Below are 114814 nucleotides of genomic sequence, written 5' to 3' on the forward strand. Positions count from 1 at the left end.
CTACACATGTATACGCATAACCAAAATAGCATCCAACTGCGACACCATTAAATATAGTGGAAATGGCCTAAAATTTATGTGGCAGGTGTTTCAGTCAAAAGGAACATAATTACAGCCTGGTGCATTTAAATTAATTATTTAAATTTTTCAGGTACTTTTAAGAAAACTCAAATTTAACTTAAATCACTAAGCCTTATATTTAAACAACAAATGATGATTTAACAGTAAATGCATCCAATAGTCATATTTATCTCATAAATCTCATAGCATTATATTGATCCTATATGGCTACCTGCAGAAACAAGTCCTTCACACACTTTACACAGCTCGTACGGAGCTCAAGATGGTTCCCAATTAAATGAACAAACATTTTCTTTTCTTTTTAAAAAACAGTGTTTATCTATGATGACAAACTCTGTCACAGTGATAAGCTGAGGAGGCATAATGGGAAAATAGTGAGAAAATGCAGGGAATAAAGCAAATTCCTTTACAGTTAGTCATTTTATATATTTTTTTGTTTTTTTTTGTTTTTTTAGGCTAAAGGCCTTATACAGTTATGTGTCTAGTTATTTAAGAGTCTTCAAATAACTATGGAATCAAATAGAAAAGCTTTGATAAATTAAGTCATTTTCATGCACACTTAAATACATATACATTTATATACAACAAAAGAATGATCCCAATCCTTTAAGAGTCTGGAATTTCTCTTTTAAGTGACCTGAATAACTCCATAAAATCTGTGTCTGGAAGGCTATTGTTTGGCTGATAAGATCTGAAATACTGAAGTAAACTATTGCACCTTTGTTTCCCAGAAGGCCTGAGGTGTTAGCGGCCGCTGCTCCAGGAAGGGCCTAACTTCTTTTATTGTGTGCAAAATAGGGCTCCACATTGATGGTTATCTCTCTTTAGATGTACTACAAATCTACTTGTAGTGTACATGCAGTTGGAATACAGGATCTGTTGCCCCTTGGGGATAAATAAAGTGATCTGAATCTGAATCTATTTAACAGTAACATCCTTTAAGAGCTGAAAACAGCCAAATTTGAGAATTTTAGCAACATTCTCAAGAGTCGAATAGCTTAGCTACTGCATGACAATAAAAATATGTTCCTTTTATCCAAAGAAAAACATTTTCTACAAAAGGATATCAAAATGTAAATGCAGGTGCACTATAAGATATATAAAGAAAATGATATTCTGGTCATGGTAAAGAGCCATGATAAAATTATAACAAGAAATTCAAGATGAGTAACCTTTAAATGGTAACTCACAGGTAGCAGTTTAGTCACTTAGCGTGTCGTTATATATATACTTTATTATACCCCAACTCTTGCAAGAAGACTTTTACAAGAAGGGAGTTTCATTTCTCCCTCCTGTGTTGACCTCCCTTTCTGCAGATAATAGAAAGGTTATCAGTTTACAGGAAACTGGCCCCAGATGCGGGCGGAAACAAGAGGGAAGATACTTTTTTCTTTGAGGTCACAGGGTAATTTAAGGGCTATGTTAAGGTAGACTGGGTTTGAGGGAAAGGGAGGTTGCTTTGGCAGAGGCAGAGGGAGCTAATTCTGTTCACTGAGTCCAGTTACACGCCACTTTTCCTCCTAATGTTTTCAGCAGGCACACGGTGAGTCACAGGGGAAACAAAAAGGATAATGAATGACGCTTCTGGAATTTAACATGTTTCTTGTAAAGGCAGTATTGTCAGAGAAAGTCATAGTGAAAGGTGTTGAAAAATACTGAATAAATCAGAGGTAATCACTGTTGTGAGGCGTCTTTGTCATTGTTCTGCATGGGGCACCGATAGAGTCTAAACTGTTATGTAATCTGGAGAGTCCAGATATCTGTACACTAGTATAAAGCACTTCATATATTATAATATATTACAAACTCTGACTTTTATTTTAGAATAAACCACCAAAACCACACACTGTATATAATTTTGTGGGTAGAGGAACTGTGGTGGCACCCTTTGGTTTCTGAACAGCCATTTTTAAGCCAGTTGTATGTGATTTACTATCATCATGCTTGCTGTTTTGAGCCTGAAGTGACCATATTTGGGCAGAAGAGGCAGACCTGCAGGAGGCTGGGGTGTCATGGCAATCTTACTGATTCGTTAAAACTGTAAACTTCATCTAGTATTGAAAAACAAAATAATTTTCCAAGTCCCGTTAATGCTGTTAACCTCAACCACATTGGAGCTGTCCATTATGTAAAATGTGTATTATTAAATAAATGGGAACTCTGAAGGCAGGTGAGCATGCTGTTATGCAGGCCTGTCAATCAATACCCAACAGCAGACATTAAAAAGGGTTGTCTCTTTTCTGTACCTACCTGGCCCACTTTCATAGACTTATTCAGAAATAGTAGAATTTGTGATTCCAAGAAGGACCCATCTTATGCTGCCATATATTGATATTCTACAACCATCTAAACCTCCAGATGCTGCTACAGCAGCAGCTGAACTCACCCCCATTTGGCATCACCTTGCACCAGCAATATTCAAAGCTCTTATGCAATTTTATCAACTTATATATCATTCATGCATATAATATTAAAATAGTGCCTTTAATACGTATCCAGCTCCATATAATGACCAAACATGACCTTTGACCTGAACTCATTTGAATATCATGTTGGAAAATACAGCAAAATCATTAGATTTGACTTTTAAAATCAAAAATAACATTCTGGCCCACCTTGTAGATTCTATTGCTTGAAATACGTTAAACACATCATATTTATACATCAAATATATCAGGGTGCCTCTATGAAACTGGGTACATTTTGGGAGCTGGCACTTTACCAGCTTTTTAGACCCAGCGATAAAAGAGAAATTTACACATATTTCCCCCCAGGATGGACCTAATGATGACCTCAGATAAATGCAAAAAAATTATACTCTTGCTCTGAGTCATGCTGAAATTAATGAATAAAATATTGGGGCCAAAAATAGGACCAAAATTGGGACATGAAAAGCTACCTAGGTGTCAATGCATTTTGTCTGGACCACATGGCTGTAAATGGTCTTATATAGCACTATGAATAAAGACACTGTCTTAACTTTGATGATCCTAGTGGTTTTTCTAACCCAGTCATGAGGGTTTTTCATGAAATGGCAGTCTCATTCAAGGTTTTGGATGTAACCCGTCATGTCCACTTGGGTTACATGCAGAACCTTCCCAGTTACATGCATATAAATCGCGAATGATTTTGCAACAGCAGTCATTTTTGTGAAACACTCTGCCTTGCATAATTAGTTTGATTCCCAAAATGTACCTGTGAGAGAATAAAGAGATATTTTAAAAAATAGTAGCACGTAATTTTCATGTCCTTTTGACCGTGTTACATGCAGATTTTTGTAGTAAATACAATGTAAAATATTATAAAAATGTGTTTTATCTGAAAAATAGTTTCACTTTTACCTCAGTATTTCTTTTTAAAATAGACCCAGAGTGCTTCCAAACTTGCTTCATAACATTAGTCTAAATCTGGTTTGAATTTTTAGCCCCCATGTTCTGTTTTTAGGGACCAGTTTCACAGAAGCACCCATCAAGCTTTAGAATTTACGAGGAGGGCAAGATGTTCCATTTTAAGGCAAACTAAGACGGTTTAAAAATTATACATCACATGCAGAAGTGAATGGAACATCCCGACTGATCACATAAACATGTCTTATTTACAAATGTTTGTTATTACGATCATTAAGTATTTGTTGCTTTAATGGAACTCCTTTCCAGCTGAGTAAATCATATCACTATTAATACCAAAGAGTTCCAGACTTAGTATTATGGACATTATCACACTATAAGGGATGCATTTTGAAGATGCTTGAGTCATGCATCACTGAACATGGTCCAAAAGGATTTTCTAACCAGACAAACCTATTTTTTTTTTAATAAATCCAAAGAGGGCAAAACAGACAGGATACCAGAACATGTCCTTTAAAGATGGAACACCAGATCACTTATTAGAGGGTCCAAACAAAACAGATGAAACTGGAATAAATTGTGGAAAACAATTACTGACAGTATCTTTAGGAAGAATTTCAGTGTAAGTCTATGGGAGCCATGGTTTTAAAGAGCTAACCCCAGTAGATGTCAGTGGTAATTTAACTCTAAGATACTTAGGATACCACATTCACTTCATTTTGGAGCTGAGGTCCTTGTCCTTTGGACAAAACTGACTGGTTCAAGAATTGCTTTAGGTTTCATTTTTGTCCTTCTCAATATTTACAATGTGTACACTTGTCTTTGCAATAAAAACATGAAAGAGGCAGAGGACCTCACAAAAACCACTTTAACATGAATAATAGACAGCAACATACACAAAACCTGAAGAGAAGCTTGGTGTAATTTATTCCATTACATTTTCAACTGTCACTTTCCTGAATTTTGGATTTTCCTTTAAACATTTCCACCATAAACTGGTGCAAAAAAGACAAATAAGTGCATAAAATCACCCCAGATAAACCTCTCTCAGTGTTACTTTCAATGATGCTAAAAATCTTTTATCAAACAGGAGGAAAATCTTGAATGGTGCATGTAGAGATGGAAAAAAGAGGAAAAAAATTGTCTTTTCAAAAATATGTATAATTGTTTATATATAGAAATCCTTGAACCCTTTCATCCCCCTGTAAATTTATTTTAGCGATTTTGGTGTCAGATTTAGATGTGATATATTTTTCATAATAATAATAGCAGGGTTAATGTGTAATTTAGTGATTTAGTGTGAGTCTGAGATCATTCTAGCATTACACACAAATGAGAGTCTGTCGTGATGATAAGTGAAAGCACCCTCTTATCTGTTTATGAATATTTTCACTCTAAACTTTCCTCACAGGATATACTACTGATTCAAACTGACTCAACCCTTCCTGTATGGACTTTACGCTTGGCAGAAGGCGCCTAATTCCAGTGAAGTGACTCCAATGCCAAGTAAAAGTAAAAATGAGTTCTAATGTGCGGGGAATCTCCCCGCTCCTTCTGAATCTCTTTTGAACTACTAAGAGTTCTAGAAGCTACTTTTTGCATTTTCATAGATTCAAACATAAGTTGCCAAACGCAGAATGGTGTATTTGAAATGATCACAGGTTGTACAGATGGATCAGATCAGTTGAAGTACACATTTTGTATAGGTGGACATTACACATGCTGGTTCACTGTCTACTTTTTGTCATCAGACCAGGTGATCTCATAGTCACCGAAGGCACTCTTCAACTTGTCTGCAGACACAGAATGGTCTGCTTTGCCAAAGGCCTAAAAGTGGAAAAGGAAAACACAGGTGTCAGGATATATGATGCATGTGTATACATGTTCAACACAGAACAAAGCATTTGATAAACTGACTTACAGTGGATTCTCCAAACACCCTGAGTTTTTTCTCTGCACTGTTGTGCTCTATCTTCCCTCCTCCAAGACACTTACACTCCATCCCCAAGGCCTCCATGGCTGGGTTGACCTTCTCAAAGATGTGATCTGTAAATACATCATTTCATAAATTCTGCTGTTCAGGTGAGTTAAATACTGCTAATTAGTAAATGGTGGCTTTAGGTTCTGAATCTACTAATGCTGACTGCACTATTTTCTATTAAGTCTATCTATTTATAAATGCTGGCCTCCCCTGCTCTGGTCAGTACTGTAGTGCATTTCTGCACACTGCACATAACTGCAGGGTGAAGTACAAGCCTTCTTAGGGTCAGATCAGTCCAAGCTGCTGAATCAGGACCGTACAGGTCATTTGTGGACCCTGTGCCTGCACATGAACTACCGCCCAGCAACAGATAACAGCAGACTGATAAACTTACTGTGATACTCTGCACTTTTTGTGCCTCGGACTATGTCTTTGTGCACACCGCCATCTTTCACTGTCACTCTGACCAGTATGTACTTAAAGGTTCCCTCTGGATCAATCTCTACTTCGGGGATTTTGGCCAGAGCGTCTGCCATTGCGACCGTAGCTTCAGCCCTTGCACCGCAGACCCTCAGCCTGTTCAGGCTTCTGCTGAACACATACAACATGGTGCGGACACACACCATATATGGAGCAGGAAGTGTCTCCTTAAAGGGACAGTCCCTCTAGTGCCGTCGGACACGCGGGTGACCCCACATGGCGAAAAGAGTAATACAAGGCCTCTGGTTGGCACATATTATCACATTTATTGCAAAGGGAAGGAAAGGCTAATGCTGCCAATGGCACTTACACTGGACAACATAAAAAAAAAAAAAAAACGTTTCATCTGCCACTGGAGGGAAAATGTTGACTGAATCAAGCAATGGTGGCTCCAAATGTGAAATTAGAATTTCTCCCGTCACCTCAGCTTTTATTTGATCATATATATGTGTATATATATATATATATATATATATATATATATATATATATATATATATATATATATATATATATATATACATACATATATGTATATACATATATACATACATATATATATATATATACATACATATATATATACATACTTTATATGTAGAGAGAGAGAGTAAAGTTCCCATCCAGTCACAATCTCAAATAATATGATAATATGTGTCAGATTTCCTCACAGATACAGACAAGTCCATCATCTTGACTCCAAATTTTTCCACTGTTTTAGACACTGTCACTTGTCCTTGCGGTTGTGACAGTTTCCTACTGTAGGATCCAACAATAATCCCCATTATGTTTGGGATGAAGCTGCTTTAGTACCTTTCCATTTCAGAAGTATCTGGATGAAGTGGTTCACTATGCCAGTTACCCACACTGAGTGGGAAAAAAATTAAGATGTGAGTGGAGAGAAATGCACTTTGAGTGACATTCTGTACATATACTTTTAACGTCCTCAATTAGATAATCATCATTTGAACTCTTAAGTTGCCCAGAAGATGTTGCACCACTTGTCCCAATCAATCTCAATCTGTTTATTGTGGAGAGCTGAGCTTTAAGGTGAATACAGGATCACTAATGAGTTCTCCAGCCTGGGGTCCAGTGAAGATTCCAGCTTTCAGCTTTGCATCACGTTGGACTGCACCAGGTATTGAAAACCATCTGAATGCTAATCACTTACAATTTATAAAACTACAACACTTGGTATTATGTAGGGTTTTTCTTCTGTGGCAAATTCAGTGTTGACCAGTACAGTGTAGCTACAATAATCTAACTAAGCTTCTTGTATGCATATATATCTATTCTCAAGTACTGCCATTATGACCCATCCATCGGCATACAGCTTTTATGCAGGATGGCAAATTCACTCCGAATAAGAATAATATTTATTAATTGTTATCAGCTCAAGTCGTGCTGCAAAAGCTAACAGATAACAGCAGACTACTGATAAACTTACTGTGATACTCTGCACTTTTTGCGTATGTACATATTATTATTTGGTGTTGTCAGGTCTGTGGAGACATCACAGTTAAAGCAGCTACCAGCACCAATGTAGTCATCCGTCTTAGCAGAGTTACTCAGAATATTATCCTACTGATTTGCCATTCTTTTCCAGGCACTTTCAGTTTCCAGCATGTTTTAACTATTCATCATTTTACCTTCCTCCATTTACTGTATTTCCATCACAGTTTAGCTTCTAATGTTTAGCTTGTGTTTTAACTGATCTAGGTTCATACTTGTGAAATCGAGAGAGAAATCACTGCGAAATTACTTGATCATTTCGTGCACTGTAAATACACAAACACACAAATCACAAGGAACGGAGGTCCAAATTTATGTTTAAATAACTTGGCAATTTTTTTGATGTAAGCTGACAATTTTTGACATTTTTTGAGATGTACCTGTATGATTTTACTAAGGTATTTTATTATGGCTAGTTTTTATTTGGATATTCCTCTGTGTAACATTACAGTCGTATGGCTACCACCAGTGAACCATGAGAACCTTTTTTTCTGTTGTCTAACTGTCTCTTTTCCTGTAACTAGAGAAAATTTTCCTTTGGCATCCATCAGAGAGGACTGTGGGGCTGGAGCAGGTGAAGTGTTTGGGTTCAAGAGCACTTCAGTAGAATAGATGATTCAGCAGCAGATGCTTAAACCTGTGATCACTTTTTAACCAGAAATCCACTGTGCAGCTTTTGATTGTGAGCCACAAAGAGAGGGTTATGTAAACTTCAGACAGTGTCACCTGGCAGTGAAGTCAAGAATATCTTTAACTTTCTCTGATTTACGGATCACCTTACACATTCTTTGAATTGAAATAATACTGTATAATCTAATGTTTTCAGTTTGTTTTAGTTTGCATCCTGAAAGAACATGTAGGGTCAAAATTCAGGAATGCACATGTTATTTATCATTTCATACCCATTCATATTCAACATGGCTATGGATCATGACATTTATATGTATTAGTGACACTGATAGAAACCTGAAACGGCCAACTGACTCTCTGTGATTAGAACACAACCCAACAAATAAAAGTCAACAACCAATCCAAAATCAATATACCCCAGGGGTAATGTTGTACATGAGTAAATTAGAGAGTTGATTAATTTGTTTTTAGAGGAAGAGGTGGAGGTTAAGAGGTGTCAGGCAACAATGGCTACTGTGCAGAAGCCTTGTGTCAGAAAGGAAGGATGTGAACTGTCACTTCGAGAAACACAGGCATTCAACCGGCGCCTCTGCTCCTACAACACACTTCCCGTCTCTGGACACTCATAAGAAAATACTAGTAAAGTGTCTGTTTGCACTATTATTTTTTCTCTCTTTTAGTGATTGCATCCTTTGGCAGGACACATCATTTGTTTTTGTTTTTTTCAACTTACTGACGACAATCTGCACATTTTCTGTCATCTGGCTTTGAGCTAAGTTAAAGTAGTGTCATAACAGAAATGAACAAAGCTTAATCAGAGACTTGTCAAAATTGGTTTACAAACACAACAATGTCCCATTAGTACCAAAGATCACACTTTCATTTTGGTGGATATTAGCTTATCTACAGGGTCCCAGTCAAAAAAAGAGGAAACAGTAGGAATAGCTTTGGCTGTCTGAAAGCTTTTACCCACTTATCTTATCATTTTTCAGCTTTTCACAGTTTCCAAATCAGCAGTTTTCCTTCCAGTGAATTTTATACGTAAATGCATTTGCATGTTTGCTGTGTGATATCAAGCCTTCCTTCTTGTTATTTCTGAATAGAAGGCCACTACTAAGCTCTGGAGATCATTTTTAAATCAATAAAATAATTTTAAACCAACATAATTTGACTGTTTCTGTTAGTGAGTAGCTAAGTGGTATTCAGAGAGACACCTCCATCTCCTGCATCATCCAGTCAACTTTTATTTCACTATTATGACATTTACCATTAATTATGATTTAATTATCACTGCAATCACATTAGATACAGTTACATTTAATTACATTATTTTAAAGCCATCTTCTAATACAATATAATTATTTTGTCTACTATTTCCTATATGCCATATAGTTTTAGGTAAAGAAATCCATTACAATATTCATAATATTAGATTAACAGTGAAATCTGTAAAATAATTACTCACTTACATAAAAATCACAGGTACGTGAAGCAGGGTTTTCCAGATCACTATAATGCTTAGGTGTGGAACCCAAGCAATTTTCACCTCAACCAAATTTATATGAAAAGTAACTTTTTCTTCATCGAATAATTTATTCACTGAGTTGTCTTTTTAGCTTTTTGTTTATTGTTTTTATCTTAGCTTGGTAATAATTGGGGCTATGTGGCTCAAAAGCTCAAAAGCTCAAAATATGGCAAAAAGCTATGTGAAATTATATTGTTTTATTGAAAAATCTTTTTTTTGCTTTACTTATGTACCCACACAGCACCTAACACATCTTAAAAGCCACAGAATACACTGTGTAAAGTGTTTGAGATATTTGTATACCTTACAAACTCTACCCTTTGTCATTTATTTACTTTCCAGAATGCCAGTATTAATAGCACAAAAAATGACATATTTATATCAACAAGTAAATTGGCATCAAACAAGTCCTTTTTTTTTCTTGTTTCACATAAAAGATGGAAGGTTTCCAAAGCCCCTGGTGGGATGGAGCAGTAGTTGGAAGGGGTGTGGGGCTTTCCACTCAATGATGATGGCAGTTCCTGGAAAACAGGACCAGACCACTGAAGTGCAACTATAAAAGCACACAACACCACACATGAAATCAGAATCATCTAATACTTAGATGTGCTAAGACTGACAGAGGACTACAAATCTGCTATAGATCATTTAGACATACAGCCAAGATGGTAAGTGTGGAGATATTAGCTGAAATACAAGCTGTTTAGAGTAAATGTATTTATTCATTGAATGTATAATTTCTAAGAATTTGTTCTTCTTCCTGCAGTTCTGCTTTGGATTACTTCAAACCCATGCATCTAAAATGTCTGCCTCATGGATCAGTTTAACCTTTCTTTGCACAAGTATGTATATTTAACTCCAAAAATAGTTTTTAATTTTCACACTTTCTGCTTGTCATATTCATTTTTGCATAGATTTATTTAATTCTAAATCTAACATGTTTCTTTCTCCATCCTCAGTGGTGTGCATGTGGACTAGCGTGGACTGCTGGTCTTATTACTACTCTAACAAAACCATGAATTGGGAACAAGCTAGAGACTGGTGCAAGACCCATTACACAGACATGGTGGCCATCCAGAACCAGGAGGAGATTGCATATCTCAACGACTGGCTGCCCAAGAAACCCACTTACTACTGGATTGGCATTCGGAAGATCAATGATGTCTGGACCTGGGTCGGCACCAACAAGCCCCTGACAGATGAAGCCAGCAACTGGGCAAAGGATGAGCCAAACAACGGCAAAACTACACAGACAACAGGGAATAATGAGGACTGTGTGGAGATGTACATCAAGAGGCGTGAGCAGACGGGCAAGTGGAACGATGAGAGATGCGGGAAACCAAAGACTGCGCTGTGCTATTCAGGTGAGCAAAAGTCAAGGATGATGATACAAGGCTTTATTCATACATTTTTAACACAACTGTATTTATTTTGTAGATGTTTATTACAAGTCACTGTGCTATTGTCTTTTAATTGTTATCTTACACTGCTTTTATACTGCTTTTATCTCATGACTTTTATTCTGATTGTATCTTTTAATTTTTTACACTTATACTCTGAGAGACCTATCTTATCTTATCTTGCAAATTTACATATATTACTCGTAACATATTGATGTCTTTTTAATCAAAGTGCAATGAAATTATGTTTTAACACACACTATAACTTTTTTGTAATCTTGTTTTTTTTCCAGCCGCCTGCAAGAATGATTCATGCCTCTACGGAGACTGTGTAGAGACCATCAACAGCCATAGGTGTGAGTGCTATGAAGGATTTTACGGAGAAAAGTGTGATCAAAGTAAGTAGTACAATTATGTAATAGTAAATTAATTTCTTTATATTTCATTCATATTTATTAGAATCTAATTTTGTGTTTTGTTTTTTTTTTTGTTGGCAGTTGTTAAGTGCAACAAAGATGAGGTGACAGTCCCCGATAAAGGGAGTGTAAACTGCACTCATAGGTATGGAGACTTCTTTTACGATTCCCTGTGCCAGTACTCCTGTGAGGAAGGATACAACCTGAGTATGACGAGGCCGTTGAGATGCACTGCTTCTGAAGCCTGGTCAGATCAGCCTCCAACCTGTGAATGTGAGTTGTATTAATATGACATGTCAAAACAGAAGAACACAAATAAAGAGATGGTCTTTTTTTTTTTTTTTTTTTTACTCTGTCCAAGGATGCTGCTGTAACATGTTTTTTATGATTGTCTGACCCACAGTGGTTCAGTGCCCGGGGCTGTCACATCCGGACAGGGGTTCCATGACATGCTCTGATCCCCTGGGCCTTTCCAGTTTCCAGTCCACTTGTGTATTTACTTGTGATGAAGGCTATGTGCGTTCCGGTTCCAGCTCTGATGTTTTGCAATGTGAAGCAACAGGAAACTGGAATGCCTCGCAGCCTTCTTGTAATCGTAAGTTTCCATGTTTTATAAGCTACCATGAGATTTCAGTTTTCTGAGGCTGTCCTGTTGACCTCACCTGGCCTTCCTCTGATTGTTTTTCAGCTGTCCAGTGTTCGTCTCTCACAGAGCTGGAGAATGGTTTCATCAACTGTGGAGATGATGCCAACACAAAGTTTACCTATGAAAATACCTGCACCTTCAGCTGTGCTCCTGGATATAAGCTGGTGGGATCAGAAACAGTCACATGCATGTCATCAGCTGAGTGGAGTGAGAGTATGCCCCACTGTGAAGGTAAGAACACACACTTAGATTTTTTATCTAAGTCGAGAATTCTTGTTTTGTGGCTTAAAGAAAGTCCTCTTATATCTATATATTTTTTGTCATTAGCCATCACCTGCCAGACTCCAGAAAAAGAAGATCATCTGATCGTTCAGTGCAGCGGTCTTGAATCTGATCTGCGTCCTGAATCCACCTGCAGCTTTAGCTGTGAGGCCGGCTTTGAACTACAAGGAGAGCAAACTATTCAGTGTTCTGGAAATGGAGAGTGGAATGAAGTTGCACCTACCTGCAAAGGTATGGACATATTTTGTGACATACATTGTTACTGACAACAGATTAGATTGTTTTTATCTAAGTCGAGAATTCTTGTTTTGTGGTTTTAAGAAAGTCCTCTTATATTTATATATTTTTTTCTCATTAGCCATCACCTGCCAGATTCCAGAAAAAGGAGATCACCTGATCATTCAGTGCAGCGGTCTTGAATCTGATCTGCGTCCTGAATCCACCTGCAGCTTTAGCTGTGAGGCCGGCTTTGAACTACAAGGAGAGCAAACCATTCAGTGTTCTGGAAATGGAGAGTGGAATGAAGTTGCACCTACCTGTAAAGGTATGGATGCATTTTGTGACATAAATTGTTACTGACAGCAAAACACAGCAACAAAGTATTTTTCTTTTGAGGTATGTCTTAACGTTTCATACTTTTTTTTTGTTTAGCAATCAGTTGCCCTGCACCTGAGATTTCACCAAGAGGCGTGGTCAGCTGCACACCCTCCCCCTCTTCGCCACCTTCTGCTGACACCCAGTATCCTCTTGGTACAGTCTGCACTTTCAGCTGCGATGAAGGCCATGAGCTACAAGGAGACCTCAGTATGGAGTGTGCCCATCCCGGCCAGTGGACCTCCACATCACCAACATGCACAGGTAAACAGGTGGACTCATGTCACCTGCATTATTTGATTTTATTTTATCAGACAGTGGTGTACCAAGAATGTAAGTGTATCTTCTTCACTGATATGTGATAGTTAACAGTGGCTCTTTCTTCTTGCAGCAGTAAGATGCCCTTTGCTTGAGGCTCCTGAAAATGGTCATATCAACTGTTCAGCCAGTGAGTCAGTGTACAACTCTCAGTGCTCCTTCACATGTGACCAAGGCTACTCATTAGAGGGACTTGAGCGGCTGACTTGTGATCATCACGGCAACTGGACTGCAGAGAAACCCACCTGCAAAGGTAAACCAAATGACAAGAAAGGGAACAAATATTAAAGTAAATCAAATAAATAAAATGTCATGCAAAAGTCAAATACGATCTTGACCTTCAGCATTTGTTGTTTTCACAGAAGCAGAACCACCATCTGAGATTACAGCCATTGCATCTGGAGTGACAGTAGGGGGTGCTGTGTCATTATCTGGTCTGTCTTTGGCCATGTGGCTCCTGAAACGACTGAGGCAGAAAGTATCCAAGTTCGAGTTAAACAGGTGAGATGCAGCTCACCTCTGTCAAATCAAACACATGCACACTTATTTTTAAAAATCAAAAATAATGTCATGAATTACGAAGCTCATTATCTTTTTATTCCCTTTTCTTCTAGCAACTCTGACATAGAGGCCCCTCCCCAGGTCTACAAGAACAGCACTGAGAACCTCTTATAGAACCCAGCAGAGACAGCTTTGTACACAGTGTATTTTACATTTTTCCATGTAATTGTATTTTTGCTTCATAGTTCAGTGTAATTTGAATAATATTTTAAAAAGTACATTAATTTGACACATTGTAAAAACAGACTATATGCTATCCGTTTTTTGTAACAGAAGGTTGTGTTTGATTTGTTGTTACATATTCAATTGAATTTCACAAGATTTGTGATGTTCTGTACTGTGATTACTCACCTGTGTATTTCCTCCTAAGGGGAGTTTGTTCTTGAACATATTGTTCAACAGCTTCATGCAGCATGCTGGAGATGTGGTTACTGATGTTATTGTAAATGTTACATGACATTTTGGTTTGCCATGTCATTGCCAAACTGTGAATAAGTTCATTATACAATGATATTTATGTAATATTTATTTAATAGATGCTTATTGTATGTTTTTTTTTGTTTTTTTTGTCTTATCCATGTGTGTTATCTTGATAATAAAACTTCAAATCTATATCATGAACATTGTTTTGATTTATTTCATCATTAGTTTTATGCATTTTTTACTATGCAATAAACACATAGACTGCGAGCACATATTAAAACATTGATGCTAAAGCAAGTTGAAAGAGTAAATTAATCAAACCAGGTCCCTATTCTAACAGTATAATACAGTCTAACATATACTGTATTTATTTATTAATTTACTGTATTTAACTGACAAAAGTGCAAGGAAAAGATTTTCAGGGGTTTCAAACTTCCTTTTATTTTTGAAATATGAATAAATTTAGATTTTGATACCCCCAACACGCTCTAAAAACTTGACACAGAGACATGTTTACTATTCTGTTGGATCAGCATTGTTTTTAATGATGCTTATTAATCATGGCCAAGTGAGGACACAATTTTTTTGTATTATTGCAGGCATATTTTTGTGTCCATTCTTGCTGAATATATATGTCTTTTTTCTTTTTTTTCTTTTTCTTTTTTTTAAAGATCCAGAAATAACCTTTTCCAAATACAATACAGACCTCTTTTTGTCTGGCAATAACCTCCATTGGAAGGGTCAGAACAAAATAGCTGAATAGCCGTGAGAGGCAAAGAAACAAGGAAGGAATACTGCAACATCAGTCTCTTTTCCAGATCAACAAATCCAGTGTCCCGCGTCAGCATTTTAAAAAAAGCAGAAATAGATCAGACACCTTGCTAAGGCGTCTCTTTGTCTGTAATCTGTTGCTGAATAACCTTAAAATAATATTGTATTATTGTAATATTATTGTACTTTAGTGACTCAGTTAAGATCCTGAATGGAACTTCCTGAATAACAGCATTAGGGCCAGAAAGAAAACCCTTCCTTAGGGTATTTAAAGGGCAAAATGATCCAAGTAATATTTGTGCTCATTTTTATCTCTAAATTTTTTTTCCCATACATTTCCCAGAAAAATTGATTATTTCTACAACATCCAGTTCAAGTGAAAGCAGTCATTAAATCAGTGATTCAGGGCATTTTTCATCACATTCATTCATTCTGTACAACAAACTTCCAGGTATTCTATGTTAATGTAGCAGTGAATAGTCTGAAAGTAATATAAAAGCTTGCTGCAGACACCTACTTTACGGGAGTCTAACTCCACTGCTGGAGTGTAATGCTTTATCATTATTGTGAGAAACATTAAGATTTAGTTTCTTTCAATCATTTAAGCAAATTACAAGATCTCCATGAGTCTGTATGTTCTGAAATAGTTTTTTTTTTTATCTTTATGATAGACATACATACTTTTGCTTCTGGTTGTTGTATTGGGATAAAAATTATTTAGCTATTTTTCTATTTTATTTATTGTATTTTGCTGTTTACTCTTTGAAGAGGTTATGAAGTGGACACTTATTTCTCTCCTCAGTAAGTATTGTCTTTACTACAAATATAGATCTACTGACATTATACCATACATGAATTTACAGTGTACTTCACACATGTGATGGTTAATTCTGATTGTAAATTGGCAGTAGGTGGCTGCTTGGCTCAGATTACCTTGGGCTGGACGTATCACTACTCTAACAAGAGCATGAGCTGGGACAAGGCCAGGCAGTTTTGCAAGACCAATTTCACAGATATGGTGGTCATCCAAAGCCAGGAGGAGAACAACTACCTGGTCAAACTGCTGCCTGACAGAGACAGGAGTCCATATTTCTGGATCGGAATCACAAAAAAACAAAAGAATGAAACTTGGACGTGGGTTGGAAATAACAGCACGTGGATTGGGAACCAGTCATGGGCAGAAAATGAGCCCAACAACGACCACAGCAACGAGTTTTGTGTGGAAATCTACACCAACCAAGGGAAAAACAGAGGCAAGTGGAATGATGAGAAATGCGCTAATCCAAAATTCGCTGCTTGTTATAAAGGTATGTAAAGCACATTCCTTTTTTTTTTTTTTTTTTGAAAATTTACAATACTTTAAAAATTCATGGCAGTTTAAACAACACACTTTTACTTCACAGCCCAGTGTAACGCGACAATATGTGGAAGAGGAAGGTGCCATGAGACTATTGAAAACATAACCTGCATATGTGAACCTGGTTTTGTGGGAGACAGATGTGAAACGGGTAAGAAAGGAGTCACCACTTTAATACTGATTTTTTATTTTTATTTTTTTAGATTACATCATAAGTCATCAGTAAAACTTTCAAAAGAGTCAGAGGTTCCCTTTTTTATCCTGGCCCACATAATCTGCAAACTGTACCTGAAAACTACTCCATTCAGCAATACCAGGCTATGATGCAAAGCCAGGTAGTATTAATAGCAAATTACTAGTGACCTTTCATTATCTCCTACTACAGAATTTCCCCTTTGCCCTTCTTCTGGATAAATATTTTTTTTCGCTGAACATTGACATTAAGCCTGGCATCTGTTTCCTGTGTTTCCTGAGAGAGTACTGAGCATCCCATTGAATATACTGATCAAAAAGTCTGACATCAGCCAGAGCTTTTTCTGTATTTTCATAAAAGGAAGCTGTTCTGTGGTGTTACATGAATGTTTCCCTGGCAAACGTTTACCCGAGTGTCTGTGCAGCTGTGGAGTGCCCCCCTTTGTCTGAACCTGATAACGGGGAGCTCATCTGCCCTGGAGGAAACCAGAGGTTCAACTCAACATGTCAGTTTAAATGCTCCTTTGGCCTCCTGATGATAGGATCAGCAGATATTACCTGTGGGATTAATGGGGTCTGGAGTGGACAGAGACCTGTTTGTGCAAGTAATTGTTATTTTCAGATTTTTACTTTTAACCTGAAAAAGAAAGGCAAATCCTGCTTGAAACTTATATTAGTACTGCTATAATATAATATAATATAATATAATATAATATAATATAATATAATATAATATAATATAATATAATAATGTACTGTTGCTATTGCAGTAGTGTTGCATTATCAGTAAATAAATAAATCACATCAGACTGTGACATCGGGTGACTCTAATGTGTGTTTTATTTTCCCAGGCTATAAACATACTCTCTGGGCTGTGACTGGGTGTGGAGCCACATCAGCACTCTGCTGTCTGTGTTTTTGCTGGATGAAGCGCAGAAAGAGTAAGTGTTTTCCAGTTCACTATTTAGAAATATAGATGCAATGCAATCTCATTGCAACACAACTCAACAGGGATCTGTTTGTCTCATTTCTCATAGGAAAGAAACTTGCCCAAGTAAGGTCAGTGTTGAAACCGGACCTTGTTCAAATCCTGCTCCACCCATGTGCACCCTTTATTATGTTCAGCTTTAAAATGTTTGTCTTCAAAAGTGTTTATAATAAATGGCATACCTGTTTTCTGATTCATAAAATAATGATACTTATTAATATTAGTGATTGTTATTCATTTTATTTTGCTTGTACTTTATAGGCACCTTCAGGATGTGACAAGTCCTTCCAATGGAGTTCAAGGATAAAGGACGACTGTAACCTCATCTATGTCTTGAAGTATTTCAACAATATCATGCAGTTGTTGTACTCTGTCATCAGAATGTACCTAAACTATACAAGACACATTATGTCTAGTAAACTACATGTCTGATCTGCTGTTAGTCTTCTGTGTGCTTATATGTGTTTATATTTGCTTAGGTGACAAAATATATTTTCTGCATTTTCTGGTCTCTTATGTTTCATTATTGAGATATATTCATATATGATCACATTTTCTTGAATAAAATTCACATTTAATTTGAATAGTGAGGATCTTTATTTTGTGTGTGTGTGTTATCTTGGTATTTTTTAGCCCACTCTCACTTTGAGGTCTCACAACTTGGCCCATAAGTTGAATTATTGTACTTTACATTTCTAGGAAATAAATGTTATGTCCTCATAAGTGAATAATGCAAGGATGCATGTGTGTGTTTGTACTGGGGTGTTATGGGTGCCAGAGTCTGTGCCCTTCCTGAAAGGAAGTTACAGTAAAAGTGATATTACAAAACTGGTCATTGACTCATTCCCTGAAGGACAATTTAAAGTATTTTCCCATCGATCTTCGTCAAAGCACAGTAAAAGCAACAAGAATGAGTGATTGAAGACAGATGAAATGGTAAGCTACAGCCATGCAGGCGCTGGACATTTCCGCATTCCACTTTGGTATTAAGCTTTTCTTTTTGTACTCATTAAGTCTCTGTCTTTGTTAGATGTTTCTTGAATCAGCTCATATCAGAATAAACCTGCATCACGGGATGCTGATCGTTGCTTTGACTGTATTTGTCAAGGGTAAGCCTGCAAAATAAAGGTGGTGCCAGATGGTTTACCTTAAGCTTTTCTGCCTTTATTGCCATAAAAAACAATCCCATCCTCCTTGATCTCAGACCTAGGTGGCATAGGAGGGGGAGTGCAGGCATGGACCTACCACTACAGCCCCAGGATGAAATGGGAAGATGGACACATCTGGTGCAAAAAGCACTTTACAGGATTGGTGGTCATCCACAACGAGGAGGAAACTGCATTCGTCAATGACCTGGTGCCATTTACCCGCAGATATTACTGGATTGGTATCAAAAAGGTGGAGAAAGTCTGGACCTGGGTAGACGCCAATAAGACGGTGCCTTTAGAGGCACAGAACTGGGCCACTGGGGAGCCGGATAACATAACAGGTCAGGACTGTGTGGAGATCTACATAAAGAGGGACAATGATACGGCCAAGTGGAACAATGAGATGTGCCATCACAGGAAGGCAGCTCTCTGTTACAGGGGTAAAATATTATTACTGCTCTCATTGCATTAAAATATCAACTGACTGATGGGAACATACAGTATTATAGAATGTGGTCTCTGTCTGTAGACTCGTGCATACCAGACTCCTGCAGTGTTCATGCTGACTGTGTTGAGACTGTAGGGAACTACACCTGCCAGTGCCATCCTGGGTTTATTGGACCACGCTGTCAAGAGGGTGAGCAAACATGATCATAATCTTAAAACAAACCAGGCCCTTGAAGTGTGATAGGATCAATGTTTTTAATGTCATCGTTTGATTGATTGATTGATTGACTGAGTGATTAATCGATCGATTGATTAAAACTTTATTTTACCAGGTAGATTAACTGAGAAGTTCTCATTTACATCGACGACCTGGCCAAGAGGCATCATAGTAGGCAGATAAAACAGAAAAAAACAAAACAAAACAAAGAAACGAGTTACAAGTTACAAAGTCACATAACAAGCCATAATAGTGCTAAAAGAGAGTATTATTTACAGTATTAGAAGTGGTATATATACAGTATATGTTTAAAAAAGAATAGTAAGAATATAAAAACAGATAATACAGTTTAACATGTGGTACCAGTGCTAAAAGAAACAGATGCAGTGTATATATATGGGAACATGTATTAATAAGCAAACTGGCTAAGAGCAAGTGCACTCATCCTGTAGTAATGGTTGTATGGACTTTTTGAAGGAGGAGGAGGGAATGAAAGAGCTCAGGTTGTAAACTCTTGTTTGATCCAGATTCAGGTTCTCACCACTTTTTCCATCCCTAACCCTTCCCGCTGTTTCCACTCCAAATGTAACTTTTGGTTGGTAACCATGCCCAAACCCATCTGCCAAAGTCAGTCCAGGTCACCAAATGTCACCGGTGTCAAAAACAATTACTCTAACATTTAAAAAGTTAAGACATTCTGTATGTTTGTTCTTAGCTAAACAATGTCCAGTTCTGAATGAGACCTTCCGTGGAGGCCGAATGAACTGCAGCCACCCCTTTGCACCTCACAGCTACAACTCCACCTGTGAGGTCGGTTGTAATGAAGGCTATGAGCTTCACGGATACGACCTCATACGATGTGACCACACCGGCCAGTGGACGGCTAGTCTACCCACATGTGAAGGTGAAAGATTCTTACTGAGATTCAATGCATTAAGATTTCTATAAGGACTATATGTCAATGCAAGTTATGTGAAAGTAATAAAAGTTAAATGTAAATATAAATACTACATCTTAAACTAAATTGTACATGATGATATATTAATCTAAGTCATTATGCTTAGGCATAGTCCAGAGGCAATTTCTCAAAGACTCCATGCCATGACACATTGATGCAGTAATTCATGCAAAAGGAGGCCCAACCAAGTATTGAGTACATAGAAATGAACATACTTCTCAGAAGCCTGACATTTCTGTTTAAAATATTCATTTTTTAAATTGATTTTATGCAATATTTTCTGAGATACTGAATTTTGGGTTTTCATTATCTGGAAGCCAGAGGCGATTTCTCATAGACTGCAAGGGAAGCCCGGCTTCCCCTAAAATTACAAAAATCAAATGGTTAAATATGTACGGTTGTGTTGACATTTCATTGACTACAAATGTGTTAGAGCACGTTCATCCCAAAGACGAGTTCGTTCAGAATCAGCTTTATCACAAATCAACAGACTCGATGTTGTTCACTTCTCATACATTCCCGTTGCACTGTTTTCTCATTCGATCTATGGTCAGTGCATTTGCCCGTAGACGCTCGGCATCCATGCACGTCAATGGGACTGAGTGGAACAGTTTTTTCATTGCCTCAAAACTGGACGGTAATTGGATAAATGCCACGATGCTGTCCCGCCCCCGGACGCTCGGCGTCTCTGGGGGTGAATGGAGCTGTGGGCGAAGCTCGGCCGGGCTGGATACCAGGCTTCCACATGCTAATTGGAGGATCAGTCGAAAGGCTGAATCCCATTTGATTGACAGCTATTTTGAGATATTCTCCTTCACTTGACAGAGTTCAGTTTAATACTGTCGCGCATTCTGCTTGTGAAATCGAGAGAGAAACCACTACAAAATTGCTTGTTCATTTCTTGCACTGTAAATAAAACACACTCATTGTACTTCCTTGTTTCAATTTAACAGAATTTCAATGTTTTGTTTACTTCGTACAATAAGGTCACTGACCATTTACTTAAAAAGGAACAGAGGGCCGAATTTATGTTTAAATAACTTGACAAATTTTTTTTTGATGTAAGCCGACAATGAGCTTCCCCTCTCTGAAAGACGAGCAGCCGCCACTGGTTTAGTCAGTATTTAGTTGACATGAAAATGCACACTGACAGTCAATGTAAGCATCACAATTACAGTGTCGACATGCTGCTGTAATGGCATCTTCCTTTTAATTCTGTAAAAATTAATCTACAACTACATAGTGTCCTAAAATTTGAACCCTTGTTTTTGTTTTATTATTATTATTATTATTATTATTAGTAGTAGTAGTAGTAGTAGTAGTAGTAGTAGTAGTAGTAGTAGTAGTAAAAGTAGTAGTTTTTCTGCATCTAGCTAAATTTTCTGTAGAGTTTTATCAATTACAGAAATCATTCAAAATCCAACTAAATCTATTAATTATTGATTATTAATTGAAATCTCATTAACTGTTTAAAAGACATTTTAACCCCCTTACAACTTTACATATTAACTGTGATACTTCTTTACAAATAATGCCTGATAAATTATTGAACTATGTGTATTATACAGGGTGGGGAAGCAAAATTTACAATGAACATTTAGTTGTTTTTTCTCAGCAGGCACTACGTCAATTGTTTTGAAATATATTGATATATTATTGATTATATTATTGACATATATTGATGTCATAATCATACCTAACACTATTATCCATACCTTTTCAGAAACTTTTGCCCATATGAGTAATCAGGAAAGCAAACGTCAAAGAGTGTGTGATTTGCTGAATGCACTCGTCACACCAAAGGAGATTTCAAAAATAGTTGGAGTGTCCATAAAGACTGTTTATAATGTAAAGAAGAGAATGACTATGAGCAAAACTATTACGAGAAAGTCTGGAAGATACTATTAAAGAAGAATGGGAGAAGTTGTCACCCGAATATTTGAGGAACACTTGCACAAGTTTCAGGAAGCGTGTGAAGGCAGTTATTGAGAAAGAAGGAGGACACATAGAATAAAAACATTTTCTATTATGTATATTTTCCTATGGCAAATAAATTCTCATGACTTTCAATAAACTAATTGGTCATACACTGTCTTTCAATCCCTGCCTCAAAATATTGTAAATTTTGCTTCCCCACCCTGTATATGTATTCATAGTGAAATTATTTATATTTTTTCAATACTTGCCAATATTTCTTCATCATTTTTTCATTGGTCTCATTGGGTTGTCACATCCTGGCTAGACTGCCCAGGATATCACATGCAGGTCATACCTGTTATCACTTTACTTCACACTCATTTATTTCTGCATTGACAAAACAATATTGTGATTTGCTGTGGGTAGGCCAGTTCTGTTTCCCTTAACTGTAAATTTTGTCAGCGTGATTATTCATTCCACAACTTCATACTCATGCAATGTTTATAAAGGTTGAGTCATAATGCAGAGTTTTTAAATATGACGTGCAACATACGAACATTGATTCTATTGAAAGGGCTGGGTGTGATTGATATCTGTATCCCTCCACAGTGAAACAGTGCTCCCCTATTTTCTTTCCCATTACCGGCAACATGACATGTGTGGATGCTGTGAAGCCGTTCTCCTTTGGCTCTCAGTGTGACTTCACTTGCCAGGAAGGTTACCGCCTGGTTGGAAACGACACCCTCACCTGTCTGGCTTCTGGAAATTGGAGCGAGCCTCTGCCGACATGCACAAGTAAGTCACCATATGTACACATGCACGATATTTGACAGCTTTACAACCATAGTTTTCTAAACAAGAAAAGCCCAAGTAGACTATACACAGTTGTAATGAGTGACGGCTGTTTTTTGTTTTACAGTGGTACAATGCAACAGCCTTAAGAGCCCACCCCATGCCTCCATGCAATGTCACGGCCTTCTAGGTGAACACAGCTATGGCTCCATGTGTGCCCTGCAGTGTGAAGAGGGGTTTGAACTGATCGGCAACAACATCACAAAATGTTCTGCAAGCGGCCACTGGAGTCACCCACATCCTGTCTGCCGCGGTATGTCTACAAATGACTGAGAGCTACATGAAACATTAGTACAGTTAATGCTTTACACTTTAAGTAACGGGTCTTTACCTGCCTCTCTTTAAGCTAAGAAGTGTCATCCAATTAATGCTCCCTCTCATGGTGAAGTGTCCTGTTCTGCCCAAAATGGGCCCTTCAGTTTTGGCTCTAAATGTGTGTCAGCCTGTGACAAAGGCTTTTTCCTGAATGGAACAGATAACATTGAGTGCACCTCTATGGGCATATAGAACACTGATGTCCCAGAATGCTTGAGTAAAAAATAAATTTGCCAACCACAGTGGTGCAGTGGACAGCACTTGTGCCTCACAGCAAGAAGGTCCTGGGTTTGATTCCAACACCAGTCGATGGGGGTGGGACCTTTCTGTGTGGAGTTTGCATGTTCTCCCTGTGTCTGCATGGGTTCTCTTCGGGTACTCCACCTTCCTCCCACCATCCAAACACATGCACTGATAGGTTAATCGGTTAGTCTAAATTGCCCATAGGTGTGAATGTGAGAGTGATACTTCGTCTCTATATGTCAGCCCTGCGATGAACTGGACTGTACCCCGCCTTCACCCATAAGTAGCTGGGATAGGCTCCAAGCGACCCACATGACCCTAGTGAGGATAAAGCGGGTTCAGAAAATGAATGAATGAACGAATGAATGAAGTTCTCAAAATCCAGTATTTCAGATCTCAGTGATTCAGTACCAACTGATGCTGTAAACTTTTTTGCCTCCTCCGTTTTGTTTCAGCAAAGAAATGTCCTGCTCTGAACTTTCTACCACATGGGTCTTTGGTCTGCACTGACCCACATGGATCTTTCAGTTTTGAGACAAAATGTGTGTCAACTTGTGACAAAGGCTTTTTCCTGAATGGAACAGCTAACACTGAGTGCACCTCCTCGGGCAGTTGGAGCACAGATGTCCCACAATGCTTAGGTAAAATAAATAAATGAGTAAATAAATATACTGATACTTACTTGTGGATCATAATCAGCCTCACATTTAAGGATTTAGGGGGTGCCCTGGTGGTTCATCTGGGGGAACACATCACACATGGGCCAAGACCCCATCACAGTAGACTGAGCTCAATTCAGCCCCCCCCCCCCCCCCCCCCCCCACACACACACACACACACACACACACCACTGCCTTCACCTCTCTCTCTCTCTCTCTCTCTCTCTCTCTCTCTCTCTCTCTCTCTCTCTTTTCCTCTTCATTTCGACAAAGTTACCTTGAGGATTATTACAGTAGGCTAATGATGCCTTTGACTCCAGTTATTCACAAAGAATCACATAAACCCTCTGTCTGCTTTGCTGATTTTCTCCTCTTTCCTTCCAGCAAAGAAATGCCCTGCTCTGAAATTTCCACCTCATGGGTCTTTAGTCTGCACTGACCCACATGGATCTTTCAGTTTTGGTTCTGAGTGTGTGTCAGCCTGTGACAAAGGCTTCTTCCTGAATGGAACGGCTAACACTGAGTGCACCTCTATGGGCATATGGAACGCCGATGTCCCAGAATGTTTGGGTAAAAAACAAATTTGCCAACTATAACTTCTCATATCACAAAACCCAATATTTCAGATGTCAGTGATTCAGTACCAACTGATGATATAAACGTCTTTCGTCTTCTCCTGTGTTTCATTCCAGCCAAGAAATGTCCTGCTCTGAATTCTCCACCTCATGGGTCTTTAGTCTGCGCTGACCCACATGGATCTTTCAGGTTTGGTTCTACTTGTGTCTCAACCTGTGACAAAGGCTTCTTCCTGAATGGAACGGCTAACACTGAGTGCACCTCCTTGGGCAGTTGGAGCACAGATGTCCCACAATGCTTAGGTAAAATAAATAAATAAGTAAATAAATACACTGATACTTACTTGTGGATCATAATCAGCCTCATTTTGGAAAATTCAATGACTTATAGCTCAGTTATTCACAAATCATCAATTTAATTTATTTTATTTACTTTTATTTTTTTATTTTTTTGTGCTGTTCCTGTCCTCTATTTTCTTCCAGCTAAAAAATGTCCTGCTCTGAATTCCCCCCCACACGGTTTCATAAACTGCACTGACCCACATGGATCTTTCAGTTTTGGTTCCACTTGTGTCTCAACCTGTGACAAAGGCTTCTTCCTGAATGGAACGGCTAACACTGAATGCACCTTTTTGGGAAGTTGGAGCACAGATGTCCCACAATGCTTAGGTAAAATAAATGAATAAATAAATATCTGCATTGTAATTTGTTAATCATAATCAGCTTCATTTTGTAAAACTCAATGACTTAGAGCTCAGTTATTAACAAATCATCAATTTTTATTTATTTATTTATTTACTTACTTACTTATTTATTTTTGTGCTGTTCCTGTCCTCTATTTCCTTCCAGCACAAAAATGTCCTGCTCTGAATTCCCCCCCGCACGGTTTCATAAACTGCACTGACCCACATGGATCTTTCAGTTTTGGTTCCACTTGTGTCTCAACCTGTGACAAAGGCTTCTTCCTGAATGGAACGGCTAACACTGAATGCATCTCCTCAGGCAGCTGGAGCACAGATGTCCCACAATGCATAGGTAAAATAAATGAAAAAATAAATATCTGCATCCTAATTTGTTGATCATAATCAGCCTCATTCTGTAAAATTCAATGACTTAGAACTCACTTATTCACAAATCCTTTTTTTTTTTATTATTATTTTGCTGATCCTGTCCTCTGTTTCCTTCCAGCAAAAAAATGTCCTGCTCTGAATTCCCCACCTCACGGTTTCATAAACTGCACTGATCCACATGGAGCTTTCAGTTTTGGATCTAAGTGTGTGTCAAGCTGTGAGAGTGGTTTTCTTCTAAATGCGTCAGCTGACACAGAGTGCACCGCTCAGGCCACCTGGAGCAGAGAAGCTGCCCACTGTCTGGGTAATGAATCTTCATGAGCAGCAGTTATACACCCTTCTCCAATGTTTACATGAGTGTCCATATTATCATAATTGAATCATGAGAAACAAAGAGACTTTAGGCTCAGTTCAGCTTTTCAAATCTAGGTACATGGACCTGATAAGTATTGACTGAAAGGTATTATGCCAATATGTTTGTCTCCTTATGGTTTAGTAAAGTATGAAGAACAAATCAAGTGAACTTTAATGTGGTGAAACATTACTCGTTCCTTTGCTGTTACACCATTTGGTATTATCAGATATATTGAATATTACTCCTGGTTAAATAAGATGGTGCAAATGTCATTTCTAGTGACATGTACATTTTAAGAAAGTTGATATATACTCATCTTGTCATTTCTTTTTTGTGACTGACCCTTATGTTTATAACAGCACGTCCATGCCCCCTACTGGCCAAACCCCCACATTATGGAAACATGAACTGCAGCCACCCATACTCCCTCTCTAGCTTTGGCTCCCACTGTAACTTTGAATGTGAAGAAGGTTTCTGGCTGAAAGGAAGGTCATCGGTGTTATGCAATGCCACCGGTCACTGGAGTGAAAACCTACCCACATGCCAGCGTCAGTGCTTAGCATTTCTTACACATTTTAGTGTTGTTGAACTATTCAAACAGCTGATCCTCATTGTTGTTTTCTTTCTCCTTCATAATACAGCGGTACAGTGTAAGGCCATCCCTGCCTTGTCGTTACCCCTTTCCATGAACTGTTCCCATCCCCTGGGGAATTTCAGCTTTGGTTCCCAGTGTCTGTTTTCCTGTGAAGAGGGGTTCTCTTTGAACGGCACAGATGTGTTATTTTGCTCGTCCAGTGGCATTTGGAATAACAGCCTTCCAACCTGCAAAGGTACAGAAGTAAAGACTTTACAGAGTGTGTTATAATGGCATAGTGATGGTTGTTGTTTACTAAACCCCTCAAGACCAACAACTATTTTTGTGACCACTTCCAAATGAATTTTTCTCTACATTTAACCTTTCCTAAGTGAGGGTCAGGGTTTGTTGGGCCTGGCACCACTTGTTATAATATTTTCATCTGTATTTTACATTATTCAGTGAAAATCAGATATTTTTCAGTATTAATGAACCGATCATGTAGATGTTCATAAAATCTCTGAGTAAATTCACAGGTTGTTATATCAAAACAGAGAAAACTAGAGAAAATGCGACTTTTTCCGAAAAATATATCGTTAACTGAATGTAAAATGAAATGCCTACACAACTGCCATTTGTCAAACTACATGGATTTTATTGGTAAATCATTATTGCAGAAGATGATGGTATTTTTATGTTCACTATGGAGCCTCTGAACATCCAAATAGGTCACACCTGATAACAATAACAAGCTGAGAAACTGCATTTCACCTGAACTATTTACATGTTTTGATAGGCTCAGTGGTTCATACGTTTCAGATCAGTAGATGTTTTTGGTCACTGGCAGCTGTTATGTGTTTGAGGGTTAAAGGATTGATGAATGTCTTTTTTTTTTTTAAATTGTTATATTGTAAACAGACAGTTATTATAAGACATTAAACTAAACAAACTTGCTTTTTTTTTCTAGCTGAGGGTCTTCCAGTGGGGACGGCTATGCTGCTCTACACTGGTGTAGGTGCAGCCTCTGCTGTTGTGCCACTTGTCTTGATAGGACTAGCCATGTTGGTCATGACACGATGTAGGAAAAGAGGTAAAACCAAACTGCTTTCAACTCATGCATACTGTACATAAAGCCATTCATGCACATGCAGTGTATTCCTAACCTTTGATTTTGGTCGTTGCAGGGAATTCAATCCTCACTGACGAGCACGCTTGGGATGAAAACGTGAATCCAGCATTTGAGTCTTAAATACAATTGCCTTTTGCAGCCAGCATTTAAGAGTCGTGCTTACATTATGTTATGAGTGGATTGTATTGTTAGTGCATTGTATCATTGTGCAGGAAAAGTATACAGCTACTCTCATAATCATTTTGAGTTCTGTTTCAGCCTCAGCTTTCTTTACCATGTTATTCACTTAAATGAACACCTTCACTCATTATCATTAAACAACCCAGACACATGCATTATATAATATGTGTTGGCTTATGTTTCATCTCTCTTACTTAACAAATAATTCCTAATATTTAGCCCTTCTCTACCTCTTAGAAATGTTTTGTAATCTTTATCTCATCTGTGAGTTTGTCAGCCTTCTGCATTCACTGTTAATTTTGCTTTTGTTTCCATCTAACATGTATTGATTCCTGTTGTTAATACAATAAGCCGTGCCTTTGTGTTTCTCAGTTTGTTCACTACTTAAATATGGAGATGCTTAAAGTCCTTTTCAGACGGACTTATATTCAAAACATTGTTTCACAGTTTCCTCTGATTCTACAGGACATCTATTTCTTTTGGTATTTGTTAAATTTTCATATTTAAGTTTTAATTTTGGTCATTAATCAGCCTCCTATTGCCGTCAGGAGGTCATGACAGTGTGAATACAACGCAGAAAATGACATAGAATCCACATTTTTGCTCAGATTTGGGCTTTTAACGGCCATGGTCTTTAGCCTATTTCAGTTTAGTGGTTGTTTTCAATGAATTGCTTGCTCAGTTTTTTTCTTGTCTTACTCCCATTTCTTCTTTCAGCATTTTGAAACTCTACGTAGAACCTTCTTAAGATCCAGCAATGCAAAATGTAAATTCATGCCATTTTTCAGCTGGACTAAAATTTTTATCAGGACTGTGTTTATATGTATCAGGCAGCAAGAAATGAATATCACAGCTGAAATGTAACATGTTTATTACCAACTGCAAAAATTAAAATCAGATTCAGCTCATTCAATAGCCTAAAAAATGACATTGTCATTAGTGTTATTTTTGCGACTCCTGAAAAGTAGCATTTGTTCTCAGATGCTGACCACATGAAGCAGTGTGTTTTGGGTGAAGTTTCTGAAATCTCTCGTGGAAAAAATATTGCTGTTACAAAATCATTCAGCAACATATATCTACTATCTAATGTGATGTAATAACATTGGTGACATCAGAGGCAACATAAGAAAAAGGGATGTTGGAGTTCATACAAACCAACCTTAGGCCAACAATATCTGTTTAGACATCCGACTCAAGCAGCACTTACTTCCACACACTGAGTCAGAACCCAGTCCCAAAGCCATGTTATCAGAGCCGTCGGGATGACGTAGGCAAGGTAGGCAGCTGCCTAGGGCCCCCTCGCTGAAGAGGGCCCCCGATGGCCGCATGGTCATTTATCTGTACAACTTATTAAAAACCATCCATTGTAAACAAACCACCACAGTGAGGCAGCGCTAACCCTCTCCTGTACTGTTTTATGACTGGGGCCCCCTAAACTAGAGGGATTCCCCCTATGCTATGACAAACACTATGAGGGTCATATAGAAGTGACATCTGCCCTCGCACACCCCCCATCACACCCCCCACTCTCTGTCAGTGGAGGAACAAACGGTCTGTCCACACTGAGCACGGCGGGGCCATTTTAAAAGAACACCAATGATGAAGCGCTCAGGGTTTGCAAAAAGACAAAAAAAAATAAAGAAGAAGAGGAAAAACGCCAACGACACAGCGGTAAGTATTAAGTAAAGCATTGTTTTCTCCAAATAGGCTACAACTGTGTGATATGTTTGAAAGTGTGTGAACAAAAGCCCTCACATCAGTGACCAAACACACAGATAGATGTTAGCATGAGAGGGGGAGGGTTCAGTTCAAGAACTAATCATATACACACAACACAACTGTGTTCTGTTGGAAGAATTTAAGGAGAGAAGAAACACAACTTCTCCATCGCCCTTTTCTACTGTTGTACAGCGTTCCAAAACTTCTTTGGAGCTAAATAATTTGGATGTGGAGGACCGAAGTACGACAGCATTAACAGTATTTAGTCATGAAAAGCCAAAGCTAAGCCTACTGAAGTGTTTTCACTTACTCTGGACGGTTGTCTGCTCCTGCTGCGGTCACCCACACAACTTTATTCCAAACTAAATCATCTGCTCCTATGAATCCCATCCAGTTTGGCCAAATAATCCATCCAGTTCAGTGGACATTTTCGGTTAGCTAGCAATTTCCGTTGGTGATCTGTCCATTCCATTAGGAGAAAAATGTCCCTTTTCCATTGCGTTCGTCCATCTCATCCATACGTCTGTTCCTTGTGTGTCAGCTGGTTTAGGCACAGAAGAGGACTAGAGTAGGACTGCAGCAAAAGTTTGTATTTTCAAGTCAACATTTGTTAAAGTCCCTCACATCAGCTCTGTGCCCACATTGCGGAACTGAGTTTTTCTTCACGTTCTAGGAGGCACACGTAAACATAACATGAGGCATTCATGAATAATTAGGAAATTACAACACTTTTCAAAATCGTCAAATTTTCAGAATATTCAAATACCACATCAAAAAAATGAATGGCGGTGTCTGTGAACCATGTCTGTGAACCATGTAATCACAATCCTACATTTTAAACTCTGTAATTATCTATATTTTCCACACTTGCCCATGAACACATCACAACACTTTGCACCATGAGCTCAGGTAGTTTTGCCGATGAGGTCTGACGTTACATTTTGGTGCATTATGGGAAGTGAAGTTCTTCTCCTGCAAAGTTACTATCAAATCCTCCGGACTTTAATCATATACTTCTAGAATAAGGACAAAAGTAAGCCTACTCACCAAATGCCTTTTTTTTTTCTTTTTTAGGCGCTTTCTGTCAGCGCCAATTGATAGAGACAATTTGTGTCATTCCCATCAACAATGCCTAATTGAAGACACTGTGTCCTTTACTACACTCTGGTGGATACTCTGTGTTGCATAATACAGAGTAATTCATGACTCATTAAATGCACCAGAAAACAGGAAATCGCATCTGGATTTTATTTTTCTTCTTCGGTGATTCGACCACCACATCTTCGCGTATTAGGGGCCTCACTTTACTTTCTTGCCTAGGGCCCCCAGATATCTTGAAACGGCCCTGCGTGTTATACAATGTCTAACTGTCTGGTAGTGATTCACAACCACAGAATGACACAAAGGGGTCAATGTGAAGAGATGGGCCCTGACTTTCAATGTGAACAATAATTTTTCTAGTCTGGATTATAATCGTGCTCTTCAGATAATTTACACCCAGCTCTGTTAGTAGGGTTAACAAGACCTTGTCAGATTAACATGATAAATTAAATGAAACCAATGGAAATATGAGAGGGTTAAAGTGCATATTGTGTTGTGAAATATGACCATAATGCATAGTATGTTCTATAAATAAAGTAAGCAGTCTTGCAGAGCAGGAATGTGGCAATTCAGGGAAGGATATCACATATGTATAACTAGAAAAGCACTCGTAGAGCGCAGACCTCCGCCAAGGCAGATCAATGCCCCCCCCCCCCCATCACCACCAAAATTTAATCATTTGTTCCTTGTGCCAGTATCAACATTTCGTGAAATTTTTATCCAAATACGTCCATAACTTTTTGAGTCATCTTGCACACAGACAGACAGACAAACAGATAGACAAACCAACGCCGGCAAAAACATAACCTCCTTGGCAGAGGTAAATATAGTTATAGCACTCCCCACTTCCATTTTTTCTGGATCTGCCACAGCAATAAGTGACTGTGTTGGTATCAGTGGTAGTAAGTGCATGCATTACAATGGTTAACGCTCAAGAAACGTGGTCAGCCACATTTCACACCTCTTTAATAACTAAAATGTTGTCAATTTAAAATGTGGGGAAAAGTGTCTAGGAGTGTTTATCTTCCACAAAGTGTCAGTTTCACACATCAGAGTCCTAGAAGTTCTCATACTGAGAGCCAAAATGGTGATCTACGTTGTCTCACATTGGGGTGAAAAGGACCACACTTGGCTGAAGAAACACATCATGAGTTTGCAGTTAAATGCTATGAACTGAGTCTCTTTATAGATAATTTATAATATGTATGAAATTACTTTTTCATTGCCTGTTCGCTGCCAACATTACCTCAAATTGAGCCCCTCTTTTGTATCCGTCTGTACCACTGTATCAGCTGCATACTGTAGAATCACCCCTATCTGTGCCAAAAATGCACCAGAAATATGCCCCCCATACTTTAAATATGTGCTGCAAACAGCCAGTGGAGTATCTTAAGCAAAATGTGTGCATCTGCCTTGGTGCTGCAACAGCATGAAGCCAATTATAGCGGTTAAAAGACAGAGGGTTTATGGCCTGTGGTTGGCAGGAAGGGTGCAATAAATAACCAAACTGTTGACAGGAAACTGTTTGGCTACCGTCAGAATAATAATGAGGTTATTGCTACCTGCTGTGACCGTATGATCACAGTTTGATGATTTTTCTCATCCCACCCACTGCTGCTGGCAACATATATGCATACCAACTGTGCACAGACTTGTGCACAAGAAGGGAAAAGGCCCTGCAGGTTACCACCTTGGCTTCCTTCCCTGAGAGTCTATTTTTTTATCCATTCATCCACCTCTAAAGATACAAGAAATGCATTATGATACGTACAACAAAGAGTGTTGTTCCTCCTAACACATGAGTATGCACACATGCACATGCCAACAGATATTAAGAGTAGATACAGACACAGATACAAAGCAAAGGCTTACAGAAACACACACACAGCATACTCAGCTGCACACTTCTTTAACTCCGGCTGGCAGTGGCATACCACGGTGACAGACAGTTAGATTGTTCCTGACCATTGACTTGCGCTCTCTGCTCTTGCAAGGTCTGATTTCATAGTGGGAAATATGAGACAGGTCCAGGAGAGGGTTCACGGCTGGGGCAAGGAGGCACTCCATACAGTAGGGCTTCATATCTCCGTGTCACCCTGGGCATTCTCCCCTGACACAGCTTTCAGCCACTCCGTTGTCTGGAGCCCCCTCCCTTGGTTTTCTTCAACTTCCCTCCACAGGATTGGTGCATTCCAGCTGGGCACAGTGCCTGGGTGGTCCCCCCCACACCTCCCATCCTCTTTAACTGGAGGAAGGAAAAGGCAGAAAAATGCAGCAAGGGCCTTTGACCGCGAGGAGCACAATGTGAGCGTTGATGATGGCGGCGTGGATGTGATGCTTACCTGCCACTGACCCATACTGCTGTCATGGCCCAGCGTTTACAATCTGATGATCCACCCAACAGCCAGGGGAAGATGCCTCGCTGACCTGTCACCTAGATCGGACCGACAAGCACCGAGGATGGACTGACCTGGCTCTAACCCTCGGCATGAATACCCCATCTTCACTCAGGCTTTATCTCATACTCAGTGCCCCACACTGATTGACTCTCCATCATATGATAACAGTTATTTATTGATTGTTGGTGGTTTGTCTGACATTGAAAGCATACACACACAGAATAAATACAAATACACCCAAACAGCTATTTACATTAGTAGGTGCTGTTATAATCTCTCATAGCATTCAAACATACATTAGTGAGAGAGGTCCCAAGTATCATGCATCCACAGAGAGCCTGTATCATACTGTAGGATTGTAAAGAGGCAGCTGTGTCATTGTGTTTACATGGAGGTGTGGTTACCACTGGTTTATAGTACTGTGTATTGTTTGTTGTCACAGTTTACCCAAGTCCTTTTGGTGGCACATTTGCACCCATTCCTTCTTCTACCTTAACACTAAAGGAACCAGAGGATGAGAACAATGCAGACTAAGACTGCTTTTGAGTGTTCACCCTCAGGAGGTGAAGTAGGAGTCCTGCATCGAGTAGAGGCGGTCGATGGGGGTGAGTAGAGAGGCGTCACCCAGGGAAAGACAGTCACTGTCAGCCATGTGACACAGCGGATCTCCATCCATGTCACCATAAAGGCCTTTGAAACCTAAAAAGGACACCAAAGCATCAAAAATTTAAATTAGGGTCTCTTAAAATTGTGATATTTAGTGATATCTAGTGGTGAAAATACAAAATGCATCCAACTGAATACTCTCCCACCCTCTACTACAGTCCTGCATCACAGCCAGAGTTTGTTTTTGTCTGTTATAGAGGTTTTAGTTTGAGGGGATTCTGCACGTCTTCAATTAAATCCTCCTAAATCCCTTTAAATTCTACATACCAGACAATAATATAACTTAGTTAAATTTATTTGAACTGAAAATATAGCAGCTTTTTAAATTCATCTGCATTGTTTAAGAAGAAGAGTACGACTCTATACCATTAAAACTACAGTGTTTGACAATTTTTTTTAATTTATTTTGTCGATGTCCATGTCTCAACACAGAAGCATAATAGCATGATACATTATCAGTTCATTTATATTTACATTCAGTCTTTTGTTTTGGACTGAAAGGAAAAAGCTGGAGAAGTAAAGTATATATTTTGAAATTCTAGTATTTTTTCTATCATGCAGCTTTATATCAGAGTCTACTGAAGGGTAGAGGTGAGGTACACTGTGGACAAATTGCCAGTTCATCACAGGGCTGATATATGCAGACGAACAACCATGCACTCTCACATTCACACCTATGGGTGATTTAGGTTAACCAGTCAACCTCTGGATGGTGGGAGGAAGCTAGACTACCTGGAGAGAAGTGTAACATCTCTTATTCCAAAAATGTACATAAATAAATACAAAATGAAGCAAGTGCTTTTTAGAAGGTTTGCTGAGCAACTCTAGCCACATTGTAAAGACATATATGACACAAAAGGTATCATTTTGCGATTAAAATGAATGAATTCCTGTCAGCCTTTCAGTTGGATTTCCTGCTGAGTTAACAATGCGCTGCTTTTCAACACAGCTGAATGAGACTGGGATCAACTTAAGTTTAAAATAACATGACTGAAATTCATAGTCTTTATCACCTGAATTAAATGCCTTTTTTTTATTTCCTTCACAGATTTACCGCAAATGCAAAAGGAATTCACGTCACTTTGTATGATGGCATCACACATTACCGAGGTGCTTACCGTAGGGGTGCATGTGATCCCCTGGCATCTGAGGAGGGGTCAGGCCCTGTCTGAAGGGGTCCATGTCGTAGTCCTGCTGCTCCAGTGTGGTGAGCCCCATCTGCTGCTGCTGCTGAATGTGAGAGCAGGCAGATGCCAGGCGCTCCATGTCGGAGGTCAATCCACCACAGGAGGGCACTGTGGTGCAGAGGAGAACAGAGTACGGTGTTGGTCTTTGACTGGGCTTTGGTTACCTGGGCTATTGTCATGCTGCAGTTTCATAGACAAATTTTGTTGCTTTCAACATCCAGGTTTTGTCTCCTCTTACTTCATATTCATCATTTTGTTTGTGTGTAAATAAGTTCATATTTACAGGAGACATAGAGTAACAAAGAAGTATAATACCATCCAGGATTATACCTGTGTGAAGTGTTGTGTGCTCATGTTGCTCCTGCGTCTGCTGCTGCTCCTGCTGCTGCTGTTGTCTTCTGGCCAGTTTCTTCATCTGCAAAAAGCATCAACAGCAACAACAGCAAAATATTATTAATGCAAATATACTGACTATCCCAGCATGTGACCCCTCTGCCACCCAGGCATATGACCATGTTCACTCAGTTGAAAAGTATTAAAAATGAGCTAAAGGACATCTTTCAGTGGAGGGGGCAAACCACACATGAGCCCACTTTGTGAGGAAATATGGGGTTTTAATCTACAGTGATCTCGCAGGGAGATGTCATCAGTTTCCTGTATGAGGAGATAACCGGGCTGATTTCCACTCTGGCATATAAACACAGTGCAGAAAGGGTCCTTTTATTAGTGGCGCATATGAAAGTGAGTGTGTGTCAGTGTGGGTATTGTGCATGTGTGTGTGTGTGTGTGTGTGTGCGTGTGTGCATGTGTGTGTGTACTTTGTATTACTTTGGCTCTTTGGTTCTGGAACCAGACCTGCACAACCCGGACACTCAGACCAGTTTCTGCTGCCAACGTCTCCCTTACCTTGGATTAGGATACAGGGGAAGGAGAAACAAAGACAAAAAATAAAGAGACAGACGAGGTCAGTTGAAGGTAACAATAATCAGTGGAATAATCAGTAACATTTTTTTGTCATCTATACATTCTGACTGCTTTTTTATAATTAAGGATAGTAATGTCACAGTTCATTATTATTATTATAAACTTATACATGTAGACTACAGAGGTAGGAGGGAGTACTTTGTCAGTTTTATTTTTTAACATTTTATTTTTACTAATGTTTTACATTTAGTCCCTACATTTGAACACAAATATCTATGTAATGTTCTACTCCTAACCTTTTCAAAGCTAATTACTTTAAAGTTAATGCATATATAATTATGTTATGGGTTTTTTTTGTTTTGTTTGTTTTGTTTTTTTTGCATCACTGTGAGCCAATGTAAAAACAATTGCAACTGTCACGTTTCGCTGATGACACTGACTTGTTATTTATTTGTTGTACTTTTTCTTATCTGAATGTAGAATGGTGTATAGTCTTCACATTGACATCCAATTCAGTTAATTTTGTACAAAAACCACTACTCAGAATTGTCATTGAGGCAGACATTTTACTTGTGAAATGCTGAATAACTGGAAATCAGTACAAATACCGCATTACTGTATCAATGTAAAGATTTCAGCTACATGTACGTCACTTAACTACCTGACTTTTTTATGCTAACTTTTCCTTTTACTCTTTGAATTTAAACAGAAATCTATATCTTTTTATATCTTCATTTTTCAGAACAGTTTCATTAATTCACTTCTTTATTTGAAATGCATTTCAGGGGAGGTATAGATTTTTTTAAATTTACTTTTTAGTTTTTTTGCATCGTAGCATGCCGTCTGAACATCAATACTGATCCTAATCTAAATGGATGGACCATTAACACATGTCCCTGTATCCATTTGTGCACATTTAATACCCCTCTAGTCTTTGATTTTGTGATTTTGTACATTTTTGTTTAAAAAAGAGATAATGAACTGTGAAAAAAGGCATCATAAAGTTTTGAGTTTTCCAGTGTTGGGCAGTAGTGTCGCTACTTGTAGCGAAGCTAGTAACTAACTACAATTCTCAGTAGCTTGGCAGTAACATCACTATTTCCAGAATCAAGTAACATTTCAGTAGCTTAACTTTCTTATTGAGCAAATAGCGTGGTAACGACCACAGAAGCTATTCTTATATACAGTGGAGAAGCAGTTTGTAGTCTAGAAAAATGCTATTATATAATGCACAGCACAAGCACTCAAGATTGTTCGGAATGGGGCCGCACATTCTGTCTGCACAGGACTCACTATAAACCAGGCGTTTAACCCAGAGTGGGCATGGTTTACTGGAACATTGTCGTGCACATGGAAGCGCCGTGCCCGTGCTTGTGGACAGCGTAGCAGAATCTGGGCACTGGTGGAGCTCTTCCCCACTTCCTTACTGATGTTCCCCTACCTCCTGCAGCGTCGTTGCTGTCAGTACCAGTGAGCAGACAGTGGATACAGGATGGAGCGGACCAGATGCGTCATGTGGGGCTGAGTTTCCATGAAGGAGTTGGAAATGAGACCTGCACCGTACACCCAGTTTCACCCTGGAGCACCTGTCAGATGATGGCGTTCACTTCAATGTAGAGGGAAACGCTGTTCTGCTGAACATTGGATGGTTGTTGGCTGAAGTGTGCGGACGTTGATCACCACAAAGGCTCTTTTCAGAGCCGCCAAACCCACAGTAAAGAGCATTACAGCTGGTTCCCTTCTCTGTTTCTCTGGTTAATGGCTGTGACACAAGCACCAAAGTAACCAGTCTGTCAGTGGTGTAGTGGTCCCTGGAGAAGGGGGTAGACTCTCAATTTTTGCATTTTGTTTTTTAAGTAGTCCAGAAAAACATCCTGTTTTAGAAACAGTGACATGTAAGACTACTCTATTTAGTTTACCCAAAAATCCATCAGTAGTATTTGGACACTATTATAGAATTATCATGACTTGATTAGGAGCAGTTTATAGATAATAGGGGAGAGCGGGGTGATTTGTGCCAGGGGGGAAGTACTGCCACCCCTTGTTTCTAGAAAACCATAAAAGAAATTGGTCATGTGACCAAGAGCCATCCATTTTACTCATCCTACAAAGAAGAGAGACACATGGCATGGGAGGTAAGCACATTTTAGCTCAAAAAACTGTTTTTTGCCTTTCAGAGTAAAATTTCTATGATCAAGGTTTTTTGATTCTTGTGTCTGAACAATTATAGACAAGTTTAAAAACATTTCACAGGTTTTTTAATGCTTTAGTAGGATACACAATGAGTCTATACATGATACGCATGCTGTTAGCTCTAAACTGCTGGGTCATGCTAGTTTTTCAAAATGGTGATGATGGTGATGGGGGATTTGTGCCAAAGGGCCTGGGTTAAGTTGTGCCAGTGGCACAAGTCACCACTTGTGATTATTTTCAACATATTATTTTATAGTAATTGTATATTGAATGGTGAATGGTGGTGCAGTGGATAGCACTCGTGTGTCACAGCAAGAAGGTCCTGGGTTCAATTCCAACACCATTCAATGTGTGGAGTTTGCATGTTCTCCCTGTGTCTGTGTGGGTTCTCCCCAGGTACTCCGGCTTCCTCCCACCATCCAAAGACATGCACTGATAGGTTAATCTAAACTGCCCATAGGTGTGAATGTGAGTGTGACTGGTTGTTTATCTCTATATGTCAGCCCTGTGATGAAATGGCGACATGTCCAGGGTGTACCCCGCCTTTACCCATAAGTAGCTGGGATAGGCTCCAGCGACCCCCGTGACCCTAGTGAGGATAAAGTGGGTTCAGATAATGAATGAATGTATACTGTACGCTTACATTTTATCATTAAAACTATATGACATTCTTAATTTTATACCAAAACCCATCATGCCATGCACTTATAAACGAAGAAATACAGGGCTGCAGCATCGACAAGTGGGATGTGAAGTAGTAAGCCGGATCTAGACTGATCAATTAGAGCCTCTGTGTTCACAGGACATTATTATTGCCCTTTTTGAAAAAATGTGGACCCCCATAATGTGTGCTATTTGCTTGACATAGGCATTGAATTATGCGATCACATAATGGTGTTTTTCTGGAGGGACAGATTTTTTTTAAGCATGGCTCCAACATGTCTTTAACATTCATGGCTTTCACAAGTGTTAAAAATAAACTCATTCCTTACTGCTTCACAAAAGTTATTTAGAACAGGCCATTAGAACCTTTATGTTCATAGATCATTATTATCACTGCAGGAAAAACCATTTTCAAATGTTTCATGCTGGTAAAGTGGCTCGAGCGTTGATTTTGTCTTATGCTCCAACCAGTGGCGGCTGCTCGTCTTTCAGACAGGGGACGCTCATTGTCGGCTTACATCAAAAAAAAAGAAAAAAAAAAAAATTGTCAAGTTATTTAAACATACATTCGGCCCTCTGTTCCTTTTTAAGAAAATGGTCAGTGACCTTATCGTACCAAGTAGGCATCTTTTCCAGGGACTGGACCAGTGTCCTCTGAATGTCCAGCAGAGCTGGGCTGCTTAGATTGCCTTGGCCCAGTGTGTTGTGAGTGTAAGACTTCAACCTTTTTAAACAACAGATGCTCCTTTCACTCCAACCTAGCTGACAGTATGATTGATTTCACTGTCTACAAAACGATATTAAACTCGAAGAAGAAATGATTAAATTATGTAACTGAAACAAGAAAACACTGAAATTATGTTAAATTGAAACAAGGAAGTACAATGAGTGTGTTTTATGTACAGTGCAAGAAATGAACGAGTAATTTCGTAATGGTTTCTCTCTTGATTTCACAGCAGAATGTGCGACGGTATTAAACTGAACTCTGTCATCGAAGGAGTAGATCTCAAACTAGCTGTCAATCAAACAGGATTCAGCCTTTCGATTGATCCTCCAATCAGCACGTGGGATTCTGGCATCCAGCCCGGCCGAGCTCCGCCCATAGCTCCATTCACCCCCAGAGACGCCCGGCGTCCGGGGGCGGGACAACATCATGGCATTTATCCAATTACCGTCCTGTTTTGAGGCAATGAAAAAAACTGTTCCACTCAGTCCCATTGAAGCCCAGAGACTCCTGGTGTCTACGGACAAATGCACTGACCATAGATCGTATGAGAAAACAGCGCAACGGGAATGGATGAGAAGTGAACAACATCGCGTCCGATGATTTGTGATAAAGCTGATTCTGAACAAACTCATCTTTGAGATGAACGTGTTCTAACACATTTGTAGTCCATAAAATGTCAACACAACCGTACATATTTAACCATTTGATTTTCGTAATTTTACAGGAAGCCGGGCTTCCCTTGCAGTCTATGAGAAATCGCCTCTGGCTCCGACATACAGTACAGGCCAAAAGTTTGGACACACCTTCTCATTCTTCGCATTTTCTTTATTTTCATGACTATTTACATTGTAGATTCTCACTGAAGGCATCAAAACTATGAATGAACACATGTGGAATTATGTACTTAACAAAAAAGTGTGAAATAACTGAAAACATCTCTTATATTCTAGTTTCTTCAAAGTAACCACCCTTTGCTCTGATGACTGCCTTGCACACCCTTGGCATTCTCTTGATGAGCATCAAGAGGTAGTCACCTGAAATGGTTTTCACTTCATAGCTGTGCCTTGTCAGGGTTACTTAGTGGAATTTCTTGCCTTATTGATGGGGTTGGGACCATCAGTTGTGTTGTGCAGAAGTCAGGTTGATGCACAGCTGACAGCCCTATTGGACAACTGTTAGAATACATATTATGGCGAGAACCAATCAGCTAAGTAAAGACAAACGAGTGGCCATCATTACTTTAAGAAATGAAGGTCAGTCAGTCTAGAAAATTTCAAAAACTTTGAATGTGTCCCCAAGTGCAGTCGCAAAAACCATCAAGCGCTCCAACGAAACTGGCTCACATGAGGACCGCCCCAGGAAAGGAAGACCAAGAGTCACCTCTGATGCTGAAGATAATTTCATCTGAGTCACCAGCCTCAGAAATCGCAAATTAACAGCAGCTCAGATTAGAGACCAGATGAATACCACACAGAGCTCTAGCAGCAGACACATCTCTACAACAACTGTTAAGAGGAGACTGCGTGAATCAGGCCTTCATGGTCAAATAGCTGCTAGGAAACCACTGCTAAGGAGAGGCAACAAACAGAAGAGATTTATTTGGGCCAAGAAACCCAAGGAATGGACATTAGACCAGTGGAAATCTGTGCTTTGGTCTGATGAGTCCAAATTTGAGATCTTTGGATCCAACCGCCGTGTCTTTGTGCGACGCAGAAAAGGTGAACGGATGGATGCTACATGCCTGGTTCCCACCGTGAAGCATGGAGGGGGAGGTGTGATGGTGTGGGGGTGCTTTGCTGGTGACGCTGTTGGGGATTTATTCAAGATTGAAGGCAACCTGAATCAGCATGGCTACCACAGCATCCTGAAGTGACATGCCATTCCATCCGGTTTGCGTTTAGTTGGACCATCATTTATGTTTCAACAGGACAATGACCCCAAACACACCTCCAGGCTGTGTGAGGGATATTTGACCAAGAAGGAGAGTGATGGAGTGCTGCGCCAGATGACCTGGCCTCCACAGTCACCGGACCTGAACCCAATCGAGATGGTTTGGGGTGAGCTGGACCGCAGAGTGAAGGCAAAAGGGCCAACAAGTGCTAAGCATCTCTGGGAACTTCTTCAAGACTGTTAGGAAACCATTTCAGGTGACTACCTCTTGATGCTCATCAAGAGAATGGCAAGAGTGTGCAAAGCAGTCATCAGAGCTAAGGGTGGCTACTTTGAAGAAACTAGAATATAAGATATGTTTTCAGTTATTTCACACTTTTTTGTTAAGTACAGAATTCCACATGTGTTCATTCATAGTTTTGATGCCTTCAGTGAGAATCTACAATGTAAATAGTCATGAAAATAAAGAAAATGCAAAGAATGAGAAGGTGTGTCCAAACTTTTGGCCTGTACTGTATGTTGAATGGAGTGTAAACTATGTATACTATGTAGCCATTAGTGTGTTTGATTATGCATTGAATTATGCAATCACACAGTCACATTTTTCTGAAGGGACCGAGTTTTATATAGCTATTAAGTGGCCTCTTATATGTTACATATGACAGACAGCGTTCTATGTATGTCAACAGTCATCTATTGCCAAAGCCTTTTTACCTGAAATGATTCGAAAGTACCATATATTGTGTATTTCAGTTTTTTGTGTTTTCCCAAAAACTAGAAAATATGACTTATGTCAATAGTTTAATAGGGTGACAACATTCAAATAAACCTTAAATGAGTGATTTTTGTATTGAATTTGTCTTACTTTTATATAGCATTACAGTTCATGAGATTAAAATGTTCTGCTTTACTTCAATAATCACTGGCACAATTTACCCCAATGTATTCTCCCCAAAAGGCACAACTTAAAGTAGCTTCACATGTAGTGAGTTACTTCTGTGGTGTTTGTGTAACTTAGCTTGCTACATTTGACTGGGTGGTAGCTTCTGTGTAGTGAAGCTTCTTTCATGGCAGAGTAACTGGTAGCTTAGCTCACTACATTTTCCAAGTAGCTCGCCCAACACTGGAGTTTCCTGCTGACATTGTAATCGGATTGAAGCACATATAGTGTTCATTATTTTCCAATATTATTTAATTTAATTTAAATGTATTATATTTGAACTTAAACAGATTTAATATTCTCCATAGTATATTAAAATGACATGTTTTTTTCTTTTTCTTTTTAAAGGCCTACGTTTTACTTTTGGACTCATTATATTTTAGGGACTAAACTTCCACTTTAACCGGAGTCTTACTATTACATTTCCACACCTGCACATAAACTTCAGTGGAGAATACGGCTGGTTGCCAGAGCAGATTAGTGAACAGTGTGTATTAAAACTCTACCTTTCGGCAAGGCTTGGATGAGACCTCAAATGACGCTTTAAAGGTCCGTCTCTGTTGAGTGGTCAAAATTGTGCGCGGCCTTTTGGGACGTTTGTTTTCCAGGTCTTCTGATCGTATGCGTCTGCCTGTGACTCTCTCAGGTTCCTCTTCCTCATCTTCTTCATCATCACTTTTACCTAATGTTGAATGATCACAAAAGGTAAAAAGAGAATGTAACTGTCATCAGTTTAAAATGGTCACTGTTTAAACTTTAGCATTTCTTTAGTTTGTTGTTACTTTATTTGTTGTAACTCAATAAATTAATTTCCAAATTTCCCCAAAATTTGGACAAATAGCCTAATTATTTTACGTGAGCAGAAAGCTGTAGCACAAAGCTGAATGATATTGTGATGCCCCACAATTATAGTGTGGATATTGAATGTTGCATCTCATTTTCAATGAAAAAAAATCACTATGTGGTTTTTGCTGGGGTCTATAACTAATGGCTCCAGAATATGATTTGTAGGCCAGGATATCTCTGTGACAAACAAAATGCATCATTTTCAGTGTTAAATATAACTGCTAGAGCACATTTTACCCAAAAGAAAAAAAAAAGAAAACAGCATTTTTTTACCCTGAAGTTGGCTGAACTTAGTGTTAATAACATTTAAACTAACTGCTGTTGTTCATAGTAATTAACATTTTTAAAAGGCAGTCATTCTTGGAAAATGTATCACATTATCATGGTGTCACGGCTTAGTAATACAACAACAGACTCATTCCTCCAGACTCAGACACAGACTGTACCCAGGGTGTAAACCAGGCTGTACCTGTGTCGGAGGAGGTGGGGCTGGCCAGACACTGGTGGTAGTCTTCTCTGGCACACAGTAGCTGTCCCTCCCTGAGGACGCAGCGGTCTCCGGTCTGCAGGCGGCAGGAACACACACTGCAGGTGAAGCAGCGCAGGTGGAACACAGCGGCCCCCGCATGCATCACCATCTCTGCAGGAGAGATGGCTTCTCCACAGCCTCCACAACGCACGGCAAACAGTCTGCAGACAGGGATAAGACGGGAGGGTGGGGGGTGTAAAGGGACAAAGTGGACAGAACCTGTAAGAGCAGAGTAAATAAAGAGAGGATAGAGCTTTTGTTCTGAGTCTAAGTATAAACTAAGACACTTGACACACTTCTTTAGGCTCACGCCTAAAGAAGAGATGGCCTAAAAAAATAAATAAATAAAACTTGGTCGACTTAGGGAATTTCTCTGAGTTGAGTTGTCAGTCAAAACAACTGCCAACATCTTCCCCTCAGCCTGGGTTTTCCCCTCCCTCCCTTCCTCCTCTTCCTCCTCCTCCTCCTCTTCAGACACATACCCTTAGCATGGCGGGTGTGCATCTTAGCGCCTGGCAACCACGACCAGTGAGCTTAGCCTCAGAGACTGTTGCCGTGGCTCCGGCTGCCGTGTCCGAGGCTGTGCTCCTGGGGAGGCAGGAGAAAAGCTCTCGGCAGGCCATGGCTCCAGGCAGAGGGGGGGAATCAGATCTCCTGATGGGAGAGGCTGAGCTGCCGGTCCCAGGAATTATCCGCAGAATTATCCTTAAGTCTGCTTAACCAGAGCAGGACAAAGACAGAGCCAGCCCCCAAGCAGCAGGACCATTGTCCGCTGGCTGGCACCGCGGCATTTTGGGTCTGTCACGCAGGATGATGCGTCATCATTCTGGAGCTGCTGTTTATCTACAGACTTGACTGGGTCAACAGACCAGTCAGCACAGAGGCATGAGAAAGTGACAGCTCCTGCCCCCAATATTTTGTTTCCACTTAAAAAAAATACTTCAGGTTGCACATGAGGAGGGTCTATATTTATTACTCATTCAGACTAAATGACAGTCACAGCCACTACAAATATTGTGATTTTCTTCTGTCTATTATCTAGTTTAGTTTAGTTTAGTTTATTCTTTATTCTAAGTGACTCCCAAATTCTACTGAAAAGATGCTATATTATCTGGTAAAACAATGATAAACGGCTAAACTCTAACTTATAGTGGGTTCAAAATACATCCAGGTAATTTCAACAATTTAACATCTAATAAATGCCCATAAAGCAAACATACAGGTTGAGACGTCCCTGTCAAAAAGTTTGCAACAGCAACATCCTAAAGCCAGACATTGTTAGGACCTCTTACTGTTGCCGAGGGGTTTCTAAGGCAACGGTAAAGCCCATTCCCAGAAGCTCAAGAGGGTCAGTCAGGCTTCTTGACCCGTCCAAGCCGTCTGCCCCACGGCAATGGTATGCACTTTAATATGGCCAACATGGTGTCTGTGGTATGTGCATTCCTGTGGCAACTGAAGATGCATCAATGAAATATTTCAAAGGACGTGTGGCGGAGGAAATGCTCTGAATGTTTTTGGGGTTTCTATGATACAGCACTTTAATTTAATGTCTCAATCTGATGCTAATGCGAGATGTCAGTGGAGAAGAAACTGCAGGCATTAACGTTGCAACATCGTTTGTGTTTTCGAGAATTGCTTTTCCATTATACGCCTTGTCCAGTTGGTCTTATTATATTATGTAGCACAATCCCTTTAAGCAGTGTTAATGCAAAGGTAAGAGTACCTCCAATACTTATGGAACAGCTCAAAGTGTTTAATATTTTAAAGTTTCCGTTGACATGATTGGCCCACAGGCCTTGCCAGGAGAGCGGGAACACTCAGTCACGCTGCGTTTAGACATGGCAATTAGTGACAAGATCATTACAGAGAATAAAGTCAGCAAAATCCAGCACTCCACACTGACACAGGCACTCTCAAAGTAGATGTAATGCACAACAATATGAGTGTTTAGCAGAAATACACGCACGCGCACACACACACACACACACACACACACACACATTTGTTCCTTAGGAGAGTCCTCCTCTGTCTCTTTGTTCTTGCCCTGACTTCAGCGCTGACCTTTGGCTGTCAGGCGAACAGACTGCTGGTCTAGTGGACAAGCAGAGAGACAGATCCTGTTTCTGGATCAGGTTAACCTGGATCCTTTGCTACAACACACATCAACGGGAGCTGTGTATCAGATACAGATCTGCGGGTCAAGTGCACCGTCAGTCACAACTGCTGATCTGACGGCCGATCTGCTGTCCAGTCCACCTGTCCACTGAACCATACAGCCAATCTAAATCTACTGACAATCGAACCAACCTAAACATCACAGTATCAGACTGGAATTTACGTACAGCTACAGTGAATACAGTCTAGTCTGCTGTATACATGTGTACATGTAGGTAGGGTGGGTCATCCTGACTGAAGCAAATCAGACAAAGTAAAGAACATATGATATCTGTACAATAAAATCAATTATTTTCAACTCATTATCAGCAAATTTTTGTTTTTTTTTTTATTGTATCAGTTAAATTTGTAATGCTCCCACATTTACTGATTAGAAATTGGCATTAATTATATAACTGGCGATTAAGAGTTCTTTTAACATTAAATCATATCAAAAAATACACCTTTTAGTGAAAATAGCTGTATCTGGCCTTCAAATGAAACTATTAATTAGAAATTCCTGTTGTACATCATATATATATATATATATATATATATATATATATATATATATATATATATATATATATATATATTAGTTTACCGTAGTTTTTCCTTAAAATACCAACAGCATCTTATACAGATATGGTAAAAATTAAGTTAAGTAATTGCACCCAAGACATGATCACAATCAGACAAAATATGTTATCATAGAAAAATAATGATCCACTAAGATACAGTGTACATATTATTTTAATAGTCTTGTGCTGTAATAAACCAAAATATATAAATATTTTAATTGTACCACAGGTAAGAACGTGCAGTTGAAACTAAATATTTTAGCTTCACAATGAAGTTCAAGAGTGACCAGTTTTTATATTGTACATCTCTTATATCTGTATTTATTTATATATATTTCAGACTGTGTGAAATAACTGAAAGCAGGGATGAGTTGGAGTTGCCTTTCCTTATCTAAATCTAAACCTATCTAAAATGGGCCACAGATCTGTTTTTAATGGGTCACCAGTTTCCAGACTAAAACATACAACCATCCTGTGAGAAGTGTGTCACAACCTGGATAAATATCAATATGAAATAGACAAAATTCTAACCTCAGCTTCACAGATTTGATTATTTTCAGAGGGTTTCATATAAAACTAAAACTATTTCTGATGTTCTGACACACATGGATCAGCTTATGTTCACATGTGAGGTTTTTCTTTCCACATTTGCTGCTGCTTGAATAACATTACTTCATTGTGTTGGAAACAATCAGTGCCGTTATCTTGCTGAATGACATTCTGATATTCCATCCCATTTTGTGTGGATTCTTACTAAAGTGTATTCATTCAACATTGTTTTGTGGAGGAGTAGATGTTATGGTGTATCCATTATGCATTTTTATATTTCATTTCATTTTCATATCAATGAATTTATCTTTTGGGATTCAAACTGTTAAAGTATAGTGGATTTATATTTTTTTAATAGTGACGACATAGTCTTTTTTGAAGGCAAAGGAGGCAAAAGTCCACACATTCTATAGTCAAGTAGGAGTACAGAGTGAAATTTAGTTTTCCAGTAGAAGTAGATGCAGCTTTTGTCTTATTTTGTCCTGTCTCTTGTTTTTCTTTTATGTCTCATTTTGTCACAATCTTACTTTACCTGTTACTTTATTTTTTATTTATTTTTTATTTAAAATATTTTCTCTCATTTCCTCTTTTACATTGACTTTGTCTCATTCTGTCATTTATGCCATTGTCATCTTACTACATACTGGTCGTGTTACATATCGTTAGTTTCATAGCAAAAATGCCTAAGTCATACACTATATGGACATAAGTAAAGGGACATGTTGAATTCATGTGTTTCTTTTCTAACACGGGGGTCTGGGCTACAAAACTATAATGGCAAATTTCATAATAAAGATTTTTATTAGGATAAATATCATATTGATTATTAATATTAGCGTTTATATCTTAAATCAGCATGAACAGGACATCTTACAAGTGTAGACATGATGTGTCCCAATAAATTTGTCCATATAGTTTATAAACATCAATATTTCCTTTTTAAGTTTAATGGGAGTTTTTTTTTTTTCCTATGTGAGATGTGAAGAAAGTAGATGGTTAGTTGTGGTGGAAAATTATTATTTACAGTCAGACTGCAAGGAATAGTTTAGAAATTTAGAGGTACAACATTTAAAATCACAGTCATGAATTTAAAAAAAAAAAAAAAAAAATCAATGTTGAGAGAATTTTAAGTAAAAACCCTATCTGAGGCATTTTAGAAGCAAAGATAACAATTTAAACCAAACTAACCAAAGCAATGCAATATTTATCACAATATAAAACTATATTATAATATTTGTCATTATTGTTTTGTATCCCAGACCTCTGTTAAAAAGAAACACCTGAATTTAACATGTCCCAATACTTCTGTCCATTTAGTGTATGACTTAGGCAATTATGCTATGAGGCTAATGATTTGTTTTTGTATCCACATGGGCTTTTCTTTGTGTAATTTGCCATCATTAGGTTGAAATTGGCCTTCATTTTGCAAAGCTAAACAGTGCTACAAAACAAAAATGATCAATAATACCACTTAAATACCTCAGTACTAAAGAAACAAGTCTGTTCAGAAAATGAAAGTGGTAAAATGCATTAATATTTGTGTTAAAAAGATGTCAGAAAAAAGAAGTGGTCAAGGAAATTAGAAATAACTGAAAACTCGACTTGAATACAATAACGTAGTATTCATTGGTAGTGACTCATCGCCTCTTTTTAAAGGCCTGTGTTATTACATGAACACAGAAGAAAACACACTGAGATCCAGACAAATGAAACAGTGTGTGACATGGGACAAATGTACAGAAATAATGGCGACCTCAGCACTGGCTTCATGCAAGTCCTGAATCAAAAGAAAGCGAGGGAGCAGCAGAGCACACCAATACCCTCTTATCAGGAACAAAAAGCAGTGCTCATGTGTTACACCAGAACCCCAGAGCTGACAGCCTGGAGGAGAGACGAGCTGCAGAGGTGGAGATGTGAGACCCCAGAGGTGGAGCTTTGGCACCAGGCCTCCTGCTAATTGGTCAGGTCAGATATCTCATGGTCGGCTGGGCGTCGTCCCATTGCTGCGGAGTAGAGCTACCCAGATGCCACTGCACATAACGCCAGGGCTCATGGAGCGCACTGTCCCACAAAATAAGTTCACACCACCTTCACCATCTTCATTCTAAAGGCTGCACCAGACCTTCTGACATATGGCTGTGCTCTCCTAATTACCCCTAAGTCCTGCTCTTTTCTCTGTTATCTCTAATTATCACACACACACACATCCATTGTATAGTTTCTGTATAACATCTCAAAATATGAAAGAACATGAATCGCCTAAAGCTTGACTGGTCATAAAATACAGATTGTTGTTGCATGAATATTGAACATAAACATACATGTGCTTTAAACATCCCTGTGCTGTAATGTTAATTGACTGGGAACATGATAGTGAGAGGCGTTTCAAAGCAGTAGGCCTCGTAGGTGTAACAGTTCTTGTTTCGTTGCCTGTTTGGCAGAGCAACCTCCACTAAATTGTTCAGAAATAATGTGAGCTGCTTCCTTTTAGGGCGTGCACTTTTTAGTCTTGGCTCTAGTTTAGGTGAGAGCATGTTTTGTAGAAAGAACAAGGGGATGAGGTGGGCAGTCGGTGTGCAGGTATAGGAGCGAGACAGGCAGAGTGGGTTATGGTGGGATTTTTTTTTTCTATTTTGGGAGGGGGGGGGGGGACACACAACCTCATCGACGAGACCATATGTTGTCCCCAGCTTGCAGTTGCCACGCCATTGGGCCTCGAAAATTTTAACACATTTTGACAATGTGTCAGTTGAGCGCTACCCCTGGTTGTGGTGCGTGTGTGTGTGTGTAGGTGTGAGGTGTGTGGTGTTTTTTTTCTTGTTTGTTTGTGTGTGCATGTGTGTGTGTGTGTGTGTGTGTAAGTGTGTATGGATGTAAATTAAGCAATAGTGCTCTCACATTCCTGCTCCCTTGCCACCCCTTTCTCCTACAGTCACCTTGGGTTCTTAGTGCATTGTGCCAAGTTCCCTGGAAGTAAAGTTGCATTATATACACAACTAATGCCCACTACACAACATGTAGGCCTACACACTAAAGCCTACAGAACATTATGCTTATATAGAGAAAATGGACTTGTTATTCCTCTCTTTCTCACATAACACATGTTGTGCTTTATGTGTTTCGGAGACAGTACTGTGACTAAAATTAATTTCCTGCAGATTTAGACGCACATTTAACCATAAGCAAAACACACTAAACCAAACATCTTCTAACCTTAGTGTTGCCACAAGTGACTGTGTAAACAGATTTGTGGCCCTACAATATAACAAATACATGATCACAGCACATATATGCACAAAATATATGTACAAATTCTTCACCAAGGTCAGATCTAGGTGTGTTATCTTTGGAAAACTGACTTAATAACATATAATACTTTCCTTGAAACTTGGCTATGAAATTTAAAAAAAACAAAAAACAAAAAACTAAAAATATGAGCAAAACAATCTAAGCTGAAGTCTGATGTGGCTCTGGGTGTTTTTGACTACAATCATGGTATTATATTTACAATATGGCACAGGTTTCAAGCCCAAGTTCTAAAGATATTACAACAACAATAACAAAACACAATGTATGTTAAGTAAGTAATGTAAGTAAGTAAAAGAACAACACAGTTAGCACCGTTTTCACAATTAGTTTGGAAAAAATATTTACATCCTCTTTTTATGTAGCTCTTATAACTTATTATAAGAGCTTAGAACTTAACTCTTAATTAATACATTGTTGTCCACACAGTTGTAAAATGTTTTTTAACTCTTCTGATGAAATGATTGTGACAATATGATTTATTCTTAATAGATAAAGTGGAACTGGGACTCAGTATGTAATCATTGCATCAGGTCAAATTTTATTACTGATTTGTAGAAATAGGAATAATAAGATGAATGTGTCTGAAAACTAATTATTCTAACTTTATTGGCAACAATGTATAATGAAAGTAAGGGGAAAAAATGCATGAAGTAATGACTTTGGTAATCCACAGTAAACATATTCTGTTATATATTTAAGGGAATCTGGAGATTAATTTGACATTAAAATGTTCCGCCAAATGTGCAAATTCCAAACTGATTTTCTTTGCAAACTAGAAAGTTAAAATATATGGATTTTAAGCATCGTCTACAGTACAAAATAACCAAAAATAACACAGTTGTAAATAAAAACTCACTGAGCGTAGTCCCGTTTGCAGTAAAGTTTGCGGTCCCGCAGAAAACACGAGTTCCTGAGTGCGTCTCCGCACGCGGCGCACCGCACACACTCCTCGTGCCAGAGGCCGTCGGTGACTCTGAGCAGGAACCGGTCCCGGATCAGCCGGTGGCACCCGGTGCACACTGCCCTCTGATCCATATCTGCAATGTGCAAATTCCTTCTGTTAGTTTGGACAGTTTTCCAATGAGGATCTGAAATGATGACTGCGACAAAAGGATGTGAAAATGATGAGCAGAAGATGAGACAAAATGTAACTTCTAATGCAAAGTTCTGGAGGTGTGAAGAAAAAAGTGGCAAAATTCTAATTAAAATAATGAGATGACTGTATTGCTATTTTCTATACTGTAATTTTACTTAGTTTAACCTGATTAAGTTCTAACAAATAAAGCCCAAAAAGTTAAATTCCTGATAAAACTGTGAATATTTTTTTCATTTTATATCTCATCAGTGTGAACCTTAATAATACATCAGAAGTCTGTAGAGTTACCGGTCCAATGAACAAGCTTTACAAAATATTCTGACATGCCTTAATTGAAGGAAAATACTCATAAAGTTGCTGTAAATCCATACCTGCAGATGTTGTTCTCCTGCTGATAAAAGTGTATATTAGATATTGTTATTATTGAAGTCCAGGTTGTTCTCAGAACATCTGTGCGCCTGGTCTTGATACAACTTGCTGCTCCGGACAGACAGAGGAGAAGAGAGGAGAAGAGAAGAGAAGAGAAGAGAAGAGAAGAGCGGAGCCCATCAAAGTTTCCCCTCAGAGCTCTAGGTCCTCTCTGAAGTCCGATGTATTGGCTGTTTATGCGTCTGTCAGTGATCCTGTTAGAAACGAACGGAACAGACACACAGACGGACTTCCTCCATGTGCAGGTGCACTTCACCTCTATACCCTTCCTCTCTCTCTCTCCCTTTCTCTCTCTCGCTCACTCTCACTCTCTCTGTCGGTCTTTGTCTCTCTCCCTCCCTCTCTCTCCATGCTGCATGCCACAAAGTTACCAGAGACACCCAGAAAGGGATTTTTTTTCTTTCATTAGAAAACAAGTAAATATAGTGTTATTGAAGTTGAAAGAAAGAAAGAAAGAAAGAAAGAAAGAAAGAAAGAAAGAAAGAAAGAAAGAAAGAAAGAAAGACAGAGACAGACAGACAGACAGACAGACAGACAGACAGACAGATAGATAGATAGATAGATAGATAGATAGATAGATAGATAGATAGATAGATAGATAGATAGATAGATAGATAGATAGATAGATAGATAGATAGATAGATAGATAGATAGATAGATAAAACTATATCTGCTAATGCACATTTTTTTCTGATTCTGTCAGGTATTAAAATAAAATAAAATAAAATAAAATAAAATAAAATAAAATAAAATAAAATACTGAAGAAATATGTAAAAAAAAACAAACAACAAAAAACTGTGAAATGCCATAAATAAATAGATAAATAGATAGATTAGATAGATATATAATACTCTATAAATAATACTCTGAAGCTATGAAGCACTGTTTTTATTGCCTGGTACCTGGAGTCTTTTTTTTTTAGATTTCTCCAGAACAAATTCATTTAACATGCTTTATATTTGTTGTTATTGTAGGGTTCATGTCCCCACAGTGGCATTCCCACGGCTCAGAGCCTGTCAGATGTCCCATCAGGTGTTACTCAAGTCTTTCTGTGGCTGGAGACAACACTGCACGTTCTAACACTGATGTGATTATGGACAAATAGACTCTTTGATCGCCATCTTGTGGCCAAAAGAGCAGAAACACCATTCTGTTGTGTTCCAGGAGAGAAGCCTCCTCTATGGGGTAAGGAAGCTGTCAAAATATTTGTGCATAAGACAGATATGTGTGCATATTAGGCTATGGTTGTACAAAAAAAAAATATAGTTGTGCAAAAATGAGTTCAGTTGTACATAGAATGTATTGTGTGTATTTTATCAGAATAGGAATGAAAACGTTTTGACAGCAAGAATTACAAACATGAAATGCAATTTTACGATTGTGCTTTCTCCATCACAAATACAAATTCACCAATGTGACTCTACTGTCAAAAATAACAACACTTCACAGGCATTATTTATCGAGCAGAGGATTCATCAGTTCCACAGACTGCACATGAGTTCAGGTTCCCTTTCCACAGCAAGATCTGGCAGGATCACTATGTAAGATGGCCAACGAAGACAGAGAATGGAATCAGGTGAAGTCAAACTATTTGTTCATTGTTCTGACCACGGAGAAAGAACCTGAACGCATGCACTATCTGTGGAATCCATATATCTCAGCTCAATAAATAATGCCTGTGAAGTGGTGACGTATTTTTGACAGTAGAGTCACGCTGATGAATTCATGTTCATGATGGAGAAAGTGCAATCGTAAAGTTGCATTTTGTGTTTGCAATTCTTATTGTCAAAACTTTTTCATTCGTATTCTGACAGATAAAATACACACAATACATTTTATGTACAACTGAACTCATTCAAGAGTTTATAAATATTTATTTTTTTGCACAACTACAGACTAATATACACGTATTTCTATCTTATGCACATGAATATTTTGGCAGAAACCTTACCACATACTTCTCCCTTTTAGAATCTAAGCAAGACAGTCAAGTGTGATGAAAAGCAAGCTGTGTGCCAATTTAAGTCTGTTTCAGATAACATTTGGTCCCACTCAAAATTAGAGTAAAAGTTACTCTGTGGCCACTGTCAAATTTGGAGTTAATTCTACTCAATTCAGTGTCAAAATTAACAATGAAAAGTGTAAAAAAAATTTAACACTGTGGTGTTTTCACACTTTTAGAGTAATATGATTACACTTTACAGAGCTATTTTTACTCCAAATTTAATTTAAAAATGACTAGAATGTGTTGATATTTTTTTTCTCTGCAGTGTTATCTTCATCAGTTTGGACCCTATGCTAATATTGAAACAATGTGGAATTGCAAGGGTCCGCAGGTGGGGGTCGTGAGATGATATTTGGAAATTTCTTGAAGTAGCTCTTATATTTGTAATGATGGCTTATACATATTACTGTTACTTTTAAGATTTGAAGGGAAACATTGCTCTGTGGGTTATAATTGCTCCAAAAAATACTTTAACTTTGAAAGTAATAAGTTCTCCTGTCAGTTAAAAAGCCAGATTTATAGTAACAATCAGGTAAGGAACTGTTGTGCCTACAGGATTGTCTAACGGTGTTGCATCGTTAAAAAAAAACAAAACAAAACATAAAAAGACCAATAAATGTGGTAAAACAGACAAATTAACCTAAATAAACATTAACACCCCGCCCCCCAACCCCTACACATAAAATAGAACACAAAGAGTAAAATGTCCAATACCCACAATGCAATGTGGCCAAGCCCGGATTAACCATATGGGCAACTGGGCAATTGCCCAGGGGCCCGTGACCTCTGAAGGGCCCTGGGTAGCTCGGGCATAACGAAATATCTGGTTATCTTTTGCTTATAAATGAAACTGTCCGCTGCCCGGAGCCATCGCACTGCACAGAAACCCTGCTCCTGCTGTCTGTGACTGTGAGCTGACACCCTCTCCTCATTGGTCAGTCCAAAAAGCGAATCAGCAGTGACGCAAATCAACGTGCGTGCACTGAGTGGGGCCCTTGAATATTGTTGCCCAGGGTACAATGAAGTGTTAATCTGGCCCTGAATGTGGCAGACTAATCATCACTCTGCACAGTTGAATTTTTACTCTGCATCGGTGCAGAATGTTATACTGACTTTTAACTCTACTGTTAGACCTGGTTTACTCTCCATAGAGCTATAAATACTCTAGGTCAAAATAGCTTGACTCTGAAATATTGATACTGCATTTTTTACAGTGTACATTTTGGCAGATGTTGCACTTGTTGAATTGTAAAAGTGAAAGAAGTGTAGGATTTCATGGAGGTTGTACGTTTCTATAAACACATTAAATCTCTTATTAATAAGCCGCAGAGCTTTAACCTGTTTATACCTGTATCATTTGTGCGTCTATATGTTATCCCAAGTTTCTCAGTGGTGAAGTGTTTGCAGAGCCCCCTAGTGGACAGGAAAAGAAACAAAATAAAGGAAGGCAATTTGTGGTCGTTTCATTCCTGCTTGCTCCCTATTGTATTAAGTGTGTAAAATAAATGTATGAACAGAACGGCTGCAGAAATGTGAGAACAAACTGATCACAGCATGTCCTCTGTGTCCACTTGGGGGCGCCACATCTTTATTCTCGGTCCAAGCATCCAGGAGCCTATGTCTGTCTGAGCTTTATTTTACCACTTCTTAAATCCTTCCCATTCTTCAGTTACATACGTGCACATTGAAACCTGATAATATTACTCCTTGGACATGTGGCTATATTTTCTGATATTACTGACATAAACGTTTTCTTCTGGGCATTAGAATTGTTATTCTGCATGATTGTTCATTGTATATCATGTGTGTTTTATATAGTTATGGCTTTGTATGGCTGCTACCTTGGCCAGGTCTTCCTTGCAAAAGACATTTCTAATCTCAATGGGACTTCCTGGTTAAATAAAGGTCAATAAAAATAAAGTTATACAACATGATAATTGTGGTTAATGATGTAAAACAGTATTGACTTAAATTGTCACAAACTGTAATTTCTGCTGTGACTGTGATGCACAGTCTAAATAAGAATCCAAGCGACACATTGTACATAACATTTTAAATAACTTTATTCTGTAAGAATTCTCAAATGTGTTTAAGAAATGCAGGGTTGGTTTCTGTCTTTATACGATTTTTCTCTGAATAAAATATGATTCTTTTTTCAAATTGCATTGGGTTGCTTTTAAAATGGACACCTGAAATTATCTATTTACAAAACATCTGTTAAAAATCTATTAGATTTATTTTTGACAGTGTAGTTGATCCTCCCTCTCGTGACTTAACCAGCCCCCATAACCTTATAATACTTTTATTCAAGTTTAATTACAGGGTTTTTTTTTCTTTTTTGCATGGTACAAAATATGCTGTTTTACAATTTTAATGAAGTCTTTTTTATTCCGTCTTCATATCACTGACAATGTGGGAGTATGTACAAGGGGAAGGGGTGGGGCCGGGTGTCATGTGATCTGATGCGGCGCCTCCAGCATCTCCATCAGAAAGGTGTCGATAGGTGTGTCCCCAATCAGCTTGAAGAAGAACAGATGCTCCAGACATTTGAGGCCGATGGAGCGCAGGGCGGGCAGGCGGAGCAGCAGCTTGGCGAACCTGCACGGAAAAAACACGTTCATCTCACTTGAACTGGATGATTCCCATCAGTAGGTTTAAGTGTTTTTGCAGATTTTGTGAATATATTTCTTCATATACATAAGATAAATGGCTCATATTTAATGTACTTATCTAAAATTTTAAGCATTTAGTATTTCTAATCTTTTTTTCCTATGCTCAAGATTATATTTTAAGTTTATGTTGCATTAAATCTTTCTGTCCTTTATTTTATTAGCTTAAATGTAGTGCATTTATTTCTCATGTTTGATTCCCAAATTTACTAGATTATACAATTAAAACTAGCATCTGTAACAGGGTTCCTTTATAATTCTATAGACAATTCACAATTTTTCCAAGGATGAGTTTAATATTTTCCATGACTGTTCATAACCTTAAATCACAACAAGATGTATTTCAGTAAATTATTGTAAGAAAATTAAGAACCCTGTTCATTCTCTACTGGTCGATTATTATTATATCCACATAAAATACAATAAGGTAAGCTAAACTAAGATAAGATAAGATAAGATAAGATAAGACTTTTTTTTATTCCACTGTGAGGAAATTTCCGTTAACAGCAGCAAAAATACAACAAGGAAGTGCAGAGAACAAGACAGATAGAAAAACTACAAGCAAATGAAAAATGAACTATAAAGAGAAAAATAAGAAATGTGGTATTTATCTAAATATTTATATAAATATAGAGTAAGAATTCAAATTAAATATTCTTTACATATTTACATTGTTGTTGCACATGGTGTGATGGGGGGGGGGGCTTACTGAGACCTGTTGTATAATCTGATGGCTATAATTAACTTTATTAATTAATCATTTCTCAAAGGATTATAATAATAAAGATCTAAAACTATGTACAAATTAATTCAGTAAAATTATAACAATAAGGCAGATCTGAAACTCTCCACAAATCTCTAACATTTTTCTTCAGTGCCTTTATCTAAAACTGATGGGTTTACTTTCTTTGTCCAGTGAAAATGAATTAAAATATCAGCTTAAAAATGTTAACATACACTGGACTTGTTGCATTATAAGAGAAAACAAGTTCATCCCAGAATTCATTAGTGTTATTACTCCAATTGTAATGTAATGTCATTTATTTTACTGAAATGTTGAATTGAAACTCACCTTTCTGAATGTGGCCTGAATTTCACATTTTATTCAAGATATTCTGTTACATTGGCTGTATATTGACAGTTACGTTAAGCCTTAGTCTTACTTTAAATAACTGTTATTATTTCTACAGGGTTCCTACAGGTTTCTACAAGTTAAATTCAAGACTTTTTAAGACCTTTTTAAGACTACTTAGACAGAATTTAATGCCCATTTCATAGCCTATTTCACAGCCATACTGGCAAAAAATTTGTGACTCCTAGAATTTAGGAAAATGTATTTATTAACATCAGTAGAGATTGAATATTATATACATACTGTCCACAGAACTGAATGTTCTATGATTATTTCTCACCGGCAGCTGCAAAGTTAGCAATAATTGGTTCCTAATTTCAATATAAATTGTCAGGTTGGAAGTGAGTAGACTAATGTTACTTTCTTTGCAGCTTGGACATTTAACAGACACATTTCAACACAACAGAGAACTAGTTTATGGCAACATAACTTAAGACCTATTATATCAAATTTAATACTTTAAAGTACTTTTTTCAGGTATTAAATGTAGATTTGTAAATTCAAGACTTAAGATGTTTTAAGACCCCGCAGGAACCCTGTTTCCAGTTCATCTTGTGTTCTACTTATGTGAATATATTGTTAACATTTCACTTTTAATTGACACACCCCTCCTGCGAACTGAGGAGCTGCATTTGCGACCTATTTCGATGAGGTGAAGAGTTTGCATCCCATCCATTCCACTTCTAAAGCTTTTGATGATTTTACTGAATTTCAGGACTATTCCAGGCCTGGAAACTGATATTTTAAAATTCTAACTCAACTTTTCCTTGTTTTTCATGACTGTGAGAGCTCTATGCCTGCCATCCTAAATCCTGTCAAATCCACTGCATTTAAGTCAGAGTCTCCACTTATGACAACACTGAGCTGTGATGCAATCTGCAATTTTTACTGGGTTGTACAAAGTGAAGCAGCGATTGCTGTGGTACTGATGGATTTCCTACCTGCCAGGCTGGTCTGGATATTTCTGTTTTGTGTATGACTCTAATGAGGCGTAGACTTTTTCCCTCAGTCCTTCAACTTCTGGTGGGTTCGAAAGACCTTTTGCATCTAAAATAAATAAATAAATAAAGTGTCAGACAAAACAGCAAAGCCTTAAATTTGCCCAAAGAACATCTGGATTAAAAAGCAGCAAGTTTTAAAAGGATGAAACAGAAAACAACAGCGCAATATACCACAGCTAATATGTCTTTCAGGTTCAGTAATATTTATGATTTTTTAATCTGGTTTAACATTTTTTTTCTTGAAATCCAAGAGGGAGATTCACTTCATTAAATATACACACATAGCAATGTTTCTCATAAAAAATAATGCTGAATGCAGCATAAATGAAAGATGATCAGACCTGGGTTGAAAAGGACGATGGCTCGCAGGCACCCCAGTTCTGTTTTATCCATCTGCATGTCTTTCATTTTCGATACCAACTCTGTCAGGACTCTACAGGGGATTGAAAAAACAATCAAGACATGGATGGTGCATTAAGAAAAATTCACTTTTGATGATAAATCACATACTCTGTCCTATTTTTGTCTGTCAAACAACAAAAATAAACAAATTATCTGGAGTGGTATGAACATTATTGACTTAAGCATTCACATCCATCTCACATTTTTTGTTTATTTGTACAAGATGAAGACAAGATGAAGTGGTGAACATACAGTAGATATAATTAACATAACAATACAAACTATGACACAGTTAATTAACAAAATACAAGCTGTAATGCCAGATGCAGCTATTTACACTAAACTGTATTTTTTTCATCTGATTTAATTTTAAAAGAACTCTTCATTGTCAATTATATAATTCATGTCAATTTCTAATCAGTAAATGTGTGATACTCCTGTGATCACTACAAATGTAACTGGTGCATTCAACACAAAACTAAAATCTGCTCTCTAATGCTTGAGTATGTGTGAGTAGGCCTCAGGGAAGAGAACAGAGAGATTTGGGAATGAACAGACAGAAGAAGAAAGAAGAGAATGAGAGAGAAGAAAGTAAAAATAGCAGAGAAAGTCACAAAAGTAAGTGAATTAAGGTGATCTAATCTGCTTGGGAGCATCTGAGGGAGATTCCAGCAAGTTTACCTACTTTTTCATGTGTGCTGCCACCTATCTCACCCCTTCAGCCCACCCATCTCACCCCTCTGCTCACCCATCTCACCTCTTCAGCCCACCCACCCCACCCCTTCAGCCTACCCACATCCCACCCGTCAGCCCACCCATCTCACCCCTCTGCTCACCCATCTCACCTCTTCAGCCCACCCACCCCACCCCTTCAGCCCACCCACCCCACCCCTTCAGCCTACCCACATCCCACCCGTCAGCCCACCCATCTCACCCCTCTGCTCACCCATCTCACCTCTTCAGCCCACCCACCCCACCCCTTCACCCTACCCACATCCCACCCGTCAGCCCACCCATCTCACCCCTTCAGCCCACCCACCCCACCCCTTCAGCCTACCCACATCCCACCCGTCAGCCCACCCATCTCACCCCTTCAGCCCACCCATCCCACCCCTCAGCTCCTTCAGCCCACCCACCCCACCCCATCATCCCAGACCAATACCCATCCAATGCCATGCTTCACACATTTCCCTTCTGGATCCATCTCCAGATGTGTGTGACCTCCTTGACCCACCTGTCGAAGATAGAACCCACTCCTGCGCTGTGGGCGCTGCTTCTGTGGACGTGGAGGCCTGTGGCCAACAGGATGCCATCTTTTACCGTGACTGAGCGATGTGAGAATGAGGCGATGAGCAGCTCGTTCCAGCCTGGAGGAAAAAAGCAAACAGTGACTTTTCCATCCTTTGAGTATCTATCTGTACATGAGGGTTAGGCTTAGATTAGAGCTGTGGTTCAACTGACGCCGCGTCAACTATTAAACTCAGAAACTCTCAAATAACGTCTAATACACGAGTTTGGCCGTACACTTCTTCTGTTGTAACCCCATTCCTGTTCCATAAAAATAGCAGATATGGAAAGGTTGGAGGGGAGTTTGTATGTTCTCCCTGTGTTTGCGTGGGTTCTCCCCTGGTACTCCGGCACCCTCCCACCATCCAAAGACAGGAATTAATAGGATAACTGGTGAATCTATGTAAATTGCCCATAGGTGTGTATGTGAGAGTGACTGGTTGTTTGTCTCTATATGTCAGCCCTGTGATGAACCGGTGACACATCCAGGGTGTACCCCACCTTAGCCCAAAACATAGCAGGGATAGGCTCCAACCCCCCCCCTCAATCAATGAATGAATGAAGAGGTTAAAGCTCATCTTGACATCCTTGTTCAGACCTGTGTGTGAAATCTCTTGCCAGCAGAGGTCAGTACTAGTGTGGCAACAAACCACACTGCTGGGACTTGGCAAATAGTTCAGTTATATTTGGTTTCACTGCTCCATTAAACTAGATGATAAAAATGTGTAGAGCAAATGTAAAAGACTAAAATAGACAGCCAGCCTGGAGATGAATACCTGCACAGGAGGGAAACACTACACCATCCTGAGGACAAAGGGTTGAAAAGGGGTCTAGTGGCCTAGGAAGATGCCTGTTGGATTACGTACTGACGCATGTTGTTGTTGGGTTTATGTTGGTTATATGCAGATTCAGGGGTGTGTGTGTGTGTGTGTGTGTGTGTGTGTGTGTGTCTACCTGCACGTAGTAGGATGACCTGGTCATCAAGAGGGAGTTCAGAGAAGTGTGGAATCCTCTTGGCCCACTCCACCAAAGTGAAGAGCTGTTTGTCTGCTGCTTGGCAAATGTTAGTGACAGGGTCGTTGGTCTGAAGAGAAGGAGAAAGAACAACAAAGAAACTGTTATCAATGGAGTGACCTGATACATACGTTCCTCCAGGGAAATCTTAACACTAAGCACAACAGTTCTTAGTGAACAGGTACTGCACTGCAAAAAAGAAATATCTGACTTAGATGAACTGACTTGAATTAGGAATATTTACCTTTAAAGTTCAGTTTTTAGATTTATTTACTTATTGAAACTTAATCTTGTTACGATTATTTGACTTGTTCCAAAAAAAAATCATCTTTAGCCACCCCAGTTAGATATTCAACAAATTTTTACTAATATTTATAACAAAACAAGCTATATTGCTGGCGGATGAGTATGGCAGATATGTTAACTGTTAACTGTTGATAATATTTTTTTTATTTTAGGAAAAATTGATAAATGCAATTTTCTTACTGCACTGGAAGATAATTTTACTTGAAAGAAGACATTTTAACCCAATGAGTTTAATATTCTTTTTTTTGTACAGGCCTTTTTTGCAGTGTGTGGTGTCAGCTGATAAAGGCCTCACAACGCAGCAAGGACATCTAAAACAGAGAGTACACTTTAGATCACAGGTGTCAAACATGCGGCCCGGGGGCCAAATCCGGTCCGCCAAAGGGTCCAGTCTGGCCCTTGGGATGAATGTGTGAAATGCCAAAATTACACTGAAGATATTAACAATCCTTTTAGTTCAGGGTCCACATTCAGACCAATTTAATCTCAAGTGCACAGTAAAAAAAAAACCATAAAAAAAACAGTAATATTCCGGCAGCTGGGGTGCCAAAAAAATACTGTAAAATAACGGAAAATAACCATGTCATAAAAATATGGTAATTTTCCATAATTAAAATACAGTTTTTTGTCCTAACTTTAATGTTTAATAAAGAATATTTACATGTATTAAAACAATCAAATTACCTATAAATACATATATATGAATAATTTTCATTGAGACTAAGTTGTACAATCCACTGATAAAAACTGTATTTTGACAGTTTATCAGTGCTTATACATGTTATACATTCACAAAAATACATTTATTCGACATTTTTGTTGTGAAACCTCCCGTAATTACTCAAGATATTTGTCAATTAACAAACAAGTCTTGTTAAACTTACAGAACAAATACTTCTTTTATGGTTGTCAGTAATTTTATCTCGTTTTATTATTTTTTTACAGTATTAAACTTTAAATTAACAATTTAATCTCATAAATAGAAAAGAAATATTTGTGAAATTATGATACATTTACAAATGTATTTTAACTGTATTTTTCTGTGAAAAAAGAAAAAAATTCTTATAAAAATTGAAATTTTATGTTATTTTACATTTGACATGTAAAATCACAGTCTATTTTTGTCATTTCATAGATATTTTCCTGTATCTTAAAAATACAGGAAATATCTGTAAAATAAACAATGTAAATTCTGTTAAATTACAGATTTTTTTACAGTGTGGGCAGGACCAGTAAAATACTGTCATAATAACATATAAATAATGACAACTCCAAATTTTTCTTTCAAAATGTAAATATTTTCATGTATTTACACTAAAACAGTATAATTTCGCAAAAATGTGAATAACCTGAACAAAAATGAACAACCTGAAATGTCTTAAGAGAAGTACAATTTTAACAAGATTCTGTCTGTTATTAAATGTTTTGTGTATTTGTAGATCCACTGTGATCTGTACGTTATAATGTACATATGTAAATGATAAACTGAGGCAGAATACTGATAAAAAAATACACTTATTTTTTCAGTTTATTCATGTTATTCACATTGTTTGAAATGATAGTTTGTAGATGTAAACTTTTTCATAATGTAAATTTACTTTTTTTGCTCTGAAACATAGAGAAAAGTTTGAAGTTGACATTATTTATATATTATTATGTTATATTGTTATATATGTTATGTTATTTTCCTGGTTCGGCCCACTTCAGATCAAATTTAGCTGAATGTCACCCCTGAACTAAAATGAGTTTGACACCCCTGCTTTAGATTATCATATATGAAAGGGAAGCAGAAAAATCTACAAAAGCATGTATGATTGAGGTATGTGTATTTATTACAAAACATTTCTGCACTAAATGATATTTCAGAGGAGTACCCACCCTACTTTATTGACTGTGTTTATATTCACAAGATATTCCATGTTTTTTTTTTCTCTAGTTCTAAAAAAGTTCTAAAGAGACCAAATTGCTGATAAATTCTTTACATGGCTGAAGAAAATGACTTCAACTATGAGTCTGTTTACATGACAAAAAAAATCTGATAACTGGGAGTAATCAGATAACTATAATAACCAGATCTGACGCATTTACATGCACTTTACATATGCAGATCTAAAAGAACAAAATAAGTCCGATTAACCTGCATACATGCACACAGACATGGGAGTATTGGGGAGAAATCCAGGTGTGTTAATCCAATTTCTCATAATCAGATTAATGCAATTATCTGATAAAGCCTATCAGATTATCCTGTTTACAATCAATCACTTGAATAATCTGACAACTCCAGAAATCGGATAATAATCGGAGTATTGGTGTGCATGTAAAATGCTCTGTAATTCCTGTTTGGGTATCCCCATAAAAAAAGTCTAGTAGTGTGAGGTCTGGTGAACTTGCCAAACAGGTGGATTGGACGGAGGGGTTTCATTGAATACCCTCCGCGTTCACCAGACTCATCTCACACCGCTAGACTTTTATTTATGGGGATACCTAAAAGACAAAGTCTACGTTATGAGACCTGCAACAGTCGCTGAGTTGAGAGCAGCCATTGAAAGTGAATGCACTCAAATACCAAAGGAATTGTTTTGTGATTTGTGCGATTTCATTGCTTCATGTTGTCAGCAGAGTCTGGACCAGAACGGACGTCAGTTGGAGAACAGGCGGTGACAAAACAATAAAATGATGTTTGTAAATTCTGTTACATTTTGAAAGTTAAATGAATTTTAATAAACACCTACTTTACAATTATTTAAAGTGTGTATACATTTTTTTGGGACACCCTATATGTATAAATGAAGGGTTACGGTGTTTGGAGGCAGACTGGGACGCTGCATCCATCTGACACTTACTGAGTTTCCCGGGCTGCCGTCAGTGTATGTTTCTGTTTTCGGCTCCACAGCCAGCTCAGCGTCCAGGATCTTATCTACTGGCATGTCCTCGTTGAAACTGCTGGTAGATTCCACCTCGTTCTCGCCCCGCTCTTTCCCACGCTGCCTTTCTTCCTGCACCGCTGCACACACACATGCTAACACATGAGGTTACAGATGTCTGGATGGACTGTTTGTGTCTGAACCAAGACATCGCTCTGAAATTTAAAGACTTGTTGCACATTATGTTTCACATTTCCATCTACAAATAATCTCTGACACAAGGACATACACATTTGTCATTTATGCGTTTTTATAATCTGTGTTTTACATGAGTATTTAATTTTCACTATTTTTTTCATTTACTTTGCTCAACTAGTCTTGTTAGTTTTAACAGATTTGAAGGTGATTACAATTTATTTTTATTTTTTATCACTGTTTCCCAACATTAGCTCTTATTTTAACACACAGATGGTACAGTAAGACATTGGCGAAGATCATACACAAAAGAAAAAACATGATAAAAATATAAAAAGATGAAAGATACATATATAGTCAGATTATATACATACATATACACTTAGACTAAATTGAAAACTGCTGTGCATTAGTGCATTCATTATTTATCAGTATGTTTCTCAGTTTATTTGAATGCACTATATTAATGTTGTGTGAGGTTCCATTGGCTTTGTACAGAAATAAGTATTAGACATGTCCTTCAAAGAACTCATATTTATTTGTTGTGCTTTTTTTCAAAGAGCACATACTTTTCTCACTTTTACCTGAATAAATCTTATTTGTGACGCACATTTCCTTTATTTGAGTGAAGAATGTGTGAACCTTAGCATCCTCTGATCTCTGTAAACTATGGGATCATGACTAGAATTTAATTTGTCAAATTCACAAGGTACAACTAATGTTTGCAATGTGCATGATTCTTAAGATGAAACCTATCGTTAGCCCCATAGCATATTTGCCCAAATCATACACCATATGGACAAAAGTACTGGGACACATGAATACAAAAGTATTCAGGTGTTTCTTTTCTAACGTGTCTTTTATTACCTCCGCCAGGAGGTATTGTGATCACTTTGCTTTGTGCAGTTGTGTGCGTGTTTGCTTGCTTGTTTGTTAGCAGGGTAACTCAGAAAGTTATGGATGGATTTTTATGAAATTTTCAGGAAATGTTGATACTGGCACAAGGAAGAAATGATTACATTTTGGTGGTGATGGGGGGGGGGGGGGGGGGCAGATCTGCTCTCCGAGTGCTTTTTTTGTTCAAGATAGTGTTTAATTGGTAAGTGATTGCTGTACTGTCTCATTAGTTGCAACTGTTCGTTCGTTCCTTAAGTTTGATTTGCACATATGCCCAGACTCATCCTTCTGACCGGCTGAACATCTCACACACACTTTCACACCTTCTCTCTTCATGCCCATGGCCAGGCACTTCTGGTAGCGACAGTACTGGCAGCGGTTTCGCTGGCGCTTGTCGATCAGGCACTCCTTATTGTCTCGACATGTGTAAGTAAGATCTTTACGGACGGTCCTCTTGAAGAACCCTTTGCATCCCTCACAGCTGTACACACCATAGTGTTTTCCTGTAGAAAGAAAAAACACAACATTAGTAGTATTGTACGGTATGATGTACCATTACCCAGGCTCCTACACATTACCATACACACACACACACACACACACACACACACACACACACACACTGTTAATACTTTCCATCACAGTCACTAATATAGTTTCCATGACACTTCATAGAAGTCTAACTTACTTATTAGTCTACTTTTACATTCTGTAGTTGCCTTTTCCTTTTATACTGACAAACAATCCAGTCTCTGTCATCTTGTCATCCTTCACTATAGAAATATTTATTACACTGGATTTTTGCAGTTTTCAACAAGTTACACATAGGTCTGTTTACAACCATAACAAATACCATAATGAAAGTTAAGATGCATTTGCCAATAAACACTGAGAAAAAACACTTCAAAGAATGAGAAGTCCTACAATGACTTACAAATGAAATTAATTCAGTCACATTTTTACTTAAACTTCTAATTGTTTTTCACACACACGTCTCATGTTGACACTGCACAGCTTGAACTGGTGCTTACTGGTTCCATTGAAGTCTTCTTCTGTAGTTTTATTACACTCTAATCAAATCTGACCATTTCTGTCGACAAAGAACCTGAAGTGACTGAAGTTAATCCGACTTCATATAAGTCACATTAACGTCATAATCCAGTTGATTCTATAAGATGTTAAAATCATATTTGAGATGGTTTAAGTATAATTGATGTTATCAATGTTTAGACTTTTTCAGAATCTATTCAAACAAGTTGTGGGACTACCTTTTATACATAGAGGAAAAGTGAAATGACTTAAATTATATTATCATCTTAAAAGTGGACTTAATTGGACTGTAATATACTGTAACTGCACCAATATATTCTATTGTATTTCACTGATTTACTGCACTAGTTTAACTGTCCTGCTCTTTAACTTGTTTTATTAACTTGATTTTTGGGGGGCTTTTACTTAATATATACATTTTACATACTGCATTTAGATTAGATTATTTATTATATACTTTTTTACTACACTGGTCCTGGGAGACACTTTCATAATTTTTAAAAGTGTTTGAATGACAATAAAATGATTCTGATTCTGATATTATAAACAATAATGTACAAATTTATGCATTAACGAAAATGTAAACAAAAATAGACAAGCAATTCACATGACAGCCATAAGAAAAAAAGTATGACGTTGCATTCATACCAACTTTCTATCATCATATTTTAACACTAACACTTTAAAACTCTTAAATTTCATTTCTGTTGAATTTCATTACTGTCAACATTCATGACTTTTCCAACATTAAGGCAGTTTGTCTTAATCTCATGAGTTTTCCACCACTCTTCTAGGTTGTTCATGACCCTAGAAGCCCTGTTGTATGTATCAGGGTTCCTACACGTTTCTACAGGTTAAAGGAGTGATATTTTGCTTTTTATAAATGGAATTATGCATTTTCAAACATTTTCCTGTGGTTTACATAAATTGAAAATGCTCTGCTTGGGTGTGAATTCTTCATTAATTCAACTCCACAGGTCCGTCTTCAACCCTATTTCTGAGTAATGACACCAGAAAGGTCGTTTTGAGCGCTGGCCCTTTAAATGCACAAGACACTTCACACCCCACCCCCTCCAGGTTGTTGACCATGTACTTGTGTTCGTTAACCTAACCAACAGCTGAACATTTTAGGTAATCTTCTTGAAGTTTGGACAGTTTTTACTACTGCTGCTGACAAACAATTATGGCGTACTGGGAGAAATGTTCATCAGAAGTTTTGACCTTATATATGCAAATGTCGTGACGTAACTAGTTATAAAACGCAACAAATTAAGCAGGAATTTAAATGGGTTGTAGAAATCCACTCGATTTTTGCCAAAGTGAATATAAAGATAGCTTTGCAGCACCTGGAGGGTTCAAATTCAAACTTTATAAACTATTATGGTCCAAATACACAAATAAATGCACCAAAGACTAATAAAAGTGGGTTTAGCAATATATGACCCCTTTAAATTCAAGATTTTTTAAGACCTTTAATGACTCCTAGAATTTAAGAAAATTTATTTATTTACTCCAATGCCTTGATTCCCACTGTTTTGAGTCATTTCTCATCGAGGGCTGCAAAGTTAGCGATGATTGGTTCTTAACGCATAAAGACCCAGTGGTACTTTTGTGCCAGTTCCCAAGCGAATTTTCCCTTCTATTTAATCTTTCTTAAATGATTTATCACCATATATCATAATATTATACTCTATATTTTTGCCTTTTTCAGTGAAATCAGGTGTTTTCTATATTTATTTTACTGATCATGTACTTTACATTACATTACATTTAAAGGTTGTTATATAAAAAACAGAGAAAACTTAAGAAAAAAGTGACTTTTTTAGTCAAATCTATCATTTACTGAACATAAACCAAGTGTCTCTATCCACTGTCATTGATCAAATTCCATGGGTTTTACTGATGAATCAATGTTGTAGAAGATGACGGTGTTTCCACGCTCACTACGGAGCCTCTGAACGTCTAAATGGGTCATATCTGATGACCATGAAAAGGTGACAAACTGCATTTTGCACCAGTTATTTCCACATATTGATGGGATTGGTGGTTTTAAAGTTATTACACATTTTAGATCAGTAGATGGTTTTGGTCACCGGTGGATATTTTGGTCTTTATGGGTTAATTTCAAAATAAATTGCCGGGTTGGAACGGATGGAACTGTGTAGACTAACATTACTTTCTTTGCAGCTTAGACACATTTAAACACAATACAGAGAACAAGTTTATGGCAACATAACTTAACATCTACCATATCAGATTTAATACTTTTAAAAGACTTTTTAAGGTATTAAATCAGTGGTTCCCAACCTTTTTTGGCTCGTGACCCTATTTTAACATAACAAATTTCTGGTGACCCCCAACATTCAAACCATTTTCTGCCTAAAATTAATTTGTTTTTGATCACGTAATAGTTTGCTATACTATGTTGCAAATAAACATTAATTTTAGAGGACATTTAGTCTATATAATGTTTATTATTCTGGACGGAGGCAGAAAAGCCAGGTGTAGATTACTGCATAAAGGGAGAATTGGATTTTCCTTGGTCAGGATATGTACAGTCAGTCCAGCTTAGATTTACAAGGCTGACAATTAATACTGAACAAACAATAACTCAAACTATGAATTATGAAAGAGCTGCAGCATCTGAAACCGACCGCAATGAACATTTGATAGATAAACAGTACCACAGTGCTTCACTTTCAGCTTCAGAGTTTGTCATGTCTTTTATGTATTGTAATTGTCTCTTTCAACTTACTGTATATATTTGTTATTAGTAAGTTTTTTGGGTTTTTTTTTGTTTTTTTTAATCAATTACTAGAAATTTCAGGCGACCCCATTTGAATTCCAGGCGACCCCACGTGGGGTCCTGACCCCAAAGTTGAAAAACACTGTATTAAATGCAGATTTGTAAATTCAAGACTTTTAAGACTCTTTAAGAACCTGATGTATGAATGCATGGATGAAATCACCTCAAATTTTGGGATATTTTTTTCAATATTCAAAGCCTGTAGGTCTCAATTACAGAGGTAAACAACAGAAAAGATTTTAGCATTCTATCAAAATTCACTAACACACCTAACAAGTTGTTTGACAGGTACCCCTCATATCAGTCTTTGTGTGTTGTGTGTTGAGTTCCAGTCCTGAGTGTGTTTGCACAGATCAGGACTGTACAGTGTGTACATTCGCTGTCCTTCCCTCTCCCCGTCCATCCTTGCCCTCCAACATTACCTGAGGACCGGTCCCCACATATGGCGCAGATGTGCTTTGACATTCCCCCAGGGCTCGTACACTGGTAGTTGATGTTTCCTAGATTCTGTAGGCCCGGCGGTGGTTTAATGTCCTCTGAGCTGCTAACACTGTTCATAGAGTTCATCTGAGGAAACAGGAAAATGAACAAAGGGAAAAAAAAGAGATGAAGCTGAGGTAGTTGAAGAAAACAAAAGTGAAGAGGAAGCAGTAAGAGTCAAAAGTGTCACACCATCTCATGACACACACACTTTCTCTCTTCCTCTATTTTCTCATTTTGTCTTCCGCTCACCCTGTTTTTTCCCTCCCCACCCACACGTTTTATTATGAAAGTGTCTTAGGGGTGCAGTCACATGCTTGGTTAGTGGGTGGGGCTGAGGGCTCAGTCTGAAGCTTGTCACACAGGTTTTATGTCTGTTGTCAGGGAGAGGTTTATGAGGGGAGTCACGTGTACGCTCCATGTAGGTCTCTGAGTTGGACAGTGGAGGGCGCTCATGTGTAGGGTCTCCTAAATTTCTGAGGGAACTTAAAGTTCTTAAAATCAATGCATTTAGTAATAAAAAATTAGAACAAACCAGTGCAAGACTGGGTCTATGTGGAAGGAGGAGAGTCACTGGTCAGCATTTATTAAACAGGGAAGGAAAGGTTAATTTTAGGATATAACAGGTTACTACACCATTGCCCATAAAGTTGGAATTATTTTATTTTCAGACTTATTCCTCTTATTATTTCTATTTATACACACCCATAATCACCTTTGACCAGGTCCAATAATTCCATACACTTCATCAATCGAGAATAAATCACATTGTCACAATCATTTCATGAGAAGATATTGTACAACTTTGTGGGCAACAATGCATTAATTAAGAGTTAAATAAGTCATTAGAGCTACATAAAAAGAGGATTTAGATATTTTTTTTCCAAGCTATATATTACAAATTGTGATAATGCAAATCTTATTCTTATTTTACTTACTTCCCTTAGTAACGTAACATATAGTGTGTTTTGTTATTGTTTTGTTGTAATAATTCTTACAAGTTGAACTTGAAACCTGTGCCTTATATTGCAAATATAATACCATGACTGCTGTTAAAAACACCCAGAGCCACATCAGACTACAGCCTATTTAGTTTTGCTCATTTTATTTATTTATTTATTCATTCATTCATTCATTTATTTATTTACATAGCCTAAGGTCAAAGAAGGTATTCAGGGATCACTAACCCTGGTCCTCGAGAGCTACTATCCTGCATGTTTTAGACGTTTCCCTCTTCCAACACACCTGATGGTCATTATCAGGCTTCTGCAGAGCTGGATGACAGGCTTATCATGTGAATCAGGTGTGTTGGAGGAGGGATACATCTAAAACATGCAGGATAGTAGATCTCCAAGACCAGGGTTGGTAACTCTTGTATTACATATTAAGTCATGTTATTGAGTCCCAGTTATTCTTTATCTATCAAGAATATACCACATTGTCACAATCATTTTATGAGAAGAGGTAAAATTATTTTATTCTAGCTTCATGCACAACAGTGTAGTTACAAAGTTAAATAAATAAACAAATAATTGAACTATCAATCTGTCACCATTGTTACATAAATGTATTATCTGTTATTGAAGCTACCTGCAATTATGTTGCATAGTTGTAATAATTTGTGCAAACAACCTGATGAAATTAACACAAATATCATATTTCCAGCCTTATTTCAGTATCAGTAATGTAAAAAAGGCTTATACTGTAATGAAATAAACATTTCATTCATCATAATTAATGATAACAAAAATGTCATAATAGTGACAGCCTTCTTGCACTTCATTAATTGCATAAAATATGTGGGTTATGTGCACATGCATATTTTTTTTTCATTACGGATGTCCTAAATACTTAAATGTAATGTAATGATATGATTTGCACAGGAACTGCAGGTTTATAACTGTAGAGCACAGCATTGTTAGTCCAAGACAAATTTGCCTATGGATACTATAAAGTAAATTATATCATATTATATTGTATAAATGGTCCACAGGAAAAAAAGCTGAAATACAACCAGCAATATACAGTCCTGATTTAAGTGGATATTTCAGATGCAACAGATGCAGATTTTACACATAAATCTGACCACCAAGTGACTCTACAACATTAAATTTAAATGAGACCCTTCGAGGAACCACATGAGACTCTGAGGTGTGAATGACCCTCTGAGGTTAAAACATCTGGGACTCCACCAACACTTACTATAATTAATGAAGCGTTCTGTATGAGAGGTGAAATGTGTCCAAACCCAGCAACAAGTGAAGTGTTTTCTAATTTGAGCATTTCTACTTAGATCTCACTCTAAATCTTCCTCTTCTCATCTTCATGCCCTTTGACCTTATCCCAGTGATGAAAGCCAGGGCTGTGCCTTTGTGTTTGTTTAGTTGTTTGTGGACAAACATCTGCACTCCAGCTGGAAACAACAGGACTGACCTACATATGCCCCGATGTCCTATATATTTGATGCACTGACATATATGGCGTCCCTCTTGCAGTCACCTCAGGCTCTTCCTATCACTTATTTACGATGTGCACTCTCTTTTGAGAATCCTCCAAAGGCTGCCTCAACTCAGGCCTCTATGGTTATATGACCTAACACCAGACGAGGGGATGCGAGACATTTTTTTAACCCCCCCCGCCCCTTTCTTCAGTGGTTCCTGAACGCACCACCGCCACTCTCTCCTACTATGAACATAGACGCCTCAAGGGCAGGCAGCCACACTCAAATGAGCATTCAACCCTTCCCTGTTTACTCACTTATTGGTGAGTCAGTAGCTACGTATTCCTCTTCAGTGCACTGCTGAACACAGTTTTCACAAATAATTAATTTTACACATGTATGGTTTGGAGAAAATAATAGAGTCAGTGTTTTAAAGCAGTTGTTTGAATACATGGCTGTAGAGTGAGAGAGAGATAACATACTGCTGAAGAGGACAAGTCCAAGCTCTGCATATGGATTATTGATGCATCATACATTCTTTATACAGCACATGGTATGCACGAATACTGTATCACACATGTAAGGTTTACAAGTTACTTAATGGACATGCTAAAGGTTTAAGAGATCAGACGTCTCCATGTCTTCAGTTAAATATAGGGGAGACCAGGAATGGGGACAATCTGGGGTAAGATAGGAGTCATATGATCATTTTAGTGTTTACACACCCACTTCCTGATCTCACATGGTGAACATCAAGGCTGAAGGTAAAGTAAATGTTCAGCCCAAGACTATATTTTATATAGAACTTAAATAATCATGTGGCTTGCATTAGATGAAGCTATAGATTCTCAGGCAAAATGGGGTGAATGTTTCAAATGTTAATTTAAAATCACAATGAAAGCACAGCTGATAATTGGTGACATTGTTAGAACCATCTTCTGACATATAACTAACAAAACTTTGTTGCTTTTCATCCATCCATCCATCCATTATCTGCCACTTATCTGGGGCCGGGTCGCGGGGGCAACAGTCTAAGCAGGGATGCCCAGACTTCCCTCTCCCCAGACACCTCCTCCAGCTCTTCCGGGGGGACCCCTAGGCGTTCCCAAGCCAGCCGAGAGACATAGTCTCTCCAATGCTTTTCATCATTTAGCAGAATTCCCACACACTGCAAGTTCTTGATAAAGGTTGAATGTGTCACAATCCACTGTTATAAATGGATCCTTGTGGTGCTACAGAGATGCTCCAGTCTGAAACTAATATTCTCCAGATGTAAGAGAACATGCAGTGATTATGTAACTCAAGAAATACAATTTCCATGAAAATTGTTACCCATTATCCCATTTGTAAAAACAATGACAATATGATTTTTTTTGCGCATCATTCAACCTTTACTGTAGTAAACTATTTAACTACAAAAACTGTTAAAGAAAGTTTGTAGCTTTTATTTCTGAGGCATATAACATGATATGGCCTCTACTTTTGCTTCTTTTACCTCACTGTTAGAACAAAGAAGCATTAAGAAGACATTAACTTACAAGGTCTATGATATTCTTACAGAAAAATTGCTATCAAAGGTGCATAGCTTGATATATATATATATATATATTTTTTTTTTTTTTTTTTTTTTTTTTTTTGCAACACGTTAGTTCCATGATTACCTTTAGGAATTTTGTCATTCCAGTTGTCTGAGAGGAAATGAGACCTCTGCGTCTGTGTTCTCCCCGTGTTTTCAGTTTGCAAAAAAAAAATCTTGACGCCACCATTTAGTCTGATTCCAGGTGTTTTCAGACAGGTAGCGGGTTAAATATGAGGTTGACAGCTGTAATTACCAGTCACTGATCAAGATTCTGTCAGAGCTGACGTGGATGTGTTCTACTATGTGTCGAAACACTGAAGTGTAGAAATGTAGCTTCAGTTTTCTATAAAAGTACAAAACAACATCAGGGCATTTATATTTATATTGTTTCTTCTGATATGGATTATGAGGAAAGCACTGCAGAAGGAAGGTGTGTGTTTTATTCATTTCCATTCCAGCAGCTTTATGATACAGATGTTGAAGCAAAAAGTAACAACTGTCCCCAGTCTCCCCTATATTTAGAATGTGAACCAGAATGAATGCAAAGGGATAATACTGAATGTATCCTCCTGCTGACCCAAGACAGTTCATGAACTTCATTTCACCCATGCAAAAAACAGTATGGGATGAGATATCACACAATGGCCATACAGTAACTTGGACACTGGACGTCTGTGCGTTCTGAAAAGCTGGTTACACCATGCAGAATCCTGACCGACCCTACGGGCACAAATCCATATCATGATTGAAGCGATGTATGTTATTGTGTGCTGTGCCCTGTGGCACTGGCCTCAATCCAGCCTTTGAAGCACATGTGCGTCTCAGTGTATGATCATCACAGCATTGATCCCTGGGGTTTGCAGTATTTTTAACAGCCCACTTTAAGAATGCAAACCACTAAAAGAAAAAGAAAGCACTCCCATTAGCTCTGTCTCATGTAGTCCACTGTGTTATAGTCCAAAGGTCAATCCTGTTTGTTTTGCTTGTTTTTTATTTATCCAGTCTGAAAACATGGAATCCCTGTGAACTCCATGAACTTATCCTCATGGTATAAAAATCAAGAGAATGCTGGGAAAGAAAGCCTGCAGAGAAATTGAGATAAAAGAAGAAGAAATGACCAAAAAAAGGGGGGGTCTGATCGCTCTCTCGGTAGCCTATTAAAGGTCTGATAGTTGGACGGTGTCTTAAGTCTCCTCGCATGACAGCGGTTACACACAAGTCAGTGATGACCTTTATGGCGAGAAGTTTAAAGGTCAGTCGAGGGGTTGGGGAGAGAGGGAATATGTCAGTCAAACACAGTAGATATGGCTAACCTTCAACCTCCTGTCCACAGTCAGATTCCAAACTCAGAGGCACACCATCTACACCAGAGCATGATAGTTTAGTACATACTGGCCAAGCTTAAAGCAGTAGTAAAAAAACGAGGCGTACACTGTCGGAGGCCGACAGCAAGGGTATATCCCCGAAATTCCCCCAGTCCTCTGTTATATAATAATGCAAATAAACGACACGATGTACAAAAGATTCCAACTTAATTTTGGATGACTGATATGAACCAAATTTGCACTGGATTGGCCTACTATATTTATTAAGAATGTCCAAAAAAACTGATTTTTCAACAGAAGTGCCCCCATTTGGACAAGTGATAATATTCATGGAACACCCAAAATCAACAGGGTTCTTCCCCTAGGGGTCACCTATGTTGGTGCTAAAGGGGGATAGTTATCACGTTCACATGAAGGATATCCAACCTGAATATTGTCAGAAAATTATTTGCTGAATAATGTCAGAAAAGATATTAGATATTTGTTGGATGAACAATATGAACCAAGTTTGAGCTTGATTGGCCTACTATTTACTTAATAATGTCCAAAAAAAACAGATTTTTCATCAGAAGCTCCTCCGACCATTTAGAAAAAACACACCACCTGATGTCAAAATATGACGTCATGTAAACTCAATGTAGTGGCATGAAGAATTGTTACACAATCGATATGAACTCAATTTGAGCTACATTGACCTGATACTGGCAGAATAATGGTCAGAGAACCAATTTTTCCCCACAAAACTCCACCTAGTGAATGAAAATGACACCATATAAACTGTGGATGGTAGCAGGAAAATTGATGTTTGTAAGACGATCAAAATGAACCAAATTTTATCTCAATCAGCCTATTATTGTCTGATTTATGTCCAAAAAACTGATTTTCAACTAAAGCGCCCCCATTTGGATGACTTATAATACTCATAGAGAAGCTGAAATCGATAGGGTTCTTCCACTAGGGGTCCCCTGTGTTGGTTATCAAGGAGAAGAAATCCAACCAAATCTGTTCTAGTTATCGTGTTCACACGAAGGATATCTGGCGGCAGATCTGGAGGCAGATCATTCAGGGTAAAACCATTATATCCCCAAAACTCCATTTCAGGGATATAATAATGAACCTCTGTTAATGAAGAGTGACAGAGGGAGGTGTCAGGGGTTCCTCAAAGTGTTCCTGGCAGATTTTCACCAAGCATGTTTCGACAAGACTTAGAAACGAAAGAGGGTCAACTAGCATGTTACAGGAAGTCATCAAGTGTCATATCATCAGTGTTGTGCAAATTAGTGAAAGTAAGGAAGTCGTTAGAGCTGCTGGTCATTTCTCTCAAAAGCAACCGAATTCCTTTACATGAATTACTTTAATCACTGCAAACAACACTGCATTGTATTGTGTATTTCTTTTGATTGTCTTCTTAAAGTCTCTCATTAATACGACTTATGTTATTGTGGTGTTGCTGTGGAATAATACTGCATTCCAGAGTCCTGGGAGATAGGAAGTTTCTGACGTCGAACTCAGTAAAATGCATTGGAACGCCTGTCCAAGCCAGAGGTCCTTGTTGCAAAGTGGGGCCAGATTAAAGTACCCCCACCTCCCCACAAACTACAATGTAACGTCAACAAAACAATGGCAGTACACAGTGTGCAAGTTTCCAATGAAATAAACTTCACAATGTATGATTAGCTCATCTTAGCTCATCTGTCATTTTGCCTCTTCCATCTCATTTGCGTATATGAGAACACTGGACTGTCAACAGTCCAAACATCACTGCACTAACAAAGCAAATAGGAGCTTAGATCTGTGATCTCCATGTTTGTTGTTTATGTTCAACATGGATCACCTAGAATACTTAGAGGTGGGATATAGTTACTGAGACATATTCTACCTCCCAGCACTCTGGAATGCAGCATAAGACTAATGCTGGGAGGTGGGACTGAAAATGTTACGATGACAAATGTCATATCAATTAATATTGATCTTCATGCTTAATTTTAAAGGGCGATTTTTGGTCCTCCACTCTAATATTTCACTGGTCCACCTTTAACTTTGCGACACACATTCATCATGGTATTAATTCAACAGGTTTTTGCAGAGTTACAACATGTATTTCCATAATTTTTCAGACAGTGCTGAACCCAGACCTGACCAACTGAATCAACTCCAGATCAGAACACTGTCCCACATTTTTGTCCTCTAGGCGCTAGGCATGATGGGTAATCCCCTCATCTGCCTCTTCTCTCACCCTGATGTATGGAACAGGGTCAATTTGGACTCATCACATCAGACCACATGACTTTTTTCCATTGAAACACAGTCCAAACTTTATGCTCCCTATCAAACTGATGGTTGTTTAAGAAATGAGAAGCTACTCTCTGCCAGGTGGTGACTTGTTTTGTTTTTACAATTATTTATATATTTATATACATATTCCCAGCTCAAAACATTCACACATGCCCTAGCAGTAAGTCACTATGGAGGTAATCTGATGTTACCCGGCTGACTCCCTCCTTCATAACCTTACTCTAAGGTTAGGTGATGTTAGATAATAAGCATTTCTATTCATATATTACATCATACAAGATAAACTAATGAGCAACAACCCATTTAAATCTAAATTTAAGGTAACTGTATGCATGTGGTGACCATTTTGCAAGGGTAATAAAGTACATTTCAAAGTACAAGAGAACCAATGGAATTACAGTGGTGCATTCATTCATAAAGGTGCCATCCCTCACACTGCATATAACATTTGGGTTAACTACTTCAAGTCTAAATTGCTGTTTGTTGACATTTTCTCACCTGTGGACTGCTGAGTCCAAAGTTCATATTGGGCGTGGACGGCAGCGATATGGAGGGTGAGCCCAGGGATGAGGTGATCACAGGGTACGGTGAGGCCAGGCCGTTCATTGGCGAGCCCAGGGTGGACATGGGGGACGGCAAGGGCCTGGATGTGCTGATGACAGAAGGGTGGCCCACCATGCCACCCATGGGAGGTGGGTGGGTGTGGGCGGTGCTCATTGGCCCTGAAGAGTCTGAGGGAAAAGGAAAAGATCTGTTAAAGATGGAAGAGTTCTGCACTGATGGTGAAATTCAGGGCCAATACCAATCATCAATGTGTCAAGTGAAATTTTTAAAGTTTGATGTTATGTTTCTTTGCCATTTTTCCCTTACTGTAAAATAATACCTTAAGACCTCCATTGCTGCATCTTTGAATAAAAACAAATTCCAATACATGAATTTATGAACCAAAAGTTACAAATATAACATGATACTAATGTGCAGCATCCTACATCAGACACACAACTAAATCCAACACAATATGTTCTGATACTTTTCAGGTTTTTGACAATGAGCAGTTGAAAAGTCATGATCTGTTTGCTTCCACCAAGTCAGTGGGGACCCACTTTAGGATCTCTATTGACTTGTAATGAGTGGATTTTAAAAGGTACAAAAATGTTCACTCAAGAATAATAACATTAAACCAAAAAACTGCCAATGCCACATAACAGTCTATAAGGAAGATGTCAAGGGAAATGTCCCTGCAGCTGCTGAACACATGTAAAAGTATAAAGCCTGAGTATCTGAGTATGTACAGTACTGTTGGCCAACACTGCAATATGTCCTTATGCAGTGTAAGTGTTGTGTAAATATGGCTGCACAGAGCAAAAGCCCTTCTGAGTTTGGTCACAGGGTGCTGACTGTGTTTTGCATCTATTGATGTAAACTGACAGGCTGGCATTTACATAGATGACCTACTTAGAAAAGCTGTCAGTCAACTGGGTAACAGGGCGTGGTGTGTAATTTCATGCATGTGCTGTAGCTGCGAGGACATTCATTCATCATCAAGAAAAATGACAACAAATACCAGCAAAGTCATGTAGTACAGTATGTTCAAGGACCAAAATATATACTGTACATACAGTAATTAATTAAAATAGAATCAAGCCCCGGGCTGTTACAGATAATCCTGATACAGACGGAGGCAGTAAACAGGGTTTTCCTGGTTAATGGCAGTGACACAAAAAAAAGGTTTTGAGCAAAATGCTGCTGACTGAGAGAGACACACTGGCGAATTGTTAGATGAGTCCGAAAGACTTGTGTGTCGGTACATCATCCCCCCATCCACCTTTACACACACACACACACACACACACACACACACACATACACACATACATTCAAAGTGTGATACTGGGCTCAATGTCACTCTTCTTAGTTAAATGTCACATTCCTGTATCTGTGTGTGTATAAAGGTGGATGATGGTATAGTGCACAGGCATGCAGGAAGACGCACGTAAAGTCTTTGTGTCTTGAAGATAAAATCAACACACCATTTGTTCAATAACAAAGTTCAGAAGAACCAACTGCAACACCCTTGTAGACATGTAATCAGAAGTTTCGGTATATCACCACAAATGCTTTGGTGCTTAATTGAAGATGTACATACTTCACCTGATACTGAAACGGGTCTTTCCATGAAACTGGGTTTATTTTGGTGCCTGGCACTTTGCCAGCTTTTCAGACCCAATAATAAAAGAGAAATTTCAACATATTTCCCCCCAGGATGTACTTAATGATGACTGCAGACAAATGCAAAAAAAATTATACTCTAGCTCTGAGCCATCTCAAAATTAATGAATTTTTGATAAAATATTGGGGCCAAAAATTGGACCAAAATTGGGACAAGGAAAGCTATCTAGGTGTCAGTGCATTTGATCTGGAAAACATGAAGACACTGTTAAATTTGATGATCCTAGTGGTTTTTCTAATCCAGACATGCAGGTTTTTCATGAATTTGCAGTCTCATGCTAGGTTTCACGCGTAACCCATTGTGTCCACTCGCGTTATGTGTGGAACCATTTAAACACAAATAAATTGAAAGTCATTTTTCAACTGTGGTCATTTTTGTGAAACATTCTGCCTGGCATATTTACTTCGATTCCCAAAGAGTACCTGTGAGAGAATAAAAAAATATTTAAAAAAATAGTAGTGCCTAATTTTTGTGTCTTCTTTACCTTGGTTACGTTGGGGTAATAATTGCATGCAGAATCATCTGCACACTGCTGGAGTACTGACTAGTCATAATTTCAGGGAAAACTCAGATATCAGAGTTGTCTGTGGATTTGTCTTGTGTCATAGTGTGGGTATTGGGGGAAAAAAACCTGAAAGAAAAAGACTTCATTATAGAAACCCGGTGTCCGTGTTACATGTGGATTATTAATGCATGTGTCAAATAAACATGTTTTATCTGAAAAATTGTTTTTCTTTTATCTCCGTAAATATTTATTTTTAAAATAGACTAGAAGTGCTTCCAAACTTGCTTCATAACATTAGTCTGCATCTTGTTTGAATTTTTAGCCCCTCTGTCCTGCTTTTAGGGACCAGTTTCATAGAAGCACCCAAATGTAAGACATAACATGTTTTCTAAAATATTACAATATATAACTGTGCACAATGGGCCTTATTGATAAACATCTTCATTAATGAACACTAATGCAATCCTGGACCTTTTACAGTGTTTTTGCAGCTCAGAAGAAGAAAGCCGACACATAGTTTGTTAAATTACAGAGCAGATGAGGTGAAAAGTTTTAAAGAAAGCGGCAATAACTGAGATTTTACTGATCTCTGTCAAAATCTGGCTCTGAGCCATATCTCAGTTTACTTAACCTCACATAAGCTCCAAACTGCAGCTTCAGCTCTAAATTTCTGCTTTTTATTACAGCAACAATTCGAAGAGTAAGTGTGAAGGAAAGACAACCAATCACAGGTTTTTAAAGTAAAAATCTTACATTACAAACATATTTTTACAAATTAGTTAACTTTCAGCTTAATAGATTTTCATAATGGCATGAATTTTTTAAACTTGTTATAATATACTTGTTATAACAATGTATTTTGTACAACAACATGTAAGATTTATTATCCAAATATTAGTCTCGATGATGTAATAATGGGATAAACATTAACAAGTTGCTGTCCCTGTTAAGTAGAATTGACCTAATACATCTAATTGAGACTTTAGTTCTGTCATCTTCTTCATGTGTAGAGTTGTTGTAAATATATAAAATCATTTAGGCCTTGTCAAAATATTCTCTTCCCACAAGGCAGAGGTTGCCAAAGGGTTTACAGTGATATAAGATAAAGACTAGTGACAGGCGTAACATGGTAGAGAGCAATGGGAAATACAGGCACAATCACAGATATCACAGTAACAGTGTCATGATACAACAATGGTTCTGTACATTTAATTAACAAATTGTTTAAATTCCATACCCGACTTCTGTCTGTCTGTCTGTATGTATGTATGTACTTACTTTGTAACTGGCTTGAATCAGAAACCAAAAAAAACCACTAAGACTACAAATAAAAACACACAAATGTCTTTGTACAGTCACGAAAAAAATTATTAGACCATCAAAAGTCATTACAAACAATGGTTATGCAATCAAGAACTAACTCCTGTGTGTATCATGTGACTAAAACAGACAGAAAAGAAAACATGGAATGCCTAAAACCACTGTTTTTGGCAGTACAATCCCATAGCTATTGATATAAGAACTTAAGTGATTTTGGTTGTTATCAAGAAAACAAGGAAAACGACTAGATATCAGCTCTGAAATTAAACTCTTATGAGCTATTTTTGTTGTTATCATTATATTTGTCCGAACAAATGTACCTTTAGTTGTACTAGGCATTAAAATGAACAAGAAACTGAAGAAAACAAGGGTGTTCTAATAATTTTTGCCGCGACTGTATTTCATGTACTAATCTGAGAGAAAATTACAGTTATTTTGGCTACTACAGTGCTCTGACATTTGACATTTTTAGTAATACAAGACACTCTGAAATCATAAAATGTTCCTTTTTGATTGCAAAGATTGGGCAAGAGTAAGGCATGCTGTGACATTGTCTGCTGTGGATGTAGTATTTTAACACTGAGACACACTAAAGCACACAGCTGGCCATTCACTCCCTCTCAGTATGCCAAGGAACAGATGTTGTGCAACTTCCTGTTTAGCACTGAGACTATAGCCTCCACCCCCTTTCTCACTCACCCACTTTCTCCAGCCCTCTACGGCTGATCTCTGGCAGGCAAAAATGTATCGGGGGCCTCCCTCTCTCCTACAGAGCACACCAGATACAAGAGATTTACTGAGGGATATACTTTGAAAGCGTGTCTGTGTACTGCCGTGTGCAATGCAATGACACCGGTGTTATCAGTTAGGTTTCAAATCTATGAGGACAACAATGTATTCCCAAATTTTTGGAGCACAGATTCATCTAATCAACAAGCTTATGTAATGGATGAGCACTGTACAGCATGTACTGTGGCTGATTTTGTGCGCTGACCCCTCTCTTTATGTGCATGTCAAATTCCCTTCGGGGCTTGTATTCTATTCTCGAAGTGCTGGGTAGGAGATATAATAACAGGGCTATCGTCACTTCAGCCAACAACCTGCCAAAAGTCCCTCATAGACATCAAAGCTTAAAATATAGATGTAAAATAAGTGACATGGGAGTTACATAGAACAACCCGGAACACACACTCTACATGAATGAAATGCTGAGATTAAACGCTTTATAGCATTTTGATTTGAATCTAATTTCAATTGTTAAATTTTATTTTATTCAAGTATTGCAGACAATCTTGCACATGTACAGTGTGATTTCCTGTGCAGTTTCCTGTAGGTTTCATGTCGGAACATGATTATTATCAGTATTCAGCCATAGTTGCAGTGAACGGTTTAAGGTTGCTAAGGCTGATGCTAAAATTAGGAAAACTGTATTGTTTGATTCTTGTATCAAGTTAGTGATAAAGCTGTAAAAGCACTGAGGGGTAGGATTAAATAAGTTTATACTTCTTCCTACTCCTTTTCGACCATGCAAAATTCAGACTTGTATGTGCTTGAAGATAGATTGTCCATTTAAATGTTTTATTTTGTTTCATTTTGTTTTGTTTTATTTTGTTTCTTTGCATGTTTGAAATAAATCAAATAAAATCGAGGTTTTGTTGCATCACAAATGTGGATGCACAAGACCTTGATTATTATTGACAAAAACACAATGAATAAATTAATAAACAAACAAAGATTAAGAGAATTCAGTGTAATCTTCATGGCAGTTAAGTTTTTACTTTTTAATAACTTCTGAGGCCTTATATTCATAAAATTGATTTTTAACCCTTTTTACGCCAATTTGTATTGTCATATATTCTTTTTCTCATTTGATTCAGTTAAATCAAGCAGTCCAACCAAATTCCACATCCTTATTTGAATAGAAATAAACAAAAAGTGTCCAGGTGCTGATTTTAGAGTCATCTCAACGCAAAAATCTGTTCATTTTCTAACAAACAGGGACTGAAAGGTTAATTTTGAGATATAACAGGTTACACACTGTTTCCCATAAATTTGGAATAATTCTGGCTGTAGTAGATGTTTTTCTCATTTAGATTATGATGTATGTGACCTAATATTTATTGACCAATGATGTTTACTTTCAACATTTTTTATTTTTTTTTATTTTGGAGGGGCCATGTTTTGTAATATAGGTTCTAGCAAGCACACCTCTCTCAGCATTGTGACGTTTAATGGTTTGGTGTTAATTTGATCATGTTTTTATTTTATTTATTTGTCCTTTTTGTTTGTTTTTTCTCTATGTAAACATGCCTTACACTGTGTGCACTGTGTGTATGCTTACATGTATGTCTATAGGGGAATACGACATGTTGGATTTTATATGTATGTGTATATACATTTGTATTTCTATGTATGTATATATACTTTTTTTTTTTTTTTTCTTTTTGTTTGTGATATTTTGTACCTATGTTTAAGTGCAAGTGTGCTTTACAAACTCTCAGTTACATTTGTCCATGGGGATAGGTGGCTTGTTTTGTGCGTGTGTGTGTGTGTGTGTGTGTGTGTGTCTGTGTGTGCGTGTGTGTGTGTGTTCTGTTCTGTATAAAAACAACACTTCCTATTGTTTAGACTTTTTTTTGCACTACTGCTGAAAAAAACTCAAAAAATAACCTTGAAAAAACAGATATACATTTGGAATCATTGTTTTCAGACACATTCCTCTTTTTATTCCTGTTTAGTAATCAGATTTGACCTGGTGCAGTGATTACATACTGAGTCCCAGTTACACTTCATTTATCAAGAATAAATCACATTGTCACCATCATTTCATGAAAAGGTAAAAAAATGTTTTTTTTCCAATTTTATGGGCAACAGTGTATCTTACCCAATGTAAACTTGTAAATTTCCCTATGGGATGAATAAAGTATCTATCTATCTATCTATCTATCTATCTATCTATCTATCTATCTATCTATCTATCTATCTATACAATTACAGCCACAATTTACAACTTATTCACCTCTAAATGTACATGTTCTTAATCAAAGCACAACCTGTTAATGTAAAATAACACTGAACTGCAGCGTTGTCAGATCTTACAGGATCTTAGTGGCTGCAGTTCAGAGAAAGGAGCATGTGGAAAGTCAGCTGGTGGGATGCCTAAAAGGGAATGGTCGGCGAGGTGAGCATGCTTTGTTAAAGGGAGTGTGTGTTTGTGTGCGTGTGTGTGTGTGTGCGTGTGTGTGGAAGCACGCCAACATGTTCAACGGAGGAAGCATAAATCGTCCCAGAGCGACTCAAAGGGGCCTATCCTCGTATGACCCGCCTCAACCGGCTGTTGCGTTTCCATTCTATGTAAATTACCTCCATACAAAGAAGCCTGTGGAATGTACAGTGCTGCCACACATCACGCGAACACTCACATGCACTAAATCTGCAAGCTTTGCTCACATTTACCTTTAGTGTTTTTTTCTGTTGCGGCTATAACATCACCGCAGGAACACAAGCATCTATTTCAAAGCAAACAAAGAGGCAGCGAAGGGCACCTTTGACCACTGGCGTCGCCAATCAAAGGTCGCCTGTTGCCAAACTCCTGAACCAAGTTCAAAAGAGCTCCTATCTGTAGCTCGCAGTAACACTGATCATTCTCAGAAAACACTGCAAAGTAAATCCCACGTGACAGTAAGTGGCTAACACAATGACATTAACACTGAAATGAACATGGGATGGGCTGTATCACTTAAATGATAAGGTGTCTCACTTAGCTCCATGACATTAAGCATTATCCTTTATTTTTTTGGATATATATTATATTTAGGCTATATATTTTTTACATACAAATATACAAATGCACACCTAATATGGTGCTCTTGATGAGTGGTCGTTTAGTTTTATTTTGGTAAAAGGGGCAATGTTTGTGTAAATCAGGGACGTCAAACTCATTTTAGTTCAAGGGCCACATTCTCAAGTGGACCGGACCAGTACAATAACAGTGAAAAAAGTAAAATTACATTATGAAAATGTTTACATCTACAAAGTTTCCTTAAAAATGTGAATAACATGAACAATAGGGCTGCAATTAAGGATAATTTTAATTATTGATTAATCTCTAGATTATTTTAAAAACTGATTCATCAGATAACACAAAAGACTCGATTCTCAAAGATCAGAACTTAAATCAAAGCAATATAGGCTGAAGACAAGTCACTAATGATTACATCTCGGCAATGGTTTCGGGTTTAGTTAGCGAGCACCTAGACTTGTTATGGCTACAGACTAGCAAGCTATAGTCTTCAACCAGCTCTGGTTATAGGCTATCAAACTAGTGTTGTATCTATTAGTTCCAGTCAACAACAGGCAATGTTAGTCTGGTGGCCTGATAAACAAAGAAGGATGAAACATTATAATTAAGACAATAGTGTCTAACTAGCTAGCGGGCTAAAGTAATCACAACACGTAGGCTATCTTAAACTAGGTTTACATTATGTTCCCGGTGGCCACAGCAGCCCTGTTTGTCCGAAACGTAGTGGCCATTTTTTTCTCCATATTCAAGTTTTGTTACATAAACGGCACACCACATTTTGGCCAAATGGGGCTGCTGTGGCCACTGGGAATATAATGTAAATGTAGCTTTAAAAATCCAGCCATGCTGCTCTGTGTTTTCCTCTGTTCCACAACACAGTGTACAGGCATGCCTCAATACTAATGTACTCAAGACCCAACGAATCAACTGCCAAATTCGTTTTTGGGTCAATTTAATCAATTTGTTGTTGCAGCACTAACAAACAACGTGACATGTCTTAAGGAAACTAAGTGCAATTTTAAGAATATTATGCCTCAGTTTATCATTTACACATGTGCATTAAAACTTACAGATCACAGTGGATCTACAATACACAAAACATTTACTAACAGACAGAATATTGGTAAAATTACACCATTCTCATAAGACATTTCAGATTGTTCATATTTGTTCAGGCTGTTCACATTTACTGTAAGAGGATAGTTTGTAAATGAAAACATTTCCATGTAATTTTACCTTTTTTACACTAAAACAAAAAGAACATTTTATAGTTGTCATTCTTTAAAGATTGTGGTAGTATTTTACTGATCTGATCCACTTGAGATTGAAGTGGTGTGTATGTGGACTCTGAACTAAAATGATTTCCCATGGGCTGAACTGGACCCACTGGCAGGTTGGTTTTGGCCCACGGGCTGTTTGTTTGATACCTGTGTTGTAAATAATGCTTTCATGTCCTTTTTCCACTATAAATCAGGTCTGGGGCTAATATTAATTCATGAAAAAGGCTCACTCAATGAAGAATGACACACAGCCTTATGTTCAGATCAATGGGCCTGAAATAAACTGTGTGAAATTCTGTACATTCACATTTTCATAACTATCTCCTTCATACATATAACTTTTGCTACATTTACATCTGGCATCAACATTATTGTAAAACTCAGACTTCTGAAAACGCTGCTGAGCCTGTTATAGCTTGGAGATTATGTCAGTTATGTGGATGGAAATTAAGCAGTGTTTTAGCAATTCTGTCTCATAATTTACATTTGCTGCCAGTTTTTGTCAGTCACTGCATTGACTGATTGGTCCCTTTCACGTAACCCTTTCTGGAACAAAACAAGACTCTAATGAATTTTAGCTGTAAAATTCAACATGGATACTGACGGATACTAGGGGGGTTTCTGTCTTTGCTGTCTCTGCTTGCAGCTGCTGAACAGTTAAATTTGGATTTGGCTTTTCATCATGATACTACTGATATCTTGACATTGGAATTGTTGCTGGTACAATTCCCATGTCCATTGGTGTTATCAGCTACTCTGGAGTTTCAGAATACTTTAAAATTACTTTGTTTCGACACAATGATGTATTAGCGTAAAACTCAGTTGTCAGAGCCATCCTAATGTTGCATTTGAACTAGGGCTGCCTGATTAATTGATTTTAAATTGAAATTGGATTATTTAATAACAACGTTTAAAAAAGAGTAATCGTCAAATCGAATTTCATCTCTCTTGTGTCTCCAGATCGCGCTCTTCCGTGCTACCGTAGACTCCTCTTCCTAACTGTGAGAACAGTCTCCACTAGTGATGTCCCGATCTGGGGTTTTTTGCTTTCTATCTGATCTGATTTTTTTAGGATTAGTTTTGCTGATACCGATCTATACCAATCCGATACCGACTTTTTACAATAAAATTTTTATTTAAATTTGGAGCCATTATTTATAGGTTATACTATTATTTTACTTGAGATCACAACTGGGCTGAATGTGGAACCTGAACTAAAACTAGTATGACACCTTAGACTCTTAATAACTTTAGTATAATTTTTGCCCTTTCCAAATTCATACTGTGGGCCAAATTAGAAACTTTGGCGGTTGATTTTGGCCCAGGGGCTGTATGTTTGCCACTGCTGTAGCAGGTCTATGGACAGGTCTGTCCAGGTATTATACAGGGGTGCGCTCCGTGCAGTACGTTAGTGATGCGCACATCAGCGGGTTACTCGCGGGTCGGGTTGGGGCGGGTCAAAAAATTATCTGTTTATTTGCGGGTCAGGTTGGGTCAGGTCAAATAATTCCACAAAAGCCCGACTCGCGCATCACTACCGGACCTTAAAGTGAAAGAGAAACCTGTAGACGTTTTACTAATTCCACTAAGCCCCCCGCTGTTGTGCAGCTAATTTTCCTTTTCCCTACCTTCAGAAACTTTAATTTGAAGGGGCAGGACGTGTGTTTAAACCCCCGCCTGCCCCAGAACCGGGTCTGGATCAGCCCGATCTTGTGACTAAATCCAATCCAATCTTCTAAAAAATGCCAGATCAGCAGCCGATACCGATCTGTAGATTGGATCGGGACATCCCTAGTCTCCACAGTCTTTGGTTTCCACATACCAGTACAAAAATGGCATTTGTTAAGGACAGCGAGAAGTTCGTGGCTAAAAATAGCAAGAGCAAGTCGGTTGTGTGGAATTGGTACGGCTTCGAAGTTTCCAATGAAGATCAAACCTCCTCGCTGCAAACTCTGCCTGAAGGTGGTATCAGTCAAAGACAGCAGCACAACCAACTTACTTCAGCAACTCAAACATCGTCACACACCAGAGTGGGAGCAGTGTATTGCACTATGGGCTGCACATGAAAACGACATGCCGACTAAAATGCCACCACCAGCCCAAATCAAAAATTGAGTTTTTTGAGGAAAAATTCTGGATTTTATTTTTGGCTAAAATCATGCAGCCCGAATTTAAACCAACAAACACTGAACCAACCATTTGGAATAGAGCTGAAAACTAGGAGCCTACAGACATGGTACAAGAACCACATGTGAAGTATTTTGAGCTGAAACTGAAAATACATTACGTAGTACAATGTATATGCATATTTATCAGTAAATATGACCTGGAGTCATTCACAGACTACGCATATGTAAAACACAAGGATTTATACAAAACACATTATGAACTATATGCATGTATCACTTTTCATATGAACTTGTAATGGTTGCAACCACATATAATATTCTACTGTCTGTATTTGTGCAGCCCAATATAAACAAATAATCAAGAGCTGCTTGAGTATAAATTATTTCAGATTCATGAGTTTCTTTGTGCAGAGGTCCAAGTTTGTGTCATCACAATCAAACAGCTGCAGTTGGCTTATGATCTTTTATGTAGGTCAGTCATCTTTTTATTCAACCAGTCGAGGCACAGATTAGCCAAAGCCAAATGTCTCACACCGATCTGATGATCAACAGGTTTAAAGAAACATCACAGACCACAAAATCCTCTAAATCCCTCACCGTTAATTACTGGGTAGCGGCTGGATAGACTACTCCACTGTGGTAACTCAATAAGCCCATGGCCCACTAACTAATAATATCTACTGTCTGGATGGAGAGCAGAGCAGCAGTGGGAGTTTATAGTTGGGGAGTGGGCGTATGGTTGGGGGGGTGGGGGGGTAGAGTGGCTCCTCACTCAACAGCACTAGCCAGAATAAGTACCAGATTAGCCCAGATAAAGACAGATCCAAAATATGTGCATCGATCTGTTTAATACTAATGTTTAGTATGCATGTGCATGCAACTTTTTTTGCACAATGTGACTGGATGGTGTGATTTGAAGCAGACAGCGCTGTGACCAAATGACAGAGAGCAGAACTGCACCCTAAAGTAATCAGACAGGCAGCCTGCAGAGCTCATTAGATACAGTGAACATGTAATTAAGAAATCTCTTCACTGTCAATAGAGCTCACAAACCCCCATCAGATGCATGCCCATCACACACCCCAACCACATTTCAAACATGTGCTTTTTCACAATTTAAATGACGAAAAGTGCTCACACATCTCGCATGCACAATAGCACAAAATCGCCGCCCCTTTAAGCATTCATTTCTTTGGTAAATGAGGTTGATGTCTGATCAATTGTGTCAGTAAATCCTCTTATCTCCGGGTAAGTATCTGCAGCTCAGCAAGCCAGCTGTCAAGAAGGTGGGAGGCCAAAGAGGAGGAGGAGAAAAAAAAAGAGGGGGGGGGGCACAGAGAGTGACACAGCCAGAGAGGAAGAACTAGAGTAAATGAATGAATGGATGGATGGATGGATGGATGGATGGATGGATGGATGGATGGATGGATGGATGGATGGATGGATGGGTGGATGGATGGATGGAGCCTAATCTGTCTGCCTGGTTGAAAACATTATTTTACAGTTAAGAAAAAAAATGCTGATTGTTTTTCAGATTTGTGATTTACAAAATAAGGTTGTTATTAGAGAGAATAATGTTATTGTTTTATGTTCCATAAAAATCAAAAACTGCTTTATAGAGAAAGCTAAATACAAAATATCAGCATGGTCATTTTTAGTGACAAAATTTTAAATTCTCTCTATGACTTTTCAAAGACCGATGATATGATTAAATTTACACTATTGCTGCTTAGACACCAGCTCCAGGACTCCAGACTGAGATGCAGTAGCAATGAGGAAGAAAAAAACAAGTGAGCCCAGTTGTACTGTACAATACTTCCTGCTTACTGGTACCCTGCCTACCCAGGGATTAACTTTGAGTCTTAACTTTCAAACTTTTGAAAACCTTTTCAAAAATTTGTAAAAATAAATAAATAAAATAAAAACACACGTATATATATATGTGTGTGTGTGTATATATATATATATATATATATATATATATATATATATATATATATATATATATATATACATGTATATATATATATATATATATATATATAGAGAGAGAGAGAGAGAGAGAGAGAGAGAGCGAGAGAGAGAAATGCATATGTAAGGATGATACGTCTGAAATTTGAAAATAATTGGACAAATAGTGTCAGAGAAATTGGTTGGACAAATGTTCTAAGTTAAAATTTTCAAATATTTGTAAAAAGAAAAAAAGAAATAAAAATAAAAATATGAAATTCAGCAAACAAACTGTGCGCTGCGCCTCTCCTAGTGGTAAAGAACATGTGTCCAGTTTGAAAATAATCAGGTGAATACTGTCCAAGAAATTGGTTGGATAAAAATATCAGAAGGACAGACGGACGGAATTCCTGATAAAAATGGTGAGATGTCTCTTGCCCTCTGCAGAGAAAAGATACAAAATCAACCCAAACAGAGAGTATTCAATGTGATATCATCTGCATAAATATACATAAATGTAACCGCGTGTTATCTGGAGGCATTATAAGCTTTCCATGTGTATGTTCACACCGCGTCAAATACCACGCACTGAGGGTTAGGGTTAGAGTTAGACTTAGGGTTATGGTTTGGGGTTAAGGTTATGTGAACTGGAGATCTTGGCGTACATTGACATGCAATCAAATGGCGCTGAATAACACACAAAAGGTCGTACGCACAGCACACCAAATGCTTTAAGAACAGGCATGACATACAATGCAATTTCATGAGATCAGTCTCCAGTATTCTGTTTTCTGGACATAGCTTTGTGAGGATCATTCATTATTCATTAAACAGGAATGTGTACTGCTCTCATGGATGAGCAGATTTGTTCTGCATTTCTCTGAGGTGTTTTCTAAAGGTTCTAATAGTATAGATCTAAAAATCCTTATTTTTAGGGAACACCAAAAATCCATCACAGCACTAAACCCTCCAAAAGAGAAAAGAGAGCTATGAGGCTTACATTTTATTTTATTATAGTTTTTATTTCCGATCTGCAAATTCACAAAATCTGAGATGTTTGCTCTCAGAAAATTATTCCAGAATAATTCCATGAGTTTTTCCAAAACTTCCAATAATTTATCTGGATTTCACATTTTTAAAATTCTGTTTCTTTTTGACTGTGTGAACCCTGAATTGTGTCAGTTTTTTTGTCTCCATTCCTTCAGATTCTTTCAAATCATTCTATTTTGGTAAAAGTATAAAGCAACATGAGCACTTGAGCAAGTGAACTTCTCTGACCCTAAATCATGCCCGGTATTGAACTCTTTCATGAACACACACACACACTTTCCTTGAAACAGAGACGAGTTCACTATGTTCCATTTCTTTCCACACACAGCCCTTTGTATTTTTAGGTAATTACCAGTCAAACTCATGAACATGCATATTATCCTCCATATGTACGTAGGTTTTCACTGCCATACACCCACAAACACACATTATTTTATTTGAGAGATTGATGAGGAGGTCATGGCTGAGATGGGGAAAAGATAGTGATGAAAGAAGGTCTGGAACTTAAACAGCTAACACTAACACAGTCCTGGATGCACAGACAGAACAAGCTGACACACAGTCCTGGAAAACAAACAAACAGGTGCATCGAATGGCCCCTGTTCAAACCAACAAGTATCTGAACAAATACCACCTATTAGTTCCTAGAAACCTTTCATTCTCATCTAGAGATGGATGCAAAGATACAGGTTCTGTCAACACACACACACAGACATTAACGGACCAATCCGACGATGTAGTGATCATGTCAGAGTGACCTCTGGTCTGACAGTGTGACCTGACCTGTGAACAAATCTTAGAAAGACTAGGCAAGGTTACACAGCCAGCTTACAATACAGTTTACAACCTGAGCAATTTAGTGTGTGAATAAAACAGACTGTTCAATTAACCCTTGAAAGTAGTGCAAAATGAACCCTACTCTAATTCTGTTAAACAAATTGTTTCGCTCACGGTTTTCATGGATCAGACTTTCCGTTTTGATGATAATTTCAATTTTGTCCACTTTAACAAAAGTCATTTCTCACATCATACCTGTTTTTACTATGATATAAAAACTGCTAGTGATTCAAAAGGAGACCAATTGGCACTGAAATGACATTTTACACTTATAGCAGCTGTTTCACCAGAACTTGACCTGACTTTGATAATGGCTGGAGTCCAAAATGGCATTACGAACTCTGTGGGTATATGATCACACTTCAGTTTTTTTTAGACAGAATATTAGATATTTAGTTCCAGATATGATAATGTATTGATTATCACTTCTATGTTCAGTTTCCAATCCAATCCAACTTTATTTGTAAAGCACTTTAAAACAACTGCGGTGGACCAATGTGCTGTACAGAAAATTAATTAAAACTAAAATAGAAGAATAAAATACAGAATATATTTAAAGACATAGAAACTGTACAAAAAAGAAAAAGTGCTATACAGAAGAATAAATAAAACCCAAATAAAAAGAATAAATTAGTAGTTTAAGAGTAGTTTAACAGTTTAACAATAGTTTCTAATTAAGTAAAAATAGGCATCATATTTCCTCAAATAGTGTCTTTCATTTTCTCAGCTGCAGGAGGTACTGGGCCTTCATTTGAAGGAAGTTTGCATTAGAGGCAGTCCTGTTTCTAATGTTCAATATATAACCTGATTGAAAATGAAATCTCATTTTCCACTCACATCTGCAAGGTCACAAATACTACAAAAATAGTACAATTTTTTTTACATGCACAACACCTCTTTTCCTTTTTAAGAAAAAATAAATAAAAGATCCCTAACCTGTGGTGTTTTATTCTGTAAATATTGTCTACCTCTCTGGCTTTTAAGTTTCTACAAATGAAAGTTTTGTTAAAAAACCAAAACACACCATGCAGTGACTGAAATTGGACAACTCTTCAGGTGAGTGCTGAAAGCAGCCACACAGGCATATGACAGGTTAGCTCATATTACTTTTACCTGTCTTGTATTTGTAGACCAGCTTTTATTTGTTCATGTCCACCTCAACACTGGCTGCTATTGGAAATCCACCCTCTGACTGAGGAAATACGGTCAGTCTCAATTTTCCGGGGTTTAGTGACATCCTGTTACAGGCCTTTAAAAACCCACTATCAGTCAGCCTCTAAATTACAATGTTATTATGTTCATATAGTTTCTGAATTAAGAAAAAGCACATCACAGCAAAGAGGAAATGTTATGAGGTATTAAGTGTCTGTGTAGTTTCTTTTTAACCAGGATCATCAGTCCAATCTGTGAGCATTTCATTGTCAGAATTATTATTGCAAACAGCTTTGCAGCTGGAATATGTTTTGGACAGCTTCTCCATAACCCATCCCATATGCATTGAGAAAATCTAAAGGCAGTTCAATTTCCATACTTATGTGATAAACAGAGTGATCAAAACTCTGCACAACAGCCTGCACATAACACATAAACAAACCCGCTATCAGTAAAGTCACTGAATGGGTTAACTCCTGTATAAAATTGAGCTCTCTTCATCACCTTCATCATCTCTGCAAATGCAGGAATGAAAGTGGTTTAAAAAGTCTGAATGAGATTGTGTTGATGAAGAAATGTAGGGTGACAGACAGCAGACATAAAACAGGGTGAGAAAGCAAGACAGACTGGGCTAATAAGAAAGGACAAGTGTTGAGAGATAAATAGATGGTGAAAGACAAGGCAATGAGAGCTGGAAGCATCCCTGTTGCTGAGTGGCATCACTGCTGACCATATCTGAAACCACAAGTGAGTCACAGGCTTTCGATTGTAACACGCAACAGCAAAGCCTTGTACCTGTCACACTCGGTTACACCGGTCCAGTGGTTTTGAAGACAGCAACTGAGCTGTTAGTGACCGTCTTGAAATCTAAAATTAAAGTTGTGCTTGCAGATATAATAAACTCCATCATCTGTAATCATCTGTATATAAATGTGTTTCATAGGAAAAACTGCAAATGCATTGAAGTTCCACTGATAATATGCCCTGCAGGTTTTATCTTCTCCCATCCAAGGAAAAGAAATAACTAGTCAAAGTGTGCACAGGGATTAGAGGTATTACTGTTATGCATCTGTGCAGCACTAGTTGTTAGTGCTCAAGCTTCTCTTCTGTGTCTCAATCACAGAACAACAGCGTCTTCCATTGCCTGATTCTGCTCTTTCTCCTATCACATCCAACAGAAACAGACATACTTATGCACAGGCAAAGACAAAACCTGGTTACTCACAGTGGCTGTAACCTATCTCCCTCCCAGGGCTGCCTCCAGTTGCAGGTGATGCTACAGGATGCCACATGTCTTAAGATGTAAGTGGCGCTGGCAGGATGCCAGTCACTCAGCACCAGGAGTCACACTCGAGTGTTGGCAAAGTGACAAACCAAAAATGAAACGGATACTCCACACCTAAATTACTTTTCTCTTCTGTAAGGCAGCGTGGAACAGAATGGACGAGCGTGGAGATGGATTGGTGGAGGGGGGGTCAACAAAGAGCCAAATAGGCGGAGTCCACCAGCACCGGTTATAGGATTACCCAGATTATCCCTCGGCAGAGATCAATCCCACAGGAACTGTTTGCTGCCCGACTGCCACACAAATCAGCTCTTCCTCCGCCCACTTGTCTCGTGTCTCTGGCTCTCTCTGAGTAAAACTATCTGCAGAGAGACACCTGTTGTAGCAGCAGAACACGGAGTCTGGCATGGGCAGGGCTTGGGGTAGGGGTCACACTTAAGTTTCCATTGAGTCTTTCATGAGGTTATTAAGACTGGAGAACAGTATGACACCGATGTTCCTGTCATCTACAAAGGTCATTTTGTGTCAGTGGCATTTTTTAACTGTTCTATATTTGCTCTCATTCTGATTATGAGTCAGAGACCCTCCATCTTATATGTAGACGGTAAAAATGGGATGTGAGGGTAGGAAATACAGGAAGTGAAAAAATGTGTCTTGAAGTTAAAAAATGTCCAAAAAAAATGTCTTAATGTTGAAAACTTGCATATCAATCAGTGAGTAATAATCATCCTGTCATTATTTCTCTCAAGTTTAAAGTTGATTTTAGGTTCCAAGTGAAAGTTAATTTAAACTATGAGATGTGGTCAGAACAATGATACTTGCCAAACAGCAGAAGATTTCAGAAATCTGTGATGGTAAGATATTAAAAAATTACAATGATAAAAATGTTTGTGAAGTATTATTTATGTGTGAGTGAAAATAAGAAAAATAATAACACATAGGGAAGTGTTTTTAAAATATAGACCCAAAGGAAAAATAAGAAAGTATATAATGATAATGATCATTAATGTGATGTAAAAATAGATCTCAACTATGATAACTATTGTTTTATCATCTAGCTCTAGTCCTCAGTGCCATTAAATCAGTCAGCATAAATGCTCCCTGGTTCTGGTCATAGTTTGCATGAACCCTGTATTTTTGAGTGTTAAGCATATTTTTAAGCATATAGCATTCCAGGAAGTACGGAATTGTCTTATCAGTGGTCTCAAATGGTCAAGCAAACACGCAGCAAAGAGGAAAAAAAAGTCCCAAACCAAGGCCAAAAATATACCTTAAAGGCATGAAGAACAATACATGACAAACCTACAGGGAACCCAAATAAACTACAAAACTCTTGGATACAATCTTCAGTTGCACCCTTTTATACTGTGACAATAAGAAAATGCTTTGAAAATTAGAAATAAGACTAAAATGAGCATGCATAAAAGAGGAATGATAGAAAACGGTAACTGTCAGCATGTATTCATCATGTCATATCACTATAGCTTGAGCCAATAAACATCAAATTGGCACTGATTTTAAGTGTGCAGCTGCTCCTTTTTAATTTATCCTGCCATCCTATCAAATGCTCATCCTGTTTTACCCTTTTCAAAGCGACAGCACTAAAACTTGAGAAGCCTCCCCGAGCATGTGTGCATCTATTTTACTTACTTGACTCAACAGAGTTTCTTGTGCAGTGCACCTGCACGGCATGGGATCAAATGTCTATACAGCGCTTGAAGGGTAGCCACCAGAAACCGGATCCCCTCAGTGACAGTAAGTTGGCAATAAGCTCAGCCAGTACTACACATGAAGAAGAAGAAGACGAAGGAGGGGAGGACGGCCAAGGAAAAGACACTTGCCACTCTTTTAGTACTTAACAAATCCCACAGGGAGAATCTGTAATAATGCAGTCCTTTTAAACCGTTTGCTGTGCGATAATAGCAAACTGTGTCCCATTTAAAACATGCCAAATTAAGCCTGTGAGCCATAATTAGCATTCAGAAATGTATCATGGACTGCAAAGAATGAGAAATATGCCTGGAGCAAAAGGTGGGAGGGGAATTATTGGCCTTAAATTTCACGGACATCCTTAAATGCTGAATCCAAATTTCAGTTAATCCTGCGCCTCCCATTTTGTTATCAGAGCCACAAAACTACAAATCAACTGGTGTTAGCAGACGGTTTTCTGGTGGTGTCTTTCTCAACTATGTGCTTACAGTTATTTCAACACTATGTGCATTTTGATTAGAGCAAGATCCTTGAACATATATTTGCACAAGGCAGTTAATAATAAGAGATCGGCAGAAAACATATTAAAAGAATACTTTTTTTCTGTTTTCTGGGTTAATGGATAAATGCTCACATCTGTCAGTGTGAGGTAGGACTACAACTCTAAATTTGCACTCAGGGTACTGAAAATAGCCAAGGGAGCTTCACAGCATGTTCCTCATGGCTCTCAAAGGGGATGTTTAATTAGATCTAATGCATTAGGCTGGTACCTGCCATGAAGACCTCGGCTCAATCAATTAAACCAAATTCTACAGTGACATAAATCTTTCTTTATTTACCCTCAGTTATCTTATTGGTTAAAATTAATGGTCTTAAACTAATATGTCTATTATCAGCTAATAGTTCAACCATGCACTGTGTATAAAAATTGATCTGCAATGCCACCCACTGATTTATGGATGGTTGTTTTGACCAGTGGCGGCTTGTCAATAGAGGGCGTTAGGGCCCCGCCCCACCTGTCTGACATGAAGAAAACAACAGGAATCACCAAAAATTATTTTTAAAAAAACATTAATATTTAAAGAAACAAGCTATACATTATACAGCCCGTGACTGCCATGTATAATCTGCATTCAAGTGTGGAATAAAAATGTTTTTTGTCGTTTACTGAGCAGTCAAGTCACATGTTTCCTGTTTGGGGCACAAAAATCTGCGCCCAATGTTCTCCCTTTACCATAATAGACCCTGGTTATAAATGGTGCGTGCACACAAGTGGCCTCAATGCAGGAGGCTGGGGTTCGAATCCCAGCACGAGTGGTAACGTGTTTTCGCCCTTATGTTGATTTTCTATTTTTTTTTAATGCCGTGTGATCAACTCGCTCTACCTTCACCCCTGGTCTAAATGCACTGTCCATATTATCAGTGGAAAAGACACCTGTCAGGGACATGTCTGACTTTAACAATAGTCATAGAAAAATGTGCATGTTTGAAGGATAGACAGGTGAAATTTACATCTAAAAAATAAATGACTGAAAACACATACAGTGTATTTTTATTTCAATTTCAATTAATATTTTAAAATAGGGGTGCATGTGCTTTGGTGTATCCTAGTGGTGATATGAGATTATAGTGCAGCTGAAAATGGACTTCCATACTGCGCTCCACCAAAGAATAATTTCACCAGCTGCCACTGGTTTTGACGCCTTGAGATGGCCGTCACCATATTATTGTTTTTTAACCTAGTGCCCATATTTGGATAAAGGAGACAGAACTGTTGAAAAGCATGGGGTGAAATGTTTCTAAGCTAAAGCTAAATTAACTTGACTTCACATGAACTGTGACATGTTAAATACCACTGAGTAATTTCACATAATCAGCCCCACCGATAGAACACATCAGCCAAAAAGAAAATGAGTCAATGTGAACATTATATTAAAAGGCCATATTAAACGGTCATTACCATGCAAAAGTATTCAAAGGAATGAAAATCATTACATGTCTGGTTATGCTGAGGTTATGTTATGTGTAGTTTTTCTCTTTATGTGTTCAACTTTAACTTTTACAACAAACTGTAACTTTACTGATTTGTAAAATTCTCTTTTAAACTGACATATCATTAGCCTCATTGCATAATTGCCTAAGTCATATCTTTGGCCAAACTGTGATATCTACGTAACTTTACACTCCTAACACTGCTGATTCATTTTATGCAGAAATTACAATTTGGCCAAAAATATGACTTAGGCAGTTATGCTAACATTGCTGATTAGGCTAACAATATGTGAAAATAATGGTGTAATTCAAACAGAATAAAAAAATTACTTCTATCCCTTGCTCTTACATGTAGGAGTAGTTTTCTCCAAAATAAGGTACCATGGAGAACAACCAAAAGGGTCAGGACTTCACCTCTTTATGGATCCACATATGTTCATTCCCCTGTATTCAATATGCACCAGTATTGTGTCCCTGAGTCCATAAAACACTTCCAGTTGTCATTCTACCACTTTCCATGTGATGATGAAGATGAGAGGAATTGGATGAAGTAGTCAGTAAAGTTATATTTCTTAAAAGAAAAAGGAAATAATGAAGTTACATACTGATAAATTACAGTATATAATAAGGTTTTATGAGATAATTTGCATTTTCACACTTAATGTTTTATTTGTTTATGCTGTCCAGTTCAGGGGAAGATAAATTAAATAAAGTAACAATTTACCTCAACACACACAACTGAGTAGAGAGATAAGTGATGCTCTGCTGTAAACATATCAGGAGCTTTAACGGTATTAGACACACTTTAAACCATCATTTAGCGCAGGTAAAGCACTAAAATATAAATCACATATTTGATATAAACTTATAGTAAACAAGCATATAGGATCTGCAGTTGCTAACTGTTTGAAATGAGTTGTTTGGCACCATGACATCAGACCTAACGTGAATAAATACCCCAATTAGCCTTGACATGCTTAATTAGCAGGCTAGCTGAGAGACCATGTAATTCAGTATAAGTTAATGCTAACATAGCTATGCTAAATGGTATTGTACTAAGCACCCGCAAAATTGTCATGTTAGTGTAACTTCTTTAACACAACTAGAACAGAGCTACTTGTCAATGGGAAAAAAAAGGGTTTTATTCAATAAATAGGAACTCTGGATTTCAAACTTATAAGATAAGTGTCAGTCCAAGCCCACAGAGCAGACATACAGCCTCACCTGTCACTCAAAACAGCCATACTCCTAATAAAACAGCGCTTTAGTAACAATATTGTCATTACTTTGCATATTAATGTAAAAATAAAACACAAAAAACTTGTTTTATAACATGCTGTAAACATGTTTGTTTCAGAAGGTGGACATTTGAACATGACAGACAGCCTTGTGTGTGGCCATTAGACTAAATGCAGGGTCCATCATAAATAGAAAGCACACTTAAATATAAAAGACCAACAAACATGTGATAGCCTGGTGTAGTAGTATTTTAAATGAAAAATTATGAAAACATGGAAAATTACATAAATGACGAATCAATTATAATTGTTAATTGCTGTTTATCAGTTAATCACAACCGCACTATTTGGGTATGTTACAGACACTTTATGTTACATCAGTGTTTCTGCTGGTAAGGTAAAAGCTTGCTGCCACACCATACATTTTATTCAAAAAATCAGTAATAGGTCTACACATTAGGCTATGCATATTAAAGTCTTGAATCTAAAATTTTAAGGTTTTACAACACAGAACAGTGGTTGCAGTGGTAGCGTCTTCCATCTTTATCGGTTGGTTCTGCTGCCTGTTACTACCAGATCAAGTGCCCATTTGCGCATGTGCAACGGTAACTCTACCCCCACCAGGTCAAGTCAATTTGCCTCCTGTCAGTTGCATCGAATTGTTTCAACACTTCATCAATTTTCATACCTGTATGCAGACCCATCGCTAGGACTTGAAAACACCCAAGGCTTAAAAAATAATAATAGTTTCCATAAGTAATGTGACGTACCTTACCAACCTCTCTCACTCACTCAGCACACACAGGCCATATGGACGTACGGCTGCAGGCACCAATGCTGCAGATGACTATGTCATTGAGTGTATCTCAACTCAGTAACTAATACTATTTTCATTATTAAATTATCAAATGCTGTTGCAATGTAGTTATTTTCTTTCCTTAAAAATGCAGAACAGAAACTGATCAACCTGCACACACCCCCAATGACACACCGCCATACTAACTGATCAATTCCACAGGAAACACTGTGTTACATATTTAGTTAATGAGCAGCTACTTATGTTTCAGCCTAAAAACTAATAATATTAACAAGAAATAATTTCATATCTGGATCTACCATTCCATCTACCTAACTGCAAGATATAGAGAAAACGATCATTCATTTAACAACTAACGTAATGAAAATTTCAAACTAATATTTTTTTACTGTAATGCCCTAGGGTTGTCTGATTAATTAAAAGCAAATGGAAAATGACTGTTAAGATCAGAGGGATGTGTAATGCACAAATAAACATTTAATGCATGGAAAATACCATTTAATGGGCATCCATGTGTCACATTTACGTCGTTATTGCATAATTACAACTGATTTCACCGTATACGTCTCATAACCAAACAATGTCGCAGCCCGAGGACCTTTCAAGGTTCTCTGCTTGATTAAAGCTGGAATTAAATCAAGGCTTTGACCTTCTTCACTAATGACTAATTACTGGCAATTAGCCCTGAGAATGGCCTCCTTCTGCCCCTTCTTTTCCCTCATGCTGTTCTCACAATTAGCACATACACACACTTAAACCCAATCAGACAAGTACTCTTTTAAACACCGACACACACTCCATCATAGGTGTTTGGGAAGGTACGTATTGTGTGCTAATTCATGTGGCAGCGCTGAGGCATTACAGGTCTCAAACTATAGAATCCCTGAGCAAATACCTGCAGAGCCACACCCCTCCTACCTGTGTGGTTTATTTAACTCTGTGGGAGTGGGAGGGGAATGCTCTAGGAAGAGAGCAAGTTTAATACAGCCGGGATTTCACAGTCAAATATTTCCACCCACATTCTTTAAGTCACATGATATCACAGCTATAGGAAGAAAGCAAATTTGCAAATGCGAGAATGAGCGTGTGACTGGGTGTGTGCATCCTTCTCAGCTTCTGCATTGTGTCTTATGAGTGTATGTGTGTGCGTGAGTACTGGAAGGTGAATCATTGACCCCTGGCAAGTGATGAGTTCAGTTCAACTACTGTGACCTCTTTCTTGACTTCACCCCTCTCCACCTCCACCTCCACCTCCCAGTCTGCTCCATTCACTCTCCATCTCCCTTCTCCTTTCTGCTGTGACTTCCCTTGTCAGCGAGCAAAATAAGTTCTTACTGTCAAAAGTAGCGGGTGGGCGCTCGTCAGCGTGTCTAGAATCACTTCCACTGACGGAAAATAAAAAATGCTGAAGTGCTGAGAGACGAAAAATGCTGATTCTACTGAAAGCCTGGAGCCATCCTGCATCAAACCTGCTGAAACACAACATGTCTGGGAAAGGCTGAAACAATCTGCACATAATCACCAGACTGTTGTTGACTTGACACTGCGTTGCCGGAGCTGCACATTCACAACAAGTTCCAAGGGGACAAACTCAGTTTAGAGTGATTATGTGCCATTTAAAAATGACAAGCGTTAATGGTTCTGTGTTCATACATGTTTTATGTGTGGGCTGTTAGGCCTTTACAACATAATAAATCACCACACACACATCATCAAAACAAGAACTGTTCTTCATCAGGGGGATCTGTCAGCTATTGAGTGTTTTTATGAATATTTTTATGATATAAAAAACAAGAACTGTCCTCATTCAGTGTTCACCAGACATGAGTATACAACCAATACTCAGATGGCTGATATTTTCCTCACAAAATATTACAAATATTCTGTTTAAACCAGAATGTTAGCCCTTTCGGGATGGAAAGCCTCTGCTATAGAGATACTGTAATGCCATAATGAGACAAAATTCAACTGAAACCGAGAATAATAACACTTCTAAGATGACAGTTTTATACTGATGACTTTCCCTACTTACTGTACAGAAGGAAAAACTCCCTGAAATGACAAATGTGTCACAACCAAGGTGAACATTAACATGACTAAGCAGACCTTCTTGTAGATTTGCCCTAAATGGCCTTACTCATGCAGAAATATTACCATAGTGACATGTCATAAATAAAAAAAAGGAAAAAAGTTAAATTTCTGTTTACTGACTCTGGCAAAGAAGCTCAGGCAGAACGGAACTGTAAATGACTGGTAATACCTGTAAGACCCATGACAGCTAAATGTATCTGTATGGTCTTTCAAAGTATGGTTCCAAATCTGCATAAATCTTCAGATGCCACACTGCCTTATCAGAGAAACTCTTTAAAGACAAACAAGAAAGCCTCTGTAGCCCAAGGGGAAACCACTCTGTTACTTGTATATACACTCAAGGCTTCCCTCTACTTGCTCTCCCATCCAGATGTCTCTCTCATTCCCCGGGGAGCTACATTCATTATGGAAACAATTTTCAGCCCCCCCCACCCCCTCCTCAATGGTGCTGAGATATCTGTGATAATATAAATGGGCTGTACAATTTTGTCTTCAAAGCTTCGTTTCATTTACTTCCTCGCAATGCCACACGATTATCTTTCATTTCCCCCCACAAAAGACAGTGGTTTAGAAGCACATGCCATATTTTACTGCAGTGGTTTGACAATGAGTGTCTTTCAGGAGGAGAAAAAAAACATCACATGATAAATGATGCATATAGTGTGTGACTCAGTGAGGCTCTGAAAGCATGTACTCTCACTCCACACTGTCTAAACAGTAAATACTGTATATACATATATATGTATATATATATATATATATATATATATATATATATATATATATATATATATATATATATACACACACACATATATATGTGTGTGTGTGTGTGTGTGTGTGTGTGTTTATTTGTCTTAATGAGTCGGATATGTATTGAATCCACATGTTGCAAACTCCAGAAGCGCGTCCCATTTGCTTTCTCTGTGTGTCGGTGTGCACTGAGGCTGTCAGGCCGTCAAACAACTTCCAAAGTCATCAAATGGTTAAGGGCAAAGTCGCCAAGTCAGAGCAGAGTTCATCTTTACGGGGCAAACCCCTTGGTGCTGTCAGTGTGCTGCATATACATACATGCATACATCCACAGCTACAGGCGGACCAGGGCGCGTCTTCGCTGCTCCTGCTCCTGTTTCGTCACCATCGAAGTGTAAGTTTGTTTATCAATGGAAAAAAAGACAGAAAGGAAAAAAAGATCCGCCATTCCTCTGGGCTGTTTCGTGCACTCGAGATCTGACGACGATTCCAGACCAATAAATTGTGTTTCTGTCTCAAACAGTTTAGCAAGAGACGCGCGACAAGCCCCATAAATTACATAAGCGCAATTAAAGTGCCAACCTCTGACCTTGCCTGACCGGCACAACCAGATCACCTGACTTTTAGAATTGGCCACAGCTTTCGTTTCATCTGGCATGACTACGAAAACCACTTTCGCCAACACAAGGGTGGCATAAACAGTCCGATTCCCAGGCAGGAGTCGGTGGTTAAAGTCCGCGGTCGCTTTTCGCGCACAGCTCGCGGACTGGAGAGAGAAGACGCCATGAAACAAACGCACTCTCTTCTAACCCAAACAAAACGCAGCGGCTTCAGGAGACGCACCACGACAAGGCCGAGGTGTGAATAAATGGCTCAGGTGTACTTACTGAGGTGTATATACGGATCATTAGTGTCCATACTGTGCGAGTTGCTGCGTTGGTTTCCTCCAGTCGCTGCTGCTCCGCATCCCAGTGCATTCCTCTCCCAGCCCGACTGAACTCTGCAAGGCGGCTCTACACGGGGGCCCAGCGAGGGGGGGGCGGCGGCAAAACAGGACTTCTCCCAATGACAACAGTGGCCGATATCAAGCTCCAACACGATTATGACGAAACAACTCTGTTGCAATTTTCGCTGTCTCTCGGGTCGGATAAAATGTTCAGATTCTTTGCGGTCGTAACAGAATGGCGGTGATTTGGAGTTGTTGTTGTTGTTTTTTTTTTTTTTTACAGTCGCTTGTCTGAATAGTCGGAGAATCTCCTTGTAGCTGGTGAAAATACAACCTCAGCTCGCAAGTCTAAAATGCAAACAAAGCAGTGATGCCAGGAGATAATCTATAAGTGAAATGATAAGGATGGATACAAGAAATACGGAGTCTGTTTCTGCTGTTGGGATTGTTTTGAACCGTCAGCAGATTACGCCAACGTCCACATGACCTACTTCTGTTTAAATAAATAAATAAATGAATAAATAAGTAAAATTAATAAATAAATAAATAAATAAATAAATAAGTTGCTAATAAAGAGCAAAAAAAATTTAATTCAGGAGTCGTAAATTTGTTATTTTATATTAAATACACAATAAAGCCTGTGATTACATGTGAAACCATCAGATTCCTAATGTAAAATCTTCTCTTCAGACTATCTCCACTATCTCCTGACGTCTTTCAGTGAGGATTCCCTTCAGTGTTTACCTATTTCTAGTGTGAGTCCCGTCTGGGTACCCCCCGGAGTCCCCCCACACCCCTCTTCAGAGCGCGGGGTCATGTAGGGGTGAAGCTCCCGGTACCTCAGAAGGTTATTCAGGAGTCAAGCCGCTCTGAGGTATTCACAGTCTTGAACTGGTGGAGCGGGCAGACGCTCCGTCAACGCCGGGGTCCGCCGCTGCTGACCACTCACTCAGCTGGGCCCTTTGGGCTGAGCCCCGCTAATGGGACGAGCACCCCCGGCTCCACCGTCCTTGTAACAGCGTCCCATAAAAGAGCACAGGAGGATGCTAACCAAGATGAATGGCGTTTTTTTCTCAGCTCATTCTACACTAATCAGAGCTTTTCATTTGTTATGGCCTTGCGCCAGCCCCTCCACCGCAGCCTCCATTAGGCCCAGATAACGTATAAATTCATTAAAGTCAAAGAGGCACATTAAAATGGTCATTTGTCAGATCTCTCTTTGTGTGTCCCTAATGGTGGCACATGGTTCAAGGCATTGAGATGATTTTGGTAGGGCCTTTTTTCCTCTCCAGTGCATCAGGAGAGGAACGTGGGAACTAGGAAGAAACGTGCTTTTATTGCATGGATGGAAATAAAATGAAAATCCTAAATTATGATTGGGATGTTTTGAGTGTAGTCCATAAAATATATAGAATGCTTTTCAAAAAATAAATGGACTGTAACAGGAATTTCTGCAAAATTGTATTTGGTTGTGCTACTTTTATTTAATACAGTAATAATGAGTTTCCCTGGTGTAATTAGAGACAATGTTTTATTTTGGTGGTCTATCCAATCCATCCATCAACTTCAGATTCCAACTCCCCTCCTCCCCTCTCACAAACTCACAGTCAATGAAGCAACCCTTTGCACTAATCCCTTTGTATTCACAGCACCATTCCCACTAAACAATGTCCTAAAGCTTAATCCTAAACCAAGCTCAACAAACCTGGGCCACCTGCTAGAAATGCACACTGTGGCCAAAAGACCATCCAACACAAGCAAACCTGAGCACAGAGCGCTTTCATTCCCCTTGAAAAAAAAAAAAAAACAGTTTGAAATGTACTGAAGGGAGGACCTCGTCAATATGGACACAACAATCAAGCATGGATTGAAACACACAAGGATCCAAATGTACACATGCATGAAGCCACACATTAGTTCTCTTTCCAGTCTTTGTGTCTTTTTGGCCCACTTCCACTATTTCACTGGCTTTTTCCCCTCTGCATCCGTCCTTCTCTGGCTTCAGGATGGAGGCTCTGGCTGCGTCGTCACGGGAGATGGGCTGTCTCCATCTGCCTCTCCTGTCATTAACCCATCTTCATCACGCTTTATCGGATGGGACCCCTGCTTACCCCACCCCACCCTCTCTGGACCCTCTTCACCACTCTGACAACCCCTGCCCCCTTACTCTATACATAAGACTGAGATGATAAGTGTTCTCCCTCTTTGTGTCGGCCAGATTAAGACAATGCCACGCAGCACTACAGAACATCATCCATCTCATAGGTCATCAATCTGGGACACAAAAGATGAAATGTAGCTCGAATACCCTTTTGCAAGGGGTTTCTCTTTGCCAAGAAGAGTTCTGTCTGTCCTCCACTTCTCCTGTTCTTTTTCCACTGCTGGTTAGATCTTTACCAGTGAATTTTTTTTATGAGTACTTAATGCAGTTCTTTTAGATTTGTTTGGGGAAAAAAAACACCTGTAAACAATAGCACAGGCATGATATTTTCATCAATAAGTGTTTAGCTGCCAAAGAAAATTGAGCATGAAAACTGTCATTATTTCAACAGCCAGAGTGATGAATAAACTGTCTATAAACTATCTCATAGACCTGTCTGAAAAGGCCAGACTACTGACAGATAAATATCATAACATACTTATTGTTTCTTCTCCACTGTGTCTAATTAGTTTTAGTGGGATCACCAGAGAGAAGCTTTTGTCCCATGTCTTTCAGAGTGTCATGGTTTATTTTCATGCAACAATACGTTTAACAAAGCAACTTACTGTCGACAAAGCAGAGCTACAAGAAGTTCAATAAAAACTCTAAACTCTCAAACTCTAAAAAAAACTCTAAATGCTTAATGCTTAATACTACCATCCTCCTCTGGCATGGATGTAGAGGAGGCTGAAATATCTCATAGACCACTTGAAAACTGCCATGGAAGATGAATTATTTGGCTCGTAAGCGGGCGGTGCTGAGTATCCCTAGTGAATACATTATCCTTTTAAACTATGTAATTGTTATTGTAAGTGTCAGTTCTTTTCTGCAACTAGTGGCTATAATTAAAGTGTCATCAGCACATTATATTTGGGTTTTAGTGGCAGGATTTGTGAGCAGAAGCAGATTGAGTGTGTAATTGGATTGTAGAGAGTGACAGTGTGTAGTTTGTTCTCTCTTCATCTTTACTCTGAACTGTTCAGGCAAACTTTCATCTTCTTTAACATTAACTCATAAGGACCCAGTGTGCACATTTGTGGCAGTTCCCAAACAAATTTTTCTCTATATTTAACCATCCTTACGGTTTATCACCATTTATTTTAATATCATCTTTTGTATTTTGTTTGTTTTGTTTTTTTTTCATTGAAAATCAAGTATTTTCCAACATTTAATTCACTGATCATGTAGATGTTCATTAAAGATCAGAGTAAAGCTGAGGGTTATTATATCAAAAAAAGAGAAAACTGAAGAAAAAGTGACTTTTTCAGCAAAATCTATCATTAACTGAACATAAACACAGTGTCTCCATCCACTGTCATTGATCCAACTCCATGGGTTCTACTGGTGAATCGATGTTGTAGAAAATGACTGTGTTTCCATGTTCACTACGGAGCCTCTGAACGTCCAAATGGGTCATATCTGATGACTATGGAAAGACGACAAACTGTATTTCACACCTGTATTTTACATGGATTAATAGAATTAGTGGATCAACAGGTAATAACAGTTACATCAGTACATGGTTTTGGTAGATGGCGGATGTTTGGGTCTTTATGGGTTAAGGCTGCATGATATGGTGAAAAGCCATATGGTGAGTATTTTGGTTAATATTCAGAGAGTAATTTGAGGAAAATGCACAAATACATTTCCTTTTCTTTTAGATGCGTCCATGGCTAAAAGGTGTGCTGAATCTCTGTGTCTGTCCCAGGGGGGCATGGACCTCAGCCCCAAATTGAAGTCAGTGTGGAAGTACTGTAAAGCTGTTAAACCAATATCTTTCATGGACGTATATTAAACTTCTCTATAAAACACACCATAAAGTAATTGATTTTCCAGGAGTCATCTCAGTCTGATCTATGTTATTTGGACACTCTAGTAAATGATGTGGTGCTTCATCTGTAAAATGTATTCTCCATGAATCCGATCGCAGGTCAAATAGAAGTTTTGATGTATACCATGTTGGGCTTTGATTGACAGGTCTGTATGACAGCTCACACACCTGTTGAGTCAGTCTTTCAGAGTTTCTGTTCATATAATAAAATCTATTTGTCCTAACAGACAGCGCCACTGTAGTTATGATTAATAGGTTCCACGATAAGATTGTAAAGCGACTCTGTCACACAATGGGATTTTACAGTTTTACAGTGTCATTTAGCATTAGCTTACCCATGACAGCTCACAGATGGCTCTGACCCCATTGGGCTTCCACAGTTCCACCCCTTTTGCTCAAATAGGGTCACTTGAGGCTGCAGTGGTTACTTCCATAGTATAACAGAATATTGCAAGAATGAAATGAAAACATTTGGTGGCTAAAGATCAAAGGTCAAGATCACTGTCTGTCCTATATACAACATAACTGCAAACTACTGCACAATATAAAAAAGTGCAATTACTGGGATATAATGTGCAATAATCTGTTTACATTTCAGTCATTTCTCTTCCTCTTCTATGTTGACTTATTTATTATTATTATTCACACTTTGCTCTGTTTTCTTTTTTTTCTACACTTTTTTCTATATAAATGTGTGTATTCTATTTAAATGTTCATGTCACTATCAGCCTGTGGATCATAATTTCATTCATCACACCAATGTTGAATGACAATAAAGGATCTTGAATCTTGAATACCGTAAGTGTGATATCCTAGAACGACCTCTGGGAATTTCTGGCACAAAGATTGACTTGTGCTCAAGGATGAAATGATTAGAAACTGGGAGCCCACAATCAAGTTGGCTGTCACCTAACAAAACATAACAACTGGTAAGTGAAAGAAGTTAACGAAAAGATTAGAACGTAAAGATAGTGGACACAACTGACTGAACTCAAACATACAACTGGTATAAAAAGAAAATAAGGAACAAATTTGATTTTGCACATTTTACACTATACTATCTATCAGTTTAGCCCTCAACACTACAGATAACAAGAAACAAAGAGTACTTACACTCTGCATTGTAAGTTGTTTTTCTGACTTCTTGCTTAGCTCTAAGGACTATTCTGTGTAAAATGACATTGTCTATTTTGGTACTATTATTTAAATAGCTGTGTAGTTATCTGACAAAAATAAATAACTGATAGCATAATGACTGTCATTATCGTCACATTATCATTGTTTTTTTGTTTTTTTTCCAAAGTTCAGCTACCTTTTGGAAGCACTAAAGAATGTTTATGAGGTTGCAAGATTCTGCAGCTTTATACATAGTGAGGCACATAATTAAAAAAACAGTATCAGCTTATTCAAGTTCAAGCAACATGGTAAATGCACACAACCATTGAGAAATTGAACTTTAACAATATGGAAATTGCATAAATAATGCACACAGAGAAACAGAAATAGTGCAGAGACACATTGCAGCAGTTTCTACCACAAAAACAATGTGACTAAAGCCTCTAATCCATTTTGCACAAATGTTCGTTCTGCCAGCATATCAGGTTAACCTGTTAATCTGCAGTTCGTGTCTGGCTTTGAGGGGCTTTACACACAATCAATATGATGAGCTCTGAACTGGCCATAGACTAAAGCGCCTTCTATGCCATTACCACATCACTCCAATCAGGGGAGCTTACATTATCATTACTATCAGTACACGTGACACAGCCAGACACATGACTTATGTTTTGCTGAGGAATGATACTTTGACTTTTCACTGGGGTAATCTTGCACTTGCACGCTCATGTTAGTAACAGTATTTAACAGTGGCAGTAGACATACCCCAGTTACAAAATATATACAGTATGGACAAGAAATTCCAAGCAGATGGCTGACCTCAGTGTTTCTCTTCATCTTGTTGTAATAAGTTAAGGTAGACTGGGGGTTTTTGTCTTTGAGAACAGAGCGGAACCAATCCAGCAGGGACTCAACCAGACCACCTGAGGTTAATCTCACCGCGACCTGAAATGCCCATAAAGGATTAGGCACTGAGTACACCTGCTACTGATTTTTAGCTCACAATGTCACCTACTTCTCTGCCTATGCACATTTTAAGATCCACAAACACTGTCTAAGAATATACCATTTAATAATTACTTGAAACTGTTTCTACTTCGTGTATATATTTAATGGGATGAGTGTCTTTTTACAGACTAACTGGAAAAGAGAAAAGGAGAGCTGTGTTTTCCCTGCCTCCCATATACACAGGACACAACATGTACTGTAGGGGACTTTATGTGTGACAGTCCTGGTGAGTCAATACATTTGCTCTATACAATAGCGCTTATAGATTTAAGTGTGAGTTTATTGACAGTTGCATGCATGACCATTTACGCACACACTCATAATTCAGCATATGAACAGGTTTTCTGCAACAACAAGGAATCCTTTTATCTGGCTACTTTGGTCACTGTAACATGCAATTATCAATTTAGTAATACAGCTCCGTAAAGTTAGGAGAAAGATCCAACACACTTCGCTGCACACTGAACAAAACTGTAATTCTAATGGTCAGACTAAAAGTACAAGGGGATGAAATTGTACCCATCTAAAGCACTGTGTGTGCTTCAGAAACCTGGGTGATTATTATTATCTATGCCAATCTTAACTTCAAGCATCGTATCACAGCTATTACAAGGACAACATTCCGAACTTAGGAGATGCCTGTCCTAGTCTGACTCCAAAAACATGGTGCGCACATTAATTTCCAGGATATCAAACAACTGTATGCCCTTTTTGAAGGTCATTGAAGGTAGAGTGTTAACCAGCATGAGGAAAATACAACATTAACCCACAAAGACCCAGTGCTAATTTTGTGGCAGTTCTTAAATGATTTTTTCTCGCTATTTAACCTTTCTTAAGTGATTTATTCTAATATTATCCTCTGTGTTTTGCATTATTCACTGTAAATTATGCGTTTTCCTGCATTTAATTTCCTCTATTTAAAGTGGTCATATTTTGCTAAATCCACTTTTTTTAGTCTTTGGTTCATTTATTTGTGAATTTGGACCTTAATAGTTCATATATTTTGAATTTGAACCCTCCAGGTGCTGCAAAGCTATCTTTATATTCATTAATTACATTCAAAAATCAAGTGGATTTCTACAACCTGCTTTAATTCCTGCTTAATTTGTTACATTTTATAACTAGCTACATCATGACATTTGCACATGTAAGGTCAAGACTTCTGACAAACATTTCTCCATAATTGTTTATCAGCAGCAGCGGTTGTAGTCCATACTGAAAATATGTCTAAACTTCGAGCCGATTACCTAAAATGTTCAGTTGTTGGTTGTATTAACAAACACAAGTGGCTGAATGGGACAGAAAGCACGGTCAACAACCTGGAGGGGGAGGGGCGTGAAGTGGCTCATTTGCATTTAAAGGGCCAGCGCTCAAAGCAACCTTTCTGGTGTCATTGCTCAGAAATAGGGTTGAAGATGGACCTGTGGAGTTGAATTAATGAAAAATTCAGACCCAAGCATAGCATTTGCAGTTTATGTAGACCACAGGGAAATGTTTTAAAATGCATAATTCCATTTAAAAAAGCAAAATATCAATCCTTTAATTTAAATGCTCACAAAAACTTTGAGTAAATTCAAAGGTTATTATATCAAAACAGAGAAAACTGAAGAAAAAGTGACTCTTTCTGCAAATATATCAATAGCTGAATGTTAAATCAAGTGTCACCATCTACTGTCATTTGTCAAAACTCCATAGATTTTACTGGTGAATCAATGTTGTAGAAGATGACAGTGTTTCCATGTTCACTACGGAGCCTCTGAATGTCCAGATGGGTCATATCTGATAACCATGGAAAGATGACAAACTGTATTTTACACCAGTCATTTAAAGGTATTGATAGAATTAGTGGATCAACAGGTATTAAATGTTTTAGATCAGTAGATGCTTTTGGTCAGGGGTGGATGTTTGGGTCTTTATGGGTTAAATTACACATGCACTGAAAACGTTTCACTGGCTGACACTTCAGTATAGAATTGATTTCACAGTGTTATTAGTAGTAGTATTAAGTATTATTGATTTCAAAATTTTATCATTAGTAGTATGAGTTATTATTGCTTGTTTGTCAGGCTCTGGCTCATATATACAGTCCTAAACGGCACACTAGCTCTAGTCCAATCAGACATCTTAAATCATCAAGCTCTCCTGAATGTACCTGGAATATGGTGGTGGAGTATTAGTACTACAGTGCTGCATGTGGAGGAGAATCTGCCTAACAACCTGGGATCTTCTGCCAAGGTATCTTCTTAAGGCAGTTTCAGATATGTCTTTTCTGTATGTGAATGCCTGCCTTTGTTATGAGTCATGTAATAGGACCATGACAGGGGTCACAGAAAAAAAGTGTAGGTCTGCCTTATGTGGGCCTCTGTGAAAGCACTGTAGGGGTGACTGAAAGGTTATTTCATTTATGCAGAGTATTCATGTGTTGTGTTTTGTTTCATTTGTTCAGTATTTTCCAGTGTTTTCCATATTTTAATTTTTAAATTTAACTGACTTGAATACAGAAAGCATCAGTAGCGCATCATCCCTGAGGAATAGCAGCAGTCTCGCAGGGCATTTAATGCATAACCTATATTTTCATCACTTCCACATATTTCCATGGCATACTGCAATGAAAGGCCAAACAAATATTTATACGGGGAGTGTGAATGTGAATGTGATTTAAACACTTACATAAAGATGATGACAAATTCAGTCTAAGCATTTTGGGTAAGATCATGAGTGACAACAGTCTCAGAATAGTTTGACCACCTCGAATAAATCAGATTAATTCACATCATCTTCTGCAGTAAATGTAAAACAAATGGTGTGTTCAATGTAACACTAATTGAGTACTAAGTACACATATGGATATATTCAGCGTAACAGTAACTCAGCCACTAATTCCAATTAATTCACAATCAATCCTCTGCAGTAATTTTAACATGACCATACAGAGAAAGTAGTGTGTTCAGTCAGTAATAAGTACACATGGATATTTAACACTTTCTCTTTTTCTTACTCTAAAATTATGATGAGACCAAGATATTCCAAATGTGGACACTGAGAAGTATAATAAACCATACATGTTGTAATAATATTAAGTAAATGTGTCCTACTGTTTTGATTTAAAATTAAGTGGTGTAAATATTGAACATAATGCAATATAGAGCTACTTTTTTTATTTATTATGTCACAAATTTACATATTTAGATGTTCTGGACTCTGCCACTAAATCTAATCAATTTGTAATCATCCTCTGCAGTAATTTTAACATGACATGACAGAGGAAGTGGTGCATTTAATATAACAATAACTCTGTAATAAGTACACATGGATACGTAACATTTCTCTTTTTCTTACTCTGAAATTAAAATGAGGCCAAGATACTACAAATGTCGTCGTGCTAAACATGTTAAAACAAGTGGTGCTCACAGATGTAGACTTATGACAAACTTAAAAAAAAAAACACTGAAATATGTAAAAAAAAACAAACAAAAAAGCCGTGAAAATTTGAATGTATTGATACCTGATTAGACCTCTGACTTTATTTTGTTACCTATTTTATTTTCATTTTAATTTTTTTTTTTATTATTATTATTTTTTATATATTATGTTCTTTACAAATACTTTTCAACATAAGTTTGATGTTAATGCTCAGTCTGGGAAAAAAAAGCATTTGCTATGTATGGCCAGATTTTGATTAATAAAGTTGAGAAAAAAACAAAACAAAAAACAAGTGGTGCCAGGCCCAACAAACCCCACCCCTCGCACATATTGTAACTTATTTTGGCATCGAT

General features: G+C 38.1%; 6 protein-coding genes across 13 annotated transcripts; 3 read left to right on the forward strand and 3 right to left on the reverse strand.

Annotated features, from left to right (window-relative positions):
* Positions 1-4338: 4338 nt before the first annotated feature.
* On the reverse strand, positions 4339-6029 carry LOC115418411 (14 kDa phosphohistidine phosphatase). The gene is made up of 3 exons (XM_030132882.1): positions 5804-6029; positions 5350-5474; positions 4339-5255 (listed from the first exon to the last, which is right to left on the reverse strand). Exons 1-3 carry the CDS (start codon positions 6015-6017, stop codon positions 5163-5165), a joined length of 432 nt encoding a protein of 143 aa, XP_029988742.1. The 5' UTR covers positions 6018-6029; the 3' UTR covers positions 4339-5162.
* A 4122-nt stretch (positions 6030-10151) lies between these two features.
* On the forward strand, positions 10152-14363 carry sele (selectin E). 2 transcript variants are annotated; one of them, XM_030132828.1, is made up of 13 exons: positions 10152-10224; positions 10323-10398; positions 10516-10920; positions 11250-11354; positions 11454-11645; positions 11776-11967; positions 12061-12249; positions 12346-12531; positions 12659-12844; positions 12952-13158; positions 13286-13465; positions 13575-13713; positions 13827-14363. In XM_030132828.1, the coding sequence occupies exons 1-13, from the start codon at positions 10222-10224 to the stop codon at positions 13885-13887; spliced, it is 2121 nt and encodes a 706-aa protein (XP_029988688.1). In that variant the 5' UTR covers positions 10152-10221; the 3' UTR covers positions 13888-14363. The 2 variants fall into 2 exon arrangements, with proteins under 2 accessions (XP_029988688.1, XP_029988689.1); XM_030132829.1 differs by lacking the exon at positions 12659-12844.
* A 1142-nt stretch (positions 14364-15505) lies between these two features.
* On the forward strand, positions 15506-18082 carry LOC115418404 (L-selectin). Of its 2 annotated transcripts, none has more exons than XM_030132875.1 (7): positions 15506-15768; positions 15876-16274; positions 16371-16475; positions 16942-17121; positions 17368-17457; positions 17554-17575; positions 17766-18082. In XM_030132875.1, exons 1-7 carry the CDS (start codon positions 15741-15743, stop codon positions 17809-17811), a joined length of 870 nt encoding a protein of 289 aa, XP_029988735.1. In that variant the 5' UTR covers positions 15506-15740; the 3' UTR covers positions 17812-18082. The 2 variants fall into 2 exon arrangements, with proteins under 2 accessions (XP_029988735.1, XP_029988736.1); XM_030132876.1 differs by having other exon boundaries at positions 15879-16274.
* Positions 18083-18327: 245 nt separating this feature from the next.
* selp (selectin P) lies at positions 18328-29013 on the forward strand. Of its 4 annotated transcripts, XM_030132807.1 has the most exons (17): positions 18328-18440; positions 18535-18613; positions 18709-19092; positions 19182-19289; positions 20032-20220; positions 22801-22986; positions 23111-23296; positions 24057-24242; positions 24645-24830; positions 24953-25138; positions 25319-25504; positions 25685-25870; positions 26024-26209; positions 26620-26808; positions 26902-27090; positions 27802-27924; positions 28019-29013. In XM_030132807.1, the coding sequence occupies exons 1-17, from the start codon at positions 18438-18440 to the stop codon at positions 28081-28083; spliced, it is 2817 nt and encodes a 938-aa protein (XP_029988667.1). In that variant the 5' UTR covers positions 18328-18437; the 3' UTR covers positions 28084-29013. The 4 variants fall into 4 exon arrangements, with proteins under 4 accessions (XP_029988667.1, XP_029988669.1, XP_029988668.1 ...); XM_030132809.1 differs by lacking the exon at positions 25685-25870; XM_030132808.1 differs by lacking the exon at positions 24057-24242.
* A 4497-nt stretch (positions 29014-33510) lies between these two features.
* On the reverse strand, positions 33511-52085 carry lmx1a (LIM homeobox transcription factor 1, alpha). The gene is made up of 8 exons (XM_030132862.1): positions 51988-52085; positions 51377-51557; positions 43868-44088; positions 43059-43234; positions 36044-36121; positions 35546-35630; positions 35147-35323; positions 33511-34061 (listed from the first exon to the last, which is right to left on the reverse strand). The coding sequence occupies exons 2-8, from the start codon at positions 51553-51555 to the stop codon at positions 33919-33921; spliced, it is 1059 nt and encodes a 352-aa protein (XP_029988722.1). The 5' UTR covers positions 51556-51557; positions 51988-52085; the 3' UTR covers positions 33511-33918.
* Positions 52086-56096: 4011 nt separating this feature from the next.
* Positions 56097-105087, reverse strand: rxrgb (retinoid X receptor, gamma b). 3 transcript variants are annotated; one of them, XM_030132853.1, is made up of 10 exons: positions 104825-105087; positions 78295-78527; positions 70100-70244; positions 66145-66324; positions 64709-64869; positions 61497-61626; positions 60490-60622; positions 59195-59286; positions 58794-58899; positions 56097-56649 (listed from the first exon to the last, which is right to left on the reverse strand). In XM_030132853.1, the coding sequence occupies exons 1-10, from the start codon at positions 104853-104855 to the stop codon at positions 56502-56504; spliced, it is 1359 nt and encodes a 452-aa protein (XP_029988713.1). In that variant the 5' UTR covers positions 104856-105087; the 3' UTR covers positions 56097-56501. The 3 variants fall into 3 exon arrangements, with proteins under 3 accessions (XP_029988713.1, XP_029988714.1, XP_029988712.1); XM_030132854.1 differs by lacking the exon at positions 104825-105087 and adding an exon at positions 104256-104280; XM_030132852.1 differs by lacking the exon at positions 104825-105087 and adding an exon at positions 95277-95507.
* Between the last annotated feature and the right edge of the window lie 9727 nt (positions 105088-114814).

The sequence above is a fragment of the Sphaeramia orbicularis genome, chromosome 4, assembly GCF_902148855.1.
Source record: "Sphaeramia orbicularis chromosome 4, fSphaOr1.1, whole genome shotgun sequence".
Classification (NCBI taxonomy): domain Eukaryota; kingdom Metazoa; phylum Chordata; class Actinopteri; order Kurtiformes; family Apogonidae; genus Sphaeramia; species Sphaeramia orbicularis.

Bases quoted from the DNA above. Each gene is read 5' to 3' on its own strand.
- LOC115418411 (XM_030132882.1), bottom strand. From the start codon at position 6,017: ATGTTGTATGTGTTCAGCAGAAGCCTGAACAGGCTGAGGGTCTGCGGT. The intron at 5,475-5,803 runs GTAAGTTTATCA...ATGTATTTACAG, and splicing joins AAAAAGTGCAGAGTATCACA to ATCACATCTTTGAGAAGGTC. The intron at 5,256-5,349 runs GTAAGTCAGTTT...TTCCACTTTTAG, and splicing joins GGGTGTTTGGAGAATCCACT to GCCTTTGGCAAAGCAGACCA.
- sele (XM_030132828.1), top strand. The intron at 11,968-12,060 runs GTAAGTTTCCAT...ATTGTTTTTCAG, and splicing joins CTCGCAGCCTTCTTGTAATC to CTGTCCAGTGTTCGTCTCTC. The intron at 12,250-12,345 runs GTAAGAACACAC...TTTTGTCATTAG, and splicing joins GAGTATGCCCCACTGTGAAG to CCATCACCTGCCAGACTCCA.
- LOC115418404 (XM_030132875.1), top strand. From the start codon at position 15,741: ATGAAGTGGACACTTATTTCTCTCCTCA. The intron at 16,476-16,941 runs GTAAGAAAGGAG...GTGTCTGTGCAG, and splicing joins GGGAGACAGATGTGAAACGG to CTGTGGAGTGCCCCCCTTTG. The intron at 17,576-17,765 runs GTCAGTGTTGAA...TGTACTTTATAG, and splicing joins AAGAAACTTGCCCAAGTAAG to GCACCTTCAGGATGTGACAA.
- selp (XM_030132807.1), top strand. The intron at 20,221-22,800 runs GTGAAAGATTCT...ATCCCTCCACAG, and splicing joins TAGTCTACCCACATGTGAAG to TGAAACAGTGCTCCCCTATT. The intron at 24,243-24,644 runs GTAAAATAAATA...CTTTCCTTCCAG, and splicing joins AGATGTCCCACAATGCTTAG to CAAAGAAATGCCCTGCTCTG.
- lmx1a (XM_030132862.1), bottom strand. From the start codon at position 51,555: ATGGATCAGAGGGCAGTGTGCACCGGGTGCCACCGGCTGATCCGGGAC. The intron at 43,235-43,867 runs GTACAGCCTGGT...ATTCAACATTAG, and splicing joins CCCCACCTCCTCCGACACAG to GTAAAAGTGATGATGAAGAA. The intron at 36,122-43,058 runs GTAGAGTTTTAA...TCCTAATCCAAG, and splicing joins CATCCAAGCCTTGCCGAAAG to GTAAGGGAGACGTTGGCAGC.
- rxrgb (XM_030132852.1), bottom strand. From the start codon at position 95,343: ATGTGGCATCCTGTAGCATCACCTGCAACTGGAGGCAGCCCTGGGAGG. The intron at 64,870-66,144 runs GTGTGAAAGTGT...GTGTGTGTGCAG, and splicing joins CATGGGCATGAAGAGAGAAG to CGGTGCAGGAAGAAAGGCAG. The intron at 59,287-60,489 runs GTGGGTCAAGGA...AATCCCCTGTAG, and splicing joins GTGGGTTCTATCTTCGACAG to AGTCCTGACAGAGTTGGTAT.